This window comes from Lygodium microphyllum, chromosome 26, assembly GCF_053477565.2.
Source record: "Lygodium microphyllum isolate KBCC chromosome 26, Lygodium_microphyllum_v1.1.10, whole genome shotgun sequence".
NCBI classification, from domain to species: domain Eukaryota; kingdom Viridiplantae; phylum Streptophyta; class Polypodiopsida; order Schizaeales; family Lygodiaceae; genus Lygodium; species Lygodium microphyllum.
This window is the reverse complement of record NC_141160.1, coordinates 130,539,097-130,683,275: the sequence shown is the minus strand read 5'-3', so window position 1 is coordinate 130,683,275 and position 144,179 is coordinate 130,539,097. Positions and strand designations below refer to the sequence as shown.

Sequence of the window (144,179 nt, the reverse complement as noted above, 5' to 3'; positions counted from 1 at the left end):
TAGGCCATACGGGGTACTATCAATGGTTAGCTGAACTATGCATTGATTGCTAGACCTTTGTACAAGCTATTGATAGTTTTTGAATGGATTGAAGCATGTCAACCAGCGTACCAGGAATTGAAAAAGGCTTTGACTATTGCACCGATCTTACGAGCCCTAGATTGGACCGTCACCTTCCATGTACATATTGATGCTTCTAAATCCACCGTGGGGGCAATACTGTGCCAACTTGGTGAACACAACCTCAACTACCCAGTGAGCTTTGCTAGCAGACAACCCACTGAGACCAAAATGAACTACTCGACAACTGAGAGAGAAGGCTTAGCCATGGTATTTGTAGTAAAAAGTTTCGGCATTATCTTTTGGCTATGCCTTTTACCTTCTTCGTGGACCATCAAGCCTTGCTGTATATCTAGTGAACAAACCGTGCGTTACAATATGCATAGCTCGATGGCTCCTTCTGGTTTTAGAATTCGACTTCTCTGTGGTGGTAGGGAAGGGAAAGCAGCACTACATGGCTGACCACATGTCACGCATTCCCACAGGAGAGGCCGCTGGACAAGGCATTGCCGATGAATTTCCAGACGCCCATCTGTTCCAACCTTTCCAGTGAAAGAGATTTATTCAAGGCTGATCTAACACCATACTGGGTAGGTGACATTGTTCCACGTACTGGAGCACGGACTCCCTGAGCGGCCAATAGAAAAGCCTGACTTAAGTGACTCATCCTCAAAATCTAGCCCTATTAGTTGATAGCAGGCCAACTATATAGGTTAGGGCAAGACGAGTTATTGCCTAGATGCATATGCGAGCATGAGATGCATGATGTGCTCATAGAGGCGCATAGCAGAATTGCTGAAGGACACTTTAGTGGAGACACGATAGCCCGCAAGGTGCTGCAGTCTTAACTGTGGTGGCCCACACTTTTTCACAATGCAGCATGATTCGTTAAGCATTGCGACGAGTGTCAACAAACAAAGGTACCGATTCACAAGGATCAAATGGAGTTAACCCCAATCATTGCACGACAACCCTTCTAAAAATGGAAAATTGACTTCGTAGGATCCATTAGTCTTGCGGCACAGTATTTGCAGGCCAAATATATCATTGTGGCCACGGACTACCTAACAAAGTGGACGGAAGTGAGAAAGACACACAAAAATGACACTAGAACTATTGCCAAGTTCTTCTGGGAACAGGTGATCTCAGGGTTCGACTGCCCCATCGAACTAGTCAGTGAGCAGGGCACGCACTTCATCAATGAAGTGGTAGCGCACCTTCTATCCTCCTTTCTTATCATCCATAAAAAATCCTCTATACTACCCTCAAGCAAACAGACAGGCAAAATCCACAAATAAGATCCTTGAAAATGTCCTGACCAAAGTAGTCCCTACTTTGCACAACGACTGTGATAACAAGCTAATGGCAGCCTTGTCGGGTTACCGTATAGCTTATAAATGGCTATCGGCCAGACCACCTTTAGGTTAACGTATGGGACTAAGGCAATTCTATCAGTAGAGTTCTTCGTCCCTAGCTTGAGAATAGCACTTCAAGAACGATGGGAAGGGAAGGAGGCATGGATGCAATGCCTGGTAGAGCTTGAACGCCTCTCGGAAACACACCTTCTAGCCACTCATGCGTTCTTAATGTGAGAAGGCACGACAGAAGAGCTGGTTTGACAAGCATGTCAAACAGCGCGACTTTGAACGGGGTGACTTAGTGCTCCTATATTCAGTCAAAGGACACAAGAAAAAAAATGAAGTTTAGAGGTCTTGGCCCTTTCAAGGTTTGTGCAATCAACCAAATTGGCAACGTTGAGCTCGAGACTCTAGACGGTGAAGCTATCGACTTCTTTAATGGCAGTCGCGTTAAGAAGTACTACCCTCCCATGTATCCGCTGCATGAGCCACCAATGATGGAATCCCCTGTCACGATACAAGTTGTCACAATTATGAAAGCTGGTGATAAGGACGAGCAAGCCGTAGAACCCTATACCTCTACATCACGGTCATTGCCACGTAAACATGCGCTTTCAATGCCTTGATCGACAAGGGAGCAGACTTCAATGTCTTAACTCACGATCATTGGACCCAACTTGGTAAACCACCACTACAGCCCACTAATGCCCAATTAAACCCATATGGAGGCCGCTCATATGCACTCCTCGTGTTGGTTCGTTGTTGCTATCGAGTCAGAGACTGTACCGATGATATTTTTCGAGTTTCCAAACACTAAAAATGTGGGCACAGAGTTGCTACTAGGGTGAACCTTCAAGAAGCAAACTCGCTACAATGTGGATTATGAGTCGCAGTGCATACACCTCACCGCAAGTGACGTCTGTATTGATACAACCTTTGGAAAGGGCTACGTGACTCCGTTAAAATCCGCAAAGCCACTAGTAGAAATACTCGCAGCCAAGTCCATAGAGGGGGGTAGGGCTCAGTCACCATGCACCAAGCCTCATGGGCCACTGCTCACAGCGGCAAAAGCTAAGGCCCAACTACCCGAGTTTCAATGGAGGCCTAAATGACCGCAACTGCCACCTAGGAGTAGATGCCCATGTCTTCATAACTCAAGAGACTCTAAGCCCAGGAGGCCGAAACGCCGTTACGGAGATCAAAGCATGATCAAGCTGAGATGGGTTCCTAAGCCCTCTTGCACATGTAAGGATACTATGAGGGGAATGCCTGGCTATGGATCCCTAAGGTCAGAGCAGCCCAGGGCATCACTCAAATGCCACCCTCTTGTTTAACCAACCCGATCCCCATGGAACCATGGAACCAGAAGCCGCAACGTTTCTTGAGCCTGCCTGCTACCAGCTCACCCATGCATGAGCTTTGAGGCATTGAGCAAGACTATTGGCCCAAACCCCAAACAATGTTACCCCCTTCAATCCCTACTAATGAGGATAAGACTCTCCAAGCCCAATCCGAGTGTAGCAGCCCATCAGTAGCAGCCACTACTTCGACGCCTATCCACGGGACTCAAGCAGCGCGTCACAGGAAACTACCACCATCTGTCGTCGCACTTACTAGCCCCATCAAACGCCAGCCAACTTGCGGGCCTTAAACCATCTTATGAGTGGAAATCATTCTTAAATCTAGCCGCCTGCAGACATAGCCGAAGACACATGGGATGACGTTATTGCTTGTCTTAGATGCGTGAATGCCTCCTTCATGTCACTGGCTCTAAGTTATGACTGCTTGGACTTGGGCCTATTGCAAGAGCCCTTAGCGACGGAAGTCTGGACAAACGACGACATCAGCTTACAAGGCATCCATGATGTGTATGCCTTGCTGAAGATGAATAGGAAAGAAGTCTGGACAAACGACGACATCAGCTTACAAGACATCCCTGATGCTAAGATTCACCTAGAGGCAAAGTTGGTGCATGCCCTTTTCTCCAGCCAACACTACAATTCCCTTAGGCATCAGATCAGTGTACCTATACTAGAGAATGTGGCAGCCCGCACCTGGACGAGGTGGATATGAATGGCTATGTGCGCAAAACAATAGACCAAGCGGCCAAAGCACTAGCCTTGGGCAACAAATAGGTAGGTGGAGAATCCCCCTCATCTAAGAATACGAAGAGGAAGAAACCCTCCTTGAAAGCCTCCTTCATCGGGTATGGAAGCATACTAATGGCCATCATCCAAGAGGTAGTGAAAGAGGCCCAACAGGGAAGCAAAGGAGCAGATGAGACTCTAGATAGGTCACTGGCCCATAAAAAAAAGGGAGCAATTGAGCGATCGGACAGAAATCGAAACAAAGGAGGAGGAGCGGGAGGCTCAATCTGAACGAAGAAAAACAAAGGAGTTCACTAGGAAGGCAACTCAGAGGAAGAAACAGAAGGCAGACAAGAAAAAGGAAGAAGAAGATCTGGAAAGAGCAAAAAAGGAATCCCTGAGAGAGGCGACGGAATGGAAAAAGTGTCAAGATTGTGGGAGAGAAGGAAGGAGTCTCACTTGTAGCTTTCTTGCTTGCACAATGGGGGAATACACACAAGGGTGGAGGCTGAAGACAGTTTTCCTCTTCTTAGTTGTGTAAGCCAAAAGAACTCTAATACAAAGAAATAGAAGAACCCTATATATGGGTCTCAAACCAAACTCAACTAACTAAGGTGGCATACTAACTGAGCCACGAACTAGAGTAGATAAGGATAGCTATCATGTAGCTATTATTCATGGGCGGTGTACCAACCGCGTCTGCAACTGACAAGTCGGTGACATAAATACACAACGGTCACCCTGGCGTATCACGAGTGGAGCTCGATATCTCAACACTCCCCCTCGAGCTCAATCCCAATTCCTGCACACCAAGCAGGTCTTTGAACTTGCGCAGCTTCTCTGCGCCCAATGCCTTCGTGAATATGTCAGCTACCTGATCCTCTGTGCTGACATAAACTAGATCAATAAGACCTAGTAAAACCCTCTCTCGCACATAGTGATAATGCACCTCAATGTGCTTTGTTCTAGCATGATAGACTGGGTTATTTGCCAAGTGTATACTACTCATGTTGTCACAATAAATGACAACTGGCCCATCTGTAGACTGATGCATATCATAAAGTAGCTTATGCAACCAAGCTACCTCACATGCAGCCATTGCTGCACCCCTGTACTCAGCCTCTGTGCTTGACAAGGCAACTGTAGGTTGTTTCTTGCTGCTCCAAGTGACTGCAGCACTCCCAAAAGAGAACACATATCCACTGGTAGATCGTCTATCAGAAATACTACCAGCCCAATCAGCATCAGTGTATCCATGCAACTGTATCTGAACCCCAGTCTCATAAAATAGTCCATACTGCAATGTGGACTTCACATACCTGAGTATGCGTCTAGCCGCATCCAAATGCGATTTCCTTGGAGCCTGCATAAACTGACTTACCAATCCAACAGCATAGCTCAAATCTGGCCTGGTAATAGTCATATAAATCAAGCTTCCTACTATGCGTCTGTACATAGTAGGGTCTTCCAGAAGCTCACCTGCATCTGCGCTCAGCTTCACATTCTGCTCCAAAGGAACTGAAATAGGCTTACAGCCTGTCATCCCATATTTGGACAGCATGTCCAATCCATACTGCCTCTGCAAGAGCTGTATCCCACTTGGTGATCTAATCACCTCAATGCCCAAGAAATAACGCAGCTCTCCCAAATCCTTCATCTCAAACTTCTGCTTCAATAGCATTTTCACATGAAGGATATCTTCATCACTGTCACATGTCATAATCAAATCATCAACATAAATGACAAGTAGCATAATACCTTTCTCTGTTTTTCTCACATAAAGTGAGAAATCTGCCTTGGAAATCTGAAAGCCAATAGTGACAAGATACTGTCCTATCTTGTCAGACCATGCTCTAGGTGCTTGCTTCAAGCCATACAAGGCTTTCTTCAACCTGCAAACAAACTCAGGATGAACAGCATGCACATAACCTGGTGGCTGCTCCATATAGACCTCTTCTTGCAAATCACCATGCAAGAAGGCATTCTTTACATCCATCTGATGTAAAGACCATCCCTTTGATGCAGCCATAGCAATGACTGCTCTTACGGTTGCCATCCTTGCAACCGGACTGAATATTTCTTCATAGTCAATGCCATATGTTTGTGCATACCCCTTGACTACTAATCTTGCCTTGTATCTGTTCACAGAACCATCTGCATTGTGCTTCACCTTATAAACCCACTTACAGCCAATTGCATTCTTACCTTTAGGCAAAGGTACTAACTCCCATGTAGCATTTGCTTCCAAGGCATCCATTTCTTCATCCATGGCTTTCTCCCATTTTTCTTTTCCCATGGCTTGCTCAAAAGATGTGGGTTCTGGTTCCTGTATCACTTTAACCATATATGCATAGTGAATGGCTGTAAATCCATCATATTTCAGCCTATCCACAAGGTACCTAGCTCTCGTAGACCTGCGCAAAGTAGGTTCACTCCCAGGTGTTCTCAAAACATCCCTGGTCTTCCTTACTCCAGGTGTAACAATAGAAGGAATACCCAACTCATCATCAATGCTCTGTTCTGAGCCACTGGATTCACCATCCACATAAGAGTGACCTCCATTCACATCAAACATGGGCTGATCAACCTTCTCTTTTCCTTTTCGTGATACCTGCATACCACTGTCTGCATTGCTTTGAGAAGAATCTCCTGATCTCAATCTGCCTGTCCATGGCGAAGAATGTGAACCACTGCTAGAGGACGCTCCAGGTCCACTAATATTTTGTGACTGCTGCTGTGAATTCTGTGCAGCATTACCATTTTGTGCATCTACATCATCAATCACATTTACTGGTTTATACCAGCTACTCATCTCATCAAAAACAACATCTCTGCTCACTGTAAACTTACGAGTAGAAGGGTTATAGCATCTATACCCTTTTTGCTGCAGAGAGTAACCAATAAAGATGCACTTCTCAGCTTTTGGATCCAACTTGGATCTCAACTCATCTGGCACATGTACATAGGCAATGCAACCAAAAATTTTCAAATGAGAAATATCTGGTTTCCTACCAGTATACCTCTCCTCTGGAGTCACCCCATGTATTGCTGCAGTGGGAGTCCTGTTCATTATATAGACTGCTGTAGCAACTGCTTCAGCCCAATAAAAATCTGGCAGGTCTTTTTCATTGAGCATGGCACGAGATACCTCTCCAATATGCCTGTTTTTCCTTTCTGCAATTCCATTTTGTTGTGGGGTATGACTGCATGAATATTGCTGCTTTATGCCATGCTCCTGCAGGAACCTTGCAAACTCATTTGAGAGGTACTCTCCCCCTCCATCTGACCTTAGGCATTTTATTGGCAGACCTGTTTCTTTTTCAGCCATAGCTTTAAGGGTTTTGAAATGCCCAAAAACTTCACTTTTCTTTTTCATAAAATACACCCAAACTTTTCTGCTATAGTCATCAATAAAAGTGACAAAATAATGATAGCCTCCAAGAGATGCAGCTTTAGTAGTCCATACATCAGAGTGGATTAATTCCAATGGCTTCTCACTCTCTTGAACATGTCTAGGAAATGGTTTCCTTGCCTGTTTTCCAAACTGACAGGCTTCACATACCTTATGCATTTCTGCAACCTTGAATTTTGGCAATCCTGCAACAATATTTTGGGCCTGCATTGATTTAAGTCGCTGTACATTAACATGACCAATGCGTTTATGCCAGATATCAATATCTGCAACTACACCGGTCCCATGTGCAAACATTGCTGCACTCAATTCAGACATGTCTGCATCCAATGTAAACATTCTGCCCTTCTTCTTTCCTTTTGCTATCAAGCGACCTTTATTTTTCATATCCTCAACAAAGCATCCATGAGGATTAAATCTGACCTACAAGCCCTGTTCAACCATTTGACCAACAGAAACCAGATTCTTGGTGATATTTGGGACATGAAATACATCGGACAGGTATTTCTTTTTCCCATCCTGCATAGACAAGGGAATCTTTCCAATCTGCACAATAGGATGTGCAGTATCATCACCAGTCTCCACAAATCCTGGTTTTTCCATTTTCCTTGCATCCTCCATCCATTCTGCATGACCTGTCATGTGGTTTGATGCACCTGAGTCAACATACCATACATCATTGCTTTCTTCTGCACTTGTCACAGAATTGTTCATGTGCTGCACCATAAACAGATGCTCATTTCTGTCATCACCCTGTCTACTAGAGGATGCATAATTTCCTTGTTGCAGTTTTCCATTCATGATGTCATTCTGCTTTTTATAGCAGTCTTTAGCCATATGACCCATTTTACCACAGTAGTAGCATTCGACATTACTGTTTGCATTTTGGCCTCTTTGCCATCCACCACGACCTCTTTGGCTCCCCCTGCCTCTAGAGTTACCACGTCCTCCTCCATAGGACTGGTTTTCTTGAGTTTGCTGCATATTCTGATTTCTGCCACGGCCTCCAAATCGGCCTCCTCTACCTCTGCCTCTACCTCTTCCAGCATTTGAGTAGAAGACAGCTTCTTTTGAAGTTCCTCCTGAAGAAGATGCACCACCATTTCTCTGCTCCTCAGAAATTAGAAGAGCAATCAACTCCTCAAAATCAGGAAATCTTTCACGGACGGAAATGGATGTTTGGAACTGTGCATAATCCTTTCCTAGACCATTCAAGGTCACGGAAACTAAATCATCATCTTCCACTGGCGACCCAATGGAAGCAAGTGCATCTGCAATCTTCTTCACCTTCATGTGGTAGTCATTGATGCTCATATTTTCTCTTTGCACATTGTGCAACTCTTGCTTGAGCTGCATTTTCCTGGCTTGTGTATTTGTGCTATACATCTTTGACAGAGTATCCCATGCCTCCTTTGGCGTACTTGCATCTTGAATATGCACAATCATAGAGTCTGAAATACTGATAGACAGCCAGTACATAACTTTCCTGGCTCTCTCATGCCATGATTTGAATGCCTGCATTTGCTGTTGATTGGGAACATCAGGAAGAACTGGTTCTTCTTCATTTCCTGCAACAAATTCCCAATATCCTTTTCCCATAAGGAAATTCGTCATTCTAAACTTCCATGCTTGGAAGTTGTTCTTGTCAAGCTTTTCAGTGACAATCTGTGAAAGAGAATCAGATGCCATTACAGAAGACTGCAAAAAATTCTGTCACTGCAAAAACCACAGCTTCACCCTCACAAGGGAAAATCTGCAAAATTGGCGAAAGTGGTATTTGACCACACAGTCACTTCCTAGTGACGATTTTGCATCAACAGGCAACAGGGATGATTCTGTAACTCCCAATGTCTCTGCGCACAAGCATACAATGCAATTTTTACAGTAACTATTCACCGACCTGTAGAACAGTGGCTGCACAGCATAAAACAGGGCCTTTTCCTGAGTGCGTGCAGAAAACTTCCGCCTCCAAAACAGGGCCCGAAATGGCCTCAAATCAAAAAAACAGGGTTGCCGAGAGCTAAAGCTCCATCCCTCAGCATATACTGCCCTCTTGCTTCAACGCGAAGGGCGTCTCAACCTGAGACAATGCACTCCTGCACTTTCCGGCTGTGCTACCTGTAGAGATCTGCTCCCAAAACAGAAAATGAAAGCAACACTGCTCCTCTTACCAGACCACCGCGAGCTTGGCTTGCTTTCTTGAGCTCCTTACCACGAACAAGGCTCTGATACCATGTCAAGATTGTGGGAGAGAAGGAAGGAGTCTCACTTGTAGCTTTCTTGCTTGCACAATGGGGGAATACACACAAGGGTGGAGGCTGAAGACAGTTTTCCTCTTCTTAGTTGTGTAAGCCAAAAGAACTCTAATACAAAGAAATAGAAGAACCCTATATATGGGTCTCAAACCAAACTCAACTAACTAAGGTGGCATACTAACTGAGCCACGAACTAGAGTAGATAAGGATAGCTATCATGTAGCTATTATTCATGGGCGGTGTACCAACCGCGTCTGCAACTGACAAGTCGGTGACATAAATACACAACGGTCACCCTGGCGTATCACGAGTGGAGCTCGATATCTCAACAAAAAGAAGGAGAAGGAAGAAGCTGAAAGGTTGGCCAAGGAGGGAAGGAAAATAGAAGAAGAGAGAGACAAAAGAGCTAGGGAAGAGGAGGAAGAGTTGAGAAGATAAGAGGACGAAGACATGGCCAAAGAAATTGGCCGGTCGATAGAACAACAGAACCGACTTGATGGCCTAGGGACCTTAAGTCCGCCTAGGGAAGATAGACCCGCCTCAAGTGCACAAGTACCTGAAGCCATGCCGTCCACGGTCATCGAGGGCAAGGGTAAGGCCCCCCTCCATCCCATCCCGACCCCCTTAGTACCCGACAGTGAAGGCACCACTACCATCCACAGCATTCTTGCCAGCACTGACATGGACAACTTTGTGGCATGGATGCAATACTTTATCAATAAGGAACTAGCATAAGGAAGGGGCGGGAAGGCCACGACCACTGGATAGAAAAGGCCAACTACGGATGTCGAATCCAGGCAAGAGCCAAAATGCCAAAGAATGGAAGCCTCCATCACCCCAATCCCCACCACCATGATGCCCCACGCAAATCATGATGAATATGTTAATGAACTACTCTCATAGTTAGAAAGGGCAAGGGAGGAAAGGAGGATCGCGGTGGCCAAGCTAGAGGCAGAAAGGGAAGCGATAGTGGCCTTCTAGCTCGAAAAAACAAAGCAAATGGCTGTGCAACAAAAGGAAAATCTTGACTTGAAGAGGGAACTGAAGACCAAGGAAGAAAAGGAGCAAAGCTGACGGCGACATCTCATAGATGAAAATCAAGAGCTCGAGACGATGCAGAAAGAATATGACCTATTGATCATGCAATACGAGGATCTAGCAGGAAAATAGGGCGGATCGAGCAGGGCATGAAAGAGTTTACCATAGGGGAGGAAGGGAGGAAACAAGAAGAGGAGCACCACCATTGAGAAATGGAAACAACGACCGAAAGGTTGAGCCTCGAAAGAGAAGAAAACGAGTGAATGGGCAGAGAGTTGGAAGATTAGTAGTGGAGGCTCACAGCCTTGGTGCAAAGACAGGAAGAAGGCATGGAAGAGATGAAGAAAAGGGTTGAAGTGTGGGTAGGCCAGAATAATCAAAGAGTGAAGACCTTGGCGCATCGCCTAACTCTGGCAAAGAAAGGAAAAATCCTAGCAGAAGGCAGAGCAGAGGTGGCCCAAGTGGCCTTCCACACTCAGCAACAAATCTTCCTGAACAGCTTGATGGATGCCATGCATGAGGAAGAAGGGGAATCTGTGGAGGCAGTGAAAAAGAAACTAAGCATAGCGCGTAGATGGACTACGCGTAGGGCTACACATGCCCTCCTAGCCTAGGGATGAGGGGCTAGGGCCAGGGGAACACCGAAGGTATCTGCTATCGGCCAGCCTAAACCCCCAGGAAATAGATGCCTAAGGATTCGTAGAAGGGATGCAATAGCAAGAGCGACTAGGGAGTGAGACAGAACTACACGTTGATATGAGAGGATTCAAGGAAGAGGTGGTTCCACAACCCCCTTCACCTCATCTTGAAGGGCAAGGGTAGCCAACAGACGCATCTACGGATAGGAAAACCACCCTGAGGAAGAAGAGGAGGAAACTGGTGGAAGAAGCCAGATAAAGATTAAGAGCTAACCCTATGGCCCAACCTTCTGTACCCCTCCCACCATGCCCAAATGACATGCCTCCTAGTTTTCATGCGGAGCTCATACTTTGGGAGAGACAAGAACAGGTGAAGCAACCCTTCACCTTTAGCTTCCTCACCCCCAATGCCCTGAAAAACTCTTGTAAAAGAGCACCAGGCTCCCTCCTGTGCCACTTGTAAAATAATAGATGGGTATAGGCATGAAGCAATAAGAGGGAATTAGAAAAAGGGACCTTGCCACAATGACCGGTCATGTAACAAGGGATGGGCGCCCATGGGGGGTTTTAGGGTTTGTATATATAAAGTTCAAAAAGTGAATGAAAGCTCATTCTTTGGTGTGTGGCTAACAAGAGTCCTCTCTTCTTCTCTTCTTCTCTTCTTCTCCTCTTCTTGCTAGTGTGTGTGCTCTTGAGGGAGTGAGTGTGAGAGTGTGAGGGAGTGAGTGAGCGTGTGGAAGTGAGGCATCAAGAGGGTGAAGCTCTTCACCATTTCCTCTTCTCTTTTCCTCTCTCCTCCCTTCCCTTCTCTTACCTTGCATGTGGCTATGGAGAATGGAGCTTGGAGATGGGGGAGGCTTGAGGATGCTTGAGCTAGCATCTAGGATCATGGGGCTACCGGCTTGTGTGAGAGAGGAGGCAACTCCTTTTGGCATCAAGGTAAGCTCACTACACCCCAAGAGGATCGATGATGTGTCAGCCAGGTGAGAGATAGCCATGAGAGCTCACTTGGAATGCTTGAAGCAATAAGCGGTCCATGGGTGTTGGTGGTTACACCTTTTGGTTCCATTGCCGGGACCAACAGATTCGCATATCGAGCATCGAAGTAAGGGATTCATCCCCGAACCGAAGCTTGTGGTAGGTAGGAAGTTTGGGTTTTTTGATCTTTGAAACAAGTAAGTATTTTGGGTTATTTTGCTAGTTTGATGATTGGAAAAGATGGAAAAATCATTTCAGTTTTTTGCCTTCACCGTTGTTGCATTTAGAGTAGGATAGGATTAGGAAACTGGATAGGAAAAGCGTAGGGTTTGTTGCTGAAAAATAGGGTAAAATAGGGCAAAGTCATGGAAAAATGGAAAAAAAGAGCGCTTGGGATGTTAATGCTGGCAAGTGAGTGATTGGGGACATCGAAACCTTACCTAGCAAGGGATTTAAGAGCCAAGGGGACTGGGAAGAGCTCATTTCATGCCCCGACATTGAGAGAGAGTGAGAGTGTGCTTCCTGCATTGATTCGATTTGATCTTGCCATTGAGGAGCTCTCTAAGTGATTCAGGTACATCAGGAACTATTTGCTACGTATTTGTTGAGATCTGGAAGGCGTCGTGCTCGGCGGTTGTGAGGATCCTTAGATTCGACGAAATCATTCCCGATGCGGCCGTCCTCGCGCACGGCTCAGCCCATCTGAGTGTCGACGATTCTGGGTTGAGTCCCAGAATCGGCCCTCGGACCATTCGGCCATTGGACCCTCGGACCACTCGGCCAACTACACTCGGACGCCTTTCACTCGGCCCGTCCGAGTGAAGCATTTGGACCAACTTTGAAATTTGGCCCTCGGTCCAACCCCGCTCAGACAAGTTGACATTCAGCCTGGCGAATTCACCACTCAGTCCTCGGACCACTCGGCCCTCGGCCCACTTGACTCGGCCACTCAGCCTACAACACCATTCAGCCCTCGACCCATTAGCCTCAGTCCTCTTGACTCGGCCCTTGGCCCTCGGCTCATTCGGGCTAGTTACCATTCAGCCCTCGGCCGTCCGAGTTACAGACTTGGCCCTTGCAACTTAGACAAATGACCCAAAGATGGACAAGATGTCCAGATGTGGGTCAACAAGCCTACTAGACCTAAAACGAAGCAAGAGGGTACACAAGCCATTTAGACACTTGTTTTCTACACTCACCCTAAATTTTTGCACTTGAAGTACACTTAAGGACAGCGGAAATCCTGATTGAGCACAAGTGCACAGGATAGAACACAAACATTGAGGAGGGGTAAATTGAGGATTGGATGCAATAAGTCAAGGAACTCACTCAAATAAACACCTCAAGAAACCCACCAGTAGGAGAAGATCCCAAGACATAGACAGACAACCAAGGTACAGAGTAGGACCAAGCAAGCAGCACTAGAGAAGTGGATCTCACCAGCTTGTGCAACCTGATCGACAGCTTGGTGGAGCACGAGAATGCGATCATGTCAGAGGAAAGCTCAGACTACAGGCCAAACGAGAAACTCAACTTAGGAGTTTTTCTAGAGGCGATCCAGTAGCTGGTAAGCAGCTACGATGCACACACTCGATATGAGCACTGCAGTAGAACAATAGAAGCCATCATAACAGACTTGGAGGACGGAACGAAAGCTAGCCCACAAGGCATTGCAAGGCATAGTGAAATACAACCAGGATCAGTGTGCTAGGAGCTTGAGGCAGAACACAAAATTGCGCGAGGTACAACGAGTGCTGAACCTAGTAGGTGGGAATTGTATCGATCACAAGAGAGCCCTGGAAGGAGACTTGACATTGAGTGAGCTTCTCATGAAGCAATTGCTGGATAACACTACAGCAAAGTAGAGTGCTGCAGCACTAACGACATCATTATTAACAGGATTAGGAACAAACCAAGGCTCTAAGGGCCAGTCTAGAATCCCAATCGTTGCAAAGCAACTCAACAAGTACCAACCCCACAATGACCCATACTGCTTTGTGGAGAAATTCAAGCAAGTTTGGAAGGCCAATGGCCTCATTGACTTGACTCAATGCTCTCAAGCATTCGGACTTTGCTTAGGCGACAAAGGTAGGACTTGTTCACGAGTCTAGATGCTGGAGAATGAGTGAATTTCAATGGCCTCAAAGTGAGACTGATGAATTTCAAGCAGAAGGAGAAAGAGGACATTCATGACTATGTCACCCACGTAAGGAGCCTCTTCAAAAGAATCCCCGTGGGTGAATCACCTACCGAGAGAGTGGTGTCCACCATATTTATTAGTGGAATATGGAGCGAGAAGCTGTATAAGGCCTTGGCAGGTAATTCGAGCTTGTAGCGAGACTCGATAGCTAGTGTGTTTGAAGAGGCCATTTGAGTGTATGACCAGCTGAAACAGGGGAGCTCCAGGAGCTCAAGTTTAGAAGAAACCAACTTGCAAAGTTTGGAGAGAGAGTCAGCCTCTAGCGAACGATTAGGTCTAATAGCCCAGGACAAGGGGAAGGCCTCTGAGACAAACCAAGACTTGACTCAGGTGAAAATGGAGATAGCCAAACTACATGGCATGTTGAGACGACCAACACACCCACACGTACAATGCGTGTATTGTGGCAGAAGCCACTTGCCGGCCGAGTGTTAAGACCCTAGGTCATGACCTTGCACTAATTGTGATAGATTTGGTCATGACGTTGCGCATTGCAGATTATCAAGAAGACTCCCTTACTCAGAACCCTATGGCCAACCATACCTAGCAAGCAGACCCCAACAACTCTTTAGAAGGGTGGCCCCATTGGCCCTTCTTGCACCTAATGACATTAAACCGGCAGTTCCTAGAATGGACATAAATCCTACAAGTATAGCAAGATTGCTTGGCTCCTACAGGACTCATCCACCAACTGATGCGCCCATCCACTATGTGGAGGAGCCAAATGAGGAGGAGACTTACGTATACCCATACGTCTCGCACGACGATGAGGGCAACGTAGCCCTTATGGACTATCAGCCAGTGCCAGTGATGGTGTTAGGAAGAGGCCGAGATAGAGGCCTAGCAAGGCAGACGCAGGATCCAATCATATGTTAGACTTGCGGTCATCCAGGGCACGTCTCATCACGTTGCCCTGAATGGGAGCAACCAAATAGAGATAAGGCAGACCTAAGATACCCAGAGTGCTGTATCACTCACCTCTTCATTGACTGTCCCAAGCGAAAACCATCCTCAAGTTCAGCCAACGTGCCATCTGTCCCATTGGGGCTGTTCAGCATTGAGAATCTTGATGGGGAGGCCACACCTATCCCATTGCGTGTCATGACCTTAGCACAAACAAAGCATGCCGGCATATCGTTGCTAGGTCCGAGCAACCTTGATGCAGTCTCGATTGGAAAGAAGAGCCATAGACGGAGAAAGAAGAAACCCGAAGCTAAGATCATGCTGAAAACCGAGACTGCCACCACTCTACCTGCGAGAAAGAAGGTTACTGATGTGGAACCAGAAACCTTAGCCCCGAAGACGGCCAAAAAGGAAAGTGCTAGGGTAGGGGAGTACCTGCATTGAGAAAGTGAAGGAATGGGTAAGAGAGGCCCAAGAGCACCTAAAAGATGCGCAGCCCATCCTAGAGGACGAGATCGAGGATCTCTCCCCAACATAAGCATGCCAGTCTCACCTCCTCGACCGAAAGCAAGAGATGCAATTGCACTGCAAGCGGTACCGCTTAGGCAAAGCCTCGACACTACATGCCAACAAATCAGTCATGACCATTGGCCAGGACAATCCGGAATATGGTGGGCGACCTAAGCTTGTCACGTTCCAAGTGCCAATTAACAAGAAGGAACTCCAAGAGATTCTAGAGTATTTGATTGGCATGCTAGCTTGCAATCCAGCAGCAAACCTCAAGCCACTCCAAGATTTGCTAGATGGACCTAGGTGGCAATGGACCAAGGTGCATGACTTAAACCTCATGTACAATTAGCCTCTTGTCTCTGACCAAAGATAAGAGTTGTGCCAAAACCTAGTGGATGATGAGCAGTCGAACGAAGATGATTCCACGGATGAGTACGAAGACTATGATTCCTTCAGTGACAAAAGTAGGGGCAAAATAGACATGGTGGAATAGGACACTAAGGGACGAGAAATAGTATAGATACGAGCAGACTCCATGCCACAGAAAAGGGTGCCTTTAGGATGGAACGAGGGGTCCATGCGCATGGAATGTGACCATGCGTGGTTGGAAAACACAGGAGCCATAGATTTCAAATGAGTAGGCCTAACCTGACCAAGTACGACACTAGTGCTTAGAGCAGAGTCACCCTCTGAACTGTGACCGCTAGAAGAAACCACCTCTTCTAGCAAAAACTGTGAGTTTGATTCCCAGTCGGAAGTGAGCTTAGATAGCGACCCGGAGATACCTCGACCATCCAAGACTAGATGCACCAAGGGGGATGTAACCGTCCAGCAGAGGCACAGATGTTTGAAGGAAGATAGGGCAAAAAATCCTAGGGACACACAAATGGAGGAGCAAAGGAAGTTGCAGGATCTCTCGAGGAGATTTACGAAGTTCAAGAAGGGTGACAGGGTAGTGATCCTGTTGGGTGCCAAACGCCAAGGGCAAACAAGTGAACCCATCGAGGAACCAGCCAAGGTCAAGGAGGTGAACCTAGCACAGGAAGGGGAGGCACCCCGACCGGTCTTAATTGCCGATGACTTGACTAAGGAAGAGGAGACAAGTCTTGTTGCTCTCTTGCAAGAGTATGTAGACGTGTTTGCTTGGTCCTTGGAGGAGCTTAAGGGGGTGGATCTGAGTGTAGTGACCCATAACATACCCATAACACCAGACACAACATGGTCAAGCAGCGACCATACCCAATGAATCCAAAACACACTCATGTAGTCAAAGAAGAGATTGACAAGCTGATGAAAGCAGGATTCATCTATGAAATCGAGCACACACACTAGGTGTCACCCATAGTCATAGTAATGAAGAAGAACATAAATATTAGAGTGTGCGTCAATTACAAGAAGGTGAATGCTACCACTAAGAGAGACAATTACCCATTGTCGTACACCGAGCACATGCTCGAAAGAGTGGCAAGAAAAGAGGCCTATAGCTTCCTGGACGGCTTCTCTCGATACAATCAGGTGCAAGTGCATCCTTCTGACAAGCATAAGACTGTTTTTGCCACCGAATGGGGCGTCTTTGCTGACATAGTCATGCCCTTCAGGTTGACTAATGCCCCAACCACCTTTCAACGCCTCATGTATACCATATTTACAGACATGTTTTGCAAGGAATTGGTCTTCGTGGACGACTTGTGTGTTCACTCAACCTAGCGAGAACACTTAGGCAAACGTCGAGCAGTCTTTGAGTGGCGTCACCTATATCGTCTCTCCCTGAACCCCTTAAAGTGCCAGTTCTGGGTGAAACATGGGTGCTTCCTAGGGCACGTGGTGTCGAAGAATGGCATTGCCCCACTGACTTCTCGAAAGTCAGGGTTATTGTTGATCTTTTTCCCCCAATTAACTATAAGGGAGTTCAATGCTTCCTAGGCCATATGAAGTACAATCGACGATTTGTGCTGAACTATGCATTGATTACAAGACCTTTGTACAAGCTATTGATCGTTTTCGAATGGACTGAAGCATGTCAACGAGCATACCAGGAATTGAAAAAGGCTCTGACTACTGCACCGATCTTACGAGCCCCAGATTGGACCGTCACCTTCCACGTACATATTGATGCTTCAAAATTCACCGTGGGGGCAGTGCTGTGCTAACCTGGCGAACACAACCTCAACTACCCAGTGAGCTTTGAGAGCAGACAACTCACTGAGACCAAAATGAACTACTTGATGATTGAGAGAGAAGGCTTAGCCATGGTATTTGCGGTAAAAACGTTTCGGCATTATCTTTTGGCTATGCCTTTTACCTTCTTTGTGGATCATCAAGCCTTGCTGTATCTAGTGAACAAACCTTGCGCTACAAGACGCATAGCTCGATGGCTCCTTCTGCTTTTAGAATTCGACTTCTTTGTGTGGTGGTACGGAAGGGAAAGCAACACTACATGGCTGACCACATGTCACACATTTCCACAAGAGAGGCCGCTAGACAAGGCATTCCCGATGAATTGCCAGACGCCCATGCCAGACGCCCATCTATTCAACCTTTCCAATGAAAGAGATTTATTCAAGCCTGATCTAACACCATACTAGGCAGATGACATCATCCACGTACTGGAGCACGGACTCCCTGAGCGACCGATAGAAAAGGCCCGACTTAGGCGACTCATCCTCAAAATCTAGCCCTATCAGTTGATAGCAGGCCAACTATATAGGTTAGGGCAAGACAAGTTACTGCATAGATGCATATGCGAGCATGAGATGCACGATGTGCTCATAGAGGCGCATAGCGAAATTGCTGGAGGACACTTTAGCGGAGACACGACATCCCGCAAGGTGCTGTAGTCTTAACTATGGCAGCCCACACTTTTTCGCAACGCAGCACGATTTGTTAAGCATTGCGACGAGTGTCAATGGAAAAAGGTACCGATTCACAAGGATCAAATGGAATTAACCCCAATCATTGCACGACAACCCTTTGAAAAATGGAAAATCGACTTCGTAGGACCCATTAGTCCTATGGCACAGTATTCGCAGAGGCCAAATATATCATTGTGGCCACAGACTACCTAACAAAATGGGTGAAAGCGAGAAGGACACACAAAAATGACGCTAGAACTACTACCAAGTTCTTATGGAATAGGTGATCTCATGGTTCAGCTGCCCCATCAAACTAGTCAGTGGTGACCAGGGCACGCACTTCATCAATGAAGTGATAGCACATCTTCTATCCTCCTTTCTTATCATCCATCAAAAATCCTCTCCATACTACCCTCAGGCAAACAGACAGGTAGAATCCACAAATAAGATCCTTGTAAATGTCCTGACCAAAGTAGTCTCTGCTTTGCACAGTGACTGGGATAACAAGCTGATGGCAGCCTTGTGGGCTTACGGTATAGCTTATAAAATGGCTGTCGGCTAGACCCCCTTTAGGTTAATCTATGGGATTGAGGTAATTCTACCAATAGAGTTCTTTGTCCCTAGCATGAGAATAGCACTTCAAGAACGATGGGAAGGGAATAAGGCATGGACGAAATGCCTAGTAGAGCTTGAACGCCTCTCGAAAACATGCCTTCTAGCCACTCATGTGCTCATATGCGAGAAGGCACGATGCAAGAGTGATTTTACAAGCATGTCAAACAGCGTGACTTTGAACGGCGGGGCGACTTAGTGCTCCTGTACTTAGTCAAAGGACACAAGCAAAAAATGAAGTTTAGAGGTCTTGGCCCTTTCAAGGTTCGTGCAATCAGCCGAACCAGCAACGTTGAGCTCGAGACTCTAGACGGTGAAGCCATCGGCTTCTTTAATGGCAGCCGCGTTAAGAAGTACTACCCTCCCGTGCATCCGTTGTATGAGCCACTGTAGTTGGGACCTCCTATCACGATACGAGTCACAATAATGATGAAAATTGGTGATGAGGACGAGCAAGTCGTAGAACCCGCATACCTCCACATCACGGTCATTGCCACGCAAACATGTGCTTTCAATACCTCGATCGACGAGGGAGCATACTTCAATGTCTGAACTCATGATCATTGGATCAAACTTGATAAACCACCACTACAGCCCACTAATGCCCAATTAAACCCATATGGGGGCTGCTCATACACACTCCTCTGCAAGTGTTGGACCGCTGTTGCTATCGAGTCTGAGACTGTACCAATGATCTTTTATGTGTTTCCAAACACTAAAAACGTGGGCACAGAGTCATTGCTAGGGCAAACCTTCAAGAAGAAAACTCGCTGCAATGTCGATTATGAGTCGCAGCGCATACACCTCACCATAGGCGATGTGCGTATTGATACAATCTTTGACAAGGGCTATGCGACTCCGTTAAAATCTGTAAAGCCACCAGTAGAAATACTCACAGCCAAGTCCACGGAGGGGGGTAGGGCTCAACCACCATGCACCAAGCCTCATGGGCCACCACTCACAGCGGCAAAAGCTAAGGCCCAACTTCCCGAGTTTCAATGGAGACCTAAACGACCGCAAGAGTAGATGCCCATGTCTTCGTAACTCAAGAGACTCTAAGCCTAGGAGGCTGAGACATCCTTACGAAGATCAAAGCATGATCAAGCCGAGATGGGTTCCTAAAGCCCTCTTGCACGTGCAAGGATACTATGAGGGGAATGCCTGGCTATGGATCCCTAAGGCCAGAGCGGCCCATGGTATCACTCAAACACCACCCTCTTATTTAACCAACCCGAGCCCCGTGGAACCTTGGAACCAGAAGCCGCAGCATTTCTTGAGCCTGCCTGCTACCAGCTCACCCATGCATGAGCTTCGAGGAGTTGAGCAAGACTATTGGCCCAAACCCCAACCAATGTTACCCCCTTCAATCCCTACTAATGAGGATAAGTCTTGCCAAGCCCAATCCAAGTGTAGCAGCCCATAGATAGCAGCCACTACTCCGATGCCTATCCACGGGACTCAACCATGGTGTCATGGGCAACTACCACCATCTGCCGCCATGCTTATTAGCCCCATCAAACCCCAGCCACCTGCAGGCCTTAAACCATCTTACGAGCGGAAATCATTCTTAAATATAGCCACAGACCTAGCCGAAGACACAGGCGATGACATTATTGCTTGTCTTAGACGCTTGGATGCCACGTTCATGTCACTGGCTCTAAGTTATGATTGCTTGGACTTGGGCCTACTACAAGAGCCCTTAGCGACAGAAGCTTGCATGATGCCTTGCTCTTGGGAAACATTCGAATTTGCCTTTGTCAAAACACCCCACTTAGCTACCGAATTGCTACGCACTGAGATATCAAGAGGAGGCAAGCCATCAAACAACACCTCATTATGTCTTACGTAAGCGTGTGACTTCCTCCATCACTGAAAAAGAAGTTGAGGAGTTGAAAGTGTTAGTTGATACCGACTCCCCATTTTTACAAAACTGGTACACTCTGTGATTGCAGTGGGAACTTGAAGGATGCCAAATCATGACCAACACTGAGCAGCGCCGTGCAATCAAGGCATCAGAGTATGACCCCGCATCCACCTCACATAGAGTGTTAACCACACTTTGTGGCTGACCCATGGAAGACCACATCAAGGGACACCCATATCTTGATCACCTCTTGACCGAGGAGGAGCTCCACATCGCTAGCCACGTCTATTCCAGCGATTTCCTAATCGATGTCCTCACTTACATCACACACGTAAGTACCCGACCCTTCGCTCTAGACCCCAAGGCTCAGTTGCAATACAACCCAGAATTCTATATTTGGCTCATACACAAGTAAGCCTTATTCCCAGCCAAATGTCTTGGATCTCCTAACCTTCGATCCTAGGAAGGATTCTTCTCAATCTAGAAGGGGAGAGGGTACGAGGGTAACATGAAGGTGAATAGGGTGAAGGTAAACCAAATTAAGGGTGGAGAAAAAATGTAAAAGGGATGTGTAATCCTTGCTGAAGATGAATAGGAAAGAAGTCTTGACAAACGACGGCATCAGCTTACAAGACATCCCCGATGTTGAGATTCACCTATAGGCAAAGTTGGTGCATGCCCTTTTCTCCAGCCAACACTACAATTCCCTTATGCATTGGATTAGTGTACCTATACTGGAGAATGTGGTAGCCCGCACCCTGGACGAGGTGGATATGAATGGCTACGTGCGCAAAACAATAGACCAAGCGGCCAAAGCACTAGCCTGGGTGACAAATAGGCAGGTGGAGAATCCCCCCTCATCTAAGAATACAGAGAGGAAGAAACCCTCCTTGAAAGCCTCCTTCATCGGGTATGGAAGCATACTAATGGCCATCATCCAGGAGGCAGTGAAAGAGGCCCAACAGGGAAGCAAAGGAGTAGATGAGACCCCAGACAGGCTGCTGACCCATAAAAAAAACGAGCAATCGAGCGACCGGATAGAAATCAAAATAGAGAAGGAGGAGTGGGAGGCTTAATTTGAATGAAGAAAAACAAAGGAGTTCACTAGGAAGGCAACTCAGAGGAAGAAACAGAAGGCGGGCAGGAAAAAGGAAGAAGAAGATTTGGAAAGAGCAAAAAAGGAATCCCTGAGAGAGGCAACGGAGTGGAAAAAGAAGGAGAAGGAAGAAGCTGAAAGGTTGGCTTAGGAGGCAAGGAAAATAGAAGAAGAGAGAGAAAAAAGAGCTAGGGAAGAGGAGGCTGAGTTGAGAAGACAAGAGGACGAAGACAGTAGAAGTACCTAAAGCCATGCCATCCACGGTCATCAAGGGCAAGGGTAAGGCCCCCCTCCATCCCATCCCGACCCCCTTGGTACCCGACAGTGAAGCCACCACTACCATCCCCAGCATCCCAGCATTGACATGGACAACTTTGTGGCATGGATGCAATACTTTATCAATAAGAAACTAGCACAAGGAAGGAGCTACGAGGCCACGGCCACCGGGCACAAAAGGCCAACTACGGATGTTGAATCCAGGCAAGAGCCAAAATGCCAAAAAATGGAAGCCTCAACCACCCCAATCCCTACCACCATGACGCCGCACGCAAATCATGACGAATATGTCAATGAATTTCTCTCACAGTTAGAGAGGGCAAGGCGAGGAAAGGAGGATCGTGGTGGCCGAGCTGGAGGCAGAAAGGGAAGCGGTAGTGGCCTTCCAACTCGAAAAAACAAAGCAAATGGTTGCGCAACAAAAGGAAAATCTCGACCTGAAGAGGGAACTGAAGACCAAGGAAGAAAAGGAGCAAAGCTGGCGGCGACATCTCATAGATGAAAATCAAGAGCTCGAGAAGATGCAAAAAGAATATGACCTACTGATCATGCAATACGAGGATCTAGCAGTGAAAATAGGGCGGATCAAGCAGGACATGAAAGAGTTTACTGCAGGGGAGGAAGGGAGGAAACAAGAAAAGGAGCACCACCACCGAGAAATGGAAACAATGACTAAAAGACTGAGCTTCGAAAGAGAAGAACATGAGTGAATGGACAGAGAGTTGGAAGATCAGCAGCGGAGGCTCACAGCCTTGGTGCAAAGATACGAAGAAGGCATGGAAGAGATGAAGAAAAGGGCTGAAGTGTGGGGAGGCCAGAATGATCAAAGAGTGAAGACCTTGGCGCATTGCCTAGATCTGGCAAAGAAAGAGAAAATCCTAGCAGAAGGCAGAGCAGAGGCAGGCCAAGTGGCCTTCCACACTCAGCAACAAATCTTCCTGAACACCTTGATGGATGCCATGCATGAGAAAGAAGGGGAATCTGTGGAGGCAGTGAAAAAAAACTAAGCATAGCACGCAGAGCCCTACGCACAGGGCTACACATGCCCTCCCAGCCCATGGCAGAGGGGCTAGGGCCAGGGGAACACCGAAAGTATCTGCTATCGGCCGGCCTAAACCCCCAGGAAATTGATGCCTTAGGATTCATAGAAGGGATGCAACAGCAAGAGTGCCTAGGGAGTGAGACATAACTGCACGTTGACCTAGGAGGATTCGAAGAAGAAGTGGTTCCACAACCCCCTTCACCTCATCTTGAAGGGCGAGGGTAGCCAATAGACACATCTACGGACAGGAAAACCACCCTGAGAGAGAGGACGAGGAAACTGGTGGAAGAAGCTAGACAAAGATTAAGAGCTAACCCTATGGCCCAACCCTCTGTACCCCTCCTGCCATGCCCAAATGACATGCCCCCCAGTTTTCATGCGGAGCTCATACTTTGGGAGAGACAAGAACAGGTGAAGCAACCCTTCACCTTCAGCTTTCTCACCCCCAATGTCTTGCACAGAGTTCTTCCCACCAAAATAGTGGACAAGGTGATCAATGTCAGAAGCCACCTGAGCCAACAGTGGCTATAGGAAAGAGAAAAGAATCCCGCCCTTCTCTGGGGCATCGAGAATGTGGAATACTGATAGAATAAAGTTTTTGAAGTGCCTCGGTCCGTGCTCGGATACGAGTGCCAACCATTGTGGCAAAGGCGCATCTGTGACGACAGCGTCTTCACATGGATGGCCTTCTGTAACACTCTCCCTTCAGAGAGGAACGACCCTGCGTACATGGCACACCCTTGATGAATAGGACTAGACTTTGATACAAATGCCCACGACCATTATGACTTCCCTATAATATACAACCCATGTACCACCACTTTAGCCCAGGCCCTCACCTTCACCTTTGATAGCTTAGATGCCACCATGACACGCTTTATCGTCGATTTCTCCTTCTGCCCAGATCCTGCCTTCATCACCATCTGTAACTATCTTAGGCTCCTAAAAATCCTACTTAGGCAAGACCCCACCCTAGTTGAACGTGGCCTTCCCCTGCTCTTCTTTTATCCTAACACAATCGACAGCTGCGCGATAACCCGCCTCATGATGCGGGCCAGCCTCCTCCCTTCTTTCTACATCGCTGTTCTTGAAGACATGAGCGACAGCTGGTTCACTCGTCACTGCAGCCATCCTTTTCTCTCTAGTACTGCCCTCTAGGTTTGTTTGAACCTTAAGAATTTCCTACAGGGTCGGAGATTTTTGAGCCACTCCATTAAATCTCCTTCACCACCCCCCCGAGGACGAGGACTAACAAGTCCCTATAACTAAACCCAATCCAAAAAAAAAAAAAACGTATCTGCACGTCGGTCCCAGCACAGTACTCACTATCCCTCCACCTAGGGGTCCTTAAAATAGGTGCGTTCGGTGACTGCAGGTCGGTCGGCCCCGCTCCTAACCCCCTAGCCCTTTTTTGCCCCTACTCACTATCCCTCCACCTAGGGGTCCTTAAAATAGGCGCGTTCGGTGACCGCGGGTCGGTCGGCCCCGCTCCTAACCCCCTAGCCCTTTTTTGCCCCTACTTTACGCCTACGGCCCACTAAGGGCAGGACACACCTAGGGAGTTAACACTCGCCTATGGTTAGACTTGTCACTCTATGCTACACTCACCACATCTCCCTACTGCATGAACGGGGTCCTCAAGTGTGGGACATCACCCATGCCTACTACCTATGGTAAGACCTAGCTCCCCGTTCCACCAGCACGTGCATAGGGCACCCCACAATAAAGAAGGCACTCCCCTTAGTTAAGAGCACCGCACTTTCTCCTCGTAGCCATTGCAAGATGTGTCCAACCATCAACATTGGAGGCCCCATCACCCACTTGATAGTATTGCCCATGCTCTCACGACAACCCAACCCGCCTATGGCCCTACCACCGCCTGCCCTTCCCCAACAACAGCTCGATGTGCCATGGGACTATCACCCGTCTCGGAGGGGGGTAATGTTAACCTCAAATCGGAATGACGGAACAATAAAGGAAAAAGCACAAAAAGAACAAAAAGAGAGCAAAGACATAGAGGTGGCCTCAAAAACTAAACTGAGGCAAAAAGAAAAATTTTAAAGGAAAGGCGCCTCAAAAGCTCTAAAAACTCTTGTAAAAGAGTGCTAGGCTCCCTCCTGTGCCAGTTGTAAAGGAATAGATGGGTATAGACATGAAGCAAGAAGAGGGGATTAGGAAAAAGGACCTTGCCACAATGGCCAGTCATGTAACAAGGGATGGGCGCCCATGGGGGTTTTAGGGTTTGTATATGTAAAGTTCAAAAAGTGAATGAAAGCTCATTCTTGTGGGGCTAACAAAAGTCCTCTCTTCTTCTCTTCTTCTCCTCTTCTTGCTAGTGTGTGTGCTCTTGAGGGAGGGAGTGTGAGAGTGTGAGGGAGTGAGTGAGTGTGTGGAAGTGAGGGATCAAAAGGGTGAAGCTCTTCACCATCTCCTCTTCTTTTCCTCTCTCGTCCCTTCCCTTCTCTTACCTTGCACGTGGCTATGGAGAATGGAGCTTGGAGATGGAGGAGGCTTGAGGATGCTTGAGCTAGCATCTAGGATCGTGGGGCTATTAGCTTGTGTGAGAGAGGAGGGAACTCATTTCGGCATCAAGGTAAGCTCACTACACCTCGAGAGGATCGATGATGCATCGGCTAGGTGAGAGATAGCCATGAGAGCTCGCTTGGAACGCTTGAAGCAATAAGTGGTCCTTGGGTCTTGGCGGTTGAGCGAAAGCTCCTACACTCGCCATCAACAACTTAACCTGATCTTCCTCGCCAATGCTACCTCCCTAGGTGTTGCTATATGGTTCTTGCCATGCTGAACGAGTGTGATCTGGCAAGCTGTGGTACCTCTCCTACCGGTGATTACGACCATTCATGTGAGAGCGACAGATCATCTCAACCATCTACAAATTGGGCCAATGTTTTTAACCCTACCCCTTTTGTTTATAAGCATTGATCATGTTTTAAGTGTGGAGACATATGTGTATGGGTTATAATCAAGTGTTAGGCCCCTATTGATTAGTTCACCTGATCTATTAAGGTCTCAAGTGTGGGGACGCGTCTCTACGGATTTGTTCTATATGCCCTCATGGAAACATCTCTATCAAATCATTCAAGTATACCATGTCTTAATCTTGCCCTGATGGGTCCCTTCCCCACCCACCCATCTCATTTTTCCCCTGTCCTAGGGTTGTTTCTTAATCGTTTGGTTTTATCTCTTATTTTACCATTTTTTCATGCAAATGCATCCTACATTCACCAAAATTAAAACTAATCTTATAGCCTTGTTTGTCACTTCAAACTAGCCACTATTTCTTTTTACAGGTCTCAATTTTGAGCCATGGATAATGAGTTATTAATTTTTAAAGAATTTCTTGCCAAATGAAGGTGTTTCCATACAAATACATCTTTCTCACTTCAAAACAATGATTTGATGTGATAGCCTTGACCTACATCTTCCTCTTAACATTTTTCATTTTTACTACTCCTCATTTCGAAATTTTTCGTATTTTCGGGTCTTCTCACTTGTTTTTGACTCTTTTTCCATTTGAACCTGTCCTAATCACCTTGGAAATTCAATTTTGATTAGATGTCTGGTTTGCTCCCCTGCATAATTTTTCTTTTTTTTCCATCTTATTTCAACATAGCGATTTTGTATTATTGATTTTTTCATGTGTTTTCGTGCTTGTTTTTCCTTTTTTTTTCTAAGTGAATGCTCCTTAACACCACTAGAAATGTGTTCTAACCTAACAACCCTATCACATAGGTTTCCCTTCACATTTTTTCTTTTCCTTGTACTTAGTTTCGATGCACGGATTTTCTCGTATTAATTCTGTTTTTGTCTGCATTTTTGCTATTTTTTCCATGTGAACGCACCCTGCCACCCCCAGAACCGCATTCTACCTTTTCCATGTGGATATTTTTTCATTTTCATTCTTCCTTGTTTTGATTGCCTACTTTTTCAGTATTAAAATTTTTAACCCATTTTCGGGTGTGTTTTGTCATTTTCTCCCATGCGAATGGGTCTTATCCTTGTCAAAACTGTGTCCTGTTGTGCCAAAATGGTCCACACATCACCCTGGATATTTTTCCTTTTGTTTGCCCTTCATTTTGGTCAACTGATTTTTTGGTATTAATTTCCGTGTGTGTTTGCAGGTCCGGTTTTCTCCTTTTTCAAATGTGAATGCCCTTACTTGTCCCCATACATTCCAATTCACTTTTTTGCCCTCTTCCTCTCGTCTTCTAACTTCTTTTTTGTTTTTACTGTTTCGCATCCTTCCGAGAGTACACACATATTTTTGCAATTTTCCACGCGTTGATGCATCCATGCCGACGTTCTTCACCCAGATATATGCCCCGTCCGTCATGTCAGTCCCACCGTCGCAAATTCTTTTACCCCCTGTGCCTGTGTTCGTGTGCATGACACGAGGGGGAGAGGGAGCCTCATTTTTTTACTCAAGGAAATAATCTATTAAACACAATTTTTAAAAAACAAAAGAAAGCAAAAATACCACATTCCCTCCCCCCAACCATTTCCCCGTGGACACCCCCTATCCCTTCCCCTCCCCCTCCATTCCCCTCCTCCACCTTCTCCTCCCTCCTCCTCTCTCCCTTTGCCTCCTCCATTGCCTTCCCCTTCCTCCCTCTCTTTTTCTTCTCCTTACTCTTCCCTCCTTCATCTCCTCTTCACCTCCTCCTCCTCCTCTTCCTCCTCTTCTCTCCACGCCTCGTCGCCACCCCTCTAGGCCTCGCTCTTGGTCACTTTGCAGCTTTGCCACCATGCGTGCGCTCGCCCGTCCAAGCTCGCTCGCTCCACCGGCCACCCGAGGAGCCGCTTGCTGCCCGAGTTGCCATCGCTATCCTAGATCACGCAGTGCCGCCCTCCAGACAACGCCCCCCTTTCTGTCGTCAACCGCCGCCTATGGACCCCCCTTCTAACCATCGCGCCGCCCAAGATAATGTCGCTCGCCCACCACACAACTACCACGCCCGCCGCAGGCCCCATTGCGGCTGTTGTGCTTGGACCCCTCTCCTCTCCTCCACATTGGCTCCCATCCTCGATGACATCTCCTCTCCTCCACTTCGACTTCCGTCGCCAACGGCCTCCCTACCCCCCTCCCCCCTCCCCAACCCTACCCACAAAAATGATAAATACATTTAAAAATTATCTTAAAACAATAAAAATTCAAATAAAATGAAGAAAATTATAGAAAAATCACATTAAAAATGCAATTTTCTAAAAAATTGGAGTATTTTTAATAATAAAAAATAGCAATGAAACATAAAAAAGTATAATATATTTAACATTTTCTCAAAACTTTAACATGCCATATAAATTTCAATTTTTTTGAAAAAATTAGAAAAAAATAAAAAATCTAGAAAATTCCAAAAAAATCCATCATAATTATGACTCATTAAAAATACATAAAAATTAGAAACCATATTGAAAGCGATTTATTTGAAGAAAAATAAAACAACATCAACAATGAGACATTGCAATTTTTTTCCAAAATGGTTGTTTTAATGCCTTTAAAAATCCAACAAATTTATTCTCATATTTTTAAAATTTGTGCTACCATTTGGGTACTCACCTTTATGTATTTATTTATTAAAAAAAATAAACCCCAAAATCAACACAAAAAAGAAAAGAAAACAAAACCAACCCTAACTTAAAACACATAAACATAATACTATGAAAAACAATTTTAAAAAAGATAGAAAACAAAACAAAACAAAATCCTAACACATAATTATCCAAGTACCAAACCCTTTTTTGTCTTCGTTCTTTTTATATTAGTATTTGGTTTTTCTCGTAACTTCAAGGAGGCCACTTGGTCACCCTTTTGTTTGCATACAAAGATTTTCCTATTTTTTGGATTGTTTGGAAGTGGGATTTTACGCCAAGTTTTTCTCCTTGACATGCATCGCCAAGTTTTTCTCTTTTCCTCCTTGACATGCATCATAACACACAAGTATTAATAAAAGGAACCCCAGTGTTGCATAAGCACATAGCACCATAACCCACTTAATTTAGTAATTTAAAATCCATTCACAGTGCATGTGTACATGCAATATACACACAATGAATTTATAATTAATAATGGACCCCTCCCCAAAGTCATGCATACATGTGCTTTGCACCACAGATCATATAAATTTTATAAAAATAAATTTCATTTGTAGAGACCCCTAGTCTAGTCTAGTCAAGTCAGTCTAAGTACTCGGGTAAGTTACTCATGAATATATGTGTGCATCACGTGAGTTCAAAATAAGGTATTTTTAAAATACCATCTTTATACTTTTTTTACATACAAAAGGGTGTAATGTAATCATATGGGGTTATTTACAGATTGATAGAAAAGGGTTATGTTTTATTTAAAAAAAATTCACAAATAAGGATATTTATAAATAGGCCTTGAACGCACGTGATGCAGAGGATATACATATAGTAACTTTCCTGAGTCTAAGTAGGGGTTGGGATACGAATACGACTCACCATGCATTGACATAATAATTTAATAATGAGTTGTAATTAATTGATTATCTAATAAAAGGGTTGGGATACGAATACGACTCACCATGCATTGACAGAATAATTCAATAATGACTTGTAATTAATTGATTATCTAATAAAAAGAAGTCGTGTAGTTTTCACTCACCCACTTCACCACACCATAGGTATACGCCATATGATTCTCAAGGTTGGGTTTTTTCTTGGGCGAAGGAGATGAATATATTGTTTGTCTATATTTATTGTGATGGTCGGAGTCTATGGTTTAGTTTTGATTTTTGTGTATTGTGTCTAGGAGATGATATGCATGGAATTTTATTTTCTATTGAGTGTGTGATTAGGGGGTTTTTGGGTGCTTGTATGCATCACATGAAGCTTTTGGTTGCATATATGTGTAGGTCATGTCGAAATTTTTGTAGGATGTGAAATGCTTGAGGAGGTTTGGTCTAGTCTGGTGAGTGTGTTGTTGTTGCTATTTCTGTTTCCTCTATTATTTATCTCAATGGTGGTATGTGTGGGTTTTGCAGGAACCCTTTCTCATTTTCCTAGTTTTGTGTGTGTGTGGATACTCTAAGTGTGGTCTAAACAGGATCTTCTTCCACTCCCCCACTTGTGATCTAGCATGTACTATTACCGGTTCATGATTATTCTCTTATCTTGAATGCTCATTGTGTTTGAAAGGATAGTCTTTATCTCTTTGTGGCCTTGAAGTTCCCTCTCGTGGGGATGCAAAGCTCTGTTACTCTTTCTTGGAGACTTACAAGAAACTTTCGGCCTTTGGTTTATGGCCGTTGGTTTTGTTTATCCCCTGCTACTGTCAATGAGGCCTTGTTTTCCTGCCTTTTGCAACTTCCCCTGTGCTTAGTGGTAATCATTGATTATCTGCTACAAAGATCCTTGCCTTGTTGCAAAAGGAAACCTCTCCTCCTTTGATAGTAAAATGAGGTTATCACTAGTTTAGGAGTATGGTCATCGGGATCCTAGAAGGGGTTAAGCTTAATTGGAAAACCTTTTTGTTGGCAAAAAATGGATCAATATTTTCAGTAAGACACAAAAGGTCAACTTAGTATTGTATCCTGTGGGGTTTTTCTACAAAAAATCATTCAATTGGCACCTTCCCCAGGTGGCATTCCTGTGCTTGATCCTATTCCACTTCCACAACAGTCTCCACATGTTCCTTCTCCTCCTATGGAAGTCAATTCAAATCTAGCGAATGTACTCCCCTGCAGAATCATTTGAAAGAAGCATCACATACAAGGTCTTCTGATCCTCTACCTATTTCGACTCCCGTGGTACAAATTCCTATCCCTGAGGTGTTTGGTTGCTCCCTTTCCCTGTTCTTGTAACGTGTCCACTAGTATAATCCAGGACACGTCTTAGCAGTCCGTCGGAAAGGAAGTCTAGAAAGCTCCGCCGGCACTTCCATGGAATATTACAGGATTTGCGATCTAGGACTTTCCGCGTCTGCCACGTAGCGGAAGTATTCCGGCCGTTCCTACTTAGGATCGACCTGAATTAGGGTTTTCCTGATTGGTCATTTCCTAATAGCAACTAGCGTTGGACCCAAGCGAACTACTTTACGCAGAAACGCCAGGTTTGAAGCGGATTCACGCTGCACTTGGTTCAAGGAGAATGGGAAATGAGAGGGATGCAAAGCTCAACCTCTCTGCCATAAGGCATAGTCCCATTCCGTTCCCCTAAAACAACGCAAATCGGGTTAAGACATAACTCTAGGTCAACGCTTTTGTTGTTCGTATCTTTTGACGATCATCCTGCTGTTCTTCGTGATTTGAGAAAAGTTCCGGGCCAACCGGGACCACCCAACCGTAGGATGGACCCATGGCCCATCCTCCGCACTTTTCTCAAGTTGTTTTAGTTATGTAATTATCTAACACATTAGTTGGACATGTAACAACCAGCTTCTTTAATTACCCCGTTAAGCACTAGTTCCTTCACGTAATCTTATCACGTGATATAGAAAAATAATATCAGACAAGTTCTTTATTAACATATCATCATATTTATCTTTGAAATACAAGGAATTCTGCCCGTAGGCTTGTCTACAATCCGCCCAACGGCTATCCAGCAATCCACAGGGATCACTATTCCAAGTTTCTGCCCGTAGACTAGTATGCGGGCCTCGAGATCCAATCCCGAGTCACGTTAGCCTCTTGTGCAGGACCCGGAAGGCGAGGGATTTACGGCCAGAGCCCCCTTGGCACCCAAGCGTCCTCCTACTCCAAGTAGCGCTCAACGGAGAGACCTGTCGCAGCGGGTTCGGTCCACGTTCCCAGCGCGGTCAACAACCCCCTTGGTTAGGGTCAGGCAGGCAGTCGGGGGTAACTGAAGCTGCCTCTCCCTTCAGGCCTTCAACCTGAAGTATAGATATTCATTTAATTTGTAATTCATAAATCAAACAGTGCTCTAAAATCTCTAGCAAGCACAAACATTTCCTTTGATCATTTTTTTGTTGTTGGCAAACTGCTAAGGAAGGAATCTTTCCTTTCGAATGCATCCAGCACTCGATCCGGGGTACCTTGCAACTTGGCAAGATCTCTTATATTCTGGGTTAGGGCGTATCCTATTAACCCAACTTGGTCAAACCCTAAAGTTCATTGGATACTTTAGTTTCCGGTTTTTAACCTTCCTTACTTAGAAGGATATCAAAGTATACATCCTCTTGCAAGATAACTTGTGTAAGGATCCGCCATCCTTGTTGCGAGAATTTAGCCTTTCTTCTTGTGAATCAATCACAAGACCATATGACTTCGTACTTGCTGCGCAAGTCCTGCATCGTAAAAAAATAGACTAAAATTATCCAAAAATCTAGTATTTTCGGATAATCCATGCAACTCACACTAGTACTAATGGCTCAGATCACATTGACTCTCTAGATCAATAAAGAAGTCGGATGATGATGCATTCCATACTTTTTCACACTGTGTCCTCATAACATCACGATATCCACCCCCTCTGAACCTGCACATCCTCTAGTATGTGCCAAAATCCTAGTTGTCACCAGATTCTGAGTCCTCCTCATCCTCTGCAACCATATCCTTTACTTCTTCATCTTTTATATCTTCCTAGCTAGCCCTTGTATCAGGACTACTATTTTCTTCCAATTCTAGCAACTCATAGGTAGTAGATTCCCACCTTTTGAATAATTTGATTCTTTTCCCTGCTACCGAAAGTTTGATGACTGTCCCATCCAGCTCATTTAATGCATAAGTAGCATTATCAAACGCATGTCTTACCACATAGGGTCCAAACCATCTTTTGGAAACTTTACGCATGGCACTATGCTGGTTATCTAAACTGCTATCATAAACCAATACCCAATCCCATTTTGTATGGTTCTTGGTCTCAGTCTATGTCTTTTGTCAAACCATTTCTTGTTCTGTATTGTTGCTGCCCTTAACTTTGCAGTTGCTGCCTCTATGTCTTCTAACTTTCTTTCCAATTGTCTAATGTGTAAGGCCAACAACTCCTCTCGATTCAACTCCTCCTCTCAAGGTAACACACTCCATGTGACTATCATCTCTTCTATCGACATGATAGGTTTTTGACCATACATAAATTCTGCAGGTATATATCCTGTAACATCACTATGAGTTGTTCTCTCGGCCCATAAAGCATAAGGGAGCAATCGTGGCCACTCTTTTACCTTCTCTCCACATGCTTTTGCCAATGCCTTCACAATAGGTGGGTGACCTCTTTCACTTTTTCCATTTCCTTCAGGGTTATAGGCTGAAGTTAAAGCAAGCTTTATCCCCAACCGTGCAAAGAAATCATGAGCTTCATCTGCATCCAACTCACCCCTATCTGTTGTAATTTTTCCCACACAGCCATACCGACAAAAGGTCTCTTCTAAGAGAAAAGTACACACATCATTTGTTGTCTTAGTACGTAAAGCTTTCCCTTCCACTTGATTAGTCAAGTCTTCATGAGCAAGCACAAGATACCTCATTTGCCAAAGACCTGTAGGCATTGTGACCAAATCCACCACCCACTTAAAATGAAGAGACAATGGATATGTGGGTTGCAATCCATCCGAATGTCTCACAGATGAATACATTTGACATGTTGTACATGTTTCCACAAAGTGAGCAATATCCTTATACATACCCTGCCACCAATATCTTTCTTTGATCTTTGTAAAAGTACCCCAAACATCTCTATGACCAGCCCACAAGCTTTCATGAAATTCTTGCATTACTTTTACTTGTGAAGCTCTGTCACCCAAAATTCGCAATGGCATACCCTGTTTCTTTTTAGCATGTTTCCATAAGCATCCATCTTAAAAAAAAAACCCATACGCTTTCCTCTTGATTGTCTTAAACTCCTCATCTGACCATTCATCTCTCTTTGTTAATGTACTGAGGTATTGACCAATTCTCAACCACTCTCCTGTATATTTGTCTTCTAGAAACACTTTTACACAAGATACAAAACATCTAAAGTGTCTTCTCTTTGTTGTCCAAGCTTCTGTTACTGCTGTAGCAACACCTTGCATTGCTAAAATCACTCTTGCAACATCATTTTCAGCCATAAGACAGTCATCTTCTTCCTCCTCATCCATAATCCCATCTTCACTCTCATAATGTGCTCGAGATAACATGTCTGCCACCACTGGGTTATCTCTTCCTGCAATATGCTAAAATTCAGGGTTCAAAGATTTGATGTATGCAATCCACCGGAGCATAGCAATGTCCCGAGTGGCACAACTAGTAATCATACCCAATACTGGTAAACAATCGGTCTCAATGACTACATGAGCACCCATAAAATACTCCTTATCACATTTAAGGGATGTCACAATTTCCCATAATTCTCTTTTAACATGTGGATATCTTCTCTGTTGTTCAGTCAATACTTTAGCACCAAAGCGAATTGCATATCTTTGTCCTTCCTCATCATCAACAGTAATAATGATAGGCTTTCCATGTGAATAGTCAGCCTTTCTCAATGTAGGAGCAGATTTTAAGAGTTACTTCAATTTCTTCATTGCTTTCTGATGCTTCCTTTTTCAATGAAATTTCTGACCTTTCCTTAGAAGCTGATAAAGAGCATCGGCTACATGTGCAAAGTGAGGAGTCCATATCAAATAGAACACACGTGCACCCAAGAATCTACGCACCTCTAATACATTTGTGCATACATCTTGCATTCTATCAATCCCATCTATTTTTGCTTGTGATGGCCTTTGCCCATAAGGCCCACACATATGCCCAACAATCAAAATCTCTTCAACTCCAAAGACAGACTTTTGTCCAGAAAGAGTTAAATGCACCTCTTCTAGACGTGTCAAAATCCTCTCACAATCCACAATATGGTCTGCAACAAAGTGTCTGCATCCATGAGCATCCATCTCTTCATTCTTTTCATCCATTGCACACCCTTTGATTGGAACATCATCCAAGAATGGCATAGTCAATTGTGGTATAAAATCCATGAGTACCCTATTCATAGCAATTGTCATGTGTGCCACTGATTTTGTTGCACCCTATGGGAGAGCACACATCCGTACTAACCCCAAAGGAGTCTTCATGGTTGTGATATCCTTGCTTTCAATTGCAAGTTGAAACTGATCATAACTCGAGTAAAGATCACCCAAAGAATAGATCGCTCTGCCTGCAAAAGCCTCTGCAAATTCATCAACCACAGGACCTGCACCCACATTTTTTATGGTCACTTTATTGACTGGTTGCATGTCTTGAATAAATCTGAAAGCCCCATTCTTTTGGGCACAGTAAACCAACGATTTGAGTACGGGGCTGAAGAAGGCTCCAAGATCTTCATGCGAATCTTTTCATTTAGCAAATCCATCAGCTTTGGCAAGTAAGATTTAGGCACTGGAATAGGCCTCAAGTTCCATGGTACATGTGGCACAGTAAATATGACCATAGGAGAGACAAAATTTGGATCCACAAAACCTATTTCACTTGGCTGAAATGCAAATGCCTTCCCATATTTAGCCAACATCCGCATAAAACAATCTCTCTTAGTAGGCAAAAGAAACCCTTCTGCACCAACTTTCAATTCCTATAATGTTTCAGATGTAAACTGATGACTTATATCTTTAGGATCCCGTAAGCTTGGCTGCCTTGACACTTTTTCATACATACCCTCACTCTCTGGTGGAAGTGGCAAAGCAATTGGTTTCACCTTTTTGTCAACTGTCTTATACTTTGTTTCCACAAGTGCTTTAGCCCATTGTAATCCTTCCTACTGAGCAAAAAATGCTATAACATCATACATATCCAAAGAACATACTGACAACACTCTATTTTCAGCCTCATTTTCTACATGTATAGTTGCTAAAATTTCAGCCATAGTGTCAGTAATATTCAGTCCATAAAAGATGCCTAAAATGCCATCATTTTCAGCTAACAATCCCAATGCTCTCAATTTCTTAGTAGCCCGTTTCATAGATATGCATTCAGCCCTACACATAGCTTCCATAGGCTTAAACTAATATGAACTGTTTGCTGTAAACTAAGAATTACCAATAGTAAATACTTGCTTCATTTCATCAAGAGGCGAGTACACCCACTGAACAACACTACTGTAGCCTCGCATTACAACAGTGCTTAATGAAAATCCAGGTCTTTGAATTCCCTTGCATTTGGAACCAAAGGAAACTCTCGAAGCTAGCGTATCCCGATTTCTAGGATGATTAACACAAACAGTAAGAAATTGGACTCCTTTTCTCCCATCCTTGCTTCTGACTCTTGCATAAGCAGAACCATCATCAAGCACCTTTGTTTCCATACGCACACCTGTAATATAGGGCTGTCCCAAAATCACTACATATGAGGAATTATCTTGCACAAAGAAGTGTTGCTTATGTCAATGATCTCATCATGAAATTCTCGCTTGGCAATGCCAAGAACCTCTCCCAAGGTAAATTCCACCCGATTGTTTAAGATCCGTTCTTCAAGAACCTTCTTAAGATCTATGGATATCTCAATGTCAAATTGCAACTTATATCCTCGCTGCTTGCCCTTCTTTTTGCCCTCTTGTTTGTTATCTTGTTTTTGCTCCTGAGACCTCTTCCATAACATGCTCGGGAGGTGGCTGATTTGCAGCTTTAGGCTGATCTACACTTCTTCTTGTCATTCTTTTAGATGTCCCTACAATATCTTCTTTTTTTTTTCATTTTTCTTCCACAAGCACATCCGTGTTTTGTACCTTTACTAAATATGCATACACTGAATATGCATCTATGGGTGATTCCCAACCAGTTATGCCACGAATGTCTTTCCCTGCATGAGACATTTCACTATCAGTGACCTTTCTCTTTTCAGCTACATGTAAAGCATGTGTCCATATTTCAGTCTTTGGACCAACTTGGCCATGCATTCTATCCAACTATAGACCTAAAGTAGAAGCGTGTACCGCCGCATAAGCATTTCGGATAGCCAAGTCTTTCAACAACTTTTGCATACCTCCCTTTCCAAAATTCAAAGCAAGAGGCGATCCCGTTTCTTGTGCATGGATCTTGCCATCTTTCCAAAAGATAAGTTGTCATGCCAAGGCCTCCTGATAGGCAGCACAATCCTTTCTCTCGTGCTGCAAACTGTCACACCACATACATCTTTTTCTAGGCTTAGGGGCTGCTACCTATCTCCTTTTCTCTTGTCCTTTTTCATCCAGTTTTGCAACCTTCAATTGAAGATCCTGCATGCCTTTGACCAATTCATCTACGACATCTTCCCTAACAGAGGGAACAATAGTAGATACAGCCATATGGTTAGCCACAGAAGTAGGTGGCTTACTAGATACATCAACTATCTTGCCCGTAACAGTGGGCAAGCTAGAGACATGCAATCTTTCTCTTCTTCTATGCTTCTTCACAAGTGTAGTAACAGCTTTCTTGACATGTCTCCATTCTGTTTTCAAACCTGTCTCTATAGTCTGATCCTCCAGCAAATCATCAAGCTTCTCTTGAAGCTCAAGATTAGCTGCTTGTAGAAACAATTCAATTTTCTGACTTGCAAGAGCTTGCTGTTCTGCAAGATCCAATTGCTCAAATCGACTTTCAAATTCTCTTAACAATTCCGTAGCCACAAGACCCTTATTGGGTTGTAAAACCCACTCTTGAAAAGTCTTGCGTGTAATCAAATTGGTGTGCTCAATGTAAAATTTTTCCCTGAGTGTCTTCTTGAAGGCTATCCAGTCTACATCATGCAAGTATAATTCAGTAATCAGTGCTTTTAGTTCATGAACAGTAACACGTACAAAATACCGGCTCCATGCAGATTGAGCCACCCCAAAGAATTCCATCTTCTGAGCATAGGTATATACATATGCAGATACATTCCTGCCATTGAATAACTTCACCTCACGCTCAACTGCTTGCAAAGCATTCATCACAACACTTTCTGTTTGAGTTGAAGCTTGCATCACCTGTTGTTGTTGTTGTACCTGTATAAGCATATTCATATTTTGTACCAACTGTTGCAAAACATCACTGGAGAATGTATTTGAAGATTCTCCCATCTTGTCTTTCCTTCTTTTGACGACCTTGCACGTCGGGTTCACCAATGTCGGAGGGGTTTTTGTCGAAAGGTCGAATCTCGAATCCACCGGGGATCAGAAGTAGAAGGAAGTAGAGATAGGAGATGGAAGAGAAGATAGAGAATACGCAAGTGGTAAACACTACAAAGACAAATCACAATGAATTGAATCAATATGTATTGAAAGAACATGGAATCTTCGCACTACTCAGAAGCAATCTCCATGTAAAATATTACACAGCACAGCGAACAAAATCTGAGAAAGAGATAGAGAGTACACAACAGATAAGAGGAGAATCAGTAAATTCTTTAACTCTAAACAACTGATACAAAGATGGCTCTGTCCACCTGTGCGCTTCCACTGTGTGAAGCTTAGATGGTGATCTAGATAGAAGATAGGTGAAGAGCTTAAGGCTAGGTGGAACAATAACTCTGACTGGGTGAAAGATGAGTGATCGATGGCTGTGAAGGGGTTTAGCTTTTATAGCCTGCGAAGGCCATGAGGTTGGCCTGACCGACCTACCATATAAGAATCCACTAATCGGCCCCTTTTAACTCCCTTACCTCGCAACTCGATGCAATGCGCCTCGAGTTGCTACCAGCTTAACCACTCCGTCTAACCCAAAGATTAGACCCACAATGGTCACCTTTTTGCCATCCGGTCACATAGACCTCATCTGATATACAAGTCAGGACTCAACCAATATCTGGGCTCACATTTGGCTTCTCCTCCTAATGGGGGCCTTACAACTTTAAGCACCATGGATCATTGGTAGCACCTAATGAGGGTGGGGCATTGATCATATCTAACACTCCAGGAATTAGATCTCCTGGAGGTGTAGAACAAAACGTGCATAAAAATTACAGCTCCTTCTCTACTGCTCAGAACCCAAATTTGATGGCTCCGTTGTCAAAGAGTTTATTGTTCATAATATAAATCATGAGATTCTTATGAGCACAGAAGAATTTTACTAGGATTTATATGAGGAATTTTCATACATAACTCAGTCATTGTTACCCAACAACCAACTAAGATATCACTTAGTTACATAAGTTCATTTGAATTTGTCATACAATTTTCAGTTGTACCACGAATATTGATAAAAAATAAATAAGTCTATGGGAACCTACAACCTGGTCAGCTGGAAGTAATTGATAGACTGCAGGATAAATCACATTGATTCAAGTGAAAAATATGGTTAGAACTCAAGAAAAATGCCAAAAGTCCACTAGGATCATGGGGGACCTGAAGTAATGAACTAAAGTGACCTGTAAGTGACCTAAGTAGGTCAAAAAGTGAAGTGGAGCTGAGCAGGATGCAACCCGCATTTTTCGGCGCAAAATGCGGGCCTGCACACCTGCAACATCTGGAGAAGACTGGGAGCTATGGCGCATGCTTTGGAGCATGCAAACTAAAGACAAACTGGAGCTGAAGATGAAGATACAAACAAGAAAGGTGAGAGCTTCTCTTACCCGTCCATTTGGTCTGACGAAAATGCATGGAATGACAGTCTATAAAAGGGGGAAATCTAAGAGAAAAGGATTCAGCCTGCTCTTATGTACGTCTTCTCTCATTTTATTTACCTTATTCATGGTCCAATGAAGCCCGACTTGTACCCAAGTACTTGAGTGACTTTGGGGCAAGCAAAGGGGGAGGATTTTGAAGGTGTATGGGCTGAAAAAAACCAGTAAAAAACAAGGCAGCCCACTATTCTTGTCCATTTTGATGAGTAAACAAGTGATCCATGTGGTTGTAATAGAAGAAATTGACCTCTTATCATTAGGACTTCATTCATTAATGATTAGAGGAGCTTATTCTTGAGTTTACGTACACTTTTTGAGCTTGATTATGGGCTGGAAATTTTTGTTTTAAAACATGGATGAAGTTAAATTTATGCTCCATCAATGTATTTCATGTACTATTGATCTATGTCTTGAATGTACTTGAGTCTACCATCAAATTACTTGTTTCCTGGAGCTGTAATCCGTCTATGAACATGAGATAAAAGCCATTTGAGCTTGATTAAAATCTAAAAATATCCTTTATGTAAAGGCTTATTTTTCCAAATGCATTTGATGTAATCAAGATAGTGACAATCATTCCATTCATGTATGATAAATACACAGAAAAAGTTTGATATCTTCTTCTTCAACTAAGTCATTTCTAAAAACCGAATCTTGTCAAACTCCATTTTTTTTCCCTTCTCCAAACCTTGAATCCCACACTCTTCTTCTGCTCTAAGCCCCGGTGGTAGACCTTCAACCCTAACAGGATGACACTGTTGCCTCCGAAAGGGGGGGTAAAACCCCAGGACACCTGCTCATAGATCTCCCAGATCACTCCTTTCAGTTTAATCTGCAGTTTTCAGCCTGTTTACAGCAATCACGATGTGCACGATTTCGTCAATCTATCCCTCTTGAGAAAATCCCCTAATTGGTTGAAAAAGCAACTAGCTTTTTGCATGCCATCCTAATCTAGAAGCTTTTTCTAACTTTTTCGGATTTTTACAATAAATAATATCAAAAATAGGCTAAAATTATCCAAAAATCTAGTATTTTCAGATAATCCATGCAACTCACACTAGTACTAATGGCTCAAATCACATTGACTCTCTAGATCAATAAAGAAGTCGGATGATGATGCATTCTATACTTTTTCACACTGTGTCCTTATAACATCACGACAGCATGCATACAAAAGTTTTTGAATCAATCAATGCTATGGGAACTAAAGACACCATTGTAAAGACTCAAAAGGAGCAACAATACCCTATCAAACCCATTAGGAATCCACATAAGCATACTATAGAATAGAGTATAGTAGGTGGACTAGGAGCTTTAAATGAAGAACTTAGAAGAGATAAACCAAAAGTTGTTAGAGCCAAAAAAAGTGGTGTTAAGATCTTTTGGATAAACTCAAGAAGCCTATAAGAAATTCATTATACAATCAAGTTAGCAAATATAGGACCTTCATGCACAACTCAAAGAGTGTGTCTCAATAACTAAAGCTAGGGAGAGAGAAGGAAGAGATCAAGGGTTAACTAGTAGATACCATGCTCCAACTTTCATGAGAGAAAGCGAAGATAATCTCCATGAGAAGAGAAATGGGAATGTCAACAAGTGCAAGGATAATTGAGAGCTGCATGCACAAGCTTACAACAAACGATTGTAGTGGGCCTAGCAAGAGCTTGATAATGAGGCTTATAGACTTCATGAAGAAACTCTCAAAAAATCAATTTCCAACTAAGGTATAGCCTTATGTTATGATAGTTGGCTCAAAGTCCAGGTTAATGCCTATGAATATTTAATGGCCACATAGTAAGAGCTTTTCTTAGAGGCACTCCTACTGGCTTCTACACCAGACGTAGAATATCAACAATAACTAAAGGATCAATTGGGATTAATCACCTACATTCTAGAGACTATGGAACGAAATTTTGAGATCAACATAATGCCTCTTAAGGACACCAAGAACCTTTGGATCTATTCCCTTTTTTAGTCACTTTGTGCAAGACCTCAACAATTGTGTAGATATTTCTTTTATCACTATTTGCAACCATCTCAAGCTCCTAATCAAGCTACTATAACATATAGTTACACCCTATGAAGGTGGGATCCTACCATTGTTCTTGATATAAATCCAACAATTAATCACGGTCATGGTGCGATTCCATCTTGCACCTTTCCTTGTTTCTACCTATTATATAAAATTTCTAGAAGATATGGTGGACAGGGGGTTCACCTCGGTCACCACATATAGCGATCTATTCATTCTCGAGCCTTCATTATAACACTATGAATCTATCAAGGAATACCTCCTTAGCATAAGAAATGCTTTCAAATGAGACTTCACCCACTCTCGAAGTCTTGAGCTCTACTTGAAAGTTGAAAAACTTCATATTTGATAATTCTTCTTATACAACTTCTAAAGTTCAACACATGAACCCTCCTTGAGGCAACTGATGTGGAAGCCTCTATGTGTGGTAGGATGTGATAAACCCCATGTCTCAAGAATTAGTCTTCCAACTCTAGATGAGTTTGTGGCTTAGCTCGAAGGAAGAAATTCCACCCAAGCTTAATTCCTTGAGAAAGAATTCCCGTAATTGAAGTCTTCTATTCCTTGTTGATCTTTGCAGTTCCCTAGCTCTTTGTAGGTGATTTCTTCACAAGGCTTCTTTTCACAAGGGAGTTCTTCATTGCCCTCATCATCATTGATTGATGGCCTAGGCTATGCCACGTGCGCGCACACTCACGCACGCGCGCGCGTGCACACACACACACACGTATGTATGTACATACATACATACATACATACATACATACATACATACATACATACATACATACATACATACATACATACATACATACATACATACGTGCGTGCATACATACATACATACCCACATACATGTGCACACACATATACACACATGGAAACCTCATCAATCATGACAGAGGGTAGAAGGGGTGTGATGATACACCTCTAATTTCACCTCAAAACTTCAAAAGGGATTACACATGCGTCATAATGAATATTGGTGTAGTATGCAATTGGTGTAGTATACACTCTACATGCATGCATGCATGGTTTTCATAATTCCATGAATACAACAAATCTATATTCAATACTAAACATGCATGCCCTTAAGCTCTTTAAAAGAAAATTACACTTAATATACTAATGAACTTTGTGAGTAGTATATACATTGTAGTATGCTTTCACTCATATCTTGATACATATTTTCTCCTAATACCCTACTTTTGCTCATATAAAAGCATGTGCAACATACTTGCCATGTTATCACTATGCTCGGGGAAGTTACTATATGTATATCCTCTACATCACGTGTGTTCAAGGCCTATTTATAAATATCCTTATCTGTGAATTTTTCTTGAATAAAGCATAACCCTTTTCTATTCAATTTGTAAATAATCCCTTTATATTACACCCTTCTATATGTAAAAAATATATAAAAATGGTATTTTAAAAATACCTTATTTTGAATCCACATGATGCACACATATATTCATGAGTTACTTACCCGAGTCACTATGTATAATATCATTGGAGATCACATACTTAGATTATAAAGCATTTGCTAGATATGCTACACCCATTTTTTGTAAAGATTATATACAATACTTATAATATTTTTCCCTTTGATCTTGATCATATAGTTTGATAATGTTACAGTAATAGAATCCCACGATGTTGGAGAAACCATTTAGTACCATGAGTTATCTTGCTTAGAGACTTTGCACCAACTTCAGATGGAGAGTACACATTGTTGTTCTGCTAACCAAGTATTGCTATAGTAGCCTTCTTAAATTTTGCCTTTAGTAGATGCATCATTGTTTATTAAATTGTTGTTAATTGATCTTTAGGTCCAAACTTTTTTTTGAAGATGAGTATATTTCGCAACCTACATACATAAACTCTCTTTGATGCTTTTGAAACCACTCTACTTGTACATGTGGTGTTTGAGGAATCAAAAATATCTAAGGCCTTTTGAAAAGGAGAAGGTTCTATTTCCTTAAAATAACATGTACATTTTGTTACAATTTGTTTCTATAACTTTATGGTGCATTTTTCAAAAAAATGCAAAATGGTGTGATGCTTTACTTGATTGTTTATTGAATATGTTTGTCAAACACAAAGAAATTTCCATGCAAACATTGAAATTGCAAAAACCACTAGGGGGTGATACTATGTATCTTAAGATTGTATTATTGACATGTAGACATACACGATAATAATCTAGTCACTAAAATGTGAGAGGCTATTAACACATCATTGAGGAGCCATTGAGTCCTTGATTCTCCAATTGATTGGATTGTAATGATGCCTATAACTTCTTCCAACTCGTTTTTATAAAGCATTTTTTCATTTGCTCATACTTTTATTGGTGTGAAAAGAAAGGTGTAGGTTTGATTTCAAAAATGAGTTGAGGAGATGGACTCAATTCTCTCGGATATGGGGTGGGCTCCACATTGGACTACCTATGGAGACGTAGGCAATATAAGGGTTTTTCCAAGTCTGGTGCATGGGAAACTATATGTATATAGTAGAAGATTATTGCCCACAAAGTAATCCTAAGGCACAAGTTGTTTACAGGTTGCCAACATTCCTATGCACTCAAGAATATAAAACAAAACCCCATTTTGAAATTTGATGTAATTACCAGAAGAGGAAAGAAAACCTAATATACAAAATGTCTTTTTTTCTTAACATTTAATTGTAAGAACATGTAGTGTATACTTACCTCATGTGATTTTTCCATGAGAATACTACTTGTAATAATCATATATGTATATTAGTAGGTAACCTTTACAAAATGACTTTGCTAAATAATAGAATATTAGATGTGACCAATTAATCAAGAGTTCGGTAATGAGCTTCTAGAATAATTACTTATATCATGTTCTAAGGGATGGAAGTGGCATACTAAGAATGCATAGTGAGTTTTCTAGTGATATTATAACACTTGGAATTTAAAGAAGAGCAATATTGTGGGAGTCCTTTGGGTGATACTAACCATTCCAATATTGCTAAAGAAGCTTTTGAATAAAAGTTGAGATGTATTGATAACACTACATATATCTTATTACACAGGGTGATGAGGAGCCATTTGTTAAGGGAAATTCGTTAGGGACTTGTACAAAGACAAAGTTTTCATGAGAGAAAGGTGTCTATAGACATGTTCCTAACACCGAATCTCAAATTTACTTGTAAATAAATTTTCCAGAATAGCTAGTTGAAGAAACATAGAGTTGGGTGTGATTTCACACTCACATGTGTAGTCTATTCATCCCTACTAGAAACTTTTGGTGCCACATTCAATATACATAAACTTGTAGCACGTGAACTAGTTTGTTGGGTTTTACAAGATGAAAAATGTTGGCATAGAATTAAATGAAGCTTTCAAGCATCCATCCAACATGATCTTGGTCCTCTTGCTTGTTTTTTAATGGGAAGATGATATTATATTCAAGAAGTTGTAAGTGTTCATATCATAACCAAAAGGATAGAGTCTTCATATTAGCACTTTGAAGAGTTTACTTTTTCAACCTTGATTGGTTTTATTTGCTAGTGTTTTGGCGATCCTTTGTAAAAAAAAAATCTACTATCACTAATGATCATCCAATGGGTCCTTACATAGACTAGCTAGATGTTAGCTAGTGCCAACATTCTAGACATACAAAGGAGCTAGCAAAGCATCACACCGTAAAGGTAACTTTACGCAACTTTTCATTGCAATGCAAATGCACCTTTTCATTGCAATACAAATTGATGTGTCTTTCAATATTTATTGATGGCATCTCACACATTTATAGATAGCTTTTTCCAACTTTTGGACACAAAAAGGGGTAGCAAAGCATCACACCTCGTAGGTAGCTTTATGCGACTTTTGAACGGTCTTTACTTGTCGATTGAGAGTGAAATCAAAACCAAACCTTAGCACAAACCCAATATCCACAACTCACTCATCCAATTTATGTAGTCGAGAGTTCATCTATCCAATACATGGAGATTGTTGGTTCTGCCCAATAGCCATGGCTTGTGAATTTCCTCGTAAGTTGTGGAAGCTGAGTGGATTAGGCAGGGACTCGGGAGAGAAAATAGAGGGGTGAGAGCTGGAATCCCTCCGTTGATAGCGCGACCAGATCAGAGATGTGAGAGGTTAGCTCTGGATATGAGAGAGAGAGAGAGAGAGAGAGAGAGAGAGAGAGAGAGAGAGAGATGATCCATGAGAAAAAGTATAACGCATACTGAGTCACAGGCGATATAGCATCATTGTTTATGTCAGGCATGGCACAAAAATATGCCCACCAGATTGTTTTCATCATTGCAGGCGTGTCCATCAACGATTCCACTCTTCTCTAGTAGGCTGTAGCTCTCTCGATTCCCGTCCTCTCACTGATCCTGGGAGCTCGCTCTCTCTCTCTCTCTCTCTCTCTCTCTCTCTCTCTCTCTCTCTCTCTCAGGCACTACTTACTAACCGCGAGAGCTCTCTAATTATTCTGGCCGCCGATAGCTATATCTTAAGCTTATAGTATATCACTTAACATGCTGGAGGGCAAGGCCGTGCTGAGTGAGGCTGACATGCCGGCCCTCATGCAGCAGCACGCCATGCGCTGCGCCTCCCAGGCCCTCGACCTCCACGACGTCGACGACTGCCAGGAGATCGCTCGCTTCATCAAGCAGGTATCAATTATTCCATCGGAATCATCTCACCCCCGCAACCCATATCAGCCTTGCATCCCTGATTATAAGTATTGACATGAATAATTATGGTTGGCTGTTCTCTAATGAAATTAGCAACTTATTATCATGCGCTGATTGGATATTAACTCTGTGATGAAGGAATTCGACAAGTGCTATGGCGGCGCGTGGCAGTGCGTGGTTGGGACGAGCTTCGGGTCGTTCGTGACGCACAGCACGGGCCACTTCATCTACTTCTGTGTCGAGAAGCTCGCCTTCTTGCTGTTCAAAGCAGCGGCGATATCCTCGACGTGCTGCGCGTTCAAATAACATTACTATCTATACATCTCCATCTCCATCTCTCTCTCTCTCTCTCTCTCTCTCTCTCTCTCTCTCTCTCTCTCACAATTATCGAATCAGACTCAGAGCGTGCCCTCTCAATTGCCTGTATATCTGTACAGCCCCCATTATCAAACTTATAAGATCAATCCAGCGCTGCGGCCATGCATGATGCGAGCTCTGTACAGTCCCCATTATCAAACTCATAAGACCAATCCAGCGCTGCTGCCATGCATGATGCGAGCTCATGGTTCATTAATTAAGAATTTGCAGGTTACTCTATATTTTGTGTTTCTGTGTGTGATCGGCTCGCATAATTGAGAGTGTCGCAGCCAGCTACCTGCTCATGTCCTTGCCCCCGACTTTTATGAAGCTCTGAAAAGTCGCTCAGTGTGGAATGGATTGTGGACAGAGTTAGATTCTGCTTGGATTTTCAAGCCTTACAACCTTACTTTTGCTCTTAAATACGGAACTGTTGTTTCCCTTAAATTATTATGTTTGATTAGGGGCCTTTTATTTTAAATTCCGCATTATTAAGGATTACGCTGAGTCGATTAAGGTGTGAAGATTCTTGTCTATCTCTCCTCCAAATTATGGATAAAAGGGAATACGTCAAATGACCTTTTTCCTATCCATTGGAAAAAACAAATGAGAAGACTTCAAAATGTGAGGGGTTCTTGCCGGTTTCTTTTTTTAAAAAGCATAAAGTTAATATATTAATAAAAAAGAATGTATTTGCATCACATTTTCAAGATAGATGAGAAGCCACCTTTGAGAAGTAGCTAGCGTACATATGAGGATTCATGAACATTTTAGTTTGATACAAGACCTGAGAGTGAGGTAGATAGTAAAATTGTTGTAGTACAAAAAGGAGAAAGACTTGTCATAGTAGGCGACCATAGGCTTCAAAACAGTGCGACTATAGCGGGATTGCTTATTGTGGGGATTGTAGTGGAGCTTGTAGAAGAGAGAAAAGCAAGTAGGATTTTCTGAGTTGTTGCTTGTTGCATCTTTGATAGCCATGATGACATTCCACAATTCCTAATCCTTTGCACACATATCTAGAATGGCTTGAGCTTCTTCCTTATTGTGTTCCAATTGTTGTTTCTTCTTGATGTGTTTCACCAATGAATCCTTCTACAACTCTACTTGCTACACAAATCAATTTTAGTAGAGGGAAGATCAATGGAACATTTTCCTTGAAAGAGAGTGTTATTCTTCTATAACTAGATTTTCTACACAAAGTAGGCCCAAATGAATGTCCAAATCTCTACCCCATGCAAGCCATTAAGCTTCTCCTATTAACCATTATTTCCAATTGATAGGAAGTGTATGAAAGAACTTAATGATAAATTGAATAGATTTAAGGATTTCTTTATTAAAACTACAATGTAAAAAAAGATGAGGTAGAGTTTCTACTTCCTTCTTACATCTCTGACATATGATGTCTCCAATACCCAATTTGATTGCACGTTCACATGTACATAAAGCCCTTATGTATAATTGACCACAAGGGAGTGCATTTTTTAACTAGAATGCAAGGAGACCAAAGGTTAGGAAAACATGTACATCCACTAATCTAAATTCCAATTGAGGTGCCATTTCTCATTAAGAGTTGGAGTCAATTTATGTGAAGGGGGAATAATATCTCGGATGGGTAAGAGTGCTAGCCCCTTTTTCCAAGTGAAGGCTTGAGGATTAAACTCTCCTCTTAGTTGAATGGCATGGTATAGGTTGTTAGGCCATGATATTCTTATTTCCATGATTAATTGAAGTTCAACTCTGGAAATTTTAAAAAGGCCTTTGATTCTTCTTGTTTCTAACCAATGTATTTGTTGAAAATCCCATAGATCTTCCCATAGTTGGATACCTAATCTATACAATCAAGTAGTTGGCAAGAGGAGTTATTTGGACACATTGCCATAGTGTACACCGCACCATATAGAGTCTACTACTGCCAAGATTAAAGTGAAGTTGGGGGCCTAGTTGGGATTAATGAAGGGCTTGTACTTGAACCAAGCCTCCCACATATTTCTCGCAAAGAGGAAGTCCTTATTAAATATCAAAGGAATTTTGGTGAAGACGGCAATGTTGGCCAAGAGATATTCCATATCGAGTATTTTTAAGTGTAAAATTCTTAACATACCTATGGAAAAGTATGGCCCAATCTTCTTTGGGAAACTATAGGCTCTTGATTTGGCTACTTATTTATTGGATAATTTGCCAAGCTCTGGGATGCCCAACCCTCCCTATTCCTCAGGCAAAATGTACATGCTCCATGGTACTTTGGGGATTATCCTATTTGTGTTTTTGAGCCCCACAAGAAGGATCAACATAAGCTTTCTAGTTGTTTAATGGATGATTTGGGGGGTCTCCAACATGCTAGGAAATAAGTTGTACAAGCCATAATAATGTGCTTGAGTACCACTACACTATCTTCTAGGTTCCCATGAAAGTCTTTCCAATTGTCTCCTAACCTTGGAGAGAACCCAATGCCATCTTTGTTTCATTGACAGCATGAAGCCCATTTCCAATAGTCTAGCTTATTACTATAACCTTGGAGAGAACCGGTTGCCATCTTTGTTACATAGACACCATGAAGCCCATTGGGATGCCGAGAAGATGGAATATCTAACCGTCTTGTATTATTTTGCCGCCTTCCCTGACTAACCATAAAATGACTTTTGCCCTTATTAGATACGGAACAAAACTAGTGTGTCACTAGAATTATTATGTTTGATTGGGGGTCGTGTATTTAAATTCTGCATTATTTGAGGATTACGCTGAGTCGAGACTTGACTTATGAAAGTATCAAAGTCGATTAGACGTGTTTGAACATCAATTGTACCGCTTTTCAAAGCACCATCAACAATTTTTTTCTCTCTCTCTTTCTCTCTCTCTCTCTCTCTCTCTGTCTCTATCCTCAAAGTTTAAATAGCATGAAAGAGTGTTCACGAATGACCTTTTTCCTATCCAATGAAAACAAATAAGACTTCAAAATGTGATTGGTTCTTGCATTAAAAACTATCACACTAGCCGGTTTTAGAACTAAACTCTTTTTTTTTCTTGATAAAGTGTGAACTAGCATATAACATCTGAGGACTTTTGAAACCAAACTATGACTACTTATAATGGATTGAGCAACACGGGGCATTTTAGTCTGATAGCAGACCTTAGGGTGAGGTAGATAGTAAAATTGCTATAGTACAAAAATGGACAAAGACTTGTCATATAAGGCAACCATAAGCTTCAAAACAATGTGACTTTAGTAAGACTGCTTATTATGGGGGCAGTAGTGGAGCTAGCTGAAGAGAGAGACACATGTAGGACTTTTAGTAGTTTCTTGGTGCATCTTTGATAGCCATGATGATTTTTCACAATTCCTAATCCTTTGCACTGGTATCTAGAATGGCTTGAGTTTCCACCTTCTTACATTCCAATTGCTGTTTCTTCTTTATGCATTTCACTAATGAATCTTTCTTTGACTCTACTTGCCACACAAAGTCAAGTTTAGTAGAGGGAAGATTAATGAAACATTTTCCTTTGAAGAGAGCATCATTCCTCTATAAGCATATTGTCCACATAAAGTTGACTCCAATGAATGTCCAAATCTCTATAGGCAAGCCATTAACTTGACCTATTAACCATTCTTTCCAACTAATTGGAAGTGTATGAAAGAATTTAATGATAAATTGAACATATTTAAGGATGTTTTTGCTAAAACTACAATGTAAAAAAAGATGAGGTAGATTTTCTACTTTCTTTTTACATCTTGGATGTATGTCATCTCCAATACCTAGTTTGATTGCTCATTCCCCTACCTAAAAACCCTTATGTATAATTTACCATAAGAGAGTGAATTTTTTAAACTCGAATGCAAGGTGACCAAAGGTTAGGAAACAAATACATCCACTGATCCGAATTCCAATTTAAGTGCCATTGCTCGTTAAGTGATGATGTCAATTTGTGTGAAGGGGAAATAATATATGGGATGTAGAAGAGTGGCAACCCATTTTTGGCTCAATGTTTAAAACTCTCCTCTCAATTGAGTGGCATGGTATAGGTTGTTAGGCCACGTTATTATTCTTTCCATGATCAATTGAAGTTTAGCCCTAGAAGTTTAAAAAGGCATTTGATCCTTCTTTGGTATCAATTGATGTGGTTTTTGTTGAAAATCCCATAGATCTTCCCATAGTTGGATATAGTCATGTAGTTGGCAAGAGGAGATGTCTAAGTACATTGCCATAGTGTATACTAAACCATATAGAGTTTAATGCTACCCAGGTTAAAGTGAAGTTGGGGGCCTAGTGGGATTAATGAAGGGATTGTGCTTCAGCCAAGCTTCCCACATATTTTTAGCAAAGGGGAGGCTTTATTAATTGTCAAAGAAATTTTGGTGAATATGACCATGGTGATTGAGAGGTATTTCCATTTCAGGTATTCTATAAGTGTAACATTTTTAATATACCTATGGAGAAGTATGGCCCAATCTTCTTGGGGATACTATAGGCTCTTGATAATCCATTTGGCTCCTAATTTATTTGGATGCCTAGCCCTCTCTATTCCTTAGGTAGAATTTATGTGCTCCACTGTACTTTGGGGATTTTCCTATTGACATTGCCTCTTTTAAGCCCATAGAAAGGATCAATGTAATCTTTCTAGTTCTTAAATGGATGATTTTGGGGGTCTCCAACATGCTAGGAAATAAATTGTACAAGCCATAATAATGTGCTTGAGTACCACTAGTCTACATGGTATCTCTGTGGGTTTTAGTGTTAGTACTAACAAAGGTAGACAATAAGCCAAATGAAATGTAAGCCCTATCAAGCCTTGCTTTTCTAAGGTTATCTCCTTTTTCTTTATTGGACCAAGTGAAGTTTTTTTCACAATCTATCTCTACTAGACTTTGTTCATGTTTAAGATCAACATAGAATCCTTTCTCTATGCCAGAAATGACATGCCCTTTCCTAAGAAAGTGGTCATTAAGGTCCTCTACCATATCAAAGTCTCCAATTAGAATGAAATGCCATTTACACCTTTTTAAGCAATACCAAATGGAGGGCCTCTGGTGTAAATGAGCAATTAGCATAATGGGAAGCAATAGCGAATTCCTCATTAGATCTTACTTTGAGGGCCACCTATTGATTTATGGGGTCACAACATACCTATGAGATGAAGCTTTCATCTCAAATGAGCTCCACTAGCAACTCCACTACTCCGGCTTGCATGTTGAGTGAAGTGACAAATAATAGTTTAGTGAAGTGGTCTTTAAATTTGTGTATAGTTCTCTCTTAGCTGCTTTGGCATTGCTTTAAAAAAATAGAGATGCACATGCGACACACATAGCGACACCGCTATTTTGCATTGACAAGATGCATCACTATTTGCCTATTCCCTTGTAGTGTTCATTGAGCTTATATGCCTTTGGCCTAGAACCTGGTGATGCTTAGTATGGGTAGTCCCAAGCAAGAAAATGCTAAATTGTAAGAGTATATACTTAAATGCAATTGCTAATTTCAACTTAAATTAAGGAAAGGGTGCAGATACATGGGGAGGTCAGGCAATTCAAAGTCTAGACCAAGATTTTTATAGGTTTAGGGCCATTAGGGTTGAATCCCAATTCCCACTTAAAGAGGGATAAAGGGGAGTTCGTAAGCATCTACTGTGGCTATGGCTCATGACCTTGAGAATAAGGTCCTTAATTTTGAAGAGAATACAAAAATATTTATTTGGTAAACTATGTCTACTCATCTGTGACTTGATTGGGAACCTTCTGGTTGAGATTAATTGGTTGGCCTAGGGGTCCTATACCGCTTGTAGGACATGCTTCTCTTTCCTGAGGTGCACTCAACAAACCACCAATTCTTTCACCATTGTTATATGCAATCTCCTATAGCATCCAAGCTAGGAGCTCCTTGAATATCTTTGCTACTTGGGAGGGGGAAGGTAAAGTGTTGTTGTGCTATAGTAGCTTATGTTAAGATCCATATAAGGGATTCCTCTACTTTTCTGAGGTGATTCATTGAGGCCATTGGACCAAAGGAGGTCAGGGGGATGAGGTTGGATGAGTAGCTCACCCTTAGTACCTTGGAGTTGGGGACATCAATGCGGGCTCTATCGGAAAGAGGGCCGAAACTTGTCATGATATTCACATGTAATGATCCAAAGAGAAGGCAGTTTCCTTCATGGTGGCAATTTCCTTTGTGGTGGCAGTTTCCTGCAAGGGGAGTATTGATGCAAAAGCTAAAGTTACTTCAAGAAAGTTTTATAACTCATCCCCATGGTGTGTTAGGAAGAAAAATTCTAATTAGAGATGATTGCATGCTTTCATGTGGCAAGGCCTAGCATGGACATGCCTAACTTGGCCTTTGATGGGAACTACTAGCTCCCTCGGGTAGTTCACTATATGTATACCCTCTATATCACATGCGTTCAAGGCCTATTGATAAATATCTTTATCTGTGAATTTTCCTTTAATAAAACATAACCCTTTTCTATTAAATATGTAAGTAACCCCTTTATATGGGACCCTTCTATATGTAAAAAATGTGTAAAAATGGTATTCTAAAAATCCCTTATGTTGAACCCATGTGATACATACATATATTTATGACTGACCTCCCCGGGCTAGCTCCCAATGGAGCTAACAAACCAAATATGTTGAACTGGTTGAGCACGTTGGTCACAGTTTTGTTGGGGAAACCGTTGGAAAAGTTTTGTTCCGTTCCATCCAATTTCTGTGTTGTTCTTAATGCTACCATTCATCTTCTTAAGCGTGTTAGTTTCTTTTTTAATGATTAAATATTTTATAATAGTCTATTTTTATCAAGATAAATTTTAATTTGATAATTTTTTTAAAAATTCAATTAAAAAGTACATTGAAAGTCAAAAACTAATTTTCTATGAACACTAGGCCTAACATGAAATCATTGAATCCCATTACCAAATGAATTCGCATATATCCTTGTTGCTTCACTGGTTTAGCCTGCCATCACAAAATTGAAATAGCTTATGTGTGGTGATGGGCTCATGTAAACCTACTTTTTTAAGGGATCAGATAACAAGTAATAGAAGTTATATGAATTTGAATTATTAGAACCTTCCATATGCATATTTGCAAGGGTTTTCAAGAAATTACAATTGTTTAACTTTTGAAACTCAATTTTTCATGAACCCCAAGATCTTTAAGGAGTGATTAGAAAATATAGAGGTTTGAACTTTAATGTTGAGTTGCAAATTGTAAAAATTGGGAGATAGACTTTGCATGTTTGAAGAGGAGGTTTTTAAATTGATAATGAGGATCCATACTTTAATGAAATTTTGATAGTATTAGAAAAAGCATTCACAGCCTTGGAAGAAACTTATAAATTTCTAAATTTGACATGTTGGAACACTACAACAAAATCAAAGTAGAGACGTGGAGGTGTGATGTGCATTAGTGGGTATATTTAAAATACAGTGTGAATTCATGTGTAAATATGCAAGGCACAAGCTTAACAAAATATTGATTGAAATGTTATTTTCAATGCAACATTCAAACATGGATTTTGCTCATTTTTTCTATACACAATTAGAGATGCCATCTATTGTAAAATCCAAAGGTGTTATTTTTGGCTTTCCCTTTGATGAATAAAAATATGAAACTCAAACAAAACTCAAAATACACAAACACACATTGAGAGAGAGAGAGAGAGAGAGAGAGAGAGAGAGAGAGAGAGAGAGAGAGAGAGAGAGAGAGAGAGAGAGAGAGAGAGAGAGAGAGAGAGAGAGAGAGAGAGAGAGAGAGAGAGAGAGAGAGAGAGAGAGAGAGAGAGAGAGAGAGAGAGAGAGAGAGAGAGAGAGAGAGAGAGAGAGAGAGAGAGAGAGAGAGAGAGAGAGAGAGTGTGTGTGTGTGTGTGTGTGTGTGTGTGTGTGTGTGTGTGTGTGTGAGCTTTGAAGAGGACTTGTAGCAAATAGTGCACTTGCTAGTGATTGAAGCTAAGGCAAAGTCTTTATTTTTTAATGTGAGTCTCTTACCTTATTGTGTCTAAAATGTAAGTGGCACTATAATGAGGAGGGTTTCCAAGGTTGTTGTTATGGAAATGTGTTTTTTGCCATCTACATCAATGCAAGGATTTTTGGTTGGATCAAGGCACATTTGAACATGCATGTTGCTATATGTATTATCATGTTCTTTGATGTGCATTTAAATGCATTATGGCCTTATATTTCTAGTGTTGAACTACCACACTGCACATAGGTTGCTTGACATCCCTACTTACTAGCTATTTTGTGTTTGTTTAAACACATTATAGACTGAGTGAATGCATAGTTTGATGAGATTATAAACATGTTGACTATAGCAAGTATTTCTAAGCATGTTGTTTACTTGTTTTTGAGATTATTGATTATCTTTTTCATAATCTTTTGTTGATTTCTAACGTATGTAGGGTGCATCTCATCATCAGGTTTTCAAAGGTATGACTATCTATATTCAATTTGATATTTGGTTTAGTTTTTTTCATACTTATGGTTTATTAAAACTATAGTTGAGGGGGTGAGGATATCTAGGCCATTGCTTGGCATTGTACCATAGTTTGGTGACAAATGTGAGGTTGTAGGGAGTTAATGTATGTGACATTAAATGTGTTTAGATGAGGGTGGTCAAGTATATAATCCCTAAGCCATATAGTATGCTTGTTTTAGAGGCCATGGTAGTTAAGCTGCTAGGAGGAGCCTACTATTGTGACATGGTGGCATGGTTAGCAATGTATTTGGGAAAATCCAAAATATTGGATTTGGGATTAGTAGTCAGTAGAAAGGAATTAGATCATGCTTTTGTGTATATGTATGCATATGGCTATGCACATGGTTATGCACATGCATACACATGTATATATGCTATGCATAAATATGCATGTGCTTGTTCATAGTGTATTTGTGTGTATATATGTATATGTATGTGCATAGCCTATGTGTATAATATGTGTGTGTTTGTGTAGCCTATGCGTATGTTTATATGCGCTTGTGTGTAACCTATGCATATGTGTATGTGTACTTGCACATATATATCCATTGGCTATGTATACATGTGTGTGTGTGTGACCTATATGTATATGTGTGCATTTTGTAGCCTACATATATGCACATGCATGGTCATCACGTAGGCATACATATATTCATGAACTACACATACATATACATACGTGCACATGCATCCATATATGCTATGCATACATCTATACATATGCATGTGTGTAGCCTATACTTATGCATATGCATAACCTATGCATGTGCATATGTGTAGCGTATGCATATGTCTACGTATATATATATACACACACACACACACACACACACATACATATACATACATACATAGAGGCTACTTATAAGTATATGTGCATGCATAGGCATAGGCTATGTATATGCCTATATGTATACATGTGCCTATGCAAGCACCTATACTTATACCTATGTGTATATGTATACATATGGATATATGCATGCATATACATAAGCCTATGTATGCCTCGTCATGTTATGCTATTGATCTTGTTTTAGTACTATGTTATGCTATATATACATTATAGAGACATGTATATGCATAGGCTACATATGCATCTATACGTGCACATGTACTTATACATATATGTATCAATATGTCTATGTCTATAACAACCCTTATAATGAGAGAGAGAGAGAGAGAGAGAGAGAGAGATGACTGAGGTAGTCACCTTCTTTGGGCACCTTGCTACCCCAACCAAGCTATATGACTATATGATCATCACTCGGCCATCTCGAGACCACAAACAATAGCACAATCTTGAGTCACTCCAATAGTGTTAGCTTTGCCTTACAAAGGTCCAAACCTTCAACAAAACTTTGAGGATGATCTGTGCTGTGAGAGTGATAGTAGTAACAACCATGGATATAAGCATCGAGGTAGAGGTTGGTATGGTAAAGGTTGGTTTAGTGATTATTAGAGTCCCTTTGTGCAACAAAATAGAGAGAGACCCAATAACATAATGAGAGGGAGGTAGAACCCCAACCATTTATGTAGTACCAACTAAATTCTTTGGGTGGGGTCCTCCAAGATTCTATGACAAAGAAGGAATGGAGCTACTTGCACATTGTAGCATGGGCAAACTATAGAGATTGCTTTTCAACCTTCAAAAACCAAGACCCAAATGCACCACAAGCAACTATCCTGAATGGAACACACATGAAACTATTGATAATAAGCAAGATGATACCCCCCCTAAAATTGACAAAATCCAAGATGGTTTTCAATAGATTAATTGGAAGGGGAATAACAAAAATAAGGGCATGCAAGATAAAAAAATAATGTTAATCACAAAGGTAAAAATAACAATAGATATGTTGCATTATTAATGAATTTGGATAATGAAAATAATGGGGTTTCCAAAGCTGCGTGAAACCAACCATACTAAACGCCAGAACAATGCAGATTTAGATAATGATGAGGTAATTGTTGAGAAAACTCAACCAGAACAACAAAATGAGGGGAGGTACTCTAGTAGGCAATCCAAACTTTGATATGAATGTACACAATGAAGATGTGGACTTTACCCAAGTTGAGGAGGAAGAACTACCTTGCAGGGATTACATCCCTAACAGTCCACCCCCCTCGAAAAGCCAAAAAAGGGTGGAAACAACACACAACAAACAAAAAGAAGATTTTCCAAGCTAGGTCAAAGTGCTAGTAACCCCTTTGGATAGGGTAAGGACTCTCAAAAGAAAGGTAAGCCTTAAAAAAACTAATCAGTAATGAATAAGTTTACTATTCTGTCTTATAACTTGAAAGGTCTCATTGACCCAAAAAGGGAAATCACTATTAAGAAATGGCTTAACCAAGAAGTCATTCTTCCTGAGGTTATTTGCCTACAAGAAGTCAAAGCTACTGAAGATACTTTGACTAAGAATCTTAATCTTATATCCAAATATTTTGCATGGTTCACCACTAAGAATAATCATAGAAAGGGAGTTGCGTGTATATAGGCATTTCCAATAGAGTCAAAGATAAGCTAAGTAATATCTATGTTGCGTGTATATAGGCATTTCCAATAGAGTCAAAGATAAGCTAAGTAATATCTATGTTGACAATGATAATAATTGGATAGCTGCACACTTCAAAAACTTTGATGAGTTTGTAGTTGTCTCCATGTATGCCCCTAACTGTTCTTTAGAAAGAGGAAAAGTTTGGGATTCCTTGTAGGTTATAAAGTGCCCCATCATAATGGCTGGGGATTTTAACATGGTGGAGTCCTTGAAGGACAGGTTCTTGGAAAAGGGACATTGCATCTCAGGTATTGAGAACTTGGAAAAGTAGATGGCAACTAAGTGTTAGATATGATCAATGCCCCACCCTCATTAGGTGCTACCAATGATCCATGGTGCTCAAAGTTGTAAGGCCCCCATTATAAGGAGAAGTCAAATGTGAGCCCAGACATTGGCTGAGTCCTAACTTGTATATCAGATGAGGTCTATGTGACCAGATGGCAAAAAGGTGACTGTTGTGGGTCTAATCTTTGGGTTAGACAGAGTGGTTAAGCTGGTAGCAACTCGAGGCACATTGCATCGAGTTACGGTGTAAGGGAGTTAAAAGGGGCCCCTATTGTGGGGTCCGGGGCTCCTATGGTAAAGGGAATATTCCCTGGCCGACTAGTGGAGGCTCATATGGTAGGTCGTCAGTAGGCCGACCTAAGAACCTTTGCGGGCTATAAAAGCTAAACCCCTTCGCAGCCATCTATCACTCATCTTTCACCCAGTCAAAGTTGTTGTTCCAGCTAACCTTAAGCTCTTCACCTATCTTTTGTCTAGATCGCCATCTAAGCTTCACACAGTGGAAGCGCACGGGTGGACAGAGCCATCTTTGTATCAGTTGTTTGGAGTTAAAGAATTTACTGATTCTCCTCTTTTCTGTTGTGTACTCTCTATCTCTTTCTCAGATTCTGTTCGCTACGCTGTGTAATATTTTACACTAAGGACTTTCATGGACTAGTGGACATAAGTGACAGTCTGAGTTTCACTTGGCTTAATAATGATGTAAATTTTAACCTTAGGAAAGCTAGGTTAGACATGTTTTATATTTCAATAGGTCTTCTAGCTACATTCTTTAATGCTAAGTGTAAAATGCTTAAAAACATTGTTATGTCAAATAATTTCCCCATTCAATTGAGTCTCTCAAATGACTCCCAAATTGTAAAATTTGGATGGTTCCACATTGATCCATGGTTATTTAAACTAAAAGAGGTTAGGGACTTTATCAATGATATATGGGAACACTCATTCCAATCCTTCATCTCCCCAGCCCAAGCATGGACGAGGGTTATCCAAGATACTCAAGAATTTCTTAGACAGATCAAAGCTAGGAGGGTAATGGAGACTAGGGTTGAAAGAGCAAGAAAGTATTCCCTTAGTAAGTCTCTAGAAGTCCAAATTGAATCATGGTAGATACACTTACACATAGATCTTCTCAAGGTCAAAGAATTGAGACTTTTAGAAGATAAAGAAGCATTGAGCATTCAACTTTACACTAGACAATGGTGGGCTGGGAAAGTTGATAAACCAACCACAGAAATGTTCAACACTCTAAAGAAAAAAAAGGAGAAGGATATTGTCCCTCTCTTAACTAAGGTTGATGGTACCAAAGGTAAAGACAATATTGAAAATTTGGTAATTGCTAAAGAATTCCTTTGTAATATCTTTAGCTCTCCTAGAATTAGTAATCTAGAGGATATCAATGCAAAAGCCAAAATTGCCGTGGTTAGGAAGAAGGTGGTCCCATCTTTCCATAGCCTCCCTACTTTATGGTGACCTTATTGTAGTCGAACTGGAAGACACAATAGATGCTCTAGCTAAAGGAAAGAGCCCAGGGATAGACGGCCTCCCTAATGAGTTTTTTAAATAATTTAAAGAATTCTTGATTACCCCCTACCAAAAGTATGGAAGGAATCCTTGAGATATGGAGCCCTACCTCACATAATCAATGAAGGGGTGTTAAAGCTTATACACAAGAGGGACGAGAAAGATCTACTCTCCAATTGGAGACCAACCTCGGCCTATAAAGCGTTTGCTAAGGCTTTGGCCAGAAGACTTTCTCCACATCTAAATTCCTTGATAAGGAAGGAATAGAAGGGGTCTATTAAGGGAAGGTATATCCTAGATTCTATCATTGCTCTTTGGGAAGGGATTGAATATGCTCAAAAGAAGGTATATCCTAGATTCTATCATTGCTCTTTGGGAAGGGATTGAATATGCTCAAAAGAAGAATCAAGACTTTGTTTTTCTAAAAAATTATAGATTTTGACAAAGCTTATGATAGGTTGGAGTGGGACTTCATTCGTCAATCTCATCATGACGTGGGACTACGAAGGAGATTTATAAAGTTTGCAAGCACTTAATTTGGCACTGCATCCACTAGAATTGCAGTTAATGGAGAAATGACTAGTTCAATACTTCTTAGAAGATCAATTAGACAAGGTTGTCCCTTGGCTCCACTGCTATTTGCTATTGCAGCAGATGCATTGGGATGGCTAGTTTAGGATCAGATTGAAAAGGAGAACATCAAGAGAATCAAACTACCCAAGAACAAAGGCATGGTTTTAAATCAGTTTATTGTTGATACTAATGGAACTGTTAATAATGACCCTATCTCACTAGTAGCTTTTTGGAATTGTCTTCAAACTTTTTGTAAAGCCTCTAGATCTGTTATCAACCTAATCAAACAGGTAAAGCCTCTAGATTTTTGGAAGCTTATCCTAGAGGCTCAGATGATGAAGTTGTTGCCATGTTGTTGGAACTCAAGAAGAAAATTGTGGATTCCAAGAAAATCTGAATTCTGATGAGTCCTTTTTCCAACTGATACATGCTGTAATCTAAGACTGTTTGGGTAAGGCAGCTTCCCTGAATTGAAGCTCCTCTTCACCAGCAGCTATAAAATTTACATTCCGTTTTAATACATTTTAACGCTTCCGCAAAGAAAAAAAAAGGAAACTTGCAGAGGCAACTTGCTTTTTAGAAGGCGACCTGCCCAGCAGACTCCAGATGCGACTTGCCAAGTGGGACCTGAAGCAAACGACATGCCCTGCGGAATCAGTGCTGAACATCTACGGTCACACGGTGGCTGTACACCTGCATGGTTGCAGCCCAAGTGCCCCGCGAGAGAGAGAGAGAGAGAGAAGACCAGCGGACAGCACAGAGAGAGGAAGGAACAGGCAATCTAAAAACCTGCAGGCCTGCGCGCAGCCAGATCTGTTTGGGCAGAAGATTCCCGTCCTGCACGCATACAGAACTGAGCCTGGACGACCATACCCAGACTGCATAATCACGTGCATATCTGCGCCCACACAGAAGTCCAGCTCCCAGCAGCAGAGCTGTGTAATGAACTGCAGTCTCAGATGGTGACTGCAGATAGGAACGTGGACCACAGAAGTACGTTTTACAGCGAGTAAGTGCACGACCAAGTGGAAACTCAGACAGCGACTGAGGAGTCAGGACTAAACGTCTGCATCCCTATGTTGAGCTGGATACTGCCTTTCATTGATGAGGCGGTGGATGCCATCAGGCTTGGTGCCGGATATATATGCGGATGAGCCAGTTGTAAAGCACTTCAAACATGTAGAGTACTAGAGGCCACCCTTGCCAGCTGGACAAAGCCTTGAAACATGATCAGCCAGTTCTAAGGCACTTCAAACATGTAGAGGCCACCCTTGCGAGTGGGACAAAGCCTTGAACTCCAATGATTGGTCAGACTCTGTCCTATGTGTTAGTAGTCATATTTGTTATGCCTTGTCATCTCCTGCATGTGAGCCTCAATCTAAGTCACGCAAGGATTTTATGAGCTCTCACTTGTTTGTTACTTGTTTTGACAGAGGATGTAGCTCATTCTAGAGCAGCCATTTTATTGCCTTTCAGGGTATTCTCTCCTCTAGTCGACATTTTGAGTGCATTTCCTAGACAGTTTTTGCATATATCAGTTTGCCTCCATCTACAGAACATAGTCCACATTTGCTAGGATTTTTCTATGCCCATTTGGCATTTTTGCCAGCATTAAATATTGGTCAATCATGCCACCTCCCACTCACTTGGCATATTATCTCACATTCTTTCCTTACACATATTGTAGGTGGTCATGTGTTAGGCCTCAGATATCAGGTTAGACAGATTTAGGGGTCTTTGGCTATTTATAGCCACCTCCCCCTCACTTGGCAGATTATCTCACATTCTTTCCTTGCACATATTGTAGGTGCACACTAACTTGGCAGATTATCTCCGGCACTATTGTTGTCACCAACATAATCTGATGCCCTCATTTTGATGCTATAGGCTACATGCAAGGACTGGTCAATCTTCCTTCTATATCATGGGGGATTCACTAGTAGTAATAAGGATACGTCACCTGCGTGCAAGAAATATATGAAAATACCCCTTATCTATCCCCTATTTGACGTTGAGATGGCAAGCTCAACATGTGCAGGCATTGATATTGATAGACCGCCTCGCTAGATGGGTCCGCATGTCTACACTTAGCACGTTGGTGGTTATTATAATACTCACATGGTTACTGGCTTATCACTTATTATATTTAGTTTGTTACACCTATCTACAGTTGGCAAAGACATAGCGCCAGTCGATTGGTGTAGTCAGTTATGCACTGTTTGACTTAGTAGGCTACTTTCCTTTATGTTGTATCTTATCTATACTTTGTGTACATTGTATAGTGTGTGGAAGAAGAAGAAAAAACCAGCAAGAAAATGTTTTGGCCTCCATCTCTCTTCTTGTGTTCTTGAGTGAGCTTCCTCTTGTGTATACAGTGTGTGTTTGGCGCAGCACCTCAAGCAAGTCCCCCCACCACGCGATTCTTGACATGGTATCACAGGAGCCGCGCCACTGAGAGAGGATGATTTCGAAGGCTGAAGTGAAGGAAAAGAAGAAAAGTTCGACCAAGCAAGCAACGGGTAAAAAACTCTCCCATTCTTCCACTCTCTCTCTTGGATAGTGCTTGTGGAGGCACCGGAAGTAGGGTCGAGCAAAAATCTCAGATTGCTGTGAGATTTGGTGTGCGAGCAGAGCACTCTATATTCTGCGGATAAGCCCTATAGGGCTTGCTACAGTTATTTTGGGTGTCTGAGGCCATTTTAGGCCCCGTTTTAGAGCCGCAAGGTTGCGGACAACAGTTTTAGGGTACATTGTGATTTTGGCTGTATTAACCGAAAGTGGGTGCACAGGTTACAAATTATGAATCTGTAATTTTTGAGGTGTTTGCAGGAAGCAAACATAAGGTTTATCTGCAAACAGGTTGCAAATTACATGTACTATTGAGCAATCAGTGAAAAAGGTTGCTTGGTGTAGTGCTGTGCATGTGTTGTGAAAGATTGTAGAAGACTAGCTTGCTGTGTTGTATCCTTGTTTGTGATAATGGCAGAGAACAGTGGAAATCCCATTATTGAGAAGCTCGACGAGAACAACTACCCTTCATGGAAGTTCTGTGTGACGAACTTTCTCATTGGAGGAAAGGGCCTTTATGAGTTTGTTTCAGGTGAAGAAAAGGAGCCAGAGCTGGGTATCCCTTCAACTGCAGATGAATTAAAAGCATAGAAAGAATGGAATGCAAAAGACAAAAATGTGATGTACTGGTTATCTGCAGTCATTGATAATACTATGCTGGGACATATAAGGAATGCAAAAACTTCACATGCAGCTTGGAAAATTTTTGAGAGTATGTTTTCAGTAAATACAAAGGCACGAAAGATTCAACTTAAGTAAGAGTTGAATGCCTTGAAGAAAGGGGAAACGTTTGTCAATGAGTATGTATTGAAGGTGAGAAGCATTGCAGATGCTTTAGCAGCGGTTGATGCAATGCCAGATGATGATGATTTGATTTCATCCACTCTGAGTGGCCTTAACAATGAGAAGGTATGGAAATCATTTGTTACTTCAATATTATACGAAAGCCATTTTCAGATTTTAATGAGCTGATCTCTCTCATGATTACTAAAGAGATCAATATGCAGGGTGATTCATCTGAAAGAAATGGTGAACATGTCCAAGCATTTTACTCGAGTTCAGGAAGGGGATGTGGTAGACCCTCTTCGAGAGGCCATGGTATGGGACGTGGTAGACTCTCTGATGCCAGGAGGCATATTCCACGGTGGATTCCGTGAGGTTTTACGGTGGATTCCGTAAACTTAGTTGACCGGGGCTCATACGCAAAGAGGATTCTTTGTGCGAGAAGTTGATGGGGACGCCTGTCCTTTTCGGGCGTTTCATTAATTTAGTGTGTACATGGGTGATTCCATAGCGGGTGATTCCGCAAAATACATATTAAATTAATAAACGTTTATGAGTTTAGAGTGCGCACTCGTAATAAATTAAGGTTAGGATTTATTTCTAACCAGTTGATTTATTTATGTAGCTGAAGACTGCTAGGTATTCACTTTTGTCGGTTTAATTGTGTTATTTTACTAACGATTGTGAATGCTTCAGTTGATGTGTAGAGATAGCAGCAGTGGCGGAGGAAAGCATTGGAGTCTAGCGGGTTTCCGATCTTTGTACTATATTTTGATAGGCGCCACGCCTATATTTTGATTATGTCTATAGAGACATCGACTATTTATTATTATTTTGTATGCGCTTATGCGCCTGGATATGTTATTTTTATTTGGACATTGAGATTGGGCGTGCCAGACTCTTTGGGCACCGTCCATTAGCTTTATTTTCCTATTTTTGGTAGAAAGCAAACTCAAAAGCTAAAAGCTTGTCATATTTTTGTAATTGGGCTATTTTTGAGCAAAAAGATTGAAAATATATATTAAATACATGCTTTGTGAAGCGCTCACACAAGGCATGGGGGAGATTCAACCCAATTTGTCTCTTGTCTCATGTCGTGCTTGTTTTTACATTGGTCTTTGTGCTAAAAAGTAGAGTGCTTTGTTCTTGGGGACCTTTGGGAATTCACTACGTGAGCTACCTGCGTCCGATCTGCGCACCAGTGGTATCAGAGCGGAGCAGAGATCAAGGGCTTCCAATCGCTACCAATCTCGGGCGAAGGCGGAGCTCCAGGAACAAACGGCCTCTACAGTCAATCTCGTCGCGAACCGTCGATACAGGCAGACTTCTGGCGATCAAGAACCCCTATTTCTACTGTCAGATCGCGAAGGACCACTCTCTGTCGGCGGAGGACCACTCCCTCAACTCCATGAACAAGTCGTGATGAACAGTGAGAAATTTCTTATCTTCTTCATTAACAAAGCTTAAGTACAAAGCTTAAGAACTTAAGAGTAGCTTGATTAGCAACAAATCGTCAAGTCGTGATCAAGAGGAGGACCCCCGAAATTTTCGGCGGAATCAAAAACGGCCCCCCCCCCCCCACGACTGAAAAACGGCGGCCTATTTCTCCATTACTTAAGCTTATTAAGCTTAAGCTTAACTAATTAAGCTTAAGTTACCTCTATACTCTGCAAGTCAGTGAAGGCAGATAAGTCTGCAAACTCTCGGTCACGCACTCCAGAAGACAAGTTTCGCAAGTCGACACTAATCAAGTACTGCAAGTTCTGCAAGTCGGCTAAGTTCAGCAAGTCAACAACCCTGCAAGTCTGTTAAGTCTGCAACTCTGCAAGTCAGACTAAATCAGAACTGACTAACGCTCGAAACTCCTAGAAGACTTGTCCGTTTGCAAAAACTCTGAACTGGAAAGTTGTTCGCAGCAAGCTGTTTTACCTATCTGCAAGTTCGTTGAAGTACTTTCAGCAAACAGAGACAGAAATATTTCAGAATTTCTGAAAATTGAAGAAGAAAATACCCAAAAATACATAGCCTTGTAACCCCAAATTTGAGCTACGCTCATCCCGCTAACTGATTTTGAGTGAGAAAGGTTTGTTGAGTTTTACAGGATGACTACCCCACATATGGATGATCCTATGGCTGAAGACGACCTACCCGAGCCTACCATGGAACAAAAGCTGGATCTTATCATGTTGCAATTAGACGAAGAGCGAAGAGCTAGGCAAGCCTTGCAAGCGCAATTGACAAAGCTACAAGGAGCGTCCACTGATAAAGAAGAACCTCAAGCTGAAGATTTGATACGCCGTACCATCGACGCCACTCTTGAAGCACAAACCATTCGCAAGGAATCCAAGATAAGTAAACGAAGTTTCAAGTTTCGCACTTTCAATGGCATAAGAGAGGGAAAGACTGTTTTATCATTCATTAGCCAGTTTGATGACTATTTCCATGAGGAAACTTATCCTGAGAAAGATAAAATCAAGTGTGTTACTAATCATCTGATAGATAGAGCATCACTTTGGTGGACTGTCGTCCGCAAGAGCATAGAATGTCCTGCTACATGGGAAGATTTCAAGAAGAAGTTCATGCAAAATTTCCTTCCACCGCAATTTCATGAGAAGGCTATTAAGCAATGGGATCTACTTCAACAACGCGACCGTGAGTCTATTCCACAGTATACAGAGCGTTTTTGGAATGCACTCCTACAGCTACGCATGCTTGAAGACGTACCAGAGACGACACATAAGCGGAAGTACATGTCTGGACTTCTTGGACATTACTACGCTGAGGTGAACATGTTCAAGCCTGCTACCCTTGAAGATGCCATCTCCTTAGCTCACGACACTGAAGATAAGTTACGTGGAAGAGATCGACGACCACAGCCATTCCAAGCAAACGGTAATTATGGATCTAAACAATTCAATTCAAATTTTAGAAGGTTTAATCCAGGTCGTTTTTCATCACCATCTTTCCGCAAGAATTGGCCTAAACCACCTACATTACCATCCACTATCAATCCAAATCCTAAGCCTATCCAACAAGCAAATACAAATATACCCAGACTCCCAGCCATTGCAAATAATGTGACCAAAGCCAAGCCTATCGTGTGCTACAAGTGTCACCAGCCAGGCCATCTCGCAGCAAATTGTCCTTCAAAGAAGCCATCAGCACATATCAACTACCTTGGAGCTATGGACGAAGACGAGCATGAGGATATGCCGGACTTCACTGAAGAAGAAGATGATCCTACTACTATTTCCGACACTTTACCAGGTATGCCTACTTTACATTCATTGTTGACTATGAAATGTATGGTGCATGGAAAAGAAAGAACTATATTGCATGATGACGGTAGTACGCATGATTTTATTTCAGCAAAATTGGTAAAGGAATTGAAATTGCATACAGTACCTACGCACTATCGCATAAAAGCTGCATTTTTAGGCACTAGGTACAATGGCACACAAGAAGTTCAAAATTTAGAAATTCAAATTGGTCCATATATTGAAAGAAGAAATTTCTTAGTTGTCCCATTACAGTCTAGCGACATTATTCTAGGAATGCCATGGAGACACCAACATAATCCCAATATAGATTATTCCACACACACAATGATATTAATTTTCAAGGAAAATCTATTACATTATTTGGTATGCATGCATCTCATATGTTTCCACTGCTTTCGCATACTCAAGCAAAACGTGCACTACGCAAGAATACTAAATCATATCTCATTTGGGTGAATGAATTGCACGCAAAAGAAACTCATATGCACCCTAGACATAAGGAATTTCTTGCATATTTTAAGGACTGTTTTGTAGAAGACCTACCACCAGGTTTACCTCCATCACGTCCAGAAGACCATAAGATTGACCTAATACCTGGCACACAACCACCTTGCAAAGCCCCATATAGGCACAATCAAATAGAGCAAAAAGAAATCCAGAGTCAAGTAGAAGAATTACTAAATAGAGGTTTAATTCGACCTAGCAGTTCTCCATTCGGTGCACCTGTGCTCCTAGTCAAGAAAAAGAATAATACTTATCGGATGTGTATTGACTACCGAGCATTAAACAAGATCACTGTAAAGAATAGGTATCCTATACCTAGAGTTGATGACCTTATGGACAAACTGCAAGGATCTTCTATATTTAGTAAAATTGACCTTAAATCTGGATACCATCAGGTGAGGCTAGATAGATCCGACATATTTAAGACTGCATTCAGGACACAGTTTGGCCATTACGAATTCTTAGTTATGCCATTCGGATTAACTAATGCACCTGCCACTTTCAATAGAATGATGAACCGTATTTTTCTAAAATATCAATATTGTGTGATTGTTTTCTTTGATGATATTTTAGTATTCAGTCAAAGTGAAAAAGAGCATTATGAGCATTTATCATTAGTTTTTCAATTACTGAAAGAAAATCAATTGTTTGCAAATCCTGACAAGAGTGAATTCTTTAAGACAGAAATAGAATATCTAGGTCATATTGTATCAGAAGAAGGAATAAAAGTTGATCCTAAGAAAATTGACGCAATATTGCATTGGCCTATTCCTAAAAATATACACGAATTACGTTCATTCCTTGGTCTTGCTAGTTTCTATAGGAAGTTTGTACGTAATTTTTCATTACTTGCTTTACCATTGACCAAACTTCTTAAGAAAGGCATTGTTTATCAATGGACTGAAAACCAGCAGAAATCCTTTGATTTACTTAAACGTGCATTGACCAATGCCCCTGTCCTACAATTACCTGACTTTAATAGACCATTCTTTCTAGTTGTGACCGATGCTAGCGGATCAGGAATAGGAGCCGTGCTAATGCAAGACAACCATCCAATAGCATATTCTAGTTCTAAGCTGAAACCCTCTGAGCTCAAATATTCCACTTATGACAAGGAACTCTTAGCAGTTGTACAAGCATTGAAACAATGGAAGCATTATTTAATGGGTTCAGAATTCATGATAAAGACCGACCAGCAAAGCATTAGACATCTACTTAGCCAACCCCAAATTTCTGACCGCCATATCAAATGGGCTTCATTCATTCAAAGTTTCCATCCTATCATTCAATACCAACCTGGAAAAGAAAATGTAGTTGCTGATGCATTAAGTAGAAGACCTGCAATTCATAACATTTCTATCATATCTTTTGATTCTTTGATTACTATGAAAGACACATATCACCAGGATATTACTTTTCATTCTGATTGGCAAAAATTAGTTCAAAATAATTTCATTCCTGTTGATTCATTGTCATATAATGATGGATTCATGTTCTTTGAAAAGAGACTGTGTGTTACTATTCCATTCCGATCATTTGTTTTGAATGAAATTCATTGTCCCCCATATCAAGGTCATAGAGGTATCATTTCTACATTACGCATGTTAACTGAAGATTTTTATTGGCCGCATATGGATGCAGATGTGTCTAATTTTGTTTCTGAATGTCTGATTTGTCAAAGAATAAAAAGACATCATGGTAAACAATATGGGTTATTAATGCCTTTATCTATTCCATCTAAACCTTGGGAACATATATCTATGGATTTCATTACTGGTTTACCAAATACTAAATCTAACCATGACATGATTTGGACAATTGTAGATAGATTTAGTAAGCAAGCATATTTCATTGCATGTAAGAAAACTTTAACAGCATCTCAAGCAGCACAGTTATTTTTGAAAACTGTTTTTACTAACCATGGATTGCCGAAAGTGATTATTTCAGATAGAGATTCTAGATTTTGTAATAATTTCTGGATTACACTGTTTGCAAATCTAGGCACAAAGATTGATTTCTCATCTGCATTTCATCCAGAAACAAATGGACAAACAGAAGCCACAAATAGCACTATTTTAGATCTTTTACGTGCATACACTATCTCTAAACCTCAAACATGGGATACTCATTTACATTTATTACAGTTTGCATATAACAATACACCGCACACATCTACAAAGAAAGCACCTTTTGAAGTTATTTATGGACATAGATTATCTACACCTGTTGCATCTTTGTCTAATAGAATACAAAGTGCCGATGAAATTGCTGTTATGCATAACACTATTTTTGATGAGGTAAAGGATATGATTGCTAAAGCCCAACAATCATATACCAAACAAGCCAACAAGAAAAGACAAGCCATGAATTTCAAAGTTGATGATTATGTTTGGCTTAGAATAGAAAAGCGTAGACTGCAAAGTGTAGATAGACATCCAGTTGTTAAATTAGCCCCTAGATTCTACGGACCATTTAGAATCATTCATAAGATTAATGACAATGCATTCAAGCTAGAACTGCCATCACATTGGAAAATTCATAATACCTTTCATATTAGTTTATTGAGACCATTTAGAGGACAATTACCTATCCACCCTGTATATGAAAACCCACCTTTATTAGAAGAAGAGACTGAAATCCTTGAACCAGAAGCCATCATAGATACTGACTACATGACCACTAGAACTGGCCGAAGGTATTCTAGATATCTAGTGAAATTTAAGAACCATCCTGTAGAAGAAGCACAATGGATGCACGCTAGAGACTTAAATGCTTTCCCCACTCTGTTAGCTCCACATTGAGCTAATAGCAATTGAGGTCAATTGCTATCCCACCCCGGGGGTATGATGCCAGGAGGCATATTCCACGGTGGATTCCGTGAGGTTTTACGGTGGATTCCGTAAACTTAGTTGACCGGGGCTCATACGCAAAGAGGATTCTTTGTGCGAGAAGTTGATGGGGACGCCTGTCCTTTTCGGGCGTTTCATTAATTTAGTGTGTACATGGGTGATTCCATAGCGGGTGATTCCGCAAAATACATATTAAATTAATAAACGTTTATGAGTTTAGAGTGCGCACTCGTAATAAATTAAGGTTAGGATTTATTTCTAACCAGTTGATTTATTTATGTAGCTGAAGACTGCTAGGTATTCACTTTTATCGGTTTAATTGTGTTATTTTACTAACGATTGTGAATGCTTCAGTTGATGTGTAGAGATAGCAGCAGTGGCGGAGGAAAGCATTGGAGTCTAGCGGGTTTCCGATCTTTGTACTATATTTTGATAGGCGCCACGCCTATATTTTGATTATGTCTATAGAGACATCGACTATTTATTATTATTTTGTATGCGCTTATGCGCCTGGATATGTTATTTTTATTTGGACATTGAGATTGGGCGTGCCAGACTCTTTGGGCACCGTCCATTAGCTTTATTTTCCTATTTTTGGTAGAAAGAAAACTCAAAAGCTAAAAGCTTGTCATATTTTTGTAATTGGGCTATTTTTGAGCAAAAAGATTGAAAATATATATTAAATACATGCTTTGTGAAGCGCTCACACAAGGCATGGGGGAGATTCAACCCAATTTGTCTCTTGTCTCATGTCGTGCTTGTTTTTACATTGGTCTTTGTGCTAAAAAGTAGAGTGCTTTGTTCTTGGGGACCTTTGGGAATTCACTACGTGAGCTACCTGCGTCCGATCTGCGCACCACTCTCTTCGAGAGGCCGTGGTATGGGACGTGGTAGACCCTCTTTGAGAGGTCGTGGTATGGGACGTGCTGGCGATAACTAGCAAAAAAGGTTCAATCAATAGTTTGGTGAAATGCAGGTTTTTGGAGGCAGAGAAAACTTTAGAGGTAGGGGGAGCTCTAGAGGAAGAGGTGGATGGTAGAATAGAGACACTACAAGGATTTGAGTTGGTAGCGACCGTGGGTAGCGGCGTCGCTATTTGCGTCGCTTTTGCTATTTGCGTCGCAAAAGCGATGCAAATAGCGACGCAAATAGGGACGCAAATAGCGACGCTTCACAGGGTAAAAAGCGGGCCAAAACCGAGTGCTACTTTATTTCGCATTTTCACGTTTTGTGTTTTGAGAGCGAGAGCGAGGGAGAGAGCGACCGTCGTGAGAGAAGGAGAGGAAGAAGACTTGCCGCCGCCGCTGCCGCCGTTGTTCGCGAAGGAGAGGAGGAACCTTCATCACAAAGAGAAGCCGCCCCACACTCGCCATATCTCATCGGTGAGTCTCCCTCTCTCTTTCTTTTGCTTGTTTAAGGTTTAAATCACTTTTTCTTTTGCTTGTTTAGGAGAGGAAATGAAAGAGAAGGAGAGGGAGAGGGAGAGAGAGGGAGAGAAAGAGAAAGAGAGGGAGAGGGAGGGAGAGTGCATTCTCTCTCTCCCTCTCCCTTTTGCTTGTTTAAGGTTTAAATCACATTCTTTTTTGCTTGTTTAGGAGAGGAAATGAGAGAGAAAGAGAGAAAGAGAGAAAGAGAAAGAGAGGGAGAGGGAGAGGGAGAGGGAGGGGGAGGAAATGAGACAAGGAGAGAAAGAGAAAGAGAGGGAGAGGGAGAGGGAGAGGGAGGGAGAGTGCATTCTCTCTCTCCCTCTCCCTTTTGCTTGTTTAATGTTTAAATCACTTTCTTTTTTGCTTGTTTAGGAGAGGAAATGAGAGAGAAAGAGAGGGAGAGGGAGAGAGAGGGAGAGAAAGAGAAAGAGAGGGAGAGGGAGAGGGAGGGGGAGGAAATGAGAGAGGGAGAGAAAAAGAAAGAGAGGGAGAGGGAGAGGGAGGGAGAGTGCATTCTCTCTCTCCCTCTCCCTTTTGCTTGTTAAAGGTTTAAATCACTTTCTTTTTTGCTTGTTTAGGAGAGGAAATGAGAGAGAAAGAGAGGGAGAGGGAGAGAGAGGGAGAGAAAGAGAAAGAGAAAGAGAAAGAGAGGGAGAGGAAGAGGGAGAGGGAGGAAATGAGAGAGGGAGAGAAAGAGAAAGAGAGGGAGAGCGAGAGGGAGGGAGAGTGCATTCTCTCTCTCCCTCTCCATTTTGCTTTTGGAGAGTGTTAAGATATATTGTGAGAGGGAGAGGAAATGCAAGAGAAAGAGAGGGAGAGGGAGAGAGAGGGAGAGAAAGAAAAAGATAACATATATTGGAACGATAGCATATCCATGATTATGGTAATGGTATCCACTAATTTGCTTTTTTTATGGGTACCATTACATCGACTCCTTAAGAGGGCTAAAAATTAGTCATACACTTTATAAAGTCTAATTAGGAGATTTAAGATGCACGATAATAGACTTATCGATAATGGTATGCAATGTGCTTTGCCATGGGCCACGTACATTGGTGACTCTTTAAGATGGCTTAAAATTGGTCATATCCTTCATAATGTCCAAGTAGGGGATCTAATTGTGATATGCATAATTCATTGTTTTTGTATTAACTTTATAGGCATAACAAATTAGAAATCATGCCAACTAGTCAACGGAAGGACTAAAAGAAAATGATACCCTAGCTAATGGTCATTACGGTACTTCATCAAAATGAACCCAAAATTATTGTTATAGAAGAAGAATCCCTTAAATTGAGCATAGTATATTTTCTTCAAATGTTATGACTATGAGTAGAATTGATTGAAACAAATTTTATTACTATAGTTGATAAATTTCATAGATGGCATTAATTTTAATACATGGACCTAGGACAAAAAAACCACATTTCTAAGATGCTTTTTGTTGAGACTGATTTATTATTAGACTAAGAGATCCTCAATGATGCTCATAAATGGATTACTTATACTCAAAGCCCTCTAGTGCAGTTGTATAAGTAATCCTAGTAGAGCCCCTCTAAGATACTCAAAGTACATAACCTAGAGACCGTAGCTAGGTATATAAGGTATAATGGTTGTACAAAAAGACACCTCAATAATTGACTTATCACCATTAAATCCCAAAGAAGAATCGTGTTCCATCCCCTTCAACTCTATATTCACCTCGTGAAGAACTTCATTAATCATAGCATCCTTGTCACCAATCTTTTTGTTGCAATGATAAAGTAACATATTCATCACTTTTCCTTTTAGCATCTAAGTCATTATCCAATCTTTTAGTCAAGTCCAAACATTTAGTCTTCGACTCATGAACCTTATGAACCAATGCTTTTTTTTTTTTACAATAACGAATAATTATCTACCGGGACAAACAAATCCTTGAGCATGGTATATGGCCGAGATATAACATCAATAAATCTCTCAACTACTATGTACAATGCATTCTTTACATTAATCAGTAAAGTATTTCTTATATCTTGAAGTTTAGATTTCAACACCATGGATGCATCAATATCAACCTCAATGTTTTACAAAATTTGCTTCTCAAGCTCTTGCAGAGGCTAAAACCTCTCAAGCAAGAGCTTATGGTCAACTTGCAACTTGACATACATCTCCAAAAGCTATCCATTTGAGACTCGTTTGCTGTAATGTATATAAGATGGAAAACGAAGAAGGTCTTATTGTTCAAGATCGCAAGGCGTATCTTAATCAGTGTGTCCCATGTCCTTGCTCTCAATGCAAGTTGGCAATTAGACAAAAACGCTGATTGTCTATAGAACACGTACGACGATTTGGCGAGTTTCAATCTAAGATCATTGATCAGGTGATTGCGGATTTTCAGCAAACGGTAATTTTAAGTTAATATTAATCATGCATTGTACTCGCAAGCTAATTGAAAACCATACACAATAAGATTGGGTCTTGTTGGCAAATTTTCTATCCAGGGGGGTAATGTCTTGTCCCAAGGGGGAGTGCACCCTTTGTGGCCAATTAGAAGAGTTCGTGGGCGTCGATGGATGGAGTGCAGGAGCCAATCCACCACTCGCAAGGCCAATCTATATCGTCAATGCCAGAGGAGACAGACAACCTTCCAGACCTACCTACAATCTTGGAGCCTGAGATGGAGGCAATGATCGATGCATTGATTCCCATGGATGTCGAGACATCTGATCTGCTTAGAGAGGAAGCATCCGAGTATCTTAGTTGAAGATATTGCTTGTACTCTTAAGTGTGCAAGCAAAATACGGGTGGAGCGATACGAGTGTGACCGAGTTATTCAGGTACCTTGCACATAGGCTTCATTGATTTTTTTTTTGACACTATTATTACAAACATTTGTGCTTTTTCAAGGTGTTTTATGATTTTTTTCAGGTTATTGAAATATCATATATTACCATCTGCAAATACCATGCCCGAGTCTCGTGATGATGCACAACATGTTTTACGGAAGCTTGGCATGGATACAATAACATCCATGCATGTATCAACGATTGCATACTGTTTCGAGATGAATACGAGACTATGGAGACATGTCCAAAGTGTGGTGCTCACAGGTATCAACAGGACTTAGAAGGGAAAACCATCCCTCAAAAAGTTCTCAGACACTTTTTGCTCATTCCCCGCATAAACCACATGTTTCGTATGTCCGGCATGGCAAGCTTGACAACGTGGCATGTGCAGAATAGGTCCACGGATGGAGTTCAACGAATATCAGCGGATTCGCGCACATGGAGCTACATTGACTCTACCTTCCTAGGCTTTGCATGAGAGCCAAGGAATCTTCGGCTCGGTCTCACAATGGATGGTGTGAACCCATTCGGTCTGCGCTCAACTTCTTACAGTGTGTGGCCTATAGTCCTTATCAACTACAACATCCCTCCATGGCTTTCTATGAAGAAAGGACGTCTCATCCTTAACTTGCTCGTCCCAGGCCGCTACAAAGTAAAAAATATGGATGTGTATCTTCATCCATTAGTCGATCAGCTTAAGATTTTGTGGGAGAAGGGGGTCACTGTGCAAGATATGAGCAGGCGCGATGGTCGGCGGCGGTCAGCCAACATTCGAGCCATTCTCATATGGACGATGCATGACTTTCCGGGATTGGGAGAGTGCTCAGGTGAGCAGACCTCTGTTCTCACTGGTAATATCCATATTTTATCTCATTCAATCAAGTATTCACTAGGTCGTGGCTCGCCTTACAGGTCTGGTTACCTCAGGTTATCATGCATGTCCATTGTGTGGGCCACAGTTAGACTCCCGAAGGTCACGAACCATGAAGAAGATGGTATATCAAGGACACGCCGCTTTCTTGCCGGAGGATCATGAACTCAGGGAAGGTTTCCTTGGACGACCTCCAACACATATGAATGCCGCAAGCTGGTATGAGCTGAAAATGGTCAACCTGGAATCACATCCAAATGGAATGCGATGGTTCTCAGTTTTCTACGAGTTGCCATATTGGACCCACTTACAGGTCAACCACTTGTTGGATCCCATGCATATTTTCAAGAATGTGGGCAGCTTGCTATGGGACCACATCACAGGAAAGAGAGACATTATAGGGGCACGAATGGATTTGAAGGAGGTAGGTAAGATGGAGGCGCTTTGGCCGTAGTCGAGTGATGATGGTCACGTGTAGCTTCCTCGAGCTCCTTGGCTTTTTTCTACTAAAGAAGAGCACATTGTGAAGCAAGTAATCAAGTCTATCCGCACTCCGACGGGTATGATGTGTTCTCTCAGGTCCGCATTTTCTAAAGATGACCAATTGTCGGGGCTAAAATCCCATGATTGGCATAAGATATATCAGGTTTGTGCTACGAATGGATTGTAATTAGCGTGGGCATTTTGCAATTTGAAAAGTGGCCATTATTTATAATGCTTTCTCATTTGTGGCAGTTTGTCCTACCGATTGCGATCACAGGATGCCTTACTCTAGAAATTCGCGGGGCCATTTACAAGTTGTCGACTTTGGTGCAATGGATCTCACGGAAAGAGATTAAGACGTCCTCTATTGAATCCGCGAGGCGGGGAGCAGTGGAGACGGTCTGTCTCTTTGAGAAATACCTGCCCACTAGCATGCTCACGATACAAGTCCACCTTCTTGTGCATCTTGTGGACGAAGTGGAGATTGCTGGACTTGTCCATACGTGATGATATTCTTCCTGGAGTGCTTCATGAAAACCCTGAAAGGCTTTGTGTGACAACAAGCTCGACCAGAAGGTAGCATGGCCGAAGGTTGGTTGGTGTCAGAGGCGTTAGTGCATATCTCACAATAGCTACCAATGGTGGAACCAGACAATGAAATGCTATGGACGCTGAAGGACGATGATAGACTGACTGGAGATGTGGTGGTTGGAAATGGGGGAGAAAAAATAATGGATGCCTCAATGGAAGAGAAGGTGAATCGCTTTTGTATGTTGCACCATGCCTCCATGGAGATGTGGCTCGCCAAGTACCAGATTGCAAGGCAAGATCGAGAGGAAGCGCGAGCTGAATTCCGATGTAGTATGCATCATCGACCAATTCGATATCCCGAAGGCATGGAGGAGATGCCGTGGTTTATGTCAACACGATGATTGCATAGAGTCTTGACCGCAGCATCCAACAAAGGGACAAAGGTCTCAATGGAGGAGTGGGAATTCTCGAGGGGATGTAGTCCAAAGGTGATGAGGGATTTAGAATCTATCGTATCTAAATTTTATATGCAACATCTAATTTGAGTGTTTCAATGTACAGTACAAAATATATAGTACAACGTGGTCGCGCGGTCAACATTTTCGCGTGGAGCGTATTGACAAAATGCGCTCCACAATGGACTGTGGTGTCATGGCAAGGTTCGAGCAAGAGAGCCGACGACGAGCAACGGATCCGAACACGGTTGTGGATGAGATGGAGTATTTTGGGAACTTGCAAAGTATTATTACAGTGGATTACCGTAGCTTCTTCATGATACTATTCGATGTGCAGTGGTTCAAAGTGGTACTTGGAGGAGCTGGAGCAACAGTTCGACGAGGTCCATCGGGATTTCTCAAAATAGATTCAGAAAGAAAATGGACGGATTTGCGCGACACCTTTGTGTTGCTGACCCATTGTGAACATGTGCATGGCGTCATTTGCTTGCTAATTGTAATACGACATGGTTTATGTCACAATGGTTTGAACTCGCTTTGTATGTGTTTGTGAACAGGTTGTTATACCTTCAACTCCTTGAAGTGCGAGAGTATATATCAAAGCGATGTTCCGAGCATAGATGAAGATAATATGCAAATAGAGGGGTCGATATTACAAGGGTGGAGGCCGTCGAAAGCTTGGAGCCTGCATCGGCTAACAATGATGAAAATATAGGAGTCCAAGAATTTTTTGAGAACGAGGCGGACTCATTCTTTTGTGGTGACATGTCTATCGACCTTCCAGTGTATGCAGAGTCGTGTCAGGAGATTAACATGGGACCATAGGATACTTCATACTTGGAGCATCCACTTACTCAATTCGTTGTTTAGATGTCTTATAAAGGTACATAATATATGCATTTTAAGAGGGATTTTTTAAAAATGATTTATATTACTGTACTTTGTATAATTTAAATTGATTATTCTAACACCATTTTTTATCTGTGTAGGTGACATTTTCAGGATGAGTCGAGGGATGAGTGATGAGGAGTTGCAGGACATCTTCGCATGCATGTCTCCAGACCAGCTCGCGAGATTCAGAGAGATGGCAGACCAGGAGCTGTCTCGTTCTTCATCAGGGCGCTCTGCTAGATCTGCTTCAGCACGATCGGATGCTTCGGCTTCGAGCAGACGATCTTAATGCTCACGACTTGGGCCAGAGGGAGGGATTGCATCGGGATCAGGGGGATGCTGCTGTGGAGACACAGATGTGGTGTCTCCATCTCGTCGTTCAACTGGAGCTGTGTCACCTCCAGGATTTGTCACACCTATGGGGACGTCTACTCCAGTTACTCCAGCTTTTGCACAGCCGTCAGCAGGTGGCACCTCTTTGGGTGCCACTCCGAGAGAGGTTACCCCCGTCAGTATACCAGATGTAGAGGGGTCTCTTGGATATGCCCAGGAGCATGGACGGAGATGGGAGAGGACCCATCTTAGGCAGACTCCTAGGGGTTATGGATATCTAGTCGATAGTAGGTCAGGAGCCATCATCATGAATGATGAGGGGAGGAGGGTGATGGCTCGCATGAGAGAGTTGTGCCAATAAGTTTTTTGGCACAACGTCCTGGATCATTGGAAGAACATACCGGAGGGGAGCAAGGACTACATAGTAGCATCCTTGCACGAGGAGTTTCCGGTGCCAGCCGCAGTAGATAGATTCTCTACGAGCTAGATGATGGATTGCATGCGTGCATACATATCACATAGACGATCCGACGCACGCAAGGCAATCAAGAGTGGGGCTGCAAAGCCCGAGTGGTTAGATGCAGATGACTGGCGCCGACTGGGGGAGGAGGCTACAGATTCTCCAAGACGTTGGAGTCAGCAGCGCGAGGCGGCGAGGGCACGACTCGAGGTCGGAGTGGTCCATCATCTTGGGAGTGGCGGCCACATGACATATTTGGAGGACTTTGTAAGTTTCTCTTTTGTTTTGCTTGTTTGTTTTTTAAAAATATTCTTTGTATTGACAATCATGTTTCTAACAGTTAGCATTTTGTTTTCTTTGCAGCACTCCATTACAAATCGCGATCCGCAAGGCCTTGAGACTCGATATGCAGAGAGGCACGGTCTCAATGCATTGATCAATCGATTGTATAGACGCGGCGGCCCTGTAAGTCACTCATCTTTCTTGTCCGTAGTTACCATGAGATATTTGAATGCATTATTGTATGGTGGATTGATGTGTTGTTTCTTTTTTTGCAGAATCCGTTCGACGCTCCTTTGCGGCGGGACGAGCTTTCGAGGGACGAGGATTTGTAGCTCGCCCTTGGATCCTTGGAGCTCACACACCTTTATTTTTTAGTCGCCTGATCTATGTAGACATTTTCTATGTATTAGTGATATCCTGTCATGATTGTACCAATCGCTTTTTATGCGATCATGTATTTATTTCATGTATCAGTTTTATAATTTCAGTATACATTCTTTTTGTTTGCAAGCGCTTTATATACAGTAGTGCAGAGACTATTTTGTATGGCTCTCATACAGCACACAGTGCTGCTGCCCTGTCACAAAATTTTTTTAATCCCTGTTACCGTCGCAAATTTACTGCTCGTGTCACTATTACCGTCACTATGCGCGTCACAAATTTACTAGTTGCGTTGCTATTGGCGTCGCTATTGGCGTTGCTATTAGAGTCGCAAATGCGATGCCAATAGCGATGTTTCTATGGCATCGTCAATAACGATGTTTTTTGCGACGACGGGGGCAAATTTTGTTGTTTGTATTTTCGTCGATCATCGATATAAGGTCTATATCTTGTAGTGAGGTTTTGGAAATTCTGCTATTGTTTGCCATTATTGTGGCAAAATAGGCCATATTGCAGCCCATTTCTATGCAAAGAAGGATGATATTCGCAATAGTAAATTGTAGCAAGGAAACTATGCATTGTCTTCACGATAGAATGAAAAATGAGCTGTTATGCAACATATGATGAATGTAGTTATAAGAAAGAGGACACATGATGATGTATGGTATGTTGATTCAGGTGCATCTAATCATATGACCAATCATATTGAATGGTTTGGAGAGATGCAGGACTTACAAAACCTAGGTTATGTGCAGACGGGTGATGATTCATGCCACCCAATTTCACACATTGGAAAGGTTCCCTTGTCCTTGTATGATGCCCAGATAAAGAGTTTGATAGATGTATTACATGTTCGATCAATTACAAAAAATCAAGCTTTTGTTGGCCAAATGGTAGAGCAGGGGTTGCTGGTCCGATTCAATGCAAAAGGTTGTTTTGTAGAAGACTTTAATGATAAGTGTATGTTGGTTGCAAAAGGAAGTAGAGTTAGCTGAATATTCACTTTAGATGCTGGAATTCCTACAATGGATGCTGCTATGTATGCTAAAGGAAAAGGAGTAGTTGCAGATATTGAAATATGGCATAAACGTATTGGACATGCAAATGTGCAAAGGCTGAAATTAATGCAGTCCAGAGGATTGGTTATAGGGTTGCAAAATTGCATAAAGTCTGTGAAGTATGCCAGTTTGGTAAGCACACAAGACAACCCTTCTCGCATGACAGAGAAGTGAGTAGAAAAATACTTGGTGTAGTGCATACATATGTTTGCGGGCCTACACAGAATGTATCTCTTGGTGGCAGTAAATACTTAGTCATATTTATTTATGATTGTTCAAGGAAGTTATGGGTATACTTCATGAAGGAAAAAAGTGATGTGTTTGAGCACTTCAAATCTTTTAAGGTAGCTGTTGAAATAGAAACATGCTTAAAAGTAAAGTGCTTGAGATCAGATGGAGGGGGAGAGTACCTCTCTAATGAGTTCAGTGGTTTCTTGAGGACTCATGGAATAAAGATACAATTTACTTGCATGTATACTCCACAGCAAAATGGTGTTGCAGAAAGAAAAAAGAAGCATATTGCAAAAGCTGCACAAGCATTAATGACTGAAAAGAATATGCTCAAACATTTTTTGTATGAGGCTGTCCATACTACTATCTACATTATGAATAGAACTCCCACAGCTGCAGTTCATGGGATGACTCCTGAAGAGCTTTACTGGCAAGAAGCCCGATATATCGGACTTGAAGGTATTTGGATGTGTTGCATATGTTCATGTGCCAGATGAGCTACGGAAAAAGCTTGATCCAAAGACTGAAAAATGTATTTTTATTAGGTACTCTTTAGAGCAGAAAGGGTATCGTTGTTATAACCTTGTCACAGGTGAGTTCAGAGTGAGCAGGGATGTTATCTTTGATGAGATGGACAGCTGGTATGCACCTACTGGTGATGTATTAGATGATGATAATGATCAGGACATCTATGTGCAAAAAAAAAAACAAGAATCACAGAGTCTTAGTGGACCACAAACATCATCTGGCACTATACCTATAGTGAGCCCTTGGTCTGGGAGACTAAGGAGTAGCCCCACATCTTTAGGTGGATCTATAAGTGTTTCAGGGAAGGACAAAGAAAAGAAGAAAGTGCTAGATGGTAATGATGCATCTACCAGTCATTTGGGATTTGATGGAGATTCTAGTGGTTCAGAGAGTTTGGATGATGAGCTTGGCATTCCTTCAATCAGGACGCTAGGTGTACAGAGAGCTCATAGTAATGTAAAGGCTCCATTGAGTGATCCGATGGTACGCAGATCTAACAGGACTAAATACCCTATTAAAAGATCTGGTTTTGAAGGTTATGTAGCTCATCATTATGCTTATATGGTGAAATTAGTTGAGGATGTTGAGCCCACTTGTTTTGAGGATGTTGTTGGTCATGCTCATCGGGATGCAACAATGGATAAGGAGATGACTGCATTAGAAGCCAATAGCACTTGGGATTTGGTACCCTTACCTAAGGATAAGAAAGCTATTGGTTGTAAGTGGGTTTACAAAGTCAAGCATAATGCAGATGGTTCAGTTAGCAGGTATAGAGCTAAGCTGGTTGCAAAAGGCTATGCTCAAACATATGGCATAGATTATGAAGAGACATTCAGTCTAGTTGCTAGGATGGCAACTGTTAGATGTGTGATCGCCTTGACAGTAGCCAAAGGTTGGAGTTTGCAGCAAATGGATGTTAAGAATGCCTTCTTGCATGGTGAATTTCAAGAAGAAGTGTATATGGAGTAGCCAGCAGGTTATGAGGATTTAGAGCATCCCACATATGTGTGCAGGTTAAAGAAGGCACTCTATGGGCTGAAGCAAGCACCTAGAGCATGGTCTGACAATATTGGAGAGTATCTTGTCAATATTGGAATTTGTATTTCTGATGCTGATCACTCTTTTTATGTGAGAAAGGGAGATACAAGTTTGGTCATCATAGTCATCTATGTGGATGACTTGATTATTACAGGTGACAGTGACATTGGGATTGGTAATGTTAAGGACTTCTTAAAGAAGAAGTTTGAGATGAAAGATTTGGGTGAGCTGAGATACTTTCTTAGTATTGAGGTGATCAGATGTGATAATGGTATATGGCTATCCCAAAGGCAGTATGGCTTGGATATATTATCCAAGTATGGTATGATAGCATTAAGCCTCTTTCAGTACCATTGGAGCAAAATGTGAAGCTAAGTCCTGATGTTGGAGATGAGATAGAAGACCCTACTATGTTCAGGAGGATAGTAGGGAGTTTGATTTACATGACTATCACAAGGCTAGACTTGAGCTATGCTATTGGTCTTGTCAATCAGTTTATGCAGATGCCTAGAAAGCCTCATTTGGATGCAGTTAGATGTATATTGAGGTATATGAAGTCCACTTTACATTATAGACTTTTTTATGAGGCAAGTAAGGACGTATAGGTCTTTGGATACATAAATGCAGATTGGGCTGATAGCATGTCAGACAAAAGATCTACAAGTGGATTCATGTTTTCCCTTGATAGTAGTGCATCAGTTACATGGAGCAGCAAAAAGCAACCTACAGTTGCTTTATCGAGTATAGAGGCTGAGTATAGAGGTGCTGCTATGGCAGCATGTGAGGTGGTATGGCTGCAAAAGTTATTAGGTGATTTGGACGTGCAGGGAGATGGTCCAGTTGTCATTCATTATGACAACATGAGTAGCATACAGCTAGCTAGGAATCCAATGTTCCATGCTAGGACAAAACACATTGAGGTGCACTACCATTTTGTGAGAGAGAAGGTACTTGTAGGAGAGATTGACTTGGTATATGTCAGCACACAGAATTAGATAGCTGACATTTTCACAAAGGCATTGGGTGCAGAGAAGCTTTGAAAGTTCCAAAGCTTACTTGGAGTTGTAGAGATAGAGTTGAGCTTGAGGGGGAGTGTTGAGATGGCAAGCTCAACACGTGCGGACATTGATGATGGACCGCCTCACTAGATGGGTCTGCATGTCTACACTTAGCACATTGGTGGTCATTGTGATACTCACATGGTCACTGACTTATCACTTATTATATTTAGTTTGTTACACCTACCTGCAACTGGAAAAGACATAGCTCCAGTCAATTAGTATAGTTAGTTATGCATTGTTCGACTTAGTAGGCCTCTTTCCTTTATGTTGTATCTTATCTATACTTTGTGTACATTGTATGGTGTGTGGAAGAAGAAGAAAAAACCAACAAGAAGACGTTTTGGCCTCCATCTCTCTTCTTGTGTTCTTGACTGAGGTTCCTCTTGTGTATACAGTGTGTGCTTGGCGCAGCACCTTAAGCAAGTCCCCCCACCACACGATTCCTGACACTATTTATGGGACCTTACCTTATAAAATGTACCTTCCTTCCCTTAAATAACCCCCCTCCCTTACACTCATGTGTGGTACCATACGGTGAACCCTACTGGACCCCCCGGGTTCTACATTCAGCATTTGTTTCTTGTTTAGTGCATATTTCTTTCTTCTTTCCTTACAATCTCTCTTTGTGTTCATGTTTTCTTTCCACTATGCACTCTCATATAATGCACAAGAGCAGGGCAGCCAAACAACTTCCACGAGTGGGATTGGTAGCATCTTTTGGATTTTTCCAAAATGTTTCTTGGGGAATATGTACAACATAATCAAAATAATTGATAATTGATGTGACCTTGATGAGAATGGTGTTCTCATTATTGCCGTGGATACAAAGAAGGTGCTATGCTCGTTTTTCTCCTTTCATGAAAAAGGGATCATCTTGTTTTTTACTACCAGAATTCCTATAATGTCCTTTATGCTATCATGGTCAATGAGTGTTGTGCAAGATGATTATGTTGAGGACATGTTTGTGGCCTAAAGGGGGTTTCATGATGTCATTTTTCGATCTTCTCATCATCATGATGCACTTTTAAGTAAGCTACCATTGTTGTATGATCACATATTGGTGCTGAGGGATGAAATGATGAGTGGGTTGCCTCTTACCCATCCAATTTTCAATCCTCACTAATAGAACTAAAGAGGGGCACCATGTAGCCAAAGGGAGGATGGACTAGGATATCCCTTTTCTCAAAGAGAATCAAAAGAACCAAGACACAAATTTACAAGAGATAATATATGTACTAGACACCATATTAGAATATGAGAGAGAGAGATGAGAGGAGAGGGAGACAAGAGGAGAAGAGGTAGAGAAAGCTTGCCATTATGCTACATAATAAAAGAACTCACTCAAAGCTGCTTTTGTTGAGAAATAGACAAATGATGTATGCTCCAAGAGGAGCTGTCCTGAATCCCATATACATAGTGAGGAGAGTGGAACAACTCAAAGTCTATATAACATTGTACTTGACTATGAAATGAATAAGATGTCATGGTGCTTTGTACTTTCAATTAAGTGTCTTGTCATTGTCAATTCTACACAAGATTGTGTTTATGAGTCCAAGCTAATCTATCTTGGAACCTAATTCACTTGTGTAACAGTTTGTCTCTACTTGTCCATGTCATTATGAACTTGGTCTTCATATTTGATCCACCATAGCTTGTGTCATGCTCTAGATCCGCATCCTTTGACATGGTATTAGAGCCTAGTCGAGCATGGCTTAGATTTTCTCCTACTTCTCTAGCTTATCATAGCTCAACTCCAGCTCAGGACAACTGGTTGAGTTCATCTCCTACTTTCACACACTTCTTCTTGGCCACCATAGCCAAATTGCACCTATCTTCAGTGGAGCTCTTAGATCTTATCATACAGACAATTTCAGCTTAAGGTGTCTTCTGAGAAGCTCTTCCTCTACTCCCAGCGTAGCTCCCTATCACATCAGAGTGTGATATTATCCATAGTAGAGCCCAACATTACAAAAATCGAGCATCGTTGTCTCTACTGCGCCCTGTGATAGTCGTACAGTCTGCGTGACGTGTGGAGGATGCGATTTGTTTTGCTCGTATGAGGCATTTAAAGCCTATACTATAGGCTATCCCCCATCCAATCCTTGGCCCAAATGGCTGCGCCTAGCTCCTGCTACAATAAAAAAATTAGGGCTGTCTAAAACCCTAAACAGTGGAAGCCATAGCCAGGAACTTAAAAAGCTTGGAAACCTTGTCTTCTCTTATTGACATCATCAATAGTGACCTTGATCACTCTGAAATTATCTCTGAAGCCTACTACAGATCTGGAAGGATCCAAGAAATTTCAAAGATTACCTAGCAACATCAAGCCAAATATTAAGATCTTCAAGATATAATATCTATTGATACTCAAATAGTGCTTCTTGGCACTTGAATATTTCAGTTACTCAAAAGTAACTCATCTTTTGATTCCAATTTCGAAGAACATTCTCAAGTTATGTAATGTTTTTAAAGTCACAATTATCAAATCCCTTGTAAATCTCAATCTTCTTGTAAAAGGTAGACACTGCCCGAGAGTTCTCGTGGTAAGACGTCCTACTAAGATGACTGAAGTGGAACATATAGCAAAGTTTAATGGTGAAGGCTTCCATGCCTGGAAGGAGAAGACCATGTACCATCTTATGCGGAAAGACTTGTGGGACTTGTTTGAAGATGATGTGTATAATAAGAATGAAGATGATGAAGACGGGTTTGTTAAAGAAGACCAGTTCAAAACCAAAGAATGGAAGAAAATGAATAACAAGGCACTAGGCATCATTTCCTGGGGACTAAGTGATGATGTGCTACATCATATATCTGGCATTAGAAATGCTAGAACCGCTTGGGAGGAACTTGACAGAATGTTTGGTACCCAAGCAAAGAACTCAAAGGTAAAACTCCTCATGCAGTTTTATAAACTAGATATCAAAGACAATGCTTCTATGACCACACACATTAACAATTTCAAGAGCCTCAAAACCCAGCTTGTAACTCTTAAGAAGAATATTGATGAAGATGAAGCAATAGCCGTACTGCTTGCAAGTGTAAACAAGGATCCATATGAGAACCTTGTGTCCACTCTAAGTAATGTTCCAAGTCTCTCATTCAAAGATATTGAGCACTCACTGCTTGATGGAGAAAGCAAATTTAAAAGGAAAGATGTAAAAGATACCAACTCAATGGAAAACCTCTTATATACTCGAGGAGCTACTAGACCCAAGGGAAGAGGTCGAGGATTCAACACCGACAACAGGAGTCGCATGACATGTCATTATTGTGGTAAAACTGGCCATATTGTCAGTGAATGCTTCCACAAGAAAAGAGCACAGCAGATGCAAAATGACTACCACCAAAGTCAATTCATGAATGAAGAAGAAGAAAAAGATACTTCCGCTACCATCAACAACTCTGACAGATTGTTTTAAGGAATTTGTTCCCATAGTGGATCTCTATATTTCCCTTAGTGGATTTGATTTGTAAAAAACCTTGCCAAAGATGTAAAGTCTCAAGCTTTAACTTGACTAGGCTGCCTATGAGCTAGTCTTCCGGGCCATGTTATCATCATGGGGGGGGGCAAAAGCTAGTAAGTGTAGGAACTCATCATTTGAGGGGGGTGTTGAGAAATAGACAAATGATGTATTCTCCAAGAGGAGTTGTCCTGAATCCCATATCCACAGTGAGGAGAGTGGAACAACTCAAAGTCTATAAAGCATTGTACTTGACTATGAAATGAATACAATGTCATGATGCTTTGTACTTTCAATCAAGTGTCTTGTCATTGCCAATTCTACACAAGATTGTGTTTATGAGTCCAAGCTAATCTATCTTGGAAACTAATTCACTTGTGTAATAGTTTGTCTCTACTTGTCCATGTCATTATGAACTTGGTCTTCATCTTTGATCCACCATAGCTTGTGTCATGCTCTAAATCCGCATCCTTTGACAGTTTTGACTTTAGTCCCCCATATATATATAAATACATATAAGCATGTGATAGAAGGGGTCCATGCTTGTAAGCTTTTGTGTAAGATTCAAATAACACCATGATGTGGATATTGACTTGTGTACTAGGGTGGGGTGTCCTCTAATGATGGTAATAGATTCTAAATCTTAGTGATGCAGGTGGAACCTACGTGTAGTTGGAGGCTAGTCCTTTGAAAAATCTATGCAGTCACTCAGCTGCTAGGTGTAATCTATTTTCATCTTCACTAAGATAACCATCATTTTTACCCTTTACATTGACATCCCTCCTAAGAACTTGTTCCCCCCACTTGCTAGAGTTATCATAATCGAGAAGCAACGTAGCATACCTAGTGCTTAAAGAGTAAACCCAAAGTGATATGGTAAGGCTCTTGATAGGGGTTTTGGCCAAAATTTGTGGTAAAAATCCAGTTTGTAGAAAACCCGGATCATTAGCCCTCCCCTTAGGATAGAGGCATTCATGCCTCTAGCTTGCTAATGATGGTCCAATAGAGCAAGGAGGACTGCACCCCCTCATTGGTGGCTCTTCATTGAATGACTGCTCCAAAGTGTTCATGTTTCTTTGAAAATAAGGATTCAGTCGCCATCCATTTACCCTTGCCTTGTGAACTCTCCCATCTATGTCGCCTAGCTTATAGCTGCCATTTGGATATCTTCTTATGACCATGAATGGCCCTTCCCACTTGAACACAAGTTTAATATCCTTTCTGTTATCAAAGCGGTTATCATAGTGTAGCATAAGTGATCCTTCCCTTATGTGTTTGCTAGCCAGCTTCTTATTAAATGTCTTCCTCCTTTCTTTAGCATGCATGGAATAGTATTGGACTACTGCTTCTCTATCTAGCTCAAGTCTCTCTAGATCCAAGATCCTTTCCTCTAACTTCTTATGTTGATTCTTCTCTCGACCAGCTACTAAAACACGTAAGCTGGCCAATTCCACCTCTATAGGAAGAAAAGCCTCTTGGCCATAGACAAGGTGAAATGGAGTGTAGCCAAGTGAGGTTCTAAATGAAGTCCTATAAACCCAGAGAGCTGCACTCAATTTTTTATCCCAGTGCTTGGGGTGCATGTGTACTTGCTTGGTAATTATCTTACAAATCAACCTATTCACTTTTTTGACCAAACCATTACACTGTGGATAGTAGGAAATAGAATGTCTACGCTTGATTTTTAGCCTTTCCATTAGCTCCCCTACTAGATTGGCCCTAAAACTAGGATCCCAGTCAGAGATAATTTCCAAAGGTGTGTCAAACCTGTAACAAATGTTTTCAAACACAAATTTTCCCACTTCTTGGGCAGTGATTCTACTACTTGCTGAAGCCTCTGCCCACCTCGTCATGTAGTCCACTGTAACACCCCCCCCTCCCCCCCCCCCCCCCCCCCCCCGTGTCCCCCGTGCCTCCCCCTTTAGATTTTTAAAAATTTTTGAACTTTTTTTATCTCTCCCTCTCTCTCCCCTTGCCATATGCATGGCGGGGAGAGAGAGAGAGAGAGAGAGAGAGTGAAGTAAATGATAAGAGGGGGGCATGCAACCCCCCAGGTGATGGGTGGTGCCATCCTCCCCCCCCATACCTCCTCCCTCTATAAAGCCCCCCTCGTGGGGGCTCGTCATCAGCCGGAAGAAGCTCCCTCCTCTGCCTGGGTGCAGTGCACCCCCTCCAGCTCTCCATCGACAGCAACAGACGGCCCCCCCTAGCTCAACTGGAGCAGTTGCAAGCCCTCCCCCCTCGTCTGTCGTGAGCTGCAGGCGCCGCCCTCACCCCTGGTCATTCCGTCAGTGCACCCCCTTGGCGATGATCTAAGAAGTAGAAGAAGGAGAGGAGAGAGAGAGAGAGAATAAGGGAAGGAGAGGGAGAGAGGGAAGGAGAAGAAGAGGAAAAGGAGGGAAGAAGAGAAGGAGAGAGAGAAGACGAAGAGGGAGAGAGAGGAGAAGAAGAAGAAGAGGGAGAGAGAGGAGAAGAAGAAGGAGAAGAGGGAGAGAGAGAAGGAGAAGAAGAAGGAGAAGAAGAGAGAGAGAGAGAAGAGGAAGGGAGAGAAAGGAGAGAAGAGAGGGAGAGGGAGAGAAGGAGAAGAAGAGAAGAAGAAGAAGGAGAAGGAGAGAGAGAGAAAGAGGAGGGAGAGAGAAGAGAAGAATAAGGAGAAGAAGAGGGTGAAGAAGAAGAAGAAGAAGATGGAGAGAGAGAAGGAGAAGGAGAGAGAGAGAGAGAGAAGAGAAGAAGGGAGAGAAAGAAGGAGAAGAAGAGAGAGAGAAGAAGAAGAGAAGAAGGGAGAGAGGGAAGGAGAAGAAGAGAGGGAGAGAAGGAGAAGAAGAGGGAGAGAGAGGAGAAGAAGAAGGAGAAGAAGAGGAAGGGAGAGAAAGAAGGAGAAGAAGAGCGAGAGAGTAGGAGAAGAAGAGAGAGAATGAGAGAGAAAGAGAAGGTTCTAGAACCTTCTAAGATCCCCCCTGCTTAAGCCTTGTTCCTACTCATCCTTCCCCCTCACTTAAACCGCAGGATCATTGCCACTATTCCCTTCAAATTGAGGGCTGCCAAATTCCTAGCAAAGTTATGGAGTTCCTTGCAAGGTTCGCTCATTGAGGAAGGAGGACGAAGCTCGTTCGACGCGATCGAAGTATGAAAGTGGGAGCTGCAAAAAGGGAAAAGAAGCTGACGGAATCAAGTGGAACTGTTAATGTCTCAACTCCTGTGGATCAAAATCAGGTTTTTCTAAGACCCGGGATTTATGGTAAATTATAAGTTTGAAAAGATAGTTTAAATGCATTAGAACTTGGGACGGAAAAATTCTCCCGTTCTTCCAAGAAAGGGAGACTTACATACTAGGGAAAGGACATCCTAGTGGACTCAATGCACAACAACATTTAGGAGTTAGATAGGCAAACTATCTAGGGAAAAATTCCTATGAAGACCTAGTCGATGCTAAGGTTGTTGGAAAGGGTAGAGCACCCGTCCATAACTTGAAAAGCACGAGTTGAATTGGCATTCGACTATGTAGATTCTTGTTCCTTACAAGCAAAGACGAACTTAGGGAAAACCCCAATTCCTAAGATATCGGATCTTGCGGGTTGCAAAATCGACCTAAGGAGGAATGGTGAGGGTATTCAGAAAAGGAACTTCACCTTAACAGGAATGTTGTACAAACCACCAAACTTGTCTATGTAGAAGGAATTTGTTAAATTGACCTTGCGAAGCCCTAACCCAAGGGGGAGAGCGGACTTTATGGTAGATGATTTATACTAAGCATGTTGCTTGGAACTGTTGAAATGGTTTTGGTTCTAACGAAGGTTGATCTTGTTAAAGATGGATTGTTGACCCAAGTTATGCTTGGTTGTTTGAAAAGGGTATCTTCAAGTGAATGTCGACTGGTTGTGTTGGTAAGAGGTGAGAATCTTACTAAGGATAGGTGGATCATAAGCAAGGTGATTTCTTGATGTGCTTTCGGATGCTAATCCAAGTTGTTTGTGATTGATGATTGCATGGCCAAGTCTGAGACGAGTGATTGCCATGGAAACAAAAGGGATGTTTTCCCTAGTAAATGTTATTAAGCTGGCTGCTTCAGCTGTGGTTGATTTCCTAAAGGGATAATTAAAGAAGCATGGCGCTAGCTACCCCCTGCAAACCGCCAAACCCTAACCAAGGGGGCTATGAATCCACGCCGGGAATGTGGACCAAACCTACCGCGAGAGGTCTCTCCGTGGAAATTACTTGGTGTAGGAGGATGCTTGGGTGCCAATGGGGGCTCTGGCCGTAAATCCGAATGCCTCCGGGCCCTACGCAAGTGTTCTACGTGACTGAGATGGGATCTCGAGGCCTTGATACTAGTTACAAGGCAGAATCTTGGTAGGATAAACCTTCGGGTTTTATTGTCGGGAGATGGAAGGATTTTTCTGCGGAGGCAGAAAGGAACACTTAATTCTCCTGTATGGGCAAGAGACAAACATTAATCTAAAGATAAGTTAAGGAAGCGTTTGATCTTGTTTTATCTTGTTTTCGTGTCAGTGCCCTAAATTACGTAAAGGAACCTGTGATTAACGTGATTAATTACGGAAGCTGCTTTTATGTGTCAAACATAATGTGATAGGTAATTAGATAACTAAAACAACCCCCAAGGAAAGTGTGGTGGATGTGACCAATGGGTCTATCCTACGGAAGGGTGGTCTCGGTTAGCCGAGAGCTTTCCTCAAAGGAAATGTTAACGAGGAATATTAGGAAAAGTCGAGCAATGACCTTAGACAATGTTGGTTGGAACCCTGATTCATACCATTTTAGGGGATCGGAATGGGACTAAGCCCTACTGGCAGAGAGGTCGAGCGATGCATCCCTCTTGTTTCCCATTCTCTTTGAACCAAGTGCGGTATGAGTCTGCTTTGGCCCAGTTGTGTTTGTGCAAAGTGGAGTAGTTGTAGACCGACGCTAGGAAGCTGTTAGGAAGACCCGATTACAAGGAACCCGAACTTCAGGTTGATCCTAGTAGGAATGATTGGATAAGTTCCGTTGTTGCGGGGCAGACTCAAGAGACCCTAGTTGGCAAACCCCGTGTCATTCCTTGGGAGTGCCAAGCGGCGTCTTCTAGAAATATCTCTTGGACTGCTAAGACGTGTCCTGCGATTTGAGGAGTGGACACGTTACATCCACGCCCATTATGATGTATTCCTTGCCAGATTGAGTTCGTGGGAGTGGCCCTATTGCATCAATCCCCCATTTCTCAAATGGGCCATATGTAGTTATGGGATTTTTTTCCTCATGCACTAGCTTCCTTGGTTCAGCCTTTTGGCAATCATCACAAGTGCGGCACCAATGTTGCACATCTTGATGTAGACTAGGCCACACAAAACCGGCCTGAAAATCTTCCTACTGGTTATTTCTTGAGAAAAATGTCTGCCACAAACCCCCTCATGGCAGCTCTTAATCACATCCATAATCTCCTTTGCTGTTGGCACCCTTCTAAGCACTTCATCCTTTCCTTTGCAATACAACACATCATTTATCAAGCGGTATTTAGTGGCCTTAGTAGCCAGCCACCTTTTCTCACTCTTACTCATATGTGTAGGTGCTTCACCATGCTCAAGAAAATAAAGCACATCTTGCTTTATTGCAATGATGCCCACCATTACCTCTTTCAAAATTTCAGCTGCTAGAGCATCTTTGTCGCCATTTGTGCACCTTGGCACAAAATAGATTTGGGCTTTCTGTAGCTTCCTGATGAGAATTTTAGCTTCTCTCATTTTCACTGCTAAGTTATCATTTTTACAAGCCCAGATTCCTTTCTTTTTCTTAACAATTAGCATAGAATCCCCAAAAACGTTAAGTCGAGTGACACCATGTGAGAGACATCACCTCAAATCTAAAAGCAAGGCTTGGTATTCTGCCTCATTGTTAGAATGGACATCCTCCAAGAAGCTAATACTTTCTCCATAAAGTTTGTCACCTTCGGGACTGAACACCACTATTCCTATTGCCGCTCTGTCTTTAATACGCTGTCGAAGGATTTCGAAAGCAATGTCGCAACTTCAGAAGTCCTTGTTAAATTTCAGGATAAAAGATCAATCAACATCATCAGCTTCAACTTCATAAAGGAAACAAATTCGATTTCTAAACTGGCTGTTCAAAAACTGAAGTCCTTCATGTCCCTTTGATATGCCCTCAAGGCCTCTTCTTATGGTCAAAGCTCACAAAGAACATCATTTCACAAGTTCTTATTAATCTCTGTATCATGTCAACTTTGACATATGTACACTCCATCAAGTGGCTTGTAGTACTGGTAGAAGCTATACAGGGAGCTACACCTGAAAAATCTGTCCAGTGCACGCAATTACAGACTGTGCTACTTCCTCATTTGCAAGGCAAGGCATGGAATACAGATAGTGCTACTTGGCTGATTACAAGCTGATAAATAGAATATGGAAAGTAGCAAAAGCAAAGAATATGGTTAGAACATGCTTTTCCTTAGGTGGGCATTCAACGTGATTAGTGGATTTAACAACTGTTGCATCCAGATCCTTGTAATCACTGTCGATCTGTACAAGACCAACAGTTGTGGAATCCTTGATGGCACCTAAGACCTTTCTTTAGACTGTCTTGAGTAGAACCTCTTAACATGATATTAGGCTAAGAGACTGCAGATCACCACAAAGAAACCTTGAATCTGTGTCTAGACTGTTTTAACTGCTTGCAAAAGATCTCCTTTGGACGATATATTGAACTAAACAGCTCTTTCTGTTTGTGGATCCTTCATGTATGCTTTTTTCCTTTTAAAACCAGGATGACATTTTAATTCTCCTTCTCAGCATTTCCGTTTTTTGGGAAAGGAAAACATGAGCCTGCATCTTCATCTGAAAAGCTGTCTCAAAAAGGTAAGGACTATCATTTTTGCCATTCAATGATGGTGATGCCGAGGAAAGCTACTGTGGCTACAATAGCCACTACTACCACTATCTGGAAGAGCTGCTCCCTGAGGAACTCCCAATCACAGCAATAGATGTAGCTGGACCTATTACAAGTTGTATATTGCCTTGTATGTCTTCAGATAGCTCAACAGGCTATATGCAAAGTCTTAAACGATTCAGTCACTGCAGGTATTTCGCCTCTTCTGCTCCAGTGTGTCACGAATAAACAAAAGCCACTCCCATTTCTTTCCCGATAGATAATGCTTCAACGTTGTTGCCTCTTCCTTCTTTAGAGTCGTTCCATCTCTGTCACGTAGCACCAACTACAGCCTGATCAAGTATGGCAGCAGTTTTTTTTGTCGTCACACTTCTGCAGATTCTTTTGAATAGTATATTCAGCTTCTTTTGTTAAATCCTTGACAGCTTTACATTTCTTGACAGCTTCCTATTGCTTCGTCTTCCTTTGTCCATATCTCCGATCACAGCATCATCGTTAGTGCTAATATGTCGTCTCCTTCTTCTGCCATTGCAGCGATGATATCTTTACCTTCTCCTCTCCTTTTTCCCCTTTATACTGCAATAGGTACATCACTCCTCAGTCCGCGGCCAAAGATGCTTTCTTCTACGACTTCTCGATCTTCCTTCGACGGCCCAGGCTCTTCAATGCAGCGATTTGCTCCTTCGTAACCTGTGGCTTCACCTTTGGTCCGTTTCCTTCGCTCCCACTTCCATCATCACTTGAAGCAAGTGAGCAATAGATTAATAGCCCACCATCTTCTTTGTCGACTTCAACCTTCTTCACGATCATGTTGTTTCGTCTCACTGCAGCTCTTCGTCATTCCAGTTCTCGTCGTCTTCACCTGCAGCTTCGTCCTTGTTGTCGAGCTCACCGAAGTCCCCTCGTTCTCCTCTGCCACAGTAGCAGTCTCCTTTCAAACTTCCCTCTGTTCCAATTCTGTATTTTCGAGCCTATTTTCTTTCTTGTGGAGCTCCCCCAAAATACCCTGATTCCTCCCGTGCCTGGATTAGCCGAAGAAAAGCTCACAGCTTACATGAAGGCTTCCCATGGCCATCTCTGGGGTCCACTCATCTCCGACTACGGATGTGGATTCATTTCCATAATTAGCAAGGCCAATCTCCTATTCCTTTGGTGACATGGATTGGGCTTTTCCTTCTGCGCTCTCCCTGTTGTCCGCTTTCTTCCGCCTTCATCTATTTTTCTCCTCGTCCAGTTGCAGAGTACCAGATTTCCCCCCCCCCTTTCCGATTCAAAACAAAGCTCTCCCATTTTTCCAGAAAAGCTTCGTTTTTCCCTAGGAAAGCAGGGCAATTTTAGCAAAGCCTACACGTGTTTTTCCATAATCGAAAACTGTGTGATAAACACCCATGAAAACATCTCCAAGAATCCATAGAGGCCTTGAAGAAACATCCAGACCCATAAACCCACTAACCCACTAACACATTACATTTCATTACCCTCTCCAACTTTCAAGATATACTACTCAAGCGTAAGATCAAAATGTTTCCCTCCTATCGTAAAGGTCACTGTGAGCATAGAAGAAACTTGATCACACTCCACAACACTCTCTCCATTCAGATTCGGAAGGCATTCACACATCTTGCTAAGATACGCTTTGATAAGCTCTCCAGACTCATCATGGTCAATTAGTTTTGTGCCCATACTACTACAATTTCACACATAGTACATCCAGTTGTAGATGTTAGAAACATCCTCACGAAGCCCATAATCGACATATCTTGAAATAAGTGTAGCCCATGAGATTGCATCTCGAGTTACTAGTCTACCAAAACTCCTTGTTTTTCTTCGTCTTCAGCATAGAATAAAAGAGCAAACATAACAACTAAATATGTACAAAGTATCAAATCACACACACGACTTTTGGGTGGTTTACACACCTCGAATGTGCAGCAATACGACATCCACCCCCTCTAATCCTGCGCATCCTCCCGATGGGCCAACTACCCATGATCATTATCATCAAGATCCACAAACAGATCAATCTCTTCATTATGCATTTCCGGTAGATCAACAAGATTATCTGTCATCGTTGCTCTTCTCTTGAAAATTCTTCCAATGCATATTCCTCATCATCTCTTTTCTTGAAAATCTTGATTCTTTTTCCAGCAATAGGCACTCTAAGCACCGTCCCATCCAATTCAGTCAGCTCATATGTTGCATTATCAAAGACATGTCTGACTATGTATGGCCCAAACCATCTTTTCACCATCTTCCAAAGTGCAGTATGCTAATTTTCAAGGCTGCTATCAAACACCAATACCCAATCTCCCTCTTCTATTGCTCTTGGCCGCAAGCGATGCCTGCTGTCAAACCTGTCCTTATTTCTTAGTCTAGCAACCTTCAACCTGTCAATAGCTAGCTGAATATCCTCAGGTCTCCTCTCCAACTGTCGAATCCGAAGAGCTAAGAGCTCCTCTCTTGTCAAATCCTCCTGCCAAGGTAAAACTGACCAAGTCAAAGCACAAGTCTCAGTCGGCATAACCGGTTTCGGACCATACATCAACTCTACAGGCATATATCCTGTGGTAACACTATGAGTCGTATGATCAGCCCATAAAGCAAATGGTAGAAGTCTCGGGCATTCTCCAATCCGTCCTCTGCATGCTTTGGCTAATGCTTTCACTATCGGCGGATGCCCTCTTTCACTCTTTCCATTTCCCTCTGGATTGTATGCTGTGGTTAAAGCCAATTTGATTCCTAGCTGAGAGAAAAACTCCCTAGCTTCATCTGCATCCAATTCACCATGATCCACAGTGATCTTACCCACACAACCATACCTGCAGAAAATTTCCTCCAATAAGAACTTACACACTGCACTAGTGGTCTTCGTTCTCAAAGATCTGCCCTCAACATGATTGGTAAGATCCTCTCTAGCCAAAACAATGTACCTCATCTGCCATAGACCCATAGGCATGGTAACCAAATCAACTGCCCACTTATAATGAATGCATAGTGGATAGGTCGGATGAAGCTCATCTCGATGACGCACTACTGAATACATCTGACAGTCTCTGCAAGTCTCAACAAAGTGAGAAACATCTCTGTACATGCCTTTCCACCAATATTTTTCCTTGATTTTCTCATAAGTAGCCCATACTCCTCTATGACCAGCCCAAGGACTCTCATGAAACTCCCTCATCACCTGTAACTGTGTCTCTCTATCACAGACAACCCGCAAAGGTAATCCGCCTCTTTTCTTCGGATGCTTCCAAAGAAATCCGTCCTTGAGAAAATAATCATAGGCTTTCCTTCTGATTTTCTTGAACTCTTCATCCGTCCATTCATCTCTTTTGTTTAGTGTACTAAGGTACATGCCAATCTGCAACCAATCTCCAACATAGAGTTCTTTTGTGAAAGCCACAATATCATAGACATGACAAACATGATCAACCATAGTGGCTGAAATTTCTGCATCATCCTCTTCTGCAAGTAGAGTCTTCTCATCATCATATCTGGCTCTAGACAACATATCTGCCATTGGATTATCCTTCCCTGCTATGTGTTTAAATTTCGGATTTAATGACTTGATGTATGCAATCCATCTCAACATGGCTATATCCGGAGTAGAGCAACTCGTAATCATACCAATCAATGGCAAGCAATCTGTCTCTACCACAACTGAAGCTCCAATAAAGTACTCCTTGTCACATTTGAGAGCCGTGACAATCCCCAATAACTCCCTCTTGATTTGCGGATATCTCCTCTGTCTCTCGTTTAGGACTTTCTCCCCAAACCGAATAGCATACATATTTCCATCTGCATCATCTTGACCCACAACCCAACCTATGCCAATTGGACTAGTGTCAACTGTCAATACAATAGGCCTTTCACAATTATAATCCGCTTTCCTGAGAGTAGGAGCATTCTGCAATAACTTCTTCAATTTCCACATGGCTCTAGTGTGACTCTCATCCCAATAAAATTTCTGCCCCTTTCAAAGCAGCTGATACAAACAATCTGCTATGTGTGCAAAATGAGGTATCCAAATCATATAAAACACACAAGCACCAATGAATCTCCATACCTCTGAAGTGGTAGAACAATACTCTGCAATCTTGCCTATAGCATTCACCTTATCAGGTGAGGGTTTCCTGCCATAATATCCACACATATGCCCAACAATGACAACCTCATTTACTCCAAAAACAGATTTTTGCCCTGAAAGTGTCAAGTTCACTTCTTCTAACCTGGCCAAAATCTTCTCACATGCTGAAATATGATCAGCCACAAAGTATCTGCATCCCTGCTCATTTAGACTCTCATTCTTCTCTTCTTCTGCACACCCCTTAATGGGCACATCATCCAAGAAAGGCATAGTAAACTGAGGTATGTAATCACGAAGGACATTATGCATGGCATTCATCATATGCGCAACAGAATTAGTGGCACCTTGAGGCAAGGTACACATCCTGACAAGCCCAATAGGAGTTCTCATGGTGGTTATGTCCCTGCTTTCCAAAGCCAGCTGAAACTGATCATATCCTGAATACAAATCACCCAAAGAATAGATGGCACGTCCAGCAAATGCCTCTGCAAACACATCCACAACTGGACCTATACCAACATTCCTGATAGTAACTCTGTTCACTGGCTGCATGTCCTGAATAAATCGGAGAGTACCATTCTTCTTTGGAACTGTAAACCACCTCTTTGAGTATGGTGTAGATGAAGGCTCAAGGATTCCCATCCTGATTTTCTCATTCAATAAATCAATCAGCTTTGGCAAGTGTGCTTTAGGCACTGGAATAGGTCGGAGATTCCATGGGATATGAGGAATAGTAAAAATGATCATAGGAGCAACAATATCAGGATTCACGCATCCAATCTCATGTGGGAAAAAAGCAAATCCCCTTCCATGACGCTCAAGCATCTCCTGAAAGCATTACTTCTCTATGGGTAGCAAGAAATCACCATTTCCAATTTTCAATTCAGCAAGAGTCTCTGCTGAAAACTTATGACCAATATGCTCTGGATTCCTCAAAATTTGCTGTTTAACAGCCCTCTCTATTTGCTGATCACTGTCAGGTGGAAGCGGTACAGCAATCGGCTTCACCTTCTTATCCACAGTTTTGTATTTCGTGTCAACCCTGGCTTCATTATGCTCTTCTGCATTACATAAATCTTGCTGTAAATCAGCAATTCTGCACTCCAATGGCTGAATATTCTCAGCCCTCTACTCTATGGACTGAATAGAAACAGCCCCAAACTCTGAATGCTGAAATATTTCAGCAGTAAACTCTGTTGGCTGAAAATTTTCAGCCCTCTGTATCTTTGAAAGCTGATCATAACCAGCTGGAAACTCTGTTTGCTGAATTTCTTCAGCACTCAACACTCTTTGCTGAGTTACCTCAGCCTCTAACTCAATCTGTGACACAAAATCTGCAATTTCATGAAACTTTTCGAGGGACTGCACTAATACATTACTGTGACAATTCTGCATATCAGTTTTCAGCATATCTCCCATCTCTGTCATCGTACCTGCACAAATCACACTGTCATACATCCCATCTATGTGCTCATCATCCTCCAAAATTCCTGCATTTTTCAAATTTTTCTCCTTCCTGCATATATACTGCCTGGCAGCTCTAGGCAACCTAGAAGTCTTCTGATAACTCATCGAACTGTTTACTGAAATCCCAACAAAACCGGAGGAGAAAATACCACTGCCAGGAGGCAAGAACTCCAATCTCCTCTCCTCTGTACCACCGTCGTCTCGCAAAACGGCGGTACCTAATGAAAACCCGAATCCCTCACAGTGGGCAAAGGTGCATCTCTGAGAGTATCCCTGTTTCTAACATGGTTCACACATACAGTCATAAACTGAACTGCTCTCATACCATCTTTACTACGAATCCGTGCATAAGCATATCCATCATCCATGACCTTTGTTTCCATGCGCATCTCTGTGATGAATGGCTGACCAAGAATTATAGGATAAGAGCATGAATCCTGCACAAAGAAATGAAAATCCTCCTCTACATCACCAATAGAAACCCTGACACTAGGACAGGTAGCATACAAATCACCTGCAGTGTTATTGGCAGCTCTCATACGCCACCCATGCTCTACATCCATAGGCCATCTGTTACTCTCATAAACTCCACGAACTATGAGATTAATCTCTGAACCATGATCAACCAATGCAACATAAGGCACCTGTTTTTCTCCAATCTTTACCATCGTCTCTGTAGTTGCCCTAGCCCAATGGCTCCGCGAAAAGTGACTACGCGGTATCATGACAGGCTCATCAATTTCAGCATAATGCATAGGCTGAACCCTCTTCTCTACCTGCAGAAAAACAGAAGCATTATCAACCATAACCTCATCCTCATCCTCATCCAACTCCCCAATCAAAACTCCCTGTGTATCAGTGGTAGACAATGCATGCCTTTTCCTCTTCAGGACCTCCTGAAACTGATCCTGAAACTCTCTTTTCGAGATGCCCAAAATCTCAGAAATAGTGAAAGTCACTTCACTGCCAAGTATCTTATCATTAAAGATTTTCTTCATGTCTATAGATGTCTCAATATCAGACATCAATCTAAACCCTAGCTACTTTCTCTCTCTAGGCTCTTGCCTCTTTTCTCTCTTTTGAGCATCTTCCATCTGTCGATCTGGCCCTGGTCTTGAAGACGGTCCTGCAGTAGGTGGAGTAACAAACTCACCCCCTCTAGTCTTCTTAGCTGCACTTGGATTTTCTTCATCCCTCTTACGCTTCTCCTCAACAAGTACATCTGCACCATGAGACTTAGCCAAATAAGCATAAATAGAATACCTGTCAACAGGCGAGTCCCAACCTGTCTCTGATCTGATGCTAGAGCCTGCACTAGTCAAAACAGTTTGCTGAATTTTCCCCTTGTTTGCAGTCTCCATAGCATAAGTCCATAGCGCTGACTGAGTCTCTGATCCCTTCTCAATCTGGACTCCATATGCAGAAGCATCACCTCTAGCTGTCACATAAGAAGTACGCGTAGCCATGTCCTCCACTAACTTCTTCATTCCACCTTTACCAAAGTTGGTAGCAAGTGGAGCTCCTGTCTCAGTCAACCAAATCTTACCATCTTGTCCCCAATATACCACATTCTTCCTCCTTGCATCCTGAAAAGACTCACAATCCCTGCAATGCTGATGGTCCGTACTATCGCACCAAATACATCTCCGATCTCTCCTAGGTGCACTAGGAGCACTCCTAGGTGCAATAGGAGCACTAGAAGTAGTAGGCGCAGTCGAAGCAAACTGCTCCTTCAACTTTCCCACCAACTCCGCTTTGACTGACTCCAGTGTCAAATCTGTGATGCCTTTGATTATGCCATCAAGAGAAGTAGGCACTAATGGAGCGGATGGTTTTGGAGCAGAAGGTGTAGGCATCGGTCATGGAACAGGAGGAATAGGTGGAGTGGAAACAGTAGGCACTGGCATAGGCCAAGAAACTGGCTGAGGAGGAGAAGAAATAATAGGGATAGAAGTAGGCATAGGAGCAGATGATGGTGTAGGTGTCATGGAACCATTCTGTAGGCGAGTCTTCCATATCCTCCTCTTGGTCAAAGTTGAGACTGCATCCTGAGCATCCTGCCAATTAGTTTTAAGACCCATAGGCTTCGTGCGATCTTCAAGAAGCTCAGCCAATTCTTCTTGAAGAGCAGGATCTGCAGCTTGCAAGAAAAGCTCAACTTTTTCAACATCCAATGCTCTTTGTTCAATGGCATCAAGCTGACTATACCTCTCCTCAAATTCTCGAATCAATTCCGAAGCAGCTAGACCTTTGTTTGGCATGTAGACACACTCTCGGAATGACCGCCGAGTAGCCATACCAAAGTCCTCAAGGAAGTATTCTTCTTTCAAGGCCTTCTTAAAATCTTGCCAATGTGTATTTTGAATAAAAAGATCAGTCACTTTTGTCCTCAAAGCAGGTGTGACAAGACGAAGGAAGTACTTACTCATAAGTCCAGCAGGAACTCCAAAAAACCCCATCTTGATCTCATATGTCTTCAAATATGCTGAAACATTACGCCTGTCAAATAGCTTCTTCTCATTCTCAACTGCTTCAATAGCCTTAGTCGCGCTGTTTGCATTCTCCTGCTCCGAATAGAGTTGCCTTTGCTGAGACAACTGCTGTTGATGCAATTGTTGTTGCTGCTGCATATATAATTGTGTTTGCTGATTTTGGAGCTGCATATATATGGACATATTCTGCAAAATCTACTTTAGATCCTCTGTTGAAGTACTTGACGCAGCAATCATTGATGGAGCTGAAGTAGACGTAGCTGGAGTTGTAGAAGAAGCTGAAATAGAGGCTGAAGTATCTCCCATCCTGAAATTTCTGCGACACTTTCACGTCGGGTTCACCAAAGATGTCGAAGGATTTCGAAAGCAATGTCGCAACTTCAAAATTCCTTGTTAAATTTCAGGATAAAAGATCAATCAACATCATCAGCTTTAACTTCATAAAGGAAACAAATTCGATTTCTAAACTGGCTGTTCAAAAATTGAAGTCCTTCATGTCCCTTTGATATGCCCTCAAGGCCTCTTCTTATGGTCAAAGCTCACAAAGAACATCATTTCACAAGTTCTTATTAATCTCTGTATCATGTCAATTTTGACATATGTACACTCCATCAAGTGGCTTGTAGTACTGATAGAAGCTATACAGGGAGCTACACCTGAAAAATCTGTCCAGTGCACGCAATTACAGATTGTGCTACTTCCTCATTTGCAAGGCAAGGCATGGAATACAGATTGTGCTACTTGGCTGATTGCAAGCTGATAAATAGAATATGGAAAGTAGCAAAAGCAAAGAATATGGTTAGAACATGCTTTTCCTTAGGTGGGCATTCAACATGATTAGTGGATTTAACAATTGCTGCATCCAGATCCTTGTAATCACTGTCGATCTGTACAAGACCAACAGTTGTGGAATCCTTGATGGCACCTAAGACCTTTCTTTAGACTGTCTTGAGTAGAACTTCTTAACATGATATTAGGCTAAGAGACTGCAGATCACCACAAAGAAACCTTGAATCTGTGTCTAGACTGTTTTAACTGCTTGCAAAAGATCTCCTTTGGACGATATATTATACTAAACAGCTCTTTCTGTTTGTGGATCCTTCATGTATGCTTTTTTCCTTTTAAAACCAGGATGACATTTTAATTCTCCTTCTCAGCATTTCCGTTTTCTGGGAAAGGAAAACATGAGCCTGCATCTTCATCTGAAAAGCTGTCTCAAAAAGGTAAGGACTATCATTTTTGCCATTCAATGATGGTGATGCCGAGGAAAGCTACTGTGGCTACAATAGCCATTACTACGACTATCTGGAAGAGCTGCTCCCTGAGGAACTCCCAATCACAACAACAGATGTAGCTGGACCTATTACAAGTTCTATATTGCCTTGTATGTCTTCAGATAGCTCAACAGGCTATATGCAAAGGCTTAAACGATTCAGTCACTGCAGGTCTTTCGCTTCTTCTGCTCCAGTGTGTCACGAATAAACAAAAGCCACTCCCATTTCTTTCTCGATAGATAATGCTTCAACGTTGTTGCCTCTTCCTTCTTTAGAGTCGTTCCATCTCTGTCACGTAGCACCAACTACAGCCTGATCAAGTATGGCAGCAGTTTTTTTTGTCGTCACACTTCTGCATATTCTTTTGAATAGTATATTCAGCTTCTTTTGTTAAATCCTTGACAGCTTTACATTTCTTGACAGCTTCCTATTGCTTCATCTTCCTTTGTCCATATCTCCGATCACAGCATCATCGTTAGTGCTAATATGTCGTCTCCTTCTTCTGCCATTGTAGCGATGATATCTTTACCTTCTCCTCTCCTTTTTCCCCTTTATACTGCAATAGGTACATCACTCCTCAGTCCGCGGCCAAAGATGCTTTCTTCTACGACTTCTCGATCTTCCTTCGACGGCCCAGGCTCTTCAATGCAGCGATTTGCTCCTTCGTAACCTGTGGCTTCACCTTTGGTCCGTTTCCTTCGCTCCCACTTCCATCATCACTTGAAGCAAGTGAGCAATAGATTAATAGCCCACCATCTTCTTTGTCGACTTGATCCTTCTTCACGAGCATGTTGTTTCGTCTCACTGCAGCTCTTCGTCATTCCAGTTCTCGTCGTCTTCACCTGCAGCTTCGTCCTTGTCGTCGAGCTCACCGAAGTCCCCTCGTTCTCCTCTGCCACAGTAGCAGTCTCCTTTCAAACTTCCCTCTGTTCCAATTCTGTATTTTCGAGCCTATTTTCTTTCTTGTGGAGCTCCCCCAAAATACCCTGATTCCTCCCATGCCTAGATTAGCCGAAGAAAAGCTCACAGCTTACATGAAGGCTTCCCATGGCCATCTCTGGGGTCCACTCATCTCTGACTGCGGATGTGGATTCATTTCCATAATTAGCAAGGCCAATCTCCTATTCCTTTGGTGACATGGATTGGGCTTTTCCTTCTGCGCTCTCCCTGCTGTCCTCTTTCTTCCGCCTTCATCTATTTTTCTCCTCGTCTAGTTGCAGAGTACCAGATTTTCCCCCCCCCCTTTCCAATTCAAAACAAAGCTCTCCCCTTTTTCCAGAAAAGCTTCGTTTTTCCCCCAGGAAAGCAGGGCAATTTTAGCAAAGCCTACACGTGTTTTTCCATAATCGAAAACCGTGTGATAAACACCCATGAAAACATCTCCAAGAATCCATAGAGGCCTTGAAGAAACATCCAGACCCATAAACCCACTAACCCACTAACACATTACATTTCATTACCCTCTCCAACTTTCAAGATATACTACTCAAGCATAAGATCAAAATGTTTCCCTCCTATCGTAAAGGTCACTGTGAGCATAGAAGAAACTTGATCACACTCCACAACAATCTCTCCATTCAGATTCGGAAGGCATTCGCACATCTTGCTAAGATACGCTTTGATAAGCTCTCCAGACTCATCATGGTCAATTGGTTCTGTGCCCATACTACTACCATTTCACACATAGTACATCCAGTTGTAGATGTTAGAAACATCCTCACGAAGCCCATAATCGACATATCTTGAAATAAGTGTAGCCCATGAGATTGCATCTCGAGTTACCAGTCTACCAAAACTTCTTGTTCTTCTTCGTCTTCAGCATAGAATAAAAGAGCAAACATAACAACTAAATATGTACAAAGTATCAAATCACACACACGACTTTTGGGTGGTTTACACACCTCGAATGCGCAGCAATACGACAACGCTTGTAGGCCCCATCGAAGTAGAGGGCATGGGCATTCTCCACCCCTGGTGGCTCCTCAAGAGGAGGTGTCTCCTCTTTTATCTTTCCCTTGTCTTTTTCCTTCTTTTGATGGCATCTATGGGTCAACAAATCAGCTAGGCAGGCCCGAGTAGAGTCCTCCACCTTGAAGGTGTAGTCAAACTCTTGGAGTTGTATCACCCACTTAGCGATTGTGGGCAAAAAATCCATGTGCTGTAAGGCATATGGAAAATGCTCTTTTGTCGTGATCACTGTGAACAGTCTAGGGAGAAGATAAGGACGAAACTTTCTTATAACAAACATTAGAGACAAAACCATCACCTCCACCATCTTGTACCCTCATTCTGATGATGTCATTACTCTGCTAGAAAAGTAAACTGGCCTCATCACTCCAGTTTTAGCATCCTTTTGTATTAGTGCTGCCCCTAGAGCATCTTTCCCAAAACTCGGGTTGACAAAAAAATCTTGATCCTAGCAAGGCTATAAAATTATAGGAAGGGTGCTGAGAGCCTTCTTCACCTCCTGAAAGTATCTTTCACTTTCGTCACTCCACAGGAGCTCCTCAGAGTGGGTCAATTGTTGCAGTGGAAATACTAATTGGGAGAGGAGATGAATGAACCGCCCCATATATCGCACTTTCTGAATGAACGAGGTTAGTTGCTTCATAGAAGATGGTGATGGCACCGCCAATAGGGCCTTAACTTTGTTTGGATCCGCTTCAATGCCTCTCACTTACGACATGCCCTAACAAAGTTACACTACTTTTACCAATATGACACATCTCATGGTTTAGCTGCCCCCCATTTGTGCAAGGTGGTTGAAACCTTCATCCACCTTCCCTAGATGTAGAGCCTTAGAACTATATATACAAAAATCATCAATAAAGACCCTGATGGATTTTCCAAAATATGGCTAGAAGACATAATTCATGAATCGCTGGAAGGTAGTTGGGGCATTTGTTAATCCAAATGGCATTACTTTGTAAGCAAAACACCCCTAAGGCGTGATGAAGGCGGTCCTCCTCAGTTATTCGAATCTAGAAATAACATGAATACCCATCACAAACAGTGTATCTCTCATGCCCGGCCACCTCGTTGAGTATTTCATCCTGAAAGGGAAGATGCCTGGCCCTCCTTCATGTTATAGATAGTGCTCTTCCATTTTTTCTGTAGCCCCTTTTGTGGCCTTAGCACTAAAGCCCCTATCTCCTAATCTTATTTGGCTTTCATTCCCATTAGCCATGGTTACCCAAGAATGAGTGGATAGTTGTCCCCCTTCACTAGCATCACATACATATCAAGCTCCAATTACACTCCAGACACCTTTACCTTGACTTTCTTTATAACTCCCAAATAATTTACTACTACATGGTTAGCCATTTTGGCCCCAAATTCAGTAGTTTCATTTACCTCTAATCCCAAACGATGCATCAACATGTCACAAATCTCTGCACCTCCATCCACATATGTCTTTGATACTCTCTACCCATTGATTTCAGCTTCCACTAGAGGCACAATATCTTTCGTCTTTCTAGCCTGGATTGCATTCACATTTTTATTCTTCATGGGTCTAATGCTTACCAACTTTGACCATTGTTGCCGCACTGTTGGAGATAGATGTAGTAATTGTGGCCATGCAATTTTTGGCCCTTGATCCCTCACATCAGCAAGCAAATCATAAGCTCTAGTACCTTTACCCATGGAAAAATCATCTAGCTCAATGTGTCGGCGTGAGCGAGCCCTCCTCTTTTTACTGCCGCGTGTCTTTGCAGCCTTTGAAGACTCTACCTCTTTGATGGGACCTAAAGCAGGCCGGCACTAGCTCATGCACTAGTTGGACCTCTATCATGCACTCAACAACCCCACGGCCTCGCGGCTAGGAGCGTGGATGACACATACACCATCTTCCTAAACATCTTGTGTTTGTATCACGTATCCTAGTCCAACTCTAACCCAATTAACACTCCTCAGAGGGAGATCCCAAAGTACATTACCAAATAGCATGAAGTACAAAGATAGGAGGTCCTCCCACGGTTGACTGCCGCTACCTCACTGCGACTCTCCTACACCTTGGGGATTGGCCCCTCAATGCGTCGCTAAACATATATAACACAATATCGCACACATTTCCACTCAAGGTACCAATTGATTGTATCCAGGAATGTACAATTTTCCTCACTTTCTTTCCCCTTAGACCCAACGCCTAGCCTGCAGCTTGGACAACCTTACTCACTCAACGTTGGTTATATTCCTCTAGAAAGCAATTGCCATGCATCTAGGAGGAATTATCTGATATTTTTTAAATTTCATGCTTCATGCAAATTGTGAATGTCCATATGCTCAAACAATTAAGAAAATCAGCATTGGTGCACATGTGGAAAACATTTCTTTCAATGATTTCGACTATCACTCGTATGCGGCGTTAGCACCGAGAAACCCTCGTGCTACTAGGTCCTTAATTTTTTTAAATTATCGACCAACCTAAATGGTATGCATAAAACCAGCAAGCTTTTCATCATTTCATTCAGCATTTAAACACCTCTTATACACTCTACCCCCTCACCCATTTAGGTTGTGCATCGTGCATAGGCTTAGGGTTCATTTCCATGTTTTTATTGTATAACAAGCCATAAAAGCTCATTGAAACATAAAGGTAGGGCTGAACTGAGGCTAAACCTCATACCTCAGACCCCTCATACACCCACAAACATGAATCTTATTTTTCCTTAATTTTCGGCACTCAAAATCTATTTTTTTCCAATTTTTTTCTTATTTTTCCTATTTTTCTAGTATTTTTTACAATATTAAATGACTAAAAATTCAAAATGAGTTGTGGGCTGTGGCCCTTAGGTTCATTTTCAACAAAAATACAAATTTAGTTGGTGTGTCTTACTATATTTTCTATTTATATATCAAAAACACCCAATTTTCCCATATTTCGCGTGTTTTACGGGTTTTACACTATTAATTTCATCCACAACACTTATGATTTTCTGATTTTCTGACCATAAACATTTGAAAGACATTGCAAACAACCTTATAATGCTTAATCATCCCATGGGAACAAATGTTCATGAAGCAACTTGCATAAAACATCAATTTCGTTTGTAAAAATGAGATTACCGTTCTTTGCAGGTTGCGGGTCTTTATTTGACATATCTCGGGACTAATTTCCAGCCACCATTAATGCTCATGAAAGTCCACAATCAGCAATCTTCCTTCCTCTTACACCACGGAGCAATGCGGTCTTCATTAGACAAGCATCCCTCATCCATTCTTCTTCTCCTTCTTCACCACATGAATCTGCCTTTAGAGGAGAGAGAGGGAGGAGAGAGAAATACTGAAATCAGAATTCTTCACAGAGACCGCCAATGGAGGAGTGAAGCACGGTGATAGAGTCAGCATCCAGGGGGGATTGAAGCCCCATGATCATTGATGTGGGTTATTTGCAGGCTGGGAGAGGCATGATCAACAAGAGGGCGCAAAAATCGGCGCCCTCCTGCTCACGCCCTCTCCACGTTTTCTCATCCTCATTTCATGTGAAATGTCATGCTACATTTAAATTTTGGACTCCCAAGGGTCACTTGCCCATTTTGGCCAAATTTTGTCCACCCCTTCGCATCTTGAACGGTTTCTTGGCCATTTCCCCGTCCGGACTCTGAATTGAGCTCTGAAAAATCCTGGGCGTCCGGCTCGGCATCTTGCATTGGCCAGTAACTCTTGTCAACCCGCACAACAGTCTCAAAAATTATGAAAAATTAACAAGTGTCGCTCGGGCGCCTTTAAAGCACTTTGGCACTTAAAATCATCCTAGATCGAGCCGCTGCCTTCGACGTTGAATATTTTTCCCTTGATATTCGTAATTTTTAGCTATTTTTAAGCACTTCTTGGCATCAAAATTATGCTCTCGTTGGCAACCACGGGATAGGGCGACTCAGCCCGTCGAATCCCACAATAGATCTGCACAAAACAACCAAAGGAAGCATCAAGCTGATACAAAATAGATACATACTAAACACAGCACAATGCTCACCCTACCGCCTGACAAAACCAAGGCATGACATCCACAAGGAGTAGGCCTAGCATAATCTGATAGACGGTCCGAAGCTAGTCACTGACCAACTGCTCCAACACGTCCAAACTAAAAAGAACTGTCAAAGAGGTTGCCCTAAGTGGTGGTCTGAACTACCTACCTAACTAAGGACAACACAACTAGGAGTTCCTACTAGGCGAGGACTCCTATAGCCTGATCAAGAAGTATTTTCTTTATAGCACATGTCTTCTTTTAGGGTTTTTATTTTATTGACATACTCGGGCATGTAAAAAGGAGGGAGCTGAGCGTAGTGACCCAAGGAGAACAGGGCATCGGCCTCAGGACCTGTCTCGGTACCTAAGAACCTACCAAGCCCTCGCAAGGCGACACTTAATCCTTTTGCTAACGCTCACTTTTATTTTCGCTCCAACCTTCCTTATTTCTTCTTTTCCAGCAAGAAGCCACCCTAGGAAGACAAGGCATCGGTCCTGGGTCTAACTCGTCCCCAAGAACCTACCAGGCCTTTGCAAGGCGATAATCAACGGCTTAGAAATTTTCCTTTCTTTTCTTTTTTTTAAAATAGGGGTTAGAACCCCTTTTTACACACCTCTATATATATTTATTGTCTTTAAGATATTCAGGGTTTCTTTCCCTTTATCATCATTGTTCTTTTTTCGGCAGGCTTCTCTAACTGCCTCACAACCAACAAGAACTCCTAGAACGGCTGCCTAGCAGGCTGGCAGAACAGGGTCACTAGAACTCCCTTCTAAAACAGGTCTTCTAATGCCTGACAATGTCTTTACAAGAGGCGATGACTACTCCAACCTCCCTTAAACATACTGAACTTAAACCTCGGGACTTCATGCCTTGGATGCTGGTCCCTAACAAGAAATGAAAAACCCCCCTTCACAAGTACACAAATACGTATAACATAAAAACCACAGTACTCATAAAGGAAAGATATCACCTGGATGGCCACAAGAAGCTTCCACGCAACAAAAGGCTCCTTCCAGCTCAACGGAATCTGGCAAGCACAGGACTCAAACAAAAACCCATTAACCGCACCTGCACTAAACAGACAACTAGTCCTCTTGGCCTAATGAAATAAAACACTTCACTACAAAACTAGAATGGCCCTCTTGGCCTAACGAAATCAAACAGTAAAACCTCGCGAAACGGGCCCTCTTGGCCTAATGAGATAAAACAAAGTAGCACCTACACACCCTTCCCTGGAAGAGCACAAATATACACTAATAGGCTCCCTCCCAAGGAGGAAAAATAGGCCCGCAGCCCTAAACTAAATGCATAAGGTTATGACCCATCCCTCCTGCATAAATAGCAAGAGGTGTACACATAATATGATGTCTAATCAACCTATGGGTCCCAAATAATAACGGTAGATTGGTCTCGGCTACTCTTTGCATCACCCATATCAACCATCGTCTACCATATATTGCATGTTCTGATAACAGTCCCCACAAGCGACCGGGTCCTATTTCATCATTGATCACAATATCCAGACTAGGACCACAATTAAAGAAGAGGTCTTCTTCATAAGCAAGATTTGCTAATGAATCCGCAAACTGATTCCAGTAACATGGAATCAGCTGAAAAGATACTCTCTCAAACTCCTCTAGTAGGGTCATTGCAGTCCGATGATACATACAAAGAATGGGATTCCGCACTGTGTATGTCCCATCTAGCTGATTCAGGATCAACTGGGAATCCCCTTTTACTAACAATCGACGAATACCACCTTGTTTGGCAATATACAGTCCCATAATCAAGGCTTTATACTCTGCCATATTGTTAGTGAATCCTACCCCGAGATAAGTAGCTAACTTCTTCGTAACTCTACGTCGGGGATCTCGGATTACTACTCCAACACTTCCTTTTCTATTAGGGTCCCTGGACGCTCCGTCAAAATATAATGTGTACGTCCACAATGGGTTTACACAGCCGGCCATCACAAACTCCTCTATTCGTAATTATGGTAATCAAAGTTTAGCATGTTGAGAGGATGAACTGACGGCTCCATCCCACCTTCTTCATTGAACTCAATAGGGATACTCGTCAACAGTCATAAGCAGTGATGGCAGAAGACTTTGATCTCCCACACAAAGGTTCCATCGTCTTGCTCAATCACTTTATAACCTTTGCTCCACCAGATGAGTTTCCCCTGATGGTATCTATTTTCCAGATAAGGGATTAACCGACCCATCAACCGTCTTTTAAGCTCTTCCGCATGTCTCAGATCATTCCTAGCATGGACCTGCAATGCATTTTCTTTGTATTAGCATACTAAAAAATAGTAAGGTTTAATCTTATTAAGATTAACCTTATTCTTAAACTCTACTCCCTGTAGATCAGCTAATAGGGATGTAGACCTATTTTTCCCTAACCTCACAATCTTGTAGGGTCCATCCCATTTAGGTTCCAACTTTCCTGGGAACAGATCCCTACGCGCATCATAATAGAGGACTAATTGGCCTTTTTTAAAGCTATATTTCTTTGCTTTCAGGTCATGCAACTATTTCATGCGACATTTAGCCACCTCTTGATGTAATAGACTTTGCAACTTAATTTCATCTAGGTGCGCTAAGGTCGTAAATCGCTCTAATAGGGTGTCCTCATTACCCAAATAATGGTTTATCGCGAATCTAATGGTCAGCAACTCAATTTCTAAGGGTAAAATGCACTCTTCACCATAAACTAGTTTGAACGGCGTATGGCCAGTGGCTCGCTTAAACGTGGTATTATATGCCCATACTGCCACATACAACTTCTTATCCCACTTGTGTTTCTTTTCAGATACGACTTTCGATAAGATACCCACAAGCTACTTGTTGGTACTTTCAACCTACCCATTTGCCTGCGGATTATAAGGAGTCGTTTTATTGTGCTTGATTTGCCAAGCCTCTGTCAAGCTTTTAATCACTTTGTTCAGGAAATGGGTTCCACGGTCCGACACCAATTCCTTCGGGGGACCAAAACGGCATATTATCTGCTCTAAAAGGAAACTAGCAGTTTCTTTAGCATCATCTTTCCTTGTTGCACGTGCTTCTGACCACTTTGTGAAGTAGTCAGTTGCTACAATAATATACCTCTTTTGCGCAGTCGACGACAGAGTAATAGGACCCACAAAGTCTATTCCCCACTTCTCAAATGGAAGTATCGCCATAATAGGGGTGAGTGGTCTTTTCCTATTCTCTCGACTATCATGTCGTTGACAAATATCGCATCTCTTAGCATACGCAAACGCATCCTGAAAGATGGCAGGCCATCAGTAACCTACTCTTAAAGCCTTTTGTGCTGTAAGCCGCCCAGCAAAATGACCTCCGCAAGCGAAATCATGGCACTCTTCCAAAATGAATGGCACCTCGTCAGGCATCACACATCGGTGATAGATGTCATCAACCCCTTGCCGATATAGTGTACCTGCGATCAAAGCAAACTTTAATTCCTGCTGCTTAATTTTCCTTCTCTCAGCTTTAGAAAGTTCGGATCCAGCCTCTCCTGTCGATAAATAATGTGTTATTGCAGTGTACCAGGAGGGAATAGATGCCATATTTATTTTAAATAACAACTCCATATCACTACCTTCAGCCACAGATTCTTTCGGCTCCCCAAAGTCCATAAGACATTCCACAATACCTTGTAACCTTGGTGGCTTACTCCTGATCTCATAATCAAACTCCTGCAAAGTGATTAACCACTTTGCTAGACGATTAGGCGGCTGCAGCTTATTCATCAATAATCGAAGCCCCTCCGCCTTCGTATAAAGCACAACTTTCTCATAGAGGATATAATGCTTGAATTTCTTAGTCCCAAAGACCATCGCAAGACACATCTTCTCCATGTAGGTATAATTGATCTCTGATACCCCCAGCTTCCGGCTAGTAAAAGCAATCGGGTGATACCACTTTTCTTCCCAAATTTGGGCTAAACAGCAGCTGATACTATGCATGGTGGCTTCTGCTAAAAATATATAGAACACCTCACCTCTTTTAGGTGCTTTTAAAACGGGAGCTTTTACTAGCTCCTGTTTCACATCCTCGAAAGCTACCTTACAAGGGTCACCCCATACAAACAAACAGCTAAAGGACAATAGATTCGTAAGCGGCAACGTTCTTTCTGCCAAGGCGTTTATGAATCTACGGTAATAACCAACCGAAGACAGAAAGCTATGAACTTCTTTCGGAGTGCGTGGTGGACCCATGGCAACTATGACTTTGACCTTTTCGGGATCTGTCGCAATTCCTACCAAACTGACCACATGGCCCAGCAAGAGCCCATAAGGTACGCCAAAAACGCACTTCTGTGGGTTAAGAGCGATACAAAATTGTCTGCAGCGCTCAAAGCACTTTCTTAAAATGATCAACTGCCTTTCTCTCACGGTGGCGGCCCCTAAGTCATCAATAAACACCTTCAACTCTTCAAGGGATATGTCACCGAATGTCTTATCTGCTGTTCGTTGCCACGAACCAGGTGCATTGCATAAAGCAAAGGCCATCACATGGTATGCAAAAGTACCAAAGACAGTAATAAAAGTTGTTTTCAACTTGCCCTCTTCTACAATTGCCATCTGGTTATATCTTGCAAAGCAATCCATAAACGAATATATCTCCCTACCCGCTAATTGATCCAAAATCTGGTCAATGAATGGCAACGGGTAGTAATCCTTAACTGTCTGCTTATTCAGCTCCCTAAAATCTACACATAATCGGATTTGATTATTTTTCTTCTTTCTGATCACAACTGGCAAACACCATTCTGTGTGTTGTACAGGAAAGATTAACCCAACTTTCCTTAACTTCTACAACTCCTCAAACAGCCCGTCCCTGAGTTTGAAAGGCAAACACCTTACTTTCTAATGCACAGGATGACTGTCCTCTTTTACAAGAATAGTATGAACAGCTAGGCTAGGAGGAATGCCTCTCAGCTCATCATAACTCCAAGCAAAGATGTCGCGGAATTCTTGAATCAAGGACACATAGCCCTCCCTTTCTGCTGCTGAGCTGAGCATAGAACCTAATTTAATTGGCCGCGCATCATTTGGCGTGCCAAAGTCTAGCTCGATAACATCTGCATCTCTTATATGATCTTGAGCCTCTATCGGCTCGTTCAAAGTGATCTGATAGATGTCTTCCGTGGTGGATCCCTCTTTGGACTCATCACTCGATGATGTCTCACTGGCAGATAAATCCTCTAATGTCTCCAATTTTGTGGAAGATAGAGGAGCTCTCTTGCTCTGCGGAACTCAGGATAGGCATCAATCACCACGCGCTGAGCACCTCTGCCGAATATCAGCCGACCGGCAGGTATATCCACTTGACAGTCCGCTTGCAAGATCCAAGGTCATCCAAGTAATACTTGATAACTTGGATGCCTTGCAAAACGAATCACCCTAAAGTCCAACAGGCATTCTACATTTGCAACAGTGACATGGACCTTCGTAATGCAGCCTTTCGGCTGTCTCAAACTATCATCCGCCATTTTGAGAATTGTGAAGGTATCTTTCTAGATCGCAAGACCCAATCTTTCCATCAATTTAGAACTCATAATGTTAACCGATGATCCCGTGTCGATAATGGCATAATCTACTAATATCCCATCAACATAGGCTGCAACCCTTGGGCAATGCTTCTTAGCATGCTCGAACCAGTCATCACCAACTCGCACAATACCCAAAGGTTCCACGATATACCCGGTACGCAGGATCTTTCTAAATTCCTTGCGTACTCCTGGGGAAAGCTTAATAAGCTGTAAAAGGTTCACGTCCGACTTGACTTCACAAAGAGAACTCGCCAAATCGAATTCATGATAGTTCGGTAGAGTTCGCTTTTCACGCCAAACCATCTACTCCTTAGGTCGCTAAACCGGCTTTATTTCCTCTTTTTTAACTTTCACCTTCTTCATCGGTGGGTCTTTATCCTTCTTAACATCGGCTTTACTCTCCACGGGCTTCAGAGGTCCCCCTTCCATGGCAGGATCCAAAACTTGCGTTCCTTTGTCGCCCTGTTTAGGGTTTCTATCGACAGGCTTATCCTTGTCGGCCTCTCTACCCTTTTGACCTCTTGTAAGGACAGCTCGCAGTTTAGAGGTTTCAGTGTCATTAACATGCACAGCCTTAATCAAACTAACCCCACTACCACTAGGCAGCTCCTCTACTGTAGTCTTTGGTCGTTGGAGTATTTGTTTAGGCACGTCTTCTCACTGGAAATCATTTCCTTGCGCACGATGATTAACAGGCCCTGGTTGCCGACTACCTCGCTGGAGGGAACTAATCTTACTCCAGCAAGTGGTTGCTAAATGGCCGGATTTGCCACAGATGTCGCACTTGACATTTGGGCAATTTTGTGGATAATGTTGCCCACCACACCATTTGCAGCTAAACCTCGAAGGTGCACCCTCATCTGGGTATCTACTTCCTATCAAATTTTGTTGTTTTTTAAAAAAGTTGACATCAACGGCTATTTGTCGATACTGCTCCGTAATCATGTTGGTATAATGCTTCATCATGTCCTTAACCTCGCCAAGAACATTGGAAGCGCTCGACTCGTAGCCTTGATCATTACCATGTCGTTCCATCGGCCTAACAATTCTATTAGGCACTGGTTGTTGAACCACAGGCATGGTATTAGCATTAACTGCCTAGCCTCCACCATTTGGAGCCATTTGACTGCCCGTAGGCATCGACATGCTAGGGGGAGCTGGTAATAAAGGCACATTCTGTATCATGTTCCCTCTCCCATTAGGATTAGCCATCGCTATCCCTTGGCTAGTACTGCCATTGACCGTCGCCATATTATTTCCCAATGCTAGACCTATATTCGGATTGCCTCGAGAGGCATAGGCTGCTTGTAGTCGGGATTCCACTTCTTGTGCTCGTGTAATGGCAATATCTATATCCCCCAAAGGGACACTACTCAACTGCAACTGGATATTAAAGTCCAAGCCATGCAGAAAATATTGCAATTGGGCAGTTGCGGTGTCGTATTGCTGCGCATCCGAGGTGTGAAATCCACCCAGATGTTGTGTGTGTGACATTTATTACTTTGTACATACTTAGTCGTTGTGTTTACATTTATTTTCTGCATGTGAGTATAGTGGAGAGAAGTTTGGAGGCATAATGATGGGCATGTATGGGAAGTTTGGAAATATTATGGATGTGGAGATCGTGTTTTGTGAACATGCTGAGCACAATGTTGTATTACGGACTTTATAAAAAGTCTGAGTCTTTATGGCAAGAATGCTACAGCTGAACAAGTTCAGGAACTTTGGGCTATCTTGCACCAGAGTATGCACTATGGGGCAAGGTCTCAGAAAGTTGTGATGTATACAGTTTTGGCATTTTATTGCTAGAACTAGTTAGTGGTAGGAAACCAATTGAGAAGCTTGGATCTGGACAGAAGCGCACTATAGTAGAATGGGTAGTGGCCGAAGGACGACTTATGGAGCTCTTAGACCCAAAATTGTGTAGGATATGTGATGAATCGGATTTAAGGAGGGTGGTTCCAACTGCAACTATGTGTGCTTAGAATAGTCCAGAAAAGATGCTGCCATCGATAATTTTAGTAATGAGAATAAGTTGGAAAGGCTGAAGAGGGAGTGGACTGGATGGCTTTTCTGCAAAACAAAAGGTTGCTTTTGGAGGGCGTTTTAAAAAAGGACTATTTTTGAAAAGAGGAGTTTTGGGGGCAAAAGGAGATGGCGGATCGAGGGACAGAAAAGAGAAAATGAGGAGTTTTTTGGGGGAGCATCAATCCATCGGAGTAGCAGCAGAAGTTCAGGTCGGAGCGTGAAGCACTCCACCCATCTGCATGTCACAGGTTTTTATTACAGTCAATTTCACAGGAGTCGCGCTCTGTATTTCAGCACTTGAGGTATTTTTTTTCTTGCTATGGATGGGCTCTTTCATTAAGTTTGAGGAAGGGGCTATGTGCCTCTTGCCTCATACCTCCTTGCCTATGAGTATTTTCGGCATTCCCTCAGAATTATCATAGTACATATTGCCGTTCATGGATTACAAGTTACCTCTCGCCTCCTCAGGGGCTTCACTTTCCTCTTCACAATCCCTATCATAGAGCATCGGATTGATCAGGATTGCCAATGTCAGGCTTCCGCACCGGCATGGTGCGTGTATCTCACTGTGAGTACAAGCCACATTGCACAAAGAAGAAGACAAAAACAAAGTTGCAGACGAAAAGGAGTCAACGAAGAAGGTGGAAGATGACGAGCTCTTCTGAAGGACTAGTTCAGATATTTTGACTTCTGGAGACTCTTCGATTTCGCAAATGGCTTTATCTCATGGCATCAAGGAATTGAGTTTGTTGTTGTGTCAGCTTCGAGTTTGGGCTTCAAGGAGGATGATGCAGGAGACTTGAACTAAGACTGAAGTTTGATTGATTAATCGATAAACCTTTGCAACGTCTTCACCACATGGACGAAGCCCTGTCGCCGTTCAGACACCTTCTGGAAATTGACACCCAGGATGATAGCTGAAAAAGGACCGACTGTGATGACGAAGGTTCTTACGCCTTGAGCAAATAAAGCCTCATCTCCTTCACTGTGGTTTCATTGCTGCTCATGGCAGCACTCTGGAGGGGAGTTCTGCGTATACTATGCATTTGATCGACAGTTCTTTACCGAGAAGCTGTTCCATCTTAAAGGCAAAATAGAGTTCAGATGAGCTTTGGATTCCATGAATGATGCTGTTCGTGATGCTATTCTTGAGAAATTTTATAAAGACTAGATCTTTATTGATCTGAAAGTCCTCCGTTTCTGAGGTGAATGTCTGCAGCAGAGATTTCTCACCCTACATCTATACATAAAAGGGAAATAGGGACAACATTCTGGACCTGGAGTCTGTGACTGAACAAGGGCTCTGTGCCAACAGTTTACAATGGAAGTCATGCTCAATTTTTCCACTTGAAATTCTTACTCAAATCATGTTAAGAGCAAGGAGAGATCAGCTTGATACTTAGAAATTATGACCTGCGTAAATCTTCACCTTTTTGCTTGTAAGAGTGTATTTCATATAGCACTGGAGTTCTCTCTGTCACAAGGAAGATTTTCTATAGGGTTCAGAACTGTTCAAAGGATTCTTAAAGGCTGTGGACGTGAATATAAATAATAATTATCTATCTGAATCAAAAGAATAAGTTGCTATAACAGAATTCAGTTCCCTGATGTAAAAGAGGGAGTTGCTAAGCTAATAAGCTGTTTGTCTCATCAATCTTCTGAAGAGTTGTTGGAATGTAAATATGATCCTTTATAAAGGCCGTCACTATTGATCTTCTATCCTGAAATTATTCAAAGTCCTCTATGGTTGTGACTTTGCTTCAGAAACCCTTCGACAGCGGGGATAGGAATAGAGGTGTCCAACTTACGGAAAACCTCTTTTAATTTCTTCGCATAAGCACGAATATCCTCGTGTGGTTCTTGGCTAATCACGTTGAGTACATGCAACCAATATTGCCCACCCCTTTTAGGAGCAAACTCCCTTTGAAAAGCTCCATAAAATGAATCAATATTCAATATGGTTCCGGCTTCTAAACCATGATACCATATGGCAGCTCTTCCTTAGAGAGTCATATTGAAGAACATCATTAAATGTCATTCTTCTTGGATGCGACAGTTAAACATCAGCTTTTGAAACTCCCTGATGTGGAGTTTTGCATCTTTCTCAACTAGCCCATTAAAAATGGGTAGCGGGTAACCTAGAGCTGGCAAATCCATCGTTCCTGCAGGAATTGCAATAGGCTGCGCCATGACGAGAATTGGATTTTCACTAGGTATAGGGGACGGTGAGGTTACATCTCTCGCACTTGATGTAGACTGGCTTATGGAAGAAAGGGGAGCACTAGAGCTTCCCCCTCCTCCTAACTTACTGCTTGTGGCACCAAGACCACTAGATCCACTCCCTCATAAGGGTTCAGCACTGCTACGCTTAGGGGAATATCTTCTAAGAATTTCAGCATGTCGCCTAGCTCTTTCGTCTCTCTCTTGCTTTTGGATTTCGGCTAGACGATGCTTATCGATAAATAACGGATCAATCTCAGTATCCTTTGGCATAAACTGCTAACTGGTCCCTAGACAACCAGGATTCAAGGACCGCCACTTCTAAGCGGCTCCCAGCAGACGCACCACTGATGGGACCTAAAGCAGGCCGGCACTGGCTCATGCACTAGCCGGATCTCTATCATGCGCTCAACAACCCCACGGCCTCGTGGCCAGGAGCGTGGATGACACATACATCATCTTCCTAAACATCTTGTGTTTGTATCACGTATCGTAGTCCAACTCTAACCCAATTAACACTCCTCAGAGGGAGATCCCAAAGTACATTGCCAAATAGCATGAAGTACAAATATAGGAGGTCCTCCCACGGTTGACTGCCGCTACCTCACTGCGACTCTCCTACACCTTGGGGATTGGCCCCTCGATGCATCACTAAACATATATAACACAATATCGAACACATTTTCACTCAAGGTACCAATTGATCGTATCTAGGAATGTACCATTTTCCTCACTTTCTTTCCCCTTAGACCCAACGCCTAGCCTGCAGCTTGGACAACCTTACTCACTCAACGTTGGTTATATTCCTCTAGAAAGCAATTGCCATACATCCAGGAGGTATTATCTGATATTTTTTAAATTTCATGCTTCATGCAAATTGTGAATGTCCATGTGCTCAAACAATTAAGAAAATCAGCATTGGTGCACATGTGGAAAACATTTCTTTCAATGATTTCGACTATCACTCGTATGCGGTGTTAGCACCGAGAAACCTTCGTGCTACTAGGTCCTTAATTTTTTTAAATTATCGACCAACCTAAATGGTATGCATAAAACCAGCAAGCTTTTCATCATTTCATTCAGCATTTAAACACCTCTTATACACTCTACCCCCTCACCCGTTTAGGTTGTGCATCGTGCATAGGTTTAGGGTTCATTTCCATGTTTTTATTGTATAACAAGCCATAAAAACTCACTGAAACATAAAGGTAGGGCTGAACTGAAGCTAAACCTCATACTTCAGACCCCCCATACATCCACAAACATGAATCTTATTTTTCCTTAATTTTCGGCACTCAAAATTTATTTTTCTCCTATTTTTTCCTTATTTTCCCTAATTTTTCTTGTATTTTTTGCAATATTAAATGAATGAAAACTCAAAATGAGTTGTGGGATGTGCCTTAGGTTCATTTGTAGCAAAAATACAAATTTAGTTGGTGTGTCTTACTATATTTTCTATTTATATATCAAAAACACCCAATTTTTCCATATTTCGCATGTTTTACGGGTTTTACACTATTAATTTCATCCACAACACTTATGATTTTCTGACCATAAACAGTTGAAAGACATTGCAAACAACCTTAGAATGCATAATCATCCCATGGGAACAAATGTTCATGAAGCAACTTGCATAAAACATCAATTTTCTTTGTAAAAATGAGATTACCGTTCTTTGCGGGTTGCGGATCTTTATTTGACATATCTCGGGACTAATTTCCAGCCACCATTAATGCTCATGATAGTCCACAATCAGCAATCTTCCTTCCTCTTACACCACGGAGCAATGCGGTCTTCATTGGACAAGCATCCCTCATCCATTCTTCTTCTCCTTCTTCACCACATGAATCTGCCTTTAGGGGAGAGAGAGGGAGGAGAGAGAAATACTGAAATCAGAATTCTTCACAGAGACCGCCAATGGAGGAGCGAAGCACGGCAATAGAGTCAGCATCCAGGGGGGATTGAAGCCCCATGATCATTGATGTGGGTTATTTGCAGGCTGGGAGAGGCATGATCAACAAGAGGGCGCAAAAATCGGCGCCCTCCTGCTCATGCCCTCTCCAGGTTTTCTTCATCCTCATTTCATGTGAAATGTCATGCTACATTTAAATTTTGGGCTCCCAAGGGTCACTTGCCCATTTTGGCCAAATTTTGTCAACCCCTTCGCATCTTGACCGGTTTCTTGGCCATTTCCCCGTCCGGACTCCGAATTGAGCTCTGAAAAATCCTGGGCATCCGGCTCGGTATCCCGCATTGGCCAGTAACTCTTGTCAACCCGCACGACAGTCTCCAAAATTATGAAAAATCAACAAGTGTCACTCGGGCGCCTTTAAAGCACTTTGACGCTTAAAATCGTCCTAGATCAAGCCGTCGCCTTCGACGTTGAATATTTTTTCCTTGATATTCGTAATTTTTAGCTATTTTTAAGCACTTCTCAGCATCAAAATTCCGCGCTCACTCTTCCATATTTTCAACCTCCTTTGGTGGTGTAGGCTCCATTCTCTCAATTCTACGGGCTTTCTTCATCGGTATTGTTTCAACCTCTACTACTTTGGCATTCCCTTTGACATCACTCTCATCCAAACTAATCATCTTGACATCACAATTCTCTAGTAGCTAGACAGGCAAGGGCGGCACCTCTGCAAGTGGTCAAGGATGCTGGAGAACTTGAACCGGTGGTGGAGGCCCTGGATTCGGTGGAACAAGCCTCTCCCTAGGTGGTGTCACTTGTTGTCCTCTCCTTGGTTGAAACCCATTTCCTAGAAAATGCATGGGATGAGGGCAAAAGTACATACCGTGGCCAGTCTCCCCACAATTATAGCAAACATACTCTCTTCCTTGTCTCCTTAGACCTCGATTGCCTTCATTTGTGAGGGGAGGGGGCCATATTCCTTGCACTAAATTCAACAAAAGGCTTTCAAGTTGATTAGTAATGCGTTGTAGGAGCTCTTACTGTGGCATCTCCGGTTTGGGTGGGGCCTCTGCTATTTCTCTAGGCCTTGGTATGGTTGGTAAAACTTGCATGGGCTCAACTCCCCCCCTCAACTGGGCTTGATATTTCAATTTTCTATCTTTCTCCCTGGCATAAGTGACTGATTCTCCATAGGATTTGGGAAACTTTCCTTTGACCTTTTCCCTTAGTAGAGGATGGAGTCCGGCTAGAAAACAATCTTTCTTAAGGCAATCAGGTAGTCTTTCTCCCTCAGCTAAGGAGGCTGTTCATTTATCCCACAATTTTATAAACATGCTTTCATATGCTTGGTACTCCCCTGGTAAGGTTTGACGAAGATCTAAGAGCTATCTCCAAATATCTTCAGGTGGCTCTGTATCTTGATACCTGTACATGAATGCGGTCTTGAGATCCTCCAATTGCCCCTTGTAGCCTCCGGGAGAGCTTGATACCACACTCGAGCATCACCCTTTAGAACTAAGGAGAAGGCCTATACTTTGGTTGCTTCATCGTCCCGGCATGTGACTAGGAAGGCCATTTCTAAGTTATCCAAAAAGTCTAGAGCTTTCTCCCCTTTCTGCCCAAAAAAGCTTGGAAAAGCCATGATAGGAAGATGTTGATCTAGCTCAATACAAAATAAAGATAAACACATCTAAGCCCAAGTCATATCTTATTAAGGGTAGAATAAATGGATTCATAGATGCATTAATCTCAACAAGACGACGAGATCCCAATAAACTCCTTATGATTTTTTGAAACCCAAGCTTTGTGCTAACTATTATATGCAGGTTTGCCTAGCAAGTGGATGGATGGGTCCGTACAAATCCCTATGGTTCATGGGATACACTTAGAGTAGAATAAATATGTGCACATTAAAGGAGATGTTATAATCCAAAATAGGGAGTATTATGGGATTAGGGGACAACAAGATCTCTCTCAACCTCTCAGCTCCAAAATAGAAGACCAATCTCTACTGAAAATGTATCTTTCTACTAATGCACACATTCACTCGAATGTTTTGAACCAATTGAAATTTATAGAAAGTAGGAGTAGTCATTTATGCATTAACTACAAATTTTCACTACAAACTTTTATGAAGCGTATTGTTGAAGCTCTGGCCTCTTAGATCCCACTATTTGAGAGATACAAAGGATTTACTCACCACTAATTAGCGTAGCTTTCATATGACCATCATCAGCCTTGTAAAGTGCATAGGCTTCGATAGCTACCTTCTCAATTACTTTGAGTCTTCTTGCTAGTAGTAGTTGAAGTGCATCACCATACTCTCGCTAATACCGAACACTATGGATGTGTAACTCCCCCTCCAAAAACTTGTTAATCCCTAAATTTGAAAGTGCATTCACCACTTGAAGACGAGGCTCCTTAGGGAGTGTCTTTACACTAGATACCAAGCACTCAACACAATGCCTTGACCTATAGACTTGATGAGAGCAAGATTTCTCTTGAAGCAAAGAAGGGTGTGTGTAATTAACTTGCTTTACCCACATACATGCCATTTGTCGATAAAGATTCTTCTTCTCTTGAGCTTCTTTTGGAGACCATAGTGATACTCTTGAGCAATGAATCCCTTGAATAGGGTTTGATGAAGATTCCTCCTTAGTGATTCCTTGACAAACACTTGTTGAAGAAGATGACAACTTCTTAGATGTTTTTTCCTTCATAGAAATTGTAGAGTGTAGCTTGAGAACTCCTCAGCGGGGCAAAAAAAAGAGGACTGAAATGATGAATGGGTTGCCTCTTACCCATCCAACCTCTAATCCTCACTAATAGAACTAAAGAGAGGCACCACCTAGCCGAAGAGAGGATGGGATAGGACATCCCTTTTCTCAAAGAGAATCAAAAGAACCAAGACAAAAATTTACAAGAGAGAATATATGTACTAGACAACATATTAGAATATGAGAGAGAAAGATGAGAGGAGAGGGGGACAAGAGGAGAAGAGGTAGAGGAAGCTTGCCATTATGCTACATAATAAAAGAACTTACTCATAGCTTACCTCAAAGAGATAGACTAGCATGGGGTATTCTAGAGTGCTCTCATGTGCTTGTCATTTTCATTCTCCCCCTTGTCCTCCTCTCCATGGGCTCCTTATATAGCCTCCATGAGGGATTAGATTAAGCTAATCTTCTTGATTAACATAATCCTAGATGATGTATGGCATATTTGAAAATATGGAGAATAGTAGATGGGACAAGTCCCCACCATCATGCAAGAAGCCAAGGGTGGTGGTAGATAAAATAGAGAAATGGAGCTAGATTACAAGAGGTGGGTGCCCAAAGCACATTATTATAATATATTTGCAAGAAGGATAGAATGGAAAGTTGATGTGGTAAAAGAGAGAAGAAAATTGCATGTAGCCAATAGTCTACGCCTTCGTAACTTTAAATCGGTGAAGAATCTGAAAAAAGTTTCTTCTGCAACTTTGTAGACCAGGTCGAAATCGATCATGCTACATGAGAATTTTCTTGAAATTTGCTTTTCCATGGGAGTTATTGAGATTATAAAAAATGGCTTCCAAAAGCTACTTTGACTTAAGTCCCCCATATATATATATATATATATATATATATATATATATAAGCATGTGATAGAAGGGGTCCATGCTTGTAAGCTTTTATGTAAGATCCAAATAACACCATGATGTGGATATTGACTTGTGTACTAGGGTGGGATGTCCTCTAATGATGGTGATAGATTCTAAATCTTAGTGATGCAGGCGGAACCCACGTGTAGTTGGAGGCTAGTACTTTGAAAAATCTATGCAGTCACTTAGCTGGGTGTAATCTATTTTCATCTTCACTAAGATAACCATCCTTTTTACCCTTTACATTGACATCCCTCCTAAGAACTTGTTCCCCCCACTTGCTAGAGTTATCATAATCGAGAAGCAATGTAGCATATCTAGTGCTTGAAGAGTAAACCCAAAGTGATATGGTAAGGCTCTTGATAGGGGTTTTGGCCAAATTTTGTGGTAGAAATCCGGTTTGTAAAAAACCCGGATCAGTGCATGTTGTTCCATGGAGGCCAATACCATATTACTTAGAACTACTAAAGCAAAAATGCCTAATTTTCCTAGAAGTAAGGGTTTTCCCATTGTGTATGTATTGGCATCTTTTGCTTGATGCCATGGCTAGGATTGGCAAAGTGTTGGTACCTCCTAATACTCAAGTCAAAGTCAACTAATCAACAGAATCAGAATGTGCATGCTCTAGGATACCTCTTGGAAGCATCCCACTTGGCTAGGTGTCAATTCTCTTGATATGCATTCCTTGAATTTCCATCTTATATGGGGAGCTTTCATGGGACATTGCCCCACTATGGCCAATTAGGCCAATATACCGAAAGAAAAGAAGTGCTAAGATATGCAAATGAGATTTCTAATCTATAAAAGGATGGTCCTACCTCACATATGCACATAGATATCTAGCCTGTGGTAGAAAATTTGGACAAAGGAAAATAATTGCTTTCATCCTCCTTTGGTAATGCCCATGGTTCACAAGAGGTCCATTTGAAGAAGGGCAAAGAGCTAGATGATGTTTAGCACACTGGATTCATAGATGATGCATAGACTATTTTGTATACCTATACATCCCATAAGGATAAATCTTTGTCCCACGGTATTGGTTTAATACATTTGAGCACTAAGACAACCTATGATCGAAAGGCCTGACATGAGCCACGAGGTAATCCCCCTAAGTACGTCGCTTTTGATAAATGTGGTAAAGTAATTACTCCATGGGACCACAAATACATCATAGTAAAATTGATGTGGATCAACCCTGGACTTATAAAGTGTGTAGTAATGGAACAAATGCTTTTTCTATGTTGAATTTTTTTTTTTGGATGAGGATCTTCTTGTTGTCCTATCTAGTAAAGTCATAGAGAGGCAGTTGCAACCTCAAACTCGATTTCCTTTTGATTTATCATAAAGTTGGATACATGGAATGTTCAAGTCATAGAGAGGCAATTGCAACCTCAAACTTGATTTTCTTTCTGTTTATCTTAAAGTTGGCTATATGGAATGTTCAAGGCATTTGTTTGCATATAACATGCTATATGGAAAACTTTGCACAATGCTTGGGATGTCTTGCATGTGATATCATGAGAGTTCTAAAGAAGTAGGGAGAACCTTGCACTATCATGGCTTGAAGCTTTTCTATGTTACTATTTTTGCAGGAACCCATTCAAATATGTTGTTAATTGTCTTAGAGAAACTTCAGCCAGTTGTGATTAAGAGAGATGTGTTAGGAAAATTCATAGTTGTTGATATTACTAATGATGGGAAATTGCTATGGTTGGTGTTAAGCAGATCATAGTTGATATTACTAATGATGGGACATTGTTATGATTGGTGAATTATGCCAATTGTAGGTAGATGCAACACACTAAATATAATAAGTGGTAAGTTAGTGACTGTGTGAAGATCATAATGACTGCAAACATGCTAAGTGTAGACATGCGAACCCATCTAACCAGGCCATGTTGTGTCGCTACACAGACCCAATGTAAAAAACCCTAAAGTATATAATCATTTGGCTTTCTTATTAACCTAGATTTTCAATATCATATTAGTCATTAGTATTAGTGTCCATACTATGGATGGTTCAAAAATATGGGATTTTTGGACAATTTTAGTCTACTTTTGATATTTTGGATATTATTTCTTATAAATATTCTAAAAAGGTATAGAGAACTTCTAGAATAAAGTGATATGCAAAAAACAAGTTGCTTTTCAACCAATTTGGGAGATCTCATGCAAAAATAAGGGCTCTCGAATTCGTGTAGTGCGTGGCATAGTTTTCACACAATAAATAGCACTTTGAAGATGGGAGGAGAGGAGGAGCAATCTGGGAGAGTTCTAAGTAGGTGTCTAGTCCTAAGGTTTTACCCCCCTTCCAAAGCCAATGGAACCATTAGATTTGCTATCTAAGCAATAAAGGAGAAGCTAGTATTTGGTGTTCATTTTTAGGTATAACAAGGAGCTTTAGGAGTCCTAATACTTGGAAATCACTTTCAAGCTATAGTAATAGACATTGTGTAGATAATCTAAGAACAATTTGTTTTTGAGTTTAGCCATCAAACATTCAGCTTATGATTGCTGTAATAATTAGGAATATACAAGACTAAAGTGTATTTGGAGTTCCATACAAGGATTTTGTTTACCTTCTCAAGTTCTATCAATAATAGTGCATCGAATCATTGAGCTTTGTCTTTATATTGTGTAAAGGCATTGGTAGACATGAGAGAAGTTTTTATGATGGATTCATGATGTCTGGACATGTCTTGAAGAGAACTTGATTTCTAGCATTCTTGGGATTCATTTGAATCTCTTGTCTATTCTTTTTCTTCCATCCTATCTCCTATTTTCAGCTACTTCCTTCTCTCTCTCTGATCCTTAATCGATACAACCTTTCAACTAAAGGTCGTTGGAAGGAAAGGCAAGATGGGATAACCTTCAAGCGCAATTTCTAGTGATGTTTTGCAGTAGTTACACTACAAGATATAGGCCTTATACTGACGTTAAAAGCAACGAAAATGTAAATAAAGAAAATTTTCCCTGTTGTCGCAAAAAGCGTCATTATTGGTGATGCCATAGAACAATCGGTATTAGTGTCATTATCAATGTCGTTGATACCAACACAAATAGCGACATTGATAACGATGCTTTGCGACACTAATAACGACGCCAATAATGACGCATGCAAGTAAATTTGTGACGCTAATAGCAATGGTAACAAGGAAAAAAAAAATTGTGACAGGGCAGACTATGTGCTTTATTTGGGCCATAAAAAATACTTTCTGCACTGTGTATAATACTTGTGTAAATAAAGACAAAGTGTACTTAAATCATAACATTGAAATATGAAATAAATACATGATTGCATAATGAAAGCGACTGGTACAATCATGGAAAGATATCACTACTATATAGAAAATGTCTACACAGATCAGGTGACCCAAAAAGAAGGGTGTGTGAGCTCCAGGGATCCAAGGGTGAGCTATAGATCCTCGCCATCCAAAAGCTCATTCCGCGCCACAAAGGAGCATCGAACGGACTCTGCAAAAAAAGAAACTACACATTAGTCCACCATACAATAATACATTCTAATTAAACATGGTAACTACGGACAAGAAAGATGAGTGACTTATAGGGCCGCCGCGTTTATACAATAGGTTGATCAATGCAGTGAGACCGTGCCTCTCTGCATATTGAGTCTCAAGGCCGGTCCGATCACGATTTGTAATGGAGTGCTACAAAGGAAACAAAATACTAACTGTTAGAAACACGATTGTCAGTACAAAGGATAATGCAAAAAAATAAGCAAGCAAAACAAAAGAAAAACTTATAAAGTCCTCCAGATATGTCCTGTGGCCGCCACTTCCGGCCTCTAGTCATGCCCTCACCACCTCGCGCTGTTGACTCCAACATCCTGGAGAATCTGTAGCCTCCTCCTTTAGTCAGCGCTAGTCGTCCGCGTCTAGCCACTCGGGCTTTGTAGCCCCACTCTTGAGTGCCTTGCGTGCATCCGATCGTCTGTGTGACATATATGCATGCATGTACTCCATCATTCAGCCCGTAGAAAACCTATCTGCTATGACTGGTACCGGAAACTCCTCATGGAAGGATGCTACTATGTAGTCCTTGCTCTCCTTCGGTATGTTTTTCCAATGATCCAAGACGTTGTTCCAAAAAACTTTTTGGCACAACTCTCTCATGCAAGCCATCACTCTCCCCTCATCATTCATGATGATGGCTCCTGACCTATCATCTACAAGATAGGCATACCCCTTTAGGGTATGCCTAAGATGGATCCTCTCCCACCTGCGATCACGCTCCTGGGCATATCCAAGAGACCCATGTACATCTGGTGTACCGACCGGGGTAGTATCTATCGGAGTAGCACCCATAGGGGTGCCACCTGCGGAAGGCTGAGCAAAAGCCGAAGTAACTGGAGTAGACGTCCCCACAGATGTGGCAAATCTTGGAGATGATGTAACTCTAGCAGAACGATGAGACGAAGATACTGCATCTGTGCCTCCACAACAACCATCTGAGCCATGCTCTCTAGAACTGCCACAAGAGCGAGGAGTAGCACCTGTATCCTGAGCTGACTGCAAGCTCACTGCATCCATATCTCTGTAGCATCCCCTTGATCCTGAAGCACTCCCTCCGTCTGGCCCAAGTCTGGAGCATCGACCTCGTATGCTCGAAGATCAAGCATCTGATCGCACCGAAGTAGATCTAATAGAGCGACGTGGCGATGTCCGAGACAACTCCTGGTCTGCCGTGTCTTTGAATCTTGCCATCTGATCTGGAGACATGCACATGAAGATATCTTGCAACTCCTCATCGCTCATCCCTCGACTCATCCTGATGATCTAAGTATTCACAAAGGTCACCTACACACACAAAAAACGATGTTAGCATAATCAATTTAAATCATACAAAGTACGGTAATATAAATCTTTAAAAAATGAGCTTACTTAAAATGCATATCTTATGTACCCTTATAAGTGATTAGTCAATGAATTGAGTAAGTGGATGCTCCAAGTATGAAGTATCCTATGGTCCCATGTCAATCTCCTGACACAACTCGGAATAAACTGGAAGGTCGATAGACATGTCACCACAAAAGGATGAGTCCACCTCGTTCTCAAAGAATTCTTGGACTCTTGTATTTCCATCATTGTTACCCGATGCTGGCTCCTCTATATGCTCCAAGCTTTCGGTGGCCTCCATCCCTTTGCAATATCGACTCCTCTATTTACATATTGTCCTCATCTATGCTTGGAACATCGCTTTGATCATATACTCTTGCACTTTGGGAAGCTAAAGGTATAACATACCACCATCGAGGTTGTCGGGGATTTGGATAGAAGATTATATGTTCACAAACACGTACAAGAGAGATTTAACTATTGTGACATATACCATGTCGTAATACAATTAACAAACAAATGAGTTCATGCACCTGTTCACAATGGGCTGGCAACACAAAGGTGTCGCACAAATCCGTCCATTTTTTTCGGAATCTATTTCGAGAAATCTAGATGGACCTCATTGAACTATTGCTCCAGCTCGTTTAAGTACCACTTTGAACCACTGCACATTGAATATTATCATGGAGAAGCTACGATAATCCACCGTAACAATACTTTGCAAGTTTCCAAAATACTCCATCTCATCTATAACCGTGTTTGGATCCATTGCTCGTCATCGGCTCTCTTGCTCGAACCTTGCCATAATACCACAGTCTGTTGTGGAGCGCATTTTGTCAATACGCTCCACGTGAAAATGCCATCCGCGCGATCATGCTAATTAAGATATACCTCGCGATCTTGAACATCAAGACCTTCATCGTTTTCCATTTTGTCTAAGTTACGACAAACACTTTGTTTTGTTATCATTCTTTTTTTCTTTCTTAAATTGTTTGAGAAGGGATTTCTTCTCTTGTAACTCAGGAAAAATTAATGTATATAAAGTCTCAACCCACCCACCCACAAATTAAGGTATGTCAGAGTGTTTCCTGTCTCGTAGTGTTGCACCAGACCTCACTGGACCTCGCCACCACTCTCTCTTTGTTTTTTATCCATTCGTTATCTCCTCTCCTTCCATCTCTCTCTCTTTTTCTCTTTCTTTATTATGCTGTATGTTTATTCCCTCTCTCTCATTCCTTCTTCTTTTTTCTATTCCTCCCTCTCTCTCATTTTCTTTAACAAAACATCTCTCGCTCTACTACTATAACAACAACAACAACAACTACTACTACTACTCTTACAACAACAACAACAAAAATAACAACAAACAAGAAAAGAAAAGAAAAACTACTATTACTACCACTACTACAACAACAACAATAAACAATAAAAGAAAAGAAAACTACTATTACTACCACTACTGCTACAACAACAATAAATAAGAAAACTAGACAACAATAAACAAGAAAAAAAAAACCATTACTACTACTATAACAACAACAACAACAACAAACAAGAAAACCACTACTACTACTACAACCACAACTACGACGGCTGCGACTACGACCATGACTACAACTATGACCACGACCATGACGACGACCATGACTACGACAATGACGATGACGACCACGACTATGACTACGACCATGACTACGACCACGACCACGACTACCACTACCACTACCACTACCACTACCACTACCACTATCACTATAATAAACAAGAAAAGAAGAGAAAACAACAACAACAACAATAACAATAACAACAACTACTACTACTACAATAACCATGACCATGACCACGACCACGACTACCACTACCACTACCACTATAATAAACAAGAAAATGAGAAAAAACAACAACAACAACTACTATACTACTATTATAACAACAAAAAACAAGAAAAGAAGAAAAACTACTGCTGCTGCTGCTGCTGCTGCTGCAAAAAACAAGAAAACCAGACAACAATAAACAAGAAAATAAAAAAAACTACTACTACTACAACAACAACAAACAAGAAAACAAAAACCTCTCCCTCCTCTCTCTCCCTCTCTCTCTCTCTCTCTCCCTCTTTCCCTATTATGCCTAATGTTTTTTCTCTCTTTTTCTCTTCCCTCTCCCTCTTCATTTCCTTTTCTCTCTTCCTCTCCCTCTCTCATTTCCTCTCCCTCCCTCACCCTCACCCTCTCTTTCTATCTTTCCCTCTTATGTTTAATGTTTTTTCTCTCTTTTTCTTTCTCCTCTCTCTCTCACATTTCCTTTTCTCTCTTCATCTCCCTCTCTCATTTCCTCTCCCTCCCTCTCCCTCTTTCTCTCTTTCCCTATTATGTTTAATGCTTTTTCTCTCTTTTTCTCTCTCCTCTCTCTCTCTCTCTCTTTCTCATTTCCTCTCCCTCCCTCACCCTCACCCTCTCTTTCTCTCTTTTCCTATTATGTTTAATGTTTTTTCTCTCTTTTTCTCTCTCCTCTCCTTCTCTCATTTCCTTTTCTCTCTTCCTCTCCCTCTCTCATTTTCTCTCTCCTCTCTCTCTCATTTTCTTTTATCTCTTTCTCTCCCTCTCTCATTTCCTCTCCCTCCCTCACCCTCTTCCTCTCTTTCGCTCTTTCCCTGTTATGTTTAATGTCTTTTGGCTCTCCTTTGCCTCTCTCATTTCCTTTTCTCTCTTCCTCTCCCTCTCTCATTTCCTCTCCCTCCCTCACCCTTACCCTCTCTTTCTCTCTTTCCCTATTATGTTTAATGTTTTTTCTCTCTCATCTCACTCTCTTATTTCCTCTCCCTCCCTCACCCTCTTTCTCTCTTTCTCTCTTTCCCTATTATATTTAATGTTTTTTTCTCTTTTTCTCTCTCCCCTCTCTCTCTCATTTGCTTTTCTCTTCCTCTCCCTCCCTCTTCCTCACCCTCACCCTCTCTTTCTCTCTTTTCCTATTATGTTTAATGTTTTTTCTCTCTCCTCTCCCTCTCTCATTTCCTCTCCCTCCCTCACCCTCTCCCTCTCTTTCTCTCTTTTCCTATTATGTTTAATGTTTTTTCTCTCTTCCTCTCCCTCTCTCTCCCTCTCCCTCTCTTTTTCCCTTTCCCTATTATGTTTAATGTTTTTCCTTATTATGTTTAATGTTTTTCTCTCTTCCTCTCACTCTCCCTCTCCCTCTCCCTCTCCCTCTCTTTCTCTCTTTCCCTATTATGTTTAATGCTTCCCTCTCTTCCTCTCCCTCCCCCTCCCCCTCCCTCTCCCTCTTTCTCTCCCTCCCTCTCTCATTTCCTCTCTCTCCCTCTCCCTCTCCCTCTCCCTCTCCCTCTCCCTCTCCCTCTTCCTCTTCCTCTCCCTCTCTCATTTTCTCTTCCTCCCTCTCCCTCTATTTCTCTCTCATTTCCTCTCCCTCTCTCAATACACATGAATTTTAACAAAAACAAGTAAAAGAGAAAGAGAAAATACAAAAACAAAGCAAGAAGGATCAATGCACTCACCGTAAAGGCTCGAAGAAGGGTTTGGCAGCTCCTCTTCGCAATGGCGGCTCCTCTTCGCCCTCCGTACACTTCCTCTTCTTTGCAAACGGCGGCAGCGGCAGTGAGAAGCTTTCCTTCTCCCTCTCTCTCTTTAATCTCTCCCTCTCCTCTCAAATGCAAAATGTTCTCTCTCCCTTTCGCTCTCTCTTTTGTGTATGCGTGCAAAATAACGCGCTCGGGTTTCGGCTTGCGTTGTTTTGTCTGAGTACCATCGCTATTTGCGTCACATTTGCGATGCTAATAGCAACACAAATAGCGATGCCGCTATTTTGCATCAAAAACCACCGTCGCTATACCTCCATATCCTTGTAGTGTTAGTGTAGAATATGAATATGCTCATGTACACACAACAACAATAATAGGTGATGCAGGCTTCTACTCAAAATAGAAATTGTCAGGATGAATGCTTTGCAGGCAATAGAATATGAGATGAAGTTGTTTAATGGAAGGAGTGTATTTACATATTTACATATCTATGCTCAAAAGATGGAGTTCTTTGGGGTGGCTTGACTTGCATGGAGCCAGTATTTTGTACGAGTCACTATATATTAATTGAAAGCTTGAGTTACTAAATTGTACATGCAGGATGTTAACTCGGTGTAGCTTTCAAGAAGGCACTCCGAGAAGAATTTTACATTGAAGATGCTAGTTTGATTACCTGCAAGACTTTCTAAGAGTGGGTTCCAAAACCCAACAAGGGTTTTATTTTTGCTACAAAGTTATTAAGAGAATTTGAAAGTTGATTTGAGAAGAAGATAAATATTGTATGTATCTAGCTTGGTCAATGTTACAAGAAAAAAATTTGATGTATCTCATAAGACACCTACTTCTGTTGCTAACCCTATGGCTACACTTATTGCTCCCACTATTAGGGAAGATGTAGGAGCAACTATTAGGGAAGATGTATTAGATGAATTGGTTAAAGGCATGTGAGATCTTTAGTTGAAGGTTGTGAAATTGAATGGGTAGTAGCCCCTAAACCAAGGAAAAGATATAAGTGATGTGATAGTTTGCAACATGAAAGGAAGGATTGTGCTGCTTATCATCAGGAGGCCTTGGCACAACAACTCATCTTTTGGAAAGATGGCAAGATCCATGCACAAGAAATGGGATTTTCTCTTGCTTTGAATTTTGAAAAGTGAGGTATGAAAAATTTGTTAAAGGGCTTGGATGTCTGAAACACTTATGCGGCTATATATGGTGCTATTTTTTGTCTACAGTTGAATATAATGCTTGGTTAAGTGATAGTTTGTCCAAAGTCTACAATATGGATTTATTCTTTGCATGCAGCTAAAAAGAGAAAAGCTATTGATAGTAAAATGTCTCATACAGGGCAAGGCATTCATGACATAACTGGTGGGGAATCACGAGTAGATGCATATTCATTGTACGCATATTTAGAAAAAGTGCAAAACACAAATGCACTTGTGGAAGAGAAATAAAAGAGAGATGAAGATAATGTAGAGATATCTAAGAGAGTGACAAAAAGAATTGTGGATTAGTCTAAAGTTGCAAATAAGCCACCTCTCGAGCATGTTATGAAAGAGGTTGGGGAGGAGTAGAAACAAGAAAGCAAACAAGAGGGAAAAAAGAAGGGCAAGTAGTCGTGATATAAGCTATAGTCTGATATTGAGAAAGTTACAAATGTGAAGAATATACTTAAATAATGGATTTTAAATAGTTATGTGGAATTCACATTGGGAGAGGTGCTTGGCAATACCAATTGGAAATTTTATGACAAAATCATTGACATGATTAAGAGGAAGCAAAACACTTTTGAGTGTGACATATCAAGCTTCTTGCTTGTAAAGCATTCTTTGAGGGTCATCCCATGAGCTATAGTTGTTGGAGTTCTGTTTATATAATATAGACAACAATATGAATAGCTTTAGACAAAAAAATTTTGCATATTATTTTCAACCATCAATGCTCGTGCAACTTTTGCAATATGTCTATTTTTCATTTTGCAATCTTGTTTTGCTATGGGGTATACTTACAACAAGTAAATTGTCTCTTTATCCTATGAGACCTCCAAGAAGTCACTAAACTCATTAGAGAAATACTCTCTCCCTCCATATGATCTCAAGCACTTAACTTTCAAGACTATTTCTATTTCAACTATAGCCTTGAATGTTTTAAAGTACTCAAATATATCACTCTTTTCCTTCATGAAATATAGCCACATCTTTATTAAACAATCATCAATAAAGGAGACAAAATATTTTCCACTATCAAAAGATATGTTTTGTGTAGGCTCCCAAACATCTGTACCACAATATTAAGTATATTTTGGTCACATCTCTATCATGCAAAAAAGGTTGTCTTGCTTGCTTGCCAAATTACCATGCTTTACATACTTTATGAAAAATTACAACTCTAAAAATAGGCAACCCTGTAATCAACCCTTTGGATTGTATTAATTTCAGCCTTTGTACATTTGCATTGGAGCCCCAAGAAAGACACCAAGGAAAAAGGAATTCTACTGCAAGAAAATCTATATTGTATCATCAACAAGATTTTATTTCATTCTTTAGAGAACCATAACAAGGAAAAGAACAAATCTTTACGCAACATCATAGTAGATATCTCCCATGGATTTGATAGAATCAACCATAATCTTCAACATCTTCACAAAATCCATCATAACAAACAAGAACACAAAAGAATACATCACTTTTGAATGGAAATAATCACGTAGTATTCATCTTCATTGTCTTCATAGTTCTCTCTCAATCTCTCATAGTAGATACATTGTTTTTAGGCATAGAACTGAGTTTCTCTCACTTCTCTCTCTCACATACTCTTGCTCTCTCAATAATACATCATAGCCTCAGTAAAATAATCTAGAATGACACTCAATTCTCCTCTCTTGGTCATGGATAAACCTCCCAAAAGGTATGTTAGATGCAAAGAGACACCAGAGGCATCATAGTGTCCTGTGAGATTTGGCTTCTGTCACTGTTCTTCTATAACCTTCTGTAAATCTTTAGCAGCTACTTCTTCACTTTAATTAACTTGAATAGAGCTTCCATTCATCCTTTTCTAAAATAAAAACTCTTCCCAAAACATCCATACATCCAACATAACACTCAATAGAAAGGAACAGAACAGACCACAGAGCAACAGAAATACAGAACAACAGAACCACGTAACCTTATAGAAGATCAACAGAGACCATAAAAATCATAAAAACCAAACAAAAACCAATTCAATCTTTCATAAACCTTTTAACACAACCTCAACCATATCTCAAAACATTCATTAAACCATCTCAACTACCAAAATAGAAGAAAACAGAAGAAAATTAGATCTTACAGAACCAAATAGAAAAAATTACAAAACCCTACAGAACAACATATCCTCATCAAAAACCATCAAAAACCCTTCAAACATACTCAAACCATTCCAAACACTTCAAAACATCTTCAAATTCAAACAATCCATCACAAAAAAAACAACCATTCAACAACAAAAACAACAAAAAATCAGCCCAAAAAACATATCATTTCAGGACTCAACATATCCCCACACTTAGAAAGGAAGCATCCTCGCGACCTTTTAAAAAAATGAATAAAAGCTCTAATATCTGCTAAAAATAATCTTCAATCCAGCTTAAATCACCAGCTACTATCACGACCCCAACATATCAGCTTCATAGAACCTGTATCTAAAAAACATATGAAAGGAAAACCAATAACACAAAAAACCATTCCAATACCATAAAACCAAAATAACTCAAACTATTAAAGGATATAAGAGTTCAGCATCCAAATTCTCACTGCAACCATGCTATAACCATTATCAACAAAACTTCACAACTTTATCTTCAATAAGCTCCTCACAATATAAAGAACAAACAAAATCCAACACAAAAAACACCCATATACAAATATAGTTTGAATGGTACAAATCCCCAAAAATTTGGAGAGAAAGAAGAAGTTTCCATTAAGAAAGAGAGGATACAATCATGAAAACCCTCCTACTAAGTAGGATGAAGGTATTTCTTCTTAAATTGCATAATAAATTTAAGACAGTCCAAGGCTTTGTTCTCACCTACAAAGTACTGAGGTACATTTTGGAGGAACTGTAGACAACACATCCTTTCTAGTAAAATTATGAACCTGGTAGGAAAGGCATGTGCAAAGTAATACTGAACATCCATGTGAGCAACAACTACATCCTCATTTGGATTAATCAGCAATTGTGGGATAATCTTTCGAGTATTCAGGGTGTGGACTGTTGATAAATGAAAGCAAGGTACCAACAAAAATGAGCTGCAATGCAAACAATGGTATCCCCAAAAGTAACATGTACTCTAGCAAAATGGAGGTAAGAGTTCGAACATGCTGCAGAGGTATCCTAGGACCCTGGAATAAAAGGCCAATACTTAAACATCGGTCCTATCACAGAATCATGTAGTGTCCATTGTCATCGACAAAGTATGTCACTATCATACCCTGCACTGTCTGAGGAGGAAGGTTAATGTAATCAGATGGAGAGGGCAATGGAACAAAAGGGGAACATTTTCATGGAGGATATGATAGTGTCAAGATTATGGGAGAGAAGGAAGGAGTCTCACTTGTAGCTTTCTCACTTACACAATGGGGGAATACACACAAAGGTGGAGGCTGAAAACAGTTTTCCTCTTCTTAGTTGTTGTGTAAGCCAAAAGAACTCTCATACAAAGAAATAGAAGAACCCTATATATGGGTCTCAAACCAAACTCAACTAACTAAGGTGGCATACTAATTGAACCACGAACTAGAGTAGATAAGGATAGCTGTCATCTAGCTATTATTCATGGGCGGTGTACCAACTGCAACTAACAAGTTGGTGACATAAATGCACAACGGTCACCATGGCATATCACGAGTGGAGCTCGATATCTCAATACTCCCCCTCGAGCTCAATCCCAATTCCTGCACACCAAGCAGGTCTCTGAACTTGCGCAGCTTCTCTATGCCCAATGCCTTCGTGAATATGTCAGCTGCCTGATCCTCTGTGCTGACATAAACTAGATCAGTAAGACCTAGTAAAACCCTCTCCCGCACATAGTGATAATGCACCTCAATGTGCTTTGTTCTAGCATGATATACTGGGTTATTTGCCAAGTGTATATTACTCGTGTTGTCACAATAAATGACAATTGGCCCATTTGTAGGCTGATGCATATCATAAAGTAGCTTATGCAACCAAGCTACCTCACATGCAGCCATTGCTGCACCCCTGTACTCAGCCTCTGTGCTCGACAAGGAAACTATAGGCTGTTTCTTGTTGCTCCAAGTGACTGCAGCACTTCCAAAAGAGAACACATATCCACTGGTAGATCGTCTATCAGAAATACTACCAGCCCAATCAGCATCAATGTATCCATGCAACTGTATCTGAATCCCAGTCTCATAAAATAGTCCATACTGCAATGTGGACTTCACATACCTGAGTATGCATCTAGCCGCATCCAAATGCGGTTTCCTTGGAGCCTGCATAAACGGACTTACCAATCCAACAGCATAGCTCAAATCTGGCCTAGTAATAGTCATATAAATCAAACTTCCTACTATGCGCCTATACATAGTAGGGTCTTCCAGAAGCTCACCTGCATCTGCGCTCAGCTTCACATTCTGCTCCAAAGGAACTGAAATAGGCTTACAGCCTGTCATCCCATATTTGGACAGCATGTCCAATCCATACTGCCTCCGCAAGAGCCATATCCCACTTGGTGATCTTATCACCTCAGTGCCCAAGAAATAACGTAGCTCTCCCAAATCCTTCATCTCAAACTTCTGCTTCAATAGCATTTTCACATGAAGGATATCTTCATCACTATCACATGTGATAATCAAATCATCAACATAAATGACAAGCAACATAATACCTTTCTCTGTTTTTCTCACATAAAGTGAGAAATTTACCTTGGAAATCTGAAAGCCAATAGTGACAAGATACTGTCCTATCTTGTCAGACCATGCTCTAGGTGCTTGTTTCAAGCCATACAAGGCTTTCTTCAACCTGCAAACAAACTCAAGATGAACAATATGCACATAACCTAGTGGCTGCTCCATATAGACCTCTTCTTGCAAATCACCATGCAAGAAGGCATTCTTTACATCCATCTGATGTAAAGACCATCCCTTTGATGCAGCCATAGCAATGACTAATCTTACGGTTGCCATCCTTGCAACCAGACTGAATGTTTCTTCATAATCAATGCCATATGTTTGTGCATACCCCTTGACTACTAATCTTGCCTTGTATCTGTTCACAGAACCATCTGCATTGTGCTTTACCTTATAAACCCACTTACAACCAATTGCATTCTTATCTTTAGGCAAAGGTACCAATTCCCACGTAGCATTTGCTTCCAAATCATCCATTTCTTCATCCATGGCTTTCTCCCATTTTTCTTTTCCCATGACTTTCTCAAAAGAAGTGGGTTCTAGTTCCTGTATCACTTTGACTATATAGGCATAGTGAATGGCTGTAAATCCATCATATTTCAGCCTATCCACAGGATACCTAGCTCTGGTAGACCTACGCAAAGTAGACTCACTTCGAGGTGCTCTCAAAACATCCCTGGTCTTCCTTACTCCAGGTGTAACAATAGAAGGAATACCCAACTCATCATCAATGCTCTGTTCTAAGCCACTGGATTCACCATCCACATAAGAGTGACCTGCATTCACATCAAACATGGGCTGAACTACCTTCTCTTTTCCTTTTCGTGACACCTGCATACCACTATCTGCATTGCTTTGAGAAGATTCTCCTGATCTCAATCTGCCTCTGTCCATGGCAAAGAATGTGAACCACTACTAGAGGACACTCCAGGTCCACTAATATCTTGTGACTGTTGCTGTGAATTCTGTGCAGCATTACCATTTTTTGCATCTACATTATCAATCACATTTACTGGTTTATACCAGCTACTCATCTCATTAAAAAAAACATCTCTGCTCACTGTAAACTTACGAGTAGAAGGGTTATAGCATCTATACCCTTTCTACTACTGGAGAGAGTAACCAATAAAGATGCACTTCTCAGCTTTTGGATCCAACTTGGATCTCAACTCATCTAGCACATGAACATAGGCAATGCAACCGAAAATTTTCAAATGAGAAATATCTGGTTTCCTACTAGTATGCCTCTCCTCTGGAGTCATGCCATGTATTGCTGCAGTGGGAGTCCTGTTCATTATGTAGATTGCTGTAGCAACTGCCTCAGCCTAGTAAAAATATGGCAGGTCTTTTTCATTGAGCATGGCACGAGATACCTCTCCAATATGCCTATTTTTTCTTTCTGCAATTCCATTTTGCTGTGGGGTATGACTACATGAATATTGCTACTTTATGCCATGCTTCTACAAGAACCTTGCAAACTCATTTGAGAGGTACTCTCCCCCTCCATCTGACCTTAGGTATTTTATTTGCAGGCTTGTTTCTTTTTCAACCATAGCTTTAAGAGTTTTGAAATGCCCAAAGACTTCAATTTTCTTTTTCATAAAATACACCCAAATTTTTTTGCTATAGTTATCAATAAAAGTGACAAAATAATGACAACCTCCAATAGATGCAGCTTTAGTAGTCCACACATCAAAGTGGATTAATTCCAATGGCTTCTTACTCTCTTGAACATGTCTAGGAAATGGTTTCCTTGCCTGTTTTCCAAATTGACAGGCTTCACATACCTTATGCATTTCTGTAACCTTGAATTTAGACAATCCTGCAACAATATTTTGGGCCTGCATTGATTTAAGTCGTTGTACATTAACATGACCAATGCGTTTATGCCAGATATCAATATCTGCAACTACACCGGTCCCATGTGCAAACATTGCTGCACTCAATTCAGGCATGTCTGCATCCAACATAAACATTCTGCCCTTCTTCTTTCCTTTTGCTATCAAGCGACCTTTATTTTCATATCCTCAACAAAGCATCCATGAGGATTAAATCTGACCTGCAAGCCCTGCTCAACCATTTGACCAACAAAAACCAGATTCTTGGTGATATTCGGGACATGAAATACATCTGACAGGTATTTCTTTTTCCCATCCTGCATAGACAAAGGAATTTTTCCAATCTGCACAATAGGATGTGCAGTATCATCACCAATCTCCACAAATCCTAGTTTTTTCATTTTCCTTGCATCCTGCATCCATTCTGCATGACCTGTCATGTGGTTTGACGCACCTGAGTCAACATACCACACTTCGTTGCTTTCTTCTACACTTGTCACAAAATTGTTCATGTGCTGCACCATAAACAAATGCTCATTTTTGTCATCACCCTATCTACTAGAAGATGCATAATTCCCTTGTTGCACTTTTCCATTCATGATGTCATTCTGCTTTTTATAGCAGTCTTTAGCCATATGACCCATTTTACCACAATAGTCGCTTTCCACAGTGTTGTTTGCATTTTGGCCTCTTTGCCATCCACCACGACCTCTTTGGCTCCCCCTACCTCTAGAGTTACCACGTCTTTCTTGAGTTTGCTGCATATTCTGATTTCTACCACGGCCTCTAGATCGGTCTCCTCTACCTCTGCCTCTACCTCTTCTAGCATTTGAGTAGAAGACAGTTTCTTTTGAAGTTCCTCCTGAAGATGCACCACCATTTCTCTGCTTCTCAGAAATTAGAAGAGCAATCAAGTCCTCAAAATCAGGAAATCTTTCACGAACGGAAATGGATGTTCGAAACTGTGCATAATCCTTTCCTAGACCATTCAAGGTCACGAAAACTAAATCATCATCTTCCACTGGCGACCTAATGGAAGCAAGTGCATCTGCAATCTTCTTCACCTTCATGTGGTAGTCATTGATGTTCATACTTTCTCTTTGCACATTGTGCAACTCTTGCTTGAGCTGCATTTTCCTGGCTTGCGTATTTGTGCTATACATTTTTGACAAAGTATCCCATGCCTCCTTTGGCGTACTTGCATCTTGATTATGCACAATCATAGAGTCTGAAATACTGATAGATAGCCACTACATAACTTTTCTGGCTCTCTCATGCAATCCTTTAAATGCCTGCATTTGCTGTTGATTGGGAATATCAAGAAGAACTGGTTCTTCTTCATTTCCTGCAACAAATTTTCAATATCCTTTTCCCATAAGGAGATTCGTCATTCTAAACTTCCATGCTTGAAAGTTGTTCTTGTCAAGCTTTTCAGTGACAATCTATGAAAGAGAATCAGACGCCATTACAGAACACTGCAAAAAATTTTGTCATTGTAAAAAACATAGCTTTAGCCTCACAAGGGCAAATCTGCAAAACTGACGAAAGTGGTATTTGACCACACAGTCACTTCCTAGTTGTGATTTTGTATCAACAGGCAACAAGGATGATTCTGTAACTCCCAATGTCTCTGCGCACAGGCATACGATGCAATTTCTATGGTAACTTTTCACTGACCTGTAGAACAGTGGTCGCACAGCATAAAACAGGGCCTTTTCCTAAGTGTGTGCAGAAAACTTCCACCTCCAAAACAGGCCCTGAAATGGCCTCAAATAAAAAAAACAGAGCAATCAAGGGCTAAACCCCTTTCTCGTAGCATATACTGCCCTCTTGCTATACTGCGAAGGGCGTCTCAATTTGAGACAATGCACTCTTGCACTTTCCGATTGTGCTACCTACAGAGACTTGCTCCCAAAGCAGAAAAATGAAAGCAACACTGGTCCTCTTACCAGAACACCGTGAACTTTGTTTGCTTTGTTGAGCTCCTTACCACGAACAAGGCTCGGATACCATGTCAAGATTATGGGAGAGAAGGAAGGAGTCTCACTTGTAGCTTTCTCACTTACACAATGGGGGAATACACACAAAGGTGGAGGCTGAAAACAGTTTTCCTCTTCTTAGTTGTTGTGTAAGCCAAAAGAACTCTCATACAAAGAAATAAAAGAACCCTATATATGGGTCTCAAACCAAACTTGGTATACTAATTGAACCATGAACTAGAGTAGATAAGGATAGCTGTCATCTAGCTATTATTCATGGGCGGTGTACCAACTGCATCTGCAACTAATAAGTCGGTGACATAAATGCACAACGGTCACCCTAGCATATCACGAGTGGAGCTCGATATCTCAACAGATAGATCATTAAAGGAAGGTAAATGAAGGGATAAAGAAGATGGAAAAGATGGAGAATACATAAAAAATTTATGAAGGGATTTTGCTAGAAAAACAGAAGGAATAAGAGAAACGGTAGGTGGAGGTTCAGAAGGAGTAGGAGATAATGGAGGATTAGCAATGAAAGGACATGTAGTAAAAACAGGAATATGAGGAAATCCTGAAGGGTAAAGGATAAGAGAGGAATGGTGTCAGGACTAGATGAAAGAAGAGATACATAAAGAGGGAAATGATAAGGCATGAGGGAATAAGAAAAAAGATCTACAGGATCTAAGGGATAAATAGAACAATGAAAATCAAGGTCTTAAAAAAAGAACTCAGTAAACAACAGGTGATTAGTAACAAAGCTCAATAACTAAGATTGTAGAGGTTGGATATCAGATTTATGAAAAACATTTCTAAGTTGTTAACCTCAAATAAAAATGACGAAAAAATGAAGGAAAAAGAGCAAAGTTGTAGAGGCGGCTTCTAAAGCTAAACTCAGGCAAAAAGAGCGATTTTAAAGGAAAGGCGCCTCAAAAACTCTAAAAACTCTTGTAAAAGAGTGCCAGGCTCCCTCCTGTGCCACTTGTAAAAGAATAGATGGGTATATGCTTAGGGCATGATGCAAGAAGAGGGAATTAGAAAAAGGGACCTTGCCACAATAATCGGTCATGTAAAAAGGGATGGGTGCCCATGGGGGTTTTAGGGTTTGTATATATAAAGTTCAAAAAGTGAATGGAAGCTCATTCTTTGGTGTGTGGCTAACAAGAGTCCTCTCTTCTTCTCTTCTCTTTTCATCTTGCTTGTGTGTGTGCTCTTGAGGGAGGGAGTGTGAGGGAGTGAGTGAGTGTGTGAGAGTGAGGGATCAAGAGGGTGAAGCTTTTCACCATCTCCTCTTCTTTCTTCTTCTCTCTTCTCTTCTCTTCTCTTCTCTTGTCTCGTACGTGGCTATGGTGGATGGAGCTTGGAGATGGACGAGGCTTGAGGATTCTTGAGCTAGCATCTAGGATCGTGGAGCTACCAGCTTGTGAGAGGGAGGAGGCAACTCATTTTGGCATCAAGGTAAGCTCACTACACCCCGAGAGGATCGACATCGCATCGGCTAGATAGCCATGAGAGCTCGCTTGGAACACTTGAAGCAATAAGCCGTCCGTGGGTCTTGGTGAGTGAGTGAAATCTCTCACATTTTGATTCCGTTTCTGGGACCAACAGATTTAAGCTTGAGCACTCCCGTGCCTCATTTCGAGCATCGAAGTAAGGGATTCATCCCTGAATCGGAGCTTGTGGTAGGTAGGAAGTTTGGGTTTTTTATCTTTGAAACAAGTATTTTGGGTTATTTTGCTAGTTTGATGATTGGAAAAGATGGAGAAATCATTTCAGTTTTTTGCCTTTGACCGTTGATGCATTTAGAGTATGTTAGGATTAGGAAACTGGATAGGAAAAGCATAGGATTTGCTACTGTAAAACGGGGCACAAGTCATGCAAAAATAGGAAAAAAGAATGCTTGGGATGTTAATGTCGGCAAGTGAGTGATTGGGGATATCAAAACCTTACCCGGGAAGGGATTTAAGAGCCAAGAGGTCAAGGAAGAGCTCATTTCATACCCTGACATTGAGAGAGAGTGAG

General features: G+C 41.8%; 1 protein-coding gene across 1 annotated transcript; it reads left to right on the top strand.

Annotated features, from left to right (window-relative positions):
- Positions 1 to 45,615: 45,615 nt before the first annotated feature.
- Positions 45,616 to 47,022, top strand: LOC148013804 (uncharacterized). Its single transcript, XM_087668313.1, has 2 exons — positions 45,616 to 46,404; positions 46,564 to 47,022. The coding sequence occupies exons 1-2, from the start codon at positions 46,267 to 46,269 to the stop codon at positions 46,729 to 46,731; spliced, it is 306 nt and encodes a 101-aa protein (XP_087524439.1). The 5' UTR covers positions 45,616 to 46,266; the 3' UTR covers positions 46,732 to 47,022.
- Positions 47,023 to 144,179: the final 97,157 nt, after the last annotated feature.

Coding starts and splice junctions, on each gene's coding strand:
- LOC148013804 (XM_087668313.1), top strand. CDS start 46,267: ATGCTGGAGGGCAAGGCCGTGCTGAGTGAGGCTGACATGCCGGCCCTC. Junction 46,405..46,563: donor TCGCTCGCTTCATCAAGCAG/GTATCAATTATT, acceptor TCTGTGATGAAG/GAATTCGACAAGTGCTATGG.